The sequence below is a fragment of the Sinohyriopsis cumingii genome, chromosome 17 (assembly GCF_028554795.1).
Source record: "Sinohyriopsis cumingii isolate HCF-2022 chromosome 17, ASM2855479v2, whole genome shotgun sequence".
Lineage (NCBI taxonomy): Eukaryota > Metazoa > Mollusca > Bivalvia > Unionida > Unionidae > Sinohyriopsis > Sinohyriopsis cumingii.
In genome coordinates this window covers 118,940,490-119,073,693 of record NC_142977.1, presented here as the reverse complement: position 1 = coordinate 119,073,693, position 133,204 = coordinate 118,940,490, and the positions used below count along the sequence as shown (strand labels likewise).

General features: G+C 36.7%; 2 protein-coding genes across 4 annotated transcripts; one reads left to right on the top strand and one right to left on the bottom strand.

The window, feature by feature from the left end:
- The first annotated feature begins 30,695 nt into the window (after positions 1-30,695).
- On the top strand, positions 30,696-100,499 carry LOC149779747 (uncharacterized). Of its 2 annotated transcripts, XM_089940607.1 has the most exons (12): positions 30,696-31,154; positions 35,290-35,394; positions 42,811-43,155; positions 51,491-51,598; positions 52,615-53,928; positions 58,253-58,456; positions 73,284-73,426; positions 76,953-77,035; positions 84,706-84,792; positions 87,892-87,981; positions 90,815-90,909; positions 93,479-100,499. In XM_089940607.1, the coding sequence occupies exons 1-12, from the start codon at positions 30,909-30,911 to the stop codon at positions 94,250-94,252; spliced, it is 3,594 nt and encodes a 1,197-aa protein (XP_089796733.1). In that variant the 5' UTR covers positions 30,696-30,908; the 3' UTR covers positions 94,253-100,499. The 2 variants fall into 2 exon arrangements, with proteins under 2 accessions (XP_089796733.1, XP_089796734.1); XM_089940608.1 differs by lacking the exon at positions 58,253-58,456.
- A 5,016-nt stretch (positions 100,500-105,515) lies between these two features.
- LOC149779746 (TLC domain-containing protein 2-like) lies at positions 105,516-129,917 on the bottom strand. Of its 2 annotated transcripts, XM_089940606.1 has the most exons (5): positions 129,476-129,917; positions 122,965-123,047; positions 118,531-118,613; positions 117,263-117,631; positions 105,516-114,932 (listed from the first exon to the last, which is right to left on the bottom strand). In XM_089940606.1, the coding sequence occupies exons 1-5, from the start codon at positions 129,724-129,726 to the stop codon at positions 114,924-114,926; spliced, it is 795 nt and encodes a 264-aa protein (XP_089796732.1). In that variant the 5' UTR covers positions 129,727-129,917; the 3' UTR covers positions 105,516-114,923. The 2 variants fall into 2 exon arrangements, with proteins under 2 accessions (XP_089796732.1, XP_089796731.1); XM_089940605.1 differs by having other exon boundaries at positions 105,516-117,631; positions 129,476-129,910.
- Positions 129,918-133,204: the final 3,287 nt, after the last annotated feature.

The following is a 133,204-nucleotide window of genomic DNA, read 5'->3' as shown; positions in this document are numbered from 1 at the left end:
AAAGTTGACGAATCTTTTTTGCCGTAGAGATCGAGAAGTATCCAGATGAAAACGCAAGGCTTTGAGCAAAAGGAGTTTTTCGTGACCATTTAAGGCCATTGAGGTGGTAAGTACTGATCGTAAAGAGTCCACAAAGAATCGGCTGGTAAACGAAATCCCAGAAAACAAGTCACTAAGACACACACCACTTGTCGTCACAAATTGAATGGATACAGTTCTTGTAATAATCGATGGTAATGATCCGCGGTTTGAATATGGTCATTGAGTTCCTTCCACGGAATCTGTTCAATGACATGTGACATAAGTCGTGGCATGGCAGCCTGTTTTTATATTCTCTTTTTTTCGGATGCAATACACGTACTTTCTAGCCAGAGATCTTCGTTCTCCAGTAGGGAATTTAAATGTTACATACTGTAACCGAAACGTCAGAGTTCGTTTAGAAGTTTCGTCTTCCGCTAAGCAGATTCCACGTAACAAATGTTGGTAATCCTTTAACTCGTCTTCCTCAATACGTTGCAGTAAGTGAATGTCGAAGTAACCAAAATTATGAACATGTACATCATTGGCGACCTCAAAGTTTTGAACAATGTCTGACCACTGAAACAATTTCTGACGAATCAGTTTTCTTATACCATTCAAGTACCAGTGGTTAAAGATCTGGTGACGTAACGGATGCAATTGTTCTTTACGTTTGACTTGTATTTTCACCAGCTCTCGGTAAATCCTTTCTCTCAACTCCTCAGGCAAGCCCCAAATGTTCTCTTGTAAAGTATCCATAAGTATATACACTGTTTTTGGAATCGTTGGGTGGTGGCCAATAGCCTCGTTTAACTTTGTGCCTAATGTAATATCCACTCATAATCAGTCTTCTTGTACTTTGGAACAGAGCATAATTTAAAAACGGTTGAATCACTTTGCGTTTGCGTTTCACTTGTATTTTGACCAGCCCTCGGTAAATGCGTTCTCTCAACTCCACAGGCAAAGCACGAATGTTCTCTTGTAAAGTATCCATCAATAGGTCATACTAAATCCTCTTTGGTCTGACACAAGAAATGTACTGTTTGTACAGACATGGTTTCAATTCATTGTCGAATCTAAATCGTTTAGTTACTAATTTACACGTTACAATTCGTTCAGAAGTTTCCTCTTTCACCAAGTTGACATTGCGTACAAGATGTTGGTAATTCGTTAACTCTTCCTCTGGAATTCGATGCAGTACGTTTACAATGTAGTAGATAGAATCGTCAATACCAAACCATTCCTTTTTAAAACCAGGGGGTCGTTGATCAATGTCTGTCCAATGGAACACTTTCAACTCAATCAGTCCTTGTATAGCCTGAAGGTACCAGTGGTTCAAACACCGGTGACGTAACGGATGCAATTGTTCTTTACGTTTCACTTGTATTTTGACCAGCTCTCGGTAAATGCGTTCTCTCAACTCCACAGGCAAAGCACGAATGTTCTGGTGTAAAGTATCCATGAACAGATTATGGTAAGTTACTTCAATGTCTCGGTCCCACTAAGGGTAAGTAATGACAATTCGGTGACCATCGAGCATGTTCTACGTAGGCCGAATCTTGCTGTTCCCAGTGGTGAAGTGACACACCGCAACTGAAGCACTTGACTTTATCTCCCTCGCCCAAGTAGAAAAATCCGGCTCTGGCTAATTCTTCGGGGGTCGGTCCTCCCAGATACTTAGGCCATTTTCCTTTGAACGATTGAAGACGATTTTCAAAGTCGCAGTATTCCGACAAACGCACAGGAAACGAATATTCGTCTTTCACAGGTTCGTTTCGATGAGGGTTGAGTGACATGGGCAGGAGTTTGCTCAGGGCTGGATGACATCCGTAAGGGGGGTAGACGTGAAGGTGAACATTCCCCTTTAAAACGAAGCCCAGTAAAATGTCCAAGAGGACGAGCGGCATCACTTTCGCATCCCTCAGGTTTGACACGCACAGCATCCCTTTCCATGATAGGGGTAGTGACACTAAAGTTCCCATGATGCTTTACGGCATCGCTCAGGTCACAGCGTACAGCATCGTACCCATCGCAAGGCTCACAATCGCATTCCACTTCCGAAGCCTCACACTTGAATTGTGCCTTTCTAAACAACTTGTTCTGTGTTTCTCTGAAAGTATTCATCTTGTTCGCTCGGTCTTGGTAGTCACAATGAACTATCGATCTTGCCTAGGGTTCCTTTTTATATACAGACCAATACCGACGTGACCGTACGGCAACGTAAAGTGATTGGGAAGTCTCACTCGCTTCTGGTACACGATTTGATAGACTTTTTCCAAGGGTCGACTGACGATGTGGTGAGTGGGTAAACGTACAATCTTGTTCGGTTGATAGGTGGTCACTTTAAAGTTTCCATCCTCTCCCGATTGCAAGGCTTCTTTCAATACCCCAAAGTTGACCACTCGACTGGTACGATGATTCAGAGTCAGTCCTTTCACTTTGCACGTCGTGTGCACTTCTCCTTGTTTGTCACGGTATTCGTAGCCGTAATTTTTGGGACCACCACTGACGAAACTTAGAATCTTGTCGTCGGGATGCTCGTCTGTCCAGGCTCCTAAACAGTCTCCTTCGATGTCAGGGTGATGTTGAATCGGGTGATGGATGTAAATGCAACTGTCCGTGTCAAAGTACAGGACGCGTTCTCCTAACAGTTCTAAAGCTTCGTACAATTTTAAGCGAGCATGAGCTGTCACGTAAGCCGCAATGATGACATTTCCAAAAGGGTCGTCTTGTACAAAGTCCAGATCTTCTTCGTAATTGACCAAGATCAAATCCTCTCGAACGACGTCCACGTGTTTCATGTATTTGGTTTTGTCGTGAATCATCTGGAAGTAGCGGGAAGGTTCTGTCAAATATTCCGTCTTGGGTAAACACGGGCGTTGTGCCATTTTACCCCACAAGCAATTTAACATCACTTTGGCAAACGATCGCCTGCCTTCGTTTTTCTCGATGTGGTCTAAAGAGATGCCTTCTTGTTCATAGTATTTCTCTTTGAATTGTATTTGGTCTTCGGCAGTGTGACACCAGGACGGATAGCCGCTGGCTTCTTGTATCAGTTTCAAACAGGCATCCACGTAGTCGGCGAAAATGCCTTTCTGAGTAGGGTCACCCTTGTGGTACTGTTGTGTCTTGGGAAAGTGGCAAATTTCGTACACTTCTAACAGTTCGTATCCCATGTCCAGAGCTTTGAACAATTCTATGCTGACCCAGGTTCCCGTCAAGGCACGTTCTTCCTGGGTGTGCTGACAAGGTTGGTCTTAGTTGCACGTTTCGGCACAAGTACGACACAAGGGAAACATCAGTTTGCCTTGACAATGGTGAGGTAAGACGGGATGGTATAGGTTCGTGGGAGGCAAAACTTTACACTTGATCAAGCCTTCGTATTGTCGAATGTTTTTCAGGTCGATGTGTTCCGTGAACAATTGTGGGTGCCCTACAGGAAAGCGACAATATTTGCACACGTAGGGATACAGCGAACACACGTCCAAGTATTTGATTTCTTCTCCTTTCTCTTCGTCGGCTTGGTACAGCAAACAGGTGGCATTGGTCCTTCCTCCGTACAAACTATCCCTCGGGTTCAGCGGGTCCATGAACTGGTAACTTTCCACGAGGCGTTTAAACTCGGGATCGGTTTTCATACGGTGATCGTACTCGTGTTCCCACATTTCCACCACTTGGTATCCTTCCTGTCCAACTTTAGGCGCCACTGACAAGTGTCCTGGTACAAGTCCTCCATGGTTCGTTGCAAAAACTGATTTTAGTGCCACGGTCAGGGTAACAGACGGGACATCCGTGAAATAAGCAACCGTTAAACTCGTACACGATCTTGGGGTTTTCTAAGTCCCAGCCATCTACCGAATACGTTCCGATGGTCTTTTCACCCCCTCCGTTGTCGGCATGCTGAATCCATTTATCTTCCTTGTCGCACAAGTAATGTAACCAACGTAGGGCTTTGACCGAGTATTGACGTTTGACATAGTGGGTCGTTTGAGGACTGATGACAGCCACGGTGTTTTCAGGCATGAATCGTTGTCGATACACTAAGGAACACGCTTTGGCAATGGTGCAAGCTTGTTTCAAAGGATCGACCCCTCCGTGTTCCATGAACAGTTCTCGAAATTTTCCACAGCAACGCCGTAAAATGTCCACGTCGGAACGACAATACTTTAGCATTTCTTCCTGAAAGTCGAAAGGGTCCGAGGCGTGAGCCTGGTACCAAGCGTAGAAAGCTTCTCGTTGTTCGGTACGCATGTTGTCGGGGTCGTAATAGTGAGCCTCGGGCAAATGGGGTAGAACGGCGTGTTGATTGGCTTCCGTATTGAAAAAGTGAGGAAAGTACCCTTTAGCCATTTCTGTCATTCCAAACGTTTTAGGCATTCGGCTCAAAGGCATGGCCAAATAGCTCATCGAATCTTTAAACTGTACTTGTCCCACTTGCATGAAAATGATTTTGGCTCCGTTCAAAGTCACTTTAGGACGTTCGGTGCCATGTTCCGTATAGTATCTCAAAAGAAACTGTCCATCGTATCCGGAGAAATTGTGAGCCATCACTGTGGCATGACGATGACAATCTCCGTAACGTTCGATGTCCTCTTGGCTCCACGTCTTGTCGATGAGATCTAAGACCCATTGGGCAAAATCGGCTAACGTGTTCGGTCCTCGAACGATTTTTTCACGCCCTCCGGGAATTTTGCTGCAGTGAGGGCAATGACTGAAGATAGGTTCTTGAATGCACTTCTCGCACGCTCGATGAGCCACGCAGAAATTAGGAATGTGAATGCCGGTCTCTTGCATGCATTCGAAATCGAAAAAGATGAAATTGCCTTTCTTCTTGTGACCGTCCTCTTTCTCTGGTGGGAGTTGGTATTTTTGTACGTAGCATTGGTGTTCCAAGTCCACGATGTGGTGACAAATGTGACATTTTTTCTTTCCTCGACATACGTGTGCCTTGGCCTTATTGGTAAGTATGCCTTGTCCACAGGTAGGGCACAATCTCAGGAGTTGACAAGCACATTTCTTCTGTGAACCTTGTGTTTTCAAATGTTGTTGGTAACAGGTAGGGCTGACAAACGTGCGCAGACAAGTCGAACAAGGCACTGGTTCTTCGCTCAGACAGGGTGGAGAGGCCAAACATCCTGGGCATTTCCATCCACAATGCTTGTGTTGCTCTCGATTGTTATAACCATAATCACATTTCTCACAATAATAAACATATCCCAGGAATCCGGTGATAGTGGTAATGGTATCGAAATGGTCATCGTGATAATAAACTTGAATGTATTTTCCATCCTTAAAATCTTGACCTCGAAACAACAGAGGTCCGCGCATTTCTTGAGGGTGCACTTTCAAGGTGTAGCGTGGAGCTAGGGCATCTTGCAATTTCTGCATCTCAGGAATGCCACAGGGTGTGTCTTTGGACAGACCAGCTTGTTGCAACAGGAGTTCTGCTTCGTTTCGTTGTTTGGCTCGGTCCGATTGTCGAATAGTTTTCCAGGCTCTTTTCCATTCTGTCGTGTCGTTCTTGTTGGCATAGGTTCGTCCCACCACGATGGCTCGAGCTAAACACATCTGGTCTTGAGGGTTGTTAATTCGGACGAGACTTGTTTTGGTGTTGCGAAGGTCGTCCACCAATAACATCTTTTTGCGTCCAGTCCCTTGAGGAGGAGAGACGTGGGCCATTTTCAGTGTGGCTTTACCATCGGTGATGTCAAACTGGTCATTAGATTGTTGTACGTGTTGAATCTTGTCCATGACTTTGGAAGGGGTTAGTTCTGCGGGTCTGCTAAACTCGATCCAAACAGGGGATTTCAAACCGTCGTGATCTATGGATAGTGTCAAGCGATCGTCTTCTTTGGGTTGACATTGTCGCTTGAGTGCGGTGAGCAAAGAATCCCACATCTCGGTGACAAACCCTTCTGCTTTCTCCAATGGTACGTTGGCCTTGAAATCTTTAAACTTTACTGTGTAGGTGTAAGCCGTGGTTCTAAATTTTCTAGAGGAGCGCTTTTCCGTCTCTCGAATGGAATAGTACTTTTCAGGGTTGACTAAGGGTGGTGAACTTGGTTTAGAGGGTTCGGATTCTGGTTCACTCATGTCCTCTTCAAAATCACTGGCATGAATTTGTGCCAAGATTTCAGCCCTGGTTCGAGGCGATAGATCACGTTTCTGCCTCTTACTTTCTTCTTCTTTCTTCTCGAATGAATAGGATCCTTTCATCTTGAGTGCAGAACGTCAAATGACTCAAGTTTAAACACCATAGACTAATTTATAGTCATGGCAGACCAGCGTATATAAAAGGGTGTGTGTCTTGTCCTTTCACTATTCATTTCACTCTCAAGCCGAGCACAACGATGGAAGAGACTAACCAAATCGAACGTTTCGTCAGAGCTTTGCGAGGGGTCATTAGAAAATTCTCTTCAGACCAGCCCACGGACTACTCTCCTTCCTTTCGAGATAAAAGTCAAGATACTTGCTATATCTGTCAGAAGAAAGGGCATTGGTCTTCAGAGTGTCCAGACCGTCAAAAAAGAAAGAAAACAGGGGCTAAAAAAGACAAAAGTAAAGATACCTGTTATTATTGTAAAGAAAAAGGACATTGGTCTCCAGATTGCCCAAAAAAGAAACAAGAGGAATCAGAAGAAAAGAGGAATTCTTCAGAAGAAGAGAGGGATTCTTCAGAGGAAGAGAGGGATTCTTCTGAGGAAGAAAGAAGACAGGTGAAGAAAAAGAAACAGGAGAAAAAAAGAAGAAGGGAAGAAAGCGAGGAGGAGGAAGAAGAGGAAAAGAGTGTGACGGTGAAAAAATTAAAAAAAACAGAGAGACTAAACAAGGAGAAAGAAGAAGTCAATGAACTTTTAATTAAAGTGTTGTGTTGTGAATTGTGAATTGCATTGTAACAATGGATAGTGTCAAGCGATCGTCTTCTTTGGGTTGACATTGTCGCTTGAGTGCGGTGAGCAAAGAAACCCACATCTCGGTGATAAACCGTTCTGCTTTCTCCAATGGTACGTCGGACTTGAAATCTTTAAACTTCACTGCGTATGTGTAAGCCGTGGTTCTAAATTTTCTAGAGGAGCGCTTTTCCGTCTCTCGAATGGAATAGTACTTTTCAGGGTTGACTAAGGGTGGTGAACTTTGTTTAGAGGGTTCGGATTCTGGTTCACTCATGTCTTCTTCAAAATCACTGGCATGAATTTGTGCCAAGACTTCAGCTCTGGTACGAGGCGATAGATCACGTTCTTCCTCATACTTTCTTCTTCTTTCTTCTCGAATGAATAGGATCGTTTCATCTTGAGTGCAAAACGTCAAATGACTCAAGTTTAAACACCATAGACTAATTTATAGTCATGGCAAACCAGCGTATATAAAAGGGTGTGTGTCTTGTCCTTTCACTATTCATTTCACTCTCAAACCGAGCACAACGATGGAAGAGACTACCCAGATGGAACGTTTCATCAGAGCTTTGCGAGGGGTCATTAGAAAATTCTCTTCAGACCAGCCGACGAACTAGTCTCCTTCCTTTCGAGATAAAAGTCAAGATACTTGCTATATCTGTCAGAAGAATAGGCATTGGTCTTCAGAGTGTCCAGACCGTCAGAAAAGAAAGAAAACAGGGGCTAAAAAAGACAAAAGTAAAGATACCTGTTATTATTGTAAAGAAAAAGGACATTGGTCTCCAGATTGCCCAAAAAAGAAACAAGAGGAATCAGAAGAAAAGAGGAATTCTTCAGAAGAAGAGAGGGATTCTTCAGAGGAAGAGAGGGATTCTTGAGAGGATGAGAGGGATTCTTCTGAGGAAGAAAGAAGACAGGTGAAGAAAAAGAAACAGGAGAAAAAAAGAAGAAGGGAAGAAAGCGAGGAGGTGGAAGAAGAGGAAAAGAGTGTGACGGTGAAAAAATTAAAAAAACAGAGAGACTAAACAAGGAGAAAGAAGAAGTCAATGAACTTTTAATTGAAGTGTTGTGTTGTGAATTGTGAATTGCATTGTAACAATAGATAAAAGAATAAATTAATGATACAAGGTAAGTGTCTTTGAGTTGTGATTTTAAAATAAGAAAGTACACTCACGCACACATACAAAGAAACGTACTATAAGGGTAAATGGGTGGTTTTTTTTTTTTTTTTTGAGTTATTGGCAAATTGAAATTGTATTTCTTTTCGAGAAATGTGGGTGGCCCTGAAAAGGGCCTTTTTATTTTGGTGTAGGGGTGAGTTTAAGCAATCAACTTTAACTGCCTTAAGCCTTTGCCACGGCCAAGGCCTACTTCTGGACTGCGTAATGTTGATGATGATGATTGGGTTGAAATCACTAAGGGTGGTACGGTAGGCTTAGTCACAGGGTTGACGTGTTTAGCTCGGGAAGGTCGTATTCTCTTCGGTCGTAATAAAGAAGTCTGATGCATTTGTTTCAGACTTCTTAACTCCGCTAAAATGTCCAACAGTACCGTGACCGTTTGATTTTCACCCTCCTGTTTCTTTGCTGCTACTTCTTCTTGCTGTTGTTGCTGTTGTTTTTTTCTTACCTCTTCTTCTTGTTGCTGTTGCTGTAGGAGAAAAGCCTGTTCCGCTTCCTTTTGTCGTTGTATAAATTTCTCCAATTCTTCTTTCTGTCTCTGTCTAAAATTCTCCACTTGCGGTAATGAAGAAGGTAACGAAGGTTCCGGAACAAATTCTTGCGAGGAGAGAAAATCCACAAAATCCCAATTCACCTCTTCTGAAAGTAAGTCCGGGTTCCCTTGGGCAGTCTCCCCTGTTGGTGCACCCCAATGGATCGTTTTCTGAATTTCCGTCATGTTGAATCACTGTCGCATAGATTGACTGCACACAAGCGCTAGCGAATCTATATAGACCAACTGACGTCACAGACTACTCTCTTCGGATTGGATGCGGGCTGACTGAATTTTGTAACGCGTGTTTGGATTGGTGAATGAACTCAATCCGTTTCAATCCTACCTCTACCTATAAATAAGCGCAGTTCAGTGCATTGATTCACCTGTTCTCGTCGCTTCAAGATGTGGACCGATGTGCAATCTTCTACGCTTGTGTCTTCCATGATGTTCCGGACGGACATACCCATGTATGTCCGATCCAAGTGGACCGTTGTCCACAGGACAAACACCAGTATGTGAATACGTATGATCTACGTAGAAAGACAAGGATGCCTCAAAAGAGTCCTGATTTACGGTCCTACAGTGAGACGCAGCCTAAGGACAAGAAGAAGACCAATGCGGTGCCCTTTATGTTAATGGATACATAACATAAACCCAAAGGCCCTTTTCAGGGCCAGCCATATTTCTCGAGAAGAGAATGACTTTTCAATTGCCTACCCCTTTTTTAAATTTAAATTTAAATTTAAATTTAAAAAAATTTTTTAAAAAAATCCCATGTTCAATTCCCCTTGAGGCTAGAGTGACCCAAGACTTTTTCCCATGTTCAATTCCCCTTGAGGCTAGAGTGACCCAAGACTTTTTCCCATGTTAAATTCCCCTTGAGCCTAGAGTGACCCACGATTTTTCTCCATGTTAAATTTCCATTGAGGCTAGAGTGACCCAGGGGTCTTTGTAATGCTAATTCCCATTGAGGCTAGGGTGACCCCCCTTACTACTTACATGATTGTACCATGTGCTTTAGCGATGGACACAATGGATTGATTGATTGAAATGAACATGATAAAGTCAGACATTAAAGTAGTGCCAAGAGACTTTAATGTTTATTTTCCAATTTAGTTAAAATTTTAGAAAGAACTGAAGAGAAAATACGTAAATGCAGCCTTAAATTTCCACTTCCCTCACGAATTAAGACCCAGATATTGTCTCAAATAGAGCAGGCAAAAAAGTTGTTTCATTTACTTGTGTATTGAGAAAAATGTTCCCATATCCTTTTAAAGGTAACATGAGATCTCGGCCTATGAGTCAGTCCATAGCTAAGTCGGCCCGGGACAAAGTCGGCCATTGCAGATTCGACCCATACAAATTTAATTAAGAAATTTCCCCATTCCATACTTGGCCCATGGCGGAATCGGCCCATAACAAAGTCGTCCTTAACCTTGATCCTGTAAGACTTCATAAAACAATGTCATTTTCAAACAATTTTTTATATTTTTTATCATATATGGCTTCTTAAAATAATGTCATTTTCTACCCATATTTCGTTCAGAATGACGGTTACAATATATTTTGCTCAATGGTTCTTTTTATCGTGACTTAAAATGTAGAGAAAACTATTTTAAAGCTTACTTGAAATTCAGCCTTTGATCAAATCGAATTGAAACCTTCTGACTTCATTTTATCAACTGAATATAGCTTGTATCAGTTGGTCAAGAAAAGACTAAAGACTATACGTTAGTATAACTTATATAATCCATTCATTAAAAAGTTTTGTTGGTCATATTCAATATTTTCAAAATTGTAACATTTTATCGGTTTTGATAGGATTATCACCTGGTGAAAGATTAATAAAGCGGAATTAATCAACACTAATAAATTCCACTTTTCCTTCTTAATGTTACAAATATAACGTCTTTGCTAAAGATTCTTCCGGTTATTCAGTAGATTGTATAATGTTAAGAATTTAAATAACGTTTCCTCGTTATTTAATCATCATGCTTTGTGTCCTTTACTTTTTATTCTATATTACTGCGCTAAGGATACCTAGGGTTTTTAAAGTTCATTGTTATTATCTTTTATGGATTTCTCAAACCGAGTAGTCATATAATGAAGCAAGGTGCTGCTATCTCTTTTGTCTGCAGCAAGTGCAGAGGAATTCATGAAGAAAATCAGATGTGTGTTATGTATATTCTTCACTGAGCACACTGTTCCTTGTATTCTCTGTATGGAATTTTCCAGGTTAAGAGGGGCTTGATCCATGCAAATCCGATAATGTAGTAGGTATGGGAATTAATTTTCTCCTATTACGCCGTATCTCTCCCTCGTCAGTTACTACCATGTATGAACGAGGTTTATATGCCTCAGATTTAATAATACATGAAGAAAAATGATCTTTAATCCATACTTTATTCCCTACCTCATGTTTTTCATATTTCGAGCACGATGTCGACGATCATAATTTCTCTTTTGAGTTTGCTTTTGATAGTTTTCACATTTCTTCCGTTTCATTAAATCTGGCCATTTGTGCTCTAGTTGTTTGATGCCATTGGCAAAGTAGTTTGTAATTTTCTTCCCATTAATAATTCGGCAAGGCTGTATCCATTGCTAATGGTGTTGCGCGATATGTCAAAAGAGCTATGTAAGGATCGTTTGCTTTCTTAAGCATTCTTTTAATTGTTTGAGCAGCTCTTTCGGCGAGACCATTGCTCTGTGGATATTTTGGACTACTTGTAATATATCTGAATCCATAATTTGTCGCAAATTCTTTGAGTATTGCGGATGTGTATTGCGGACCATTATCTGAAACTAATACTTCTGGTATACCGTGTTGTGCAAAGATTGATTTGAGGTGATTGACATTTGCTTTTGAACCTGTGCCTAGCAATTTTGCTATTTCGATGTATCGTGAGAAATAATCAATCACCAAGAGATATGTTTGACCATTCAGGTCAAACAAGTCTGAAGCGACTCTTTGCCAAGGTCGACTTGGAAATTCATTTGGTATCATTGGTTCAGCTTGATCTCTTGAGTTTTCGATGCAATTTTGGCAAGACTTTACCAAGTGTTCTAGCTGAGTACATAGTCCTTGCCATCTTGGTAACCATCGTGAATTCTCTCTAGGATTTCTTTTTTAAGTGATTCTGGTACGACCAGGCGTGTACCTTTCATTAAAAGACCATTTTGAATAAATTCACCTCTATCTACCTCAGTACAATTGAAGTTTTCCGTCTATAGCTGATTTCTCTCGCGTCCGTTTTTCACAGAATTGTACAAATTGTTTGTAAATCGAATCATTTTGATATTCAGACTTTATTTGTTCAAGTCGAGTATATGATACAGGCAAATTAATAACTATGAAATCAACATAGGCGTTAGTTTCAGCCTGAAATTATCTGTCACTCTCAGAGTGGTAAGTTAAAGGTGCTCTGGATAGAGCATCAGCAGTTAATAGATTTTTGCCAGAACATGAACTATACAAAAGTTGAATCTCATCAAACGCATTCTAAAGCGTTGAATTCTAGGGGGGTAAATCTCCCAAGATTGTTTTGCTCATTAGAGGTACTAATGGCTTATGGTCAGTTTCAAGTTTGAATTGTGACCCATTGAAATATCTACGGAAGCGTTCAAAAGCCCAAGTGATTGCAAGGGCCTGTTTTTCTGTATGAGCATAGCGTTGCTCAGTTTCTGACATACCTCGCGATGCGAACGCACCGGTCTCAGAGTGCTATCGTGCTTCTCCCGTAGCAAAGCACCTGGTCCCAATTAAATATGCGTCTGCAGATACGACTATTTCTCTGTTTGGATCATAATGTGCTAAAATTGGTGAAGATATAATTTCTTGCTTGATATCTCTTAAAGATTGTTCTTGATCTGGACCCCAATTCCACGAGTTTTTACCTTTCAAAAGCTCACGTAATGGTTTTGGTTTTTCTGCCAAATTTGGACTAAATTTGCCAAGCTGATTTGCCATACCGAGAAATCGTCATATCTCTTCTGTTAGGCATTTCGGCGTTTCCATTTCAGTTATAGCTTTGACTTTATCCGGATCAGGTCGGCAACCATTTTCGTCAACAACATGCCCAAGAAACCTAATGATGGTCTCGAAAATTCACACTTTTCAGTGTTCAAAGTGATGCCGGCCTTTTTAATTGATTTCATTACCATTTCTAGCCTTTCGTCATGCTTTTTCTGCGTTTCCCCAAAAACAAGAACATCGTCCATGTGACAGAGTGTTCCCCCATGTCGTTTCAGAGTTTCTGACATCCTTTTCTGAAACAATTCAGGCACATAACTGATTCCGAATGGAAGGCGATTAAAACAAAACCTACCAAAAGGAGTAATGAAAGTTGTAAGGCAGCGTGAAACTTCTGACAGGTTTATCTGCCAAAAGCCGGAGTTTGCATCAAGTTTGGTGAAAAACTTTGCACCTGCTTGTTTTGCAAGGGAATCTTCAACTGACGGTAATGGGTGGTTCTCTCTTTTATCTGATTCATTCAGTTTAGTTAGATCCACGCAAATTCTTACCGTACCGTTTGGTTTCGGAACGACAACCATTGCCGCGCACCACTCAGTGGGTTCGTCTACTTTTGAAATAACACCCATTTTTTTTTTCCATTCTATCCAACTCCTCTTGAACTTTATTCAGTAAAGGGATATGAACCTTTCTTGGGGTAGATAAGGCATAATGTTTGGCATTTTTGTCCAGAGTTATGTTATAGAACTATTTTGTTTTCCCTAGACCTTTAAACAAACTTGGGAATTTCTCACGATAATCCCTATCCAAATGTATGGATTTATCGTGAATTTTGCTTGCATTTTGTGAGTTTTTATCTGACTCGTTTACTGAGGATATATTTACCTGTCCAATAATCTTGAGAGCCTAAATCGCGGGCCTGCCCAAGAATGTATGATTCAGTCCCATTACAGCAAATTTGTCTTGTACACTGAACGCATTGTTCGGTTCCAGTCCACATGTAAATTTTACCAGCACTTTAAGTTCAGAGTTTCCAGGTCCGTATAGTTTTCGATCAGACTTTAATAGTTTTTGGTCTCCGAGGTTCGGTAAATCCCTCTCATGAATTACAGTCAAATCAGCTCCAGTCTCAGTCTTGAATATAAGTGAAGCCCTTGTTCAATCTCACACGCGTTATCTACAGCTGGCCCTTCTTTGTGCTAATAATCCCTACAAATCCAGGTTCCGCTCTCGATTATATTGTGCGTACTGCTGATTTTGACAGACAGCATTTTGCTTCGTGTCCCCTTTTATTATACTTGTGGCATTCTGTTTCTTTTCCTGGACTTTGGTATCGAGATTGATTAACTTTCTTTCCACAGTTCATGCATCCTTTTCTGCTGACATTATTCTGTTGAACATTTTGGGATTTTATGTTTCTGTTTTCCATATTGCGGTGAAGACGATTTTACTGCATCCACTGCAGTCATTCGTTCTCCATTTGCTCGCTTTTTTACAGCCTCATTTTGTCGAGCTTGACTAACGGCAGACTATAGAGTTAGATTTGCATCTAAATGCACTTTGTCTGACAGTTTTGAATCCCGCAGTCCTACTACAAATCGATCTCTGGTCATTTCATCATGTAGTGGCCCGAAATTACAATTATCTGCTAACACATAGATAGCTGTAACAAAACTATCCACTGTTTCTCCCTCTTCCTGTTTTCTTTGATTAAATTTTGCCCTTTCATAAATTGCATTTCTCTTTGGAATGAAATATCGCACGAATTTATGTCATTGTGATCAATTCATTGTGGAACGATTCACTTGCGAATCGGTTATTCGGGCATCAGTACGCGCACGAATCTTAATGAGGTCTCGGATCGCAGGACAATTAAGCTAATGGGAAGCACGACAGTAGTGAAGTGAGGCTGTCTATGGACAATGGGACATACCATAAAAAACATGGTCCCGGCACTCTGGGGACAATGGGAATTTAACATGGCGAAATTGAACATGGGAAATACGGGACCTGTACTCTGGCGACAATGGGAATTTAACATGGGGAATATTGGGCCTGTTTACGGACAGGGGAAAGTGGAGTCTGTATAGCGTCTGACGTCACGGTATGGGAGATTGGTAACAATGTCGCAACAATGTTAGGAACAGGTGTGCACCGGACTGACCTCTATCGAGAATAAAGAGTGGGATTTATATAAAACATACAACATACAGTAACGAACAACTATACAACATACTAAAAAACAATTTTGAGGCAAGAAAGCAACGCTTTGCGATGCATATGAGTGGCATTGAAAAGGGCCTCTGTTTTCTTCTGATGATTCTTCTTCTATTTTCTCCACTTCTTCCACCATCTCCTTACTTTTCCAAATATTCCTTTCTTCTTCTTCTCTTCATTCTTTGACATCCAGTCAGATGGCTTATGGCTCTGAATTTCTCCTGGACTTTCATCCAGTTTTTGTTTGGTTTCTCAAATTCCTCTTTTTTTCTTTCTATTATCCTCTTCCTTTCTCTCCTTTGACCACCTTTCTTTTATCTTCTTCACTTCTTCTTTCAACACATTTCTCATAAGTTCTTCAGCTTTCTTGAGCTGGTCGATTCCCCATTTTACAAAAGACCACTCTGTCCATTGCAGTTTATCTTCCAAGAAACACCTTATTCTCATGACAATATCTAGGGCTTCTTTCAAGTTACCCACTTTCATATAATGGGGATAAATGAAGCCTCTTAATCTCTTCACTTCTTCCTCTATCATGTATTTCACAAGATCCATGGTTACTTTGAGGCTTGTTACTTGCCTTGTGACAAAATTTTTTGTAACTGGATGCCTCCATTCCTTCTCAAGCCTTTCTACTACATACGAGCAATCCACTATCCAATACAAACTCTCCTTCAAGTTGTTGAATAAAACTGAGGCTGCTGTCATCTCCTTTGGTTATTGCGTAGAATGGCGCGAACGACGAACGCTTTGACTTTATATTTGTAAAGTACGGACGTGAAGGAAAACATCCCCTACTTCTCTCTTCACATAGTATCTACTATCCCCAAATTACAACAAAAATCAACCAGGCAACCAATAAACCAGATATAATATGTATCCATGAAACACACCTTACCAACAAACAAAACAAATTACCCAAAATAATAGGATACTCACCTGGAATTTTTAAACACCGACACAATGGACAAAAGGGAGGAGGTCTAGCAATCTTTACTATCGACACAATAGCATATGTCGAAACATTACCAACTCCAATTATCACAAACAATATAAACAGCATTGAAAATCAAACAATAATGGTTAGCACACGTAACACCGATATCCAAATTATTAATCTATCTGATCCAGGTGGGCAATAATCCTACAATTAGCCCAAACATCTACCATCAAATTACCAAATCCAAAACCACCAACTTAATCACCTGTGGGGACTTTAATGCCCATAATGAACTATGGGGAGAGAATAAGAATGATATAAGGGGAAAGAACATAGAAGAGTGGATAACCAATCACAATCTAGTCATCCTCAACGACGGATCCAAAACTAGACTAAATCCTGAGAATGGGTCCCTCTCGGCCATAGATCTTACCATAAGCACCCCCAAATTAGCGCAGATCACTGACTGGGGTGTAGATCAAGAAGATTCACTAGGAAGCGATCACTTCCCGATCATTATCAGTATTCAAACTTAAACCCAACACATACCCATTGAAACCCCACCCAGATGGAAGTATAATCAAGGTAATTGGACTCAGTTCTAAATCCTTTTTAAGCAAATAGATGATGACAACCTAGGACATCCAAATATTGACAACCATCATGACAATATAATAACTACCATTTTAAAAGCAGCTAATCAGAGTATCCCAAAAGTAACAAACAACAACCAACAAAAGCCAAAAGTACCACGGTGGAATGAACTATGCACAAAAGCGCATAAGGCCAAAAAGAAAACTCTAAATAAGTTCCAAAAACCTAAAACCACATTAGACTACCTTAACTTTAAAGAAAAAGAAACGTTACTAAAGAACACAATAAAAACAGCAAAAAATAACACATGGCAAGCCTTCTGCTCTAAATTCAACCTAAATACTAATTAGAAGCAAGTCTGGGACAAAATTAAAGCAATTAGAGGAAAACTACATATACAACCCCAAAACTTAAAGGCTCTAATAACAATAAAGACAAGGCAAACATGCTAGAAAACATTTCTCAGATATGAGTAGCAATATCAACTATTCCAAAAATTTCCAAGACCATAGGCAAGAGATCGAGCCAACACATACTCATATTATTCAAGACCTAGGAAATTCCGATTCGGACATAAACTGTGAGATTACACTGAGTGAATGGAACATGGCACTTGCTTCCAAAAAAGAAACATCCCCAGACAAGGATCAAATAGGTTATATAATATACAAAAATTTACCCAATAATATTACCAAAGCAATCCTCAAATTACTAAATAGAATCTGGGACACAGGACAACTACCACAAAGTTGGAAGCAAGCCATGGTAATACCCATCCCCAAACCAGGCAAAGACCCCAATCATAAAAACTCATACAGACTAATTTCCCTCACAAACAATGTCTGTAAACTAATGGAAACCATAATATCAAACAGACAGGAACACCACCCCGAAAGCAACTCCTTACTATCTGAAAACCAATGTGGCTTTCGAAACAAACGCTCCACCATTGACCAATTATTCCGACTAGAAGCGGATATAAAAATAGCATTCAACTCAACAAGGAAAACAAATAGAAACCTTATAGCAGTTTTTCTCGACTTTGAAAAAGCCTTTGAGATGATCTGGACCAAAGGTCTGATTGCTAAACTTAACTGATTCGGAATAACGGGGCGACATTTTAACTGAATAAATAACTTCCTAACAGGTCGCAAAATTATAGCAAAAGTAGGAAACACCCTCTCAGACGAATTTGCCCTAGAAAACGGCACCCCTCAAGGGGGTGTACTCAGCCCAATACTCTTCAACTTGATAAACGACCTAGACCATAACCTGGCCTCCAACAAAGTCAATATATCTCAATTTGCCGACGATAGCGGCATCTGGATAGCCGGAAACCCCTCTAGTAAACCAGTTATAAAAGAATTACAATTTAGCCTAGACAACATAGGAAAATGGGCTGACAATTGGGGTTCAAAATCTCGCATGAAAAAACAGTAGCAATAATATTCTCCCCAAAACGCAACTGTAAACTAGTATACCCAAACTTATATATCCAGGGAAAATTAATTAAATATGTTAAAGTGGCGAAATTCCTAGGCAAGTATTTTGATAATCACCTAACTTGAAAAAACACATAGAATACATAATAAAAAACTGTAATAATGACCTAAACTTATTACGAAACCTAAAAGGAACGTCGTGGGGAACAAACCATGACACTCTACTCAAGATATATAAGTCATTAATTAGATCAAATCTGGACTATGGCTGCCAAGTCTATAACTCTGCTAAACTAACATGGTTAAAAATGCTAGACGCAATACAAAGTAAAGCACTAATAGTGTGCACCGGAGCACTCCCGTCAACTTCCCTTGACGTGCTCCAGATCCTAACCGGGGAATTATCATTATACCTGAGAAGACAAGAAATGACACTCAGGTACACCATTAGGCTAAATAACCACCCCAACACTCATCCTACCCAAATCGCAATTAATAAATGCAACATCGCATTTAAAAACAAACTAGTACCAAATATCCCAGGCGGAAAACTCGCACTGGAGCTCAGGGAGAAAATACATATCCTTGAGCAACAAGAAGAATACGTAAAACCACCCAACCTAACTACCTGGATGCAAACTACCACGAGGGTTAACACCAATGCCACTGAATACGGGAACAAACACGACCAAGAAAACAAACTTAAAACAATAATAGCAAATGACATCTGACAGTCACATGAAGTTATCCCAGAATACAACATTCAAATGGGATCCCGATTGCCAGATTATTGCTCAGTCTTCACCACTGAATTATGAGCAATCATCGAAGCGCTCAAATGGATAAAAGATAATAACATACCAAATACGGTCATAATAAGCGATTCTCTTAGGGTAATCACATCAATCAAAAATCTCTACACTAGGACCAGAGAGTATTTCTTTGACAGGGCCTTCTGTATGCTCAAAGAACTATCCACAAGAAATCAGAAAGTTCACTTCATGTGGATGCCATCGCATATAGGAATCCCTGGAAACGAACAAGCCGACAAAATCGCAAAAACCAAATTAGAAGACCCCAACCCTCTCCCAATAAAATATAGCACAACCGAAACACAGAGCTTCGCTGTAAACTATATAAACCAAAAATGGCAGGAGCATTGGAATACCTCCTCCAAAGGTAGGAAACTACACACTCTCCTACCAGAAGTTGACCGATCCATCAGACCACCTAAGGGCTCCAGTGTAGACCAAAAACTCATTAACAGGATTGTGACAGGAAAAACTAGGTTAGCAGGAAGCTTTGGCAGATTTATCGGACCCAAACCAGCTAACATAAACTGTTATAACTGTCACACTGTAGAAAATCTAAACCATATATTCAATGATTGCACAAAATACAGGAAAGCAAGGAACAATTCCCAGAAAGCTCAAAAGGAAATCAGATCACCATATAAATACCCAGACTTCCTACATACATCTAATCCAAATAAGCACTTAACTACTCAAAATATATTTAGATTTCTAGGAATGACATGACTAAAAATAAGATATAATCAATAATCAACAGCTTAATTGAATAATCATTCAAACCCCATATCAAACTCAGGTAAATAATTATGACGGCCAACTAGGTCTCGTGGGTTCACAGACCGACACAGCCGTTTATATCACACGGACACTGCTCTTCACATAGGTTCATTGAAGAGCACTCCACTTCACATGAGTTCATTGAAATCGCCCACTCAAAACAATCTAGTAAAAAAAGACACCAGATATAAAATTCAAATATAGGAAGAAGACTATATATATATATATATATATATATATATATATATATATATATATATATATATATATATATATATATATATATATATATATATATATATAATAAATTTAAAAAAACATTTAAAAAAAATAATATTACAAAATTCTCTACTTCACACTCTCTTAACCCCATTATATATCTCTCCTAATTATTAATTTAAAAAAACAGCACAGGATATTATCCTTTCCATCTCTGGCAACAATAATTATCTAAATTCAAAATTCGACGCAATCATCAACCTGGATCCAGTGGACACCGCCAAGGACAGCAGATAATAGCCCCCCTGCGCTCTTCCTCCCTCGCCACGTTCGGACACCAAAAATAAATTTCCGATATATTAACATAAAACTGAGTGAGTGCAGGTAAATTCCCACTCAACCAAACAGGTAAACATAAATATTTTATTAGTATCATGAGTGCGTAGGTCCATTCCCTCTCATGAACCAGCCAAAAAAGGTCCCGCGACTGAAAGCTAAAATTATCAGTGCACCGTGTGCACATAAACGCCTGGGAGATGAGACTCTCATTCCTTCTCCCAGGAACAATTATCAGGTCGCCGTGGAAGAACGCAGCAGCAATGGGAGCGTAATACATATATGCAGACCCAGCTAGCTAGCACCCAACTCACTACACTCACTAAAGTGAATAAACTACAGCAGCCGGATAGACCACCACTACCAGTAACAAGGGATAGGACTATATCTAATGATGCCCAGGAGAAGGCGGACCACGCTCCAGCACCTCTAAACCTCCACCACCACCTCCACAATCACCTCCGCCAGTGAAGAGCAGGACACCTCCTAGAACAAGCACTCCAACTGCAGTTTCTAGAATGCAACAGGTGCTACCGGAATAAATTCTAGTTGATATCAGAGAAATGCTGCTATCACCACAGGTCCCATTAAACCCACCACTGGACAAAACCTTCAAAGTCACCGTACAGGAAGCAGAGGTAGCAACAACACAGGATGAAAGCGACCCAAACATAAAGCGACTAAATGCACTGGGACTTCAAATGGCTCCAGCTGACATCAAGTTAGCGAACGATTTCATCAAATCAACTATATAGCCTGGAGGTCAATTAAGGACAGAAAAACCACGTCGCAGCAGTGGCACACAGGACGTCACATCCTCAAGAAAAGGTTCAACGTTGCCTACACTCAACATCCCGTGAATACACTGATAAAAGCAGCTGAAGTTTTAAGCGGGTTCCATGGATTCGAGAGTTTTCCAGCCAGAAAGCGAAGGGAAACACGGACAGCGGAAGCAATATGCGAGGAAGAAGTTAGCCAAGGCATCTTCCCGCCTGGGAGAAATAACAGCCCTTCTTAGGGCTACAGATTGCCATTTATCTAAGAAGACCAGTTTGGCATGGTTTCCTAATTCGATAAAACCACACAAAACTGATTTGATCGTTTCGGTTGCCTGCATCAGAATTTAAACCCAATTACCTAACAGTGACTAAACTTTTATTTGTCGCTTAGACAATTAGAAAAGCAAAATTATTAGGGCATCTCACTACGTACACTATGTACTAGTACTATTTCAATTGTTAGGAGTTAGGAAAATTATCAGACTCATTTGAGTTTGACTCAATTGCACAGGTGGTTCACACAATATTCGTTGTTAGGGTCCATTTACAAACAACTGGACATAATTTGGCTAAGTACGGGCGGGTTGTCTGATGCCGGAACTCCCCTTCACTTCCCACGTCCGGACATTCGTACATAGGGCGGAGATGTGGAACGATTTCCACCTACCTAAAATCGGTGTCCCAGTGTGACGTCATTGTCACCAACCGATCGCGGCTGACGTTATAACTGCATTGGTCGACACCACAGTGATTGGTAAATAGAAAATTTATTTTAGTATCATGAATGAGTGGGTCCATTCCCACTCATGAAATAGCCCTCCAATCAGACCGCAATGGGAACCAAAAGGACCCGCGGTTGAAGGCTATAATTACCAGTGTAACTTTTACACACAAACGCCTGGGGGATGAGGCTCTTTTTCCTTCCCCCAGGATCAATTATCAGGTCGCTGTGCGACCATTAACAGTGGCACATGCACAACGTGCGCACACCACTATAATCCAACTAATCAATCAATCAATTAATCAATCAATCAATCAATCAATCCACACACGGAAAAGTGCCATAACTAACCACAAATATACTATCCACACAAGCGAAGAAGCAAAAACCAAACCTTTATTATATCAAAAACCAAAATATACTATCCACACACACGAAGACACAAAAACAAACACAAAATATACTATATACACACGCGAAGGAACAAAAGACAAACGCTTATTATGCTATCAAAAACCAAAATAAACTATCTACACACGTGAAGAAGCAAAACCTAACCACACATATACTATCCACGCACACGAAGAAGAAAAAACATAACCAAAATATACTATCCACACACGAGGAGAAAAAACAAACCCAATTATACCATCCACACAGAAGGGAAGGTAAAATACCACACACTCTACTATCCACACAAACGAACGTGAACACACACACACACACACACACTAACATCAGTAAAGGAGTGAGTGTTTATATTCACACTACTCCATATTCACACAAATTGGTAACTTGAATAGTCTCTTTTCTAGAGATTTGGTTAGTCCTGGAAGAACTGTTTCTTGTAAACTCCAAATGCACCTGGTTAATGTCTACACCGCCCAGGCCGAGCACCACACACGCAGCGCCTACTCCAATCGTTCTCCCAATTGATAGTTGCTCTTAGGAACGCTGAGGGAGGTTGACTGGATTCACTTTCCCAAACTTCAATTTGATGGATAGACCTTTCCACTGAACTGGACGTCATGTTGACGCTGTGTGAGACAGACCCCAAGTGCCCGAGGTTTCTATAGATTTTTTGGGTTAAGTCGACGACGGAGACACATACAGGACAGGCCCTCCGTCTTGACACCAGTGGTGAAACAAATGGGTACGAAATCGCAAATAATCGGGGCTAGTGGGTTTCAAATCGACGAGTAAATAGGCGTGTGGGGTTTGAGTGGCATCGTCGTACGCATGAGTTAGCCAGGGTGTTCCTAACTGCTTAGCTAAGACTTGCACTTGCGATTTATCTCTAGGGGTTTTAAACAAGACCACGTAATGAGCATTCAGACTGATGGTGCGATATGCTTTACTTTGTTGAAACAAATTTTGAGTAATGTAAATGACACTGGCATTACGATGATGCCCTTTGCGCTTAAACCACAGTTTAATTTATTCTTCTTCTCCTAACATGTCGTCGAAATTGACCAGATGGGTTTGACTGGGGTCAGACACGATTCCATCGTCTTCGCTTGGAATGCTTTCCACAAACACGATGTAATCGCCTTGACCTTCTTGCAAGAGAATGTACGCTGATTGCCACTCTTTGTAACACCACACGATTCGTTGAGGTGGACGATCGATCAAATGATGTTTATGTTCGATCAAACGTTTGACAAATTCGGTTTTGCCTGAACCACTAGGCCCAGCCATTAACATGTTAAAGGGATGGCGAAGATACGATCTAAGTGTTCGCCGATGACTTTTAAAGTGGAGGAAGAGGGAGCAGAGACAGCAGAGGTAGCCATAGTGCAAGGAATGTCACTTTTGACACGAAGACAGACAAGACAAGTGCTTTTATACTTTTTTCAGGACACGTTTATTGAATTTTTTTTAAAAACACGAAAGACAAAACTACATAAAAGCCAAATGGTTAAGTACAAAGATAAAATACACATCAAAACGATCAAAGTGGAATATAAACAAGTCTCTGTGCAACATATTTTTGGTAACCAAGATGTCCTAGGGACAGTGTGTAATGTTCTTACAGTCTCTACATGGGGTAATGTCATACAAGTGTCCTCCCGGAAGGGTCTTTCAGTAATGTCTATGACAGTCCTGTCCTGAATGGAGTGGCTGTCCTCGGTGACGGGTTCTTCTGGCACTGTCACTTACACAGGTTTAAAAGTGACTTTTTTCCTAGGACGTTTGAATGGAGGATCACAACTATTGAGCATAATGAACCACTTCTTTGGTTCAAGCCTCAAAACCCCAATTTTTCCAGTCACGTACATCTGTCTAATGAGAGTGTAAGTCACAAGCTACACACACATCGTCATACACATCTTCGGTACCTAAAACTTGACGAAACTTTTTTTCCCGTAGAGGTCGAGAAGTATCCAGATGAAAACGCAAGGCTTTGAGCAGAATGAGTCTCTCGTGGACATTTAAAGGGACCACTTTCATGTTTTATTTGGTGGTAAGTACTGTTCGTAAAGAGTCCACAAGGAATCGACTGGTAAACGAAATCCCAGAAAACAAGTCACCAAGACACACACCACATGTCGACCCAAATTCAATGGACACATTCCTCGTAATAAGTGTTGGTAATCGTCCACTGTTTGAATAGTGTCATTGATTTCCTCCCACGGAATCTGTTGAATCACTTCTGATAAAGTTCGTGGCATGGTAGCCTGTTTTATACCCTCTTTTTTCGGAAGCAATAAATGTACTTTCTGCACAAAGATAATCGTACTCCATTTGCGAATCTAAATGGTTCAGTCACTAGCATACACATCACATTTTGTTCAGAAGCTTCCTCTTCAACTAAGTTTACATTGTGTAAAAGAATTTGGTAATTCTCCAACTCTTCTTCTGGAATTCGTTGCAGTATGTGTACCTCGTAGTAAAAGAAATCATTAACATTCCGATCCTTCTCGTCCACGAACAGTTGAACAAGGTCTGACCACTGGAACAGTTTCAATTGAATTAGTCATCTTATAGCATTCAGGGACCAGTGGTTTAAACTCCGGTGACGTAACGGAAGCAATAGTTCTTTGTGTTTCACTTAAATTTTGATTAGCTCTCGGTAAAGACGTTCTCTCGACTCCACAGGCAAGCCACGAATGTTCTCTTGTAAAGTATCCATAATCATGTCAGTCAAGATTATTTAAAATCTTCTCCTAGAGCGAAAGGAAAGAACATAGTTATTTCTGACCACTGCCATTCAGGGTAACAGTCAAGAATGTCAATAAAATCTTTGATGTAAACGGTCTAAAGCAGAATAATAGGGTGAACGCACACTTGATTCAGAAAAATCTGATCCGTTTGTTGACTTTTTGGACTTTCCTGTTGTGAATTTCTCGACACAAAAGTTCTATAGTCACCCATTGAGATTTCGCTCTGGCAAGTCCCTGCCAAACTTCCTTGTAGATCTTCTCTTGCAGTTCGTTTGGTAATGCTTGAATATTATTTTTTAAATGGGGTTTAAATACTGGTCTCGGTGGTATCCAACGTTTGACTCCTAGCCACTCTGGTTTCTTAAACGACATGGTATGTCACTTCAATAATACGGTCCCACTAAAGGTCAGTAGTGACATTTCGGAGACTATCGAGCATGTTCCAGGTATGCTGAATCTTGTTGTCCCCACTGGTGTAGTGACACACCACAACTGCAGCACTTGACTTTATCCCCGTCGCCCAAGTAGACAAAAATCCGGCTCTGGCTAATTCTTCCGGGGTAGGTCCTCACATATATTTAGGCCATTTTCCTTGGAATGTTTGAAGACGATTTTCAAAGTTGCAGTATTCAGGCAAACGCACAGGGAACGAATATTTGTCTTCCATAGGTTCGTTTCGATGAGGGCATGGTGATATATACATGAGTTTGCTCAGTTTTGTATGACATCCGTAGGGTGGTAGACGCATGGTCTCACGTGAAGGTTGACATTGACAATGAAAACCGGTAAAGAGTCCACGATAACGAATTGCATCGCTTTCGCGGCCGTCAGGTTTGACACGCACAACATCACTTTCCATGGTAGGTGTAGTGGTAGTAGTAGTAGCAGTGATAACACAGTTACCATGATGCTTTACTGCATCTCTCTCAATGCAAGGCACAGCATCGCAATCCACTTGAGAATCACCGAACTTGAATGATGTTTGTTTAAAAGGATTCATCTTTCTAGCTTGGTCTCGGTTGTGACAATGAAATATCGAGCTTGGATGTTGTCCATTTTTATATGCTGACCAATATCGACGTGACCGTACTGTCAAGTGAAGTGATTGTCAAGCCTCACTCGCTTTTGGTACACGATTTGATACACTTTTCCAAAGTCCGACTGACAATTTGGTGAGTAGGTAAACGTACAATCTTATGCGGATCGTAGGTGGTCACTCTAAAGTTTCCATCCTCTCCAAACTGCAGGGCTTCTTTCAATACCCCAAAGTTCACCACTCGACTGGTGCGATAATTGAGAGTCAGTCCTTTCACTTTACACTCCACTAGCGAAACTTAAAATCTTCTCGTCGGGGTGTTCGTCTGTCCAGGCTCCTAAACGATCTCCTTCGATGTCAATGTGACGTTGACCCGGGCGATCGATGTAGATGCAACTGTCCGTATCAAAGTACAGGACGCGATCACCTAATAGTTCTAAAACTTCGTACAATTTTAAGCGAGCATGGGCTGTCAAGAAAGCCGCAATGATGACATTTCCAAATTCGTCGGCTTGTACAAAGTCCAGATCTTCTTCGTAATTGATTAAGGTCAAATCCTCACGAACGACGTCCACGTTTTTCATGTATTTGGTTTTGTCGTGAATCATCTAAAAGTACGGGGAAGGTTCTGCCAAATACTCTCTCTTGGGTAAACACGGTCGTTGTGCCGATTTGCCCCACAAGCAATTTAACATCTCTTTGGCAAACGATCGTCTTCCTTTGTTTTCTCAACGTGGTCTTAAGAGATCCCTTCCATCTCCCACTTTTTCTTTTTGAATTTATTTTGGTCTTCGGGAGTGTGCTACCATGATGGAGAGCCGCTGGCTTCTTGTTTTAGTTTCAAAACAGCATCCATGTAGTCTGCGAAAATGCCTTTCTGAGTCTCGTGGCCTTTGTGGTATTTTTGTGTCTTGGGAAATTGGTAAATATAGGACACTTCTAACAGTTGGTATCCCAGGTCCAGGGCTTTGAACAACTCCACGCTGACCCACGTTCCCGTCAAGGTTCTTCCTGGGTGTGATGACAATTGGCAATGGTGAGGTAACACGGGATGATACAAGTCGGTGGGAGGTAAAACTTTCCACTTGATCAATCCTTCGTATTGTCGAATGTTGTCCAAATCAATGTGTTCCGTCAGCAATTGCGGATGTCCTGCAGGAAAGCGACAATATTTGCACACGTAAGGATACAGCGAACACCCGTCCAAGTATTTGATTTCTTCTCCTTTCTCTTCGTCAGTGTGGTACAGCAAACAGATGGCATTTGTCCGTCCTCTTTACAAACTATCCCGTGGGTTCAATGGATCTACCAGCTATTTACGTTTGACAAAGTTGGTCGTTTGAGGACTGATGACAGCCAGGGTGTTTTCGGGCATGAATCGTTGACGGTAGACTAAGGAACATTCTTTGGCAATGGTGCAGGCTTCTTTCAAAGGATCAACACCTCCGTGTACCATGAACAGTTCTCGAAATTTTCCACAGCAACGTCGTAAAATGTCCACGTCGGAACGACAATATTTTAACATTTCTTCCTGAAAGTCAAAGAGGCCCGATGCGTGAGCCTGGTACCAAGCGTAGAAAGCTTCTCCTTGATCGGTACGCATGTTGTCGGGGTCGTAATCGTGAGCCTCCGGCAAATGGGGTAGAACTGCGTGTTGATTGGCTTGGGTATTGAAAAATTGCGGCAAATAACCTTTAGCCATTTCTGATTTCTGTCATTCCAAATGTTTTAGACATTCGACTCAAAGGCATGGCCAAGTAGCTCATTGAATCTTTAAACTCTACTTGAGATACTTGCATGGAAATGATTTTGGCTCCGTTCAAAGTCACTTTAGGACGTGCGTTGCCTTGTTCTGTATAGTATCTCAAAAGAAACTGTCCATCGTATCCCGAGAAATTGTGAGCCATCATTATGGTATGGCGATGACAATCTCCGTAGCATTCGATGTCCTCTTGGTTCTACGTTTCGTCGAACGGGTCTAAGATCCATTGGGCGAAATCGGCTAACGTGTTCGGTCCCCGAAATATTTTTTCACGTCCTCCAGGAATCTTGCTGCAGTGAGGACAATGACTAAAGATAGGCTCTTGGATGCACTTTTGGCACGCTCGATGAGCCACGCAGAAATTAGGAATGTGAATGCCGGTCTCTTGCACGCATTCGAAATCGAAAAAGATGAAATTCCCTTTCTTTTGGTCATCGTCTTCCTGTTGATGTTTGGAATGGTATTTTTGAATGTAGCATTGGTGTTCCAAGTTCACGATTTGGTGACAAATGTGATATAGTTTCTTTCCTGAACATATGTGTGCCTTGACATTATTGGTACGTATGCCTTGTCCACAAGTCGGGCACAATCTCAGGAGTTGACAAGCACTTTTCTGATGTGAACCTTGCGTCTTCAGATGTTGTTGGTAACAGGTAGGACTGACAAAAATGCGCTGACAAGCAGGGCAATGCACTCGTTCTTGTCCTTTGTCCAGACAGGGTTGAGAGGCCAAATATCCTGAGCATTTAGAACCACAATGATTGTGTTGCTCTCGATTCGTATTGCCATAGTCACATTTCTCACAGTAATAAATGTATCCCAGGAATGGGGAGATATTGGTAATGGCATCGAAATATTCATCGTGATGATAGACGTGAATGTATTTTCAGTCTTTGAAATATTTGCCTCGAAACAACAAAGGTCCGCGCACTTCTTGAGGGTGCACTTTCAAGGTGTAGCGTGGTGCCAAGACATCTTGCAATTTTTGCATTTCAGGAATGCCACAGGATGGGTTTTTGGATAGCCCTGCTTGCTGTAACAGGAGTTCTGCTTCACTTCGTTGTTTGGCACAGTTCGATTTTCGAATGTTCTCCCAGGCTCTTTTCCATTCTACCGTGTCATTCTTGTAGGTATAGGTTCGTCCCACCACGATAGCCCTGGCTAAACACATCTGGTCTTGAGGGTTGTTAATTTGGACGAGGCTTGTTTTGGTGTTACGAAGGTCGTCGATCAATAACACCTTTTTGCGTCCGGTCCCTTGGAGAAGAGACACGTGGGTCATAAACAGAGTCGCTTTTCCATCGATGATGTGAAATTGCTCATTGGATTGTTGCACGTTTTGAATCTTGTCGATGACTTTGGAAGGTGTCAGTTCTGCTGGGCTGCTAAACTCGATCCAAACAGGAGACTTTACATTAACATGATGTATGGAAAGTCTCAAGCGATCGTCTTCTTTGACTTGACAGTGTCGCTTCAGTGTGGTTAACAATGAATCCCACACCTCGGTGATGAAACCCTATGCTCTATCCAACGGTACGTCGGACGTGAAATCTTTAAACTTCACCGTGTACGTGTAAGCTGTAGTTCTAAATTTTCTAGAGGAGCGCTTTTCCGTCTCTCGAATGTGGTAGTACTTTTCAGGGTTTACTAATGGTGGTGAACTTTGGTTGTGTGTAGACTCTCTGGGTCTGGATTCGGGCTCACTCATGTCATCTTCAAAATCGCTGGCATGAATTTGTACCGAGACTTCAGCTACTGTACCAGGAGATAAATCACGTTTCTGCCTCTTACTTTCTTCTCCTTTCTTCACTTATTTATGCGATCTTTTCATGTTGACTGCAAAAAGTCAAATGACTACATTTTAAACGCCATGGGTCACTTTATGTCCATGTCAGACCAGCTTATATATAAAGAGTTGTTTTCTTGCCTCAAATTTTTTTTTAAAAAAAAGTATGTTGAGACTGTGTGTTATATGTTGTATGTGCTATATAAATCTTAGTCCCACTCTTTATTCCCGATTGAGGTCAGTCCGGTGCACACCTGTTCCTACCATTGTTACAACACTGTTACCAATCTCCCATACCGTGACGTCAGACGCTATACAGACTCCACTTTCCCTTGTCCGTTAAACAGGCCCAATATTCCCCATGTTAAATTCCCATTGTTCCCAGAGTGCCGGTCCTGTATTTCCCATGTTCAATTTCCCCATGTTAAATTCAATTTTTTTTGTTTTGTTTTTTAATTTTATTTTTGAAGACTTTCGTACCAGAAAATAAGAAAGCTTTTCCAAAAGGGTCTGGATAAAAGTGAGGAGGTGTTATCAAAATGCTAGAATGTTTTGCGCGAAAGTGCATAACATAATATGTGTGTAGGGAATTGTTCATAAATATGTACGTCACGTTGTCAGAAGATTATTTCTAGATGCATTGAACTTGCGCTTGAAAACGGAAGTAATGTTGCTAAATCGTAGCGTTTCATTTTTGTTGCAACAATCTATTTGTTTAATTATTTGCTTGCAAATTTCATACATTACAGTCAAAATGTATTTTTCCTTATTGGGTTTCTTGTTTTTATGTATGTATGCTTGTCATAATGAGCGTTTTTTTTTCTTCTTCATCTTCTTCTTCTGTTGTTTTTTTTTTTTTTTTTTTTTTTTTCATAAATCGGTCTTTAAGGCTAGAATGTATACATTTAATGGACCGTCCTTATGAATACTTGGTTTAGCATTATCGACAATGCTTGTTTTTATTTTGTTTTGTTTTGATTTTAATTTTATTTTGGAAGACTTCAGCACCAGGAAATTAGAAAGCTTTTCCAAAAAGATTTGGATAAAAGTGAGGAGGTGTGATCCAAATGCGAGAATGTTTTCCGCGAAATTGCATTATATAATATGTTATTAGGTTATTGTTCAAAAATATGTATGTAACGTTGTCAAGAGATAATTTATAGACCGTTTGAACTTGCGCTTGAAAACGAAAGTAATGCTGCTAAATCGTAGCATTTCATTTATGTTGTAAAAATCTATTTGTTTAATTATTTGCTTGCAAAGTTCATACATTACAATCAAAATTTATTTTTCTCTATAGGAAAAATAAATTATATCATTATACTTGCGAAAATTTCCACGATCGATAGTTATTGTAGAATTTATTACAGATTCCTCGACCTGAAATTGCATTCCGGAATTATCGAATGTTGTGGCTTATTCCGGATTAGTTATGGAACAATGTATTAGCTTTTGACTGGTAGTATATTTGTAATAAATCTCAGAAATTTGTTCATACAATATCGCAAAGCAGTCTAAATAGAGGATTTTTTTTTCACAAAGGGGAAGTCAATGATTGACTGCTAACAAAATTATAATGAGTTCATTTAGAAAACTATTTTGATTTTTTATTTTATTTTCATTATGGCTTTTATAATTTTTTAATCCAAACGACTGTTGAAAAACGATTTTTAGTCCTCAAAATCCAAAATCTATACCTGAACTACAGACGATTGAAAACTTGAAAATGGACGCCATGAGGAAAGACTTTTTGAAATACGTCGAGAAGAAGTACCACAGACAGTCAACATCGGGCGTTGTGTCCAAAGAGAAGAAAAAACGGATTATTCGTTGTTTATTAGATCCCAATAAAGAGTCCGACCCTCATTTTAGGTACAATATTCGTGGTAAAAACTACAAATTATTGAAGCAGCCTGGCGGGGAATCTGGAGATTTAACACTAATACAAGAGAAACGCGACAAGAAAACGGGAGTAAGTTTTTCTCGAGATTTATTTTTAAACGAATGCATAAAATCTGAGATTCAAATATGTAATTATACCATGTTTTTTATTCCCACAATAAACTTTATTATAACAAATGGTAAAATAAAAGATTTTCAAAAGTTGTACATTTTGAAGCTCGGGCTGCAGAATTTAAACTAAAGAAGCTGCTTACAGTTTCTTGACATAACGTTCTATTAATAAATAAATTAAAAGTTAAAATAAAGTCAGTATACTATGTATTTATGGATTTGTCTGAAGACTTATTGACTAGAAAAAAGGGAATTAGTGAAATGGCGATGTGCTGATGGTATACATTTCATTTCACAGCTGATCATGGTAGATATTTGACAAAGTTTTCTGTCGTTGTGACTCGATGTTGATATTGTAAACAAATTTTACTGTGACATCAGTGAGTAATGCATTTTTTCCAGAACTTACTTTATAATACTGTTTTCAAAATTGGGTGTGAGACATTAACATTTATTACAGGCAAAAAATATTTGTTGGGATTAAATTTCATCATTTGGGAATAAATATTCAGTTTTGCTGTTAATATAAATGGAGTGACACATATAAAACTGAGACTTACCAGATCTGACACTGTTTACCTTAACACTTGGTCTTTTCATATTGTTTGATTGAATTTTGTTCCTTTTGTGTTACCCATGCAAGGCATGTCATTAAATCTGCCACACACATTTCTGTTTTTAAAGTAAATACTGGTTGTTGTTTAGTCCATTGCTCAACCAAAGTGACCTGGCAGTTAGACAATTCATCAAAATATTTATTTTGGTGTTGACCTCGAGAAATTCATAGAGGATGTATAACAGACAAGTTGCCATATGGTCACTACTTGATTTTAGTAGTTTAATAGATGTAATTTACCTTACAATAAATGTTATTTGCTTTATCTGCCCGTCAAAAATGTTCTTTGTGGAATAAGTAACAATCACTTGGAAACTGTTTCCATGTGGCAACAGGTAGATCCAGAGTGCTATGCATGTACTTTATATATTCTGTGAGAACCAATAAAAAAATTTGAGTAAATTTTATGAGATTTTTTCTGTTTGTTTGAGTTAAACAGGGTCTGTTGTATGATCAGTTGTATTTTCTTCAGTATTGTACAAAAATTACTAAACACATGGTTGGAAATGTTATGTTTTAGAACACAACCTTTGTCTGTTATATTTTACAAAAATTCTCTCCTTGTATGTGTGTGATGGTGGTGGTTGGAGATTTCCTTCCTTAAATTTTAAGTTCTAGAATAATTGAAACTGGTTCATCATGAACATTAAATGACACAAATCATAATTTGGATAATTGACTTTCAGCAAGTTCTCTGTAATTACTGAAATTATTGCTTTGTTATTTTAGAGCACAGCAGCACACATTTAGTACAGAAGCAATCAGAGTAAAGTGCCTCGCAAAGGAAACACTGTCATATATAACCCTGAACGATACCATAGTGGGTTAGAAATCCCTTGATTCCTGTTCAAACTGAGATGTTAATCTCTTCAGCCCTAGAGTATGTAATTGGTGTATCCAATAAATTGATCTTTTAAATTATTGTTGCTACTAGAGAGGTGATTACTTGAAAAAAATGATTCAACAAGACCAATTCACACTGATGAGTTAAAAAATAGTGAAACTGGTCAGGGACTAGGATGACTATAGACCAGCCCAGCAAGATAGGAGGGAACACTTAGACATCCTATCAGGCAATACCTTCTTTATGATCTGATGTAGGATTCACATCTATACCTTCTAGGTCACAAGTCCAGCTTGCTAACCACTGAGTTGCTGCCTCAATTAAGTGATGACCACTCCGGTGGCCTTGTGATTAGAGCATCTGCCTCAGATGCAGGAGGTCACAGGTTTGAACTCCGGCCAAGTCATGCCAAAGACTTCTAAAAATGGTACTAACAGCTGCCTTACTAGACACTTAGCATTAAGAGGTTAGTGTTAGGACTGGTCATCCTGGTGTCAGATAATGTGACTGTGCTAGACATCACTATAAACTATCACACTGCAGACACTAGCGATATGACTGAAAAAAATTTCAAGCTAAGTTACAAAACCAAATCACTCACTCACTCCATTAAGTGACACATAATGGGATAATGATATGATTAGTATTGCATTGATTTACAGTTTCATGAAACTGCAGCTTTGATAAAAACTGTTATGTTTGCATGCTATTTTCTATCTAATTCTTATAGTTTTAGCATCACAAGTTAATCACCAAAGAAAATGTTAAAAAGATTCATATTATAAGAAATGAGTTATTTTGTGAAAATAAAACTCAGTGAGACTGTGAAAAAGCCTTAAATTTTGTTAGATTTTTCCAATTTCTGTAAGATATAATAGATATATTTGTACCTGAGTTTTGATCAGTAGACAGTAATTTGCGTTAAATAGCACAAATGGCACAAGGATGTTGCTTTATTGGAATTTTTATGCCTGCCAGAATGTGGAACATATTGTGTTGCAATGTGTATTCATCTGTTTGTTACCAGTTTAATTTCTGTACAGTAACTCCAGTTGTCTACCATGTACAATCCCTAGACTTTGTTACCAGTTTAATTTCTGTACAGTAACTCCAGTTGTCTACCATGTACAATCCCTAGACTTTGTTACCAGTTTAATTTCTGCACAGTAACTCCAGTTGTCTACCATGTACAATCCCTAGACTTTGTTACCAATTTAATTTCTTTACAGAAACTCCAGTTGTCTACCATGTACAATCCCTAGACTTTGTTACCAATTTAATTTCTTTACAGAAACTCCAGTTGTCTACCATGTACAATCCCTAGACTTTGTTACCAATTTAATTTCTTTACAGAAACTCCAGTTGTCTACCATGTACAATCCCTAGACTTTGTTACCAATTTAATTTCTTTACAGTATCTCCAGTTGTCTACCATGTACAATCCCTAGACTTTGTTACCAATATAATTTCTTTACAGTAACTCCATTTGTCTACCATGTACAATCCCTAAACTTTGTAGATGGCTTGCATGGGACAAGACAAGAATCGTTTGGTTTTGAGATTATACATTTAAAGGGCAAAGTTTGTTTGACTGGAAAATGAAACATGTTACTGGGCAGTAACTCAAGTTCACCACTGAAGAAAACCCTGTTGATTTTTGGAGTCAGAAGGGCAGAGGACAGGCAGGGCTTTCTAACTTCTCTTGCCCGATGCCTGGGAAAGTTTGAATTCGGTTCAGACAAGCTCAAGCTTGCAAGATACTTTCCCATGGGCCTTCAAACAATTTTGAGAGAGGAGCATGATCAGTTGATGTTCTGCAAGTTGTATACAATACTCTGAACTTGACAGAGTAAATATGTCAGCATCTTTATCTAGCATATATATTTACTGCATTCTTTTACATAACTGTCTGCAGTTTCTTTTATCTGTTGATTCCTAATTTCAGCCAATATGCTGAAATTGTAAGATATAATCAACAAAGACATGTCTTACAAATTGAATCTTGTCAGGTTTCATTAAGCCTAACTGGTTGATTGTGGGTTCATTAAGCATAGCTGGTAGTATGGGGGGTGGTGGTCATTAAGCCTCACTGTTAGTATAGGGGAAAATGTTGAGCTTTAATCATTTTTGTTACTGTAAGCGATGTAGACATTTATTAATATTAATTAATATTGTATCTTTAATTAAACTACTTGACGGGGAACCCAAGTGGCCGAGTGGTCTAAAGCGCTCACCGTTACAGATCACTGCCATCTCACCTCTCCCTGCGTGGGTTTGAGTCCAAGGCTCGGCTAGCGTGGGTACGTGGGAAAGCCTGCCAGTAGCTTATCATGGGTCTGTGGGTTTTCCAGGGTTCTTCCTCAACCAGTTATACTGGCCGCCATGTATAGCCTATCTTGTGCTGAAAAATGGCGTTAAACTCTAGAACAACAACAACAAACTCCTTGACCAAACTGGGGGAACTGTTATTAAGTGCAGTAAGTTCATAAAGAAAATTCTCTGAAAGGGCATGTTTTGAAATTTTACTATTCAACAGAATGCCAGGTATTAAAAAGATTAAACTATTTTTAGGCATTAAAAGTTTTTAATCATATATGCAACTTTTCTGTATTCATTAGCTTTTTGATTTTACAGATGGTCAAGCAGTATCTGGTGCCCTGCTATGAAGAGATGTTTGATATTATCCACAGAGCCCACCTCAGCATAAATCATCAAGGCATATCGGGGACTTTCAGAAAGGTGAAATAAGAATAATGAAATCTTTCAGTTTTAACCTGCCTAGCTGTAAGGCTCCAGCAGTTACGCATATAAATGACTTTACTGTAAATGTTTACAATTTTTTTAACCACATAAATGAACATGATGGTCTTTTGAGAGATTGCAGATGCTAGATTCACATGAATTTCTCAAAATCACACAGAAATATCAACTGAATGCTAACAAATCATGCATACTATTTTGGGCCCACCCCATAGGTAAATGCTTCCTTTGTAAAATTGCCCCATTTCTAAAACGTCCAACATGATGTCTGTATGTCTATTTGTTTCCGATTTAATTTCTACACAATAGTTTGAGTTACTAAACTTTGTGGCTGGCTTTTACTTTATATAAGGAAGAATTTTATTGATATTGGTTCCAAACGTCAAGGTCACTGTGTCTGAAAGAAGAAAATATTAAATCTTCATCATCAATAGTTAATAAAAAATTGCAATAGCTTGCCCTTGGACAAAGGAAGAACCCTATTGATTTCAGGATCAAAAGTTCATTGGTTAAAATCACTGACTGAAAGAAGAAAAATGGTTTCTTCACAATGACTTGAGTTCTCTATCATCAATAGTTACCAGACTTAGTGTGTAGATTGCACATGGAATAAGGAAGAAGCTTATTGATTTCAAGGTCAAAGGTTAAGGTCACTATGACTGAAAGAAGCAAAGTGGTTTCTGCACAGATATTTCAGTTATGAACATGCCGACTATTAAAAATTGGATTGGTGTATAATATGTTGACAGTACACTTGTCTTCAAATTGGGGTGGGGGTGGGATTTTATTTCTAGAATAAGTCCTGGAACATGTATCTGGTTCATCTGGTATTAACCAATGCATATGTCCAGGCAGTGTGTCAGGTTGTATTTTCATTGTGTACGTATATATAGCAGTATGAAACAATATTACGGTGCAAGTTGAGCAAGGTATGCTATGATAATGGACTACATATTAATAGCTGTCAACTGTAAGCTTAATATGCACTTTGGAAGAAAAGTTGAGTTTTGAGTAAGTTTGATTTAAATAGCATCATTTTTTATTATTGTATTTTGTTATTGGTTATATAGCAGGGAAATTTTTTAATTAACATCTACTGCGTTATCTGTCGATCTTAATGATTGGTTAACTGGGTATCTGATCAAAGAGAAATTGTATATTAAATGTGTACAGACGGGAACTGCTTTGTTGTAGGTTGACACTGGTATGAACAGTATGCAAAACTATGTTTTTCAGTGGTCGAATTGTTTAAGTTGGAAGTGCATTTGGCAAGTCAAATCCATTTAAAGGGGTACATTTTGGAAAAATAAATAAGCCCAACTGGATGAACGGACGGACATTTTGAATCCATTTATATGATAAATCCATGAATTCAATTAGAGGTCAAATACTGGTATAAAAATAATTCAGAATGGTCCAATTCAAAACTATACCAGAATATGCCAATTCCACAGTCTTACAAAATAATCAACGAAAGATAAGTCCATGTTTTTAATTCACAGTATCCTATAAATGTCAACAACTGATGTCATCAGGTGCTAAATCACTACCTACTGTCATCTCGTGCTAAGTCACTACCTAATGTAATCTGGTGCTAAGTCACTACCTAATGTAATCTGGTGCTAAGTCACTACCTAATGTCATCTGGTGCTAAGTCACTATCTAATGTCATCAGGTGCTAAGGCACTACCTAATGGCATCATGTGCTAAGTCACTACCTAATGCAATCTGGTTCTAAGTCACTACCTAATGTCATCAGGTGCTAAGTCACTACCTAATGTAATCTGGTGCTTAGTCACTACCTAATGTCATCTGGTGCTAAGTCCAAGAATTGTCTGATTAAAGTTCAGAAATCCTCCATCGTTGTTTAGTAGACTGTCATGGTTTAGTGATTGTAAATATAATCCAACTCCGTTTCCTTGGCCTTACTGTCATATGTGGGCACTTAAGTAGAGACCAGGCTTAGGCTCTCCACTATATACAGTTTTAGTCAGAGCTAACACAATTTTCAGCAATCATTTTCGACAGGGTCCAAGTCAGTCAAACTACAGCACATTTTTAAGAGCTTAGTCGCCCAGTTAGAGGTTGGTAGAACAGTTCAGCTACACACCATCAGTTTCACTACCAGCAGTTAACCGGCACAAGAATGATGGAAGCAGTACATACAGCCTACTCAGACGGCCAGTCCACCTTTGTCAATATGTACTGTAGTGAGGTTGTATCTTGTAAAAGCATGGTTTGTTTGAACCATTTGGAATGATAGTTCTGCCAGATAGATACATGCATGTATCCAAATTGCAATAGGCATGACACTTTGGTCGCACAGAGCTATAACATACAGACATTGATCATCCACACAGCTGAAGAAAGAGACATTGTCAGCATTATCTCAAAGATCAAGTTGGCCACAGGGTTTCATTCCCAGTTGACCTGTTCTTCCATTGCTGCCTGTGTAGCAAAGGTTGGTGTGCATGAAATATGCATGTTGGATTTGCAAGCTGCCCAGATTTGAATACCAGCTCCTGGCCAACAGCTATGGCTTCTGCTGTGTCATCTTCACATAGGGCTTCTCTGGCATGCTCAACTGCTGTCTGCGTGGGTTTGAGTCCAAGGCTCGGCTAACGTTGGTACGTGGGAAAGCCTGCCGGTAGCTTCTTGTGGGTCGGTGGTTCTTCCCTGGATTTTCCAGGGTTCTTCCTCCACCAGTTATACTGGCCGCCATGTATAGCCTATCTTGTGCTGAAAAATGGCATTAAACCCTAGAACAACAACAACAACAGCATGCTCAATTGGCCAACCCCTGTTGAGCTTCTTGTGGTCTAATAGGGTATGCAAGGAGACAGTATACGTCCAATGCAATACAAACTGAGCAGCCTGTGATCCTTGCCAACAAGCTATGGGAATTGATACATTTATGCAAATAACAGATGAAGACTGCACAATATATGCTAATCATTGCAATAATTTGCCTCAAACATTGAGGCATGCAAGGGCTTGAAGACCACCTTGACAATTTTGCTGGTTTCACAACAAACATCTGCTCAAGATTTTTGAGCGCTATAATTGAGGCTTTGCTTACATAAAGTCTTTCTTTGTACTGGTTCAGCTTGGATGTTGAAACAGTACATTTTTTTTGTACCAAGGCTGCCTACTTTGAGGAACAGTTGTGGAACAGATCCTTTGTATTGTACAGTCGCTCACAAAGAAGTGGGAGAACCTAACCAAAGAGCATGACCATTGCTTTGTACTTGCAGGCAAGCCACAATCTACATTGTCCTGCACAATGAAAGTGTGAAAATGACAACTGCTTGGTAAAGGCTGTATTGTGTGCAATCTCTAAGATTGTATTCCCAGTCTGCTTTATTTTTGTACAGACATACTGCAGTCTGAAGATGTCATAGGCCTGGGATCCCTAAAAATAAAGGGCCAGCCTTTGCCACATTCCTTGTGGCAAGTAAGCATCCTGCACAGCTACATACAGAAGTACCATCTACTAAGCCTCTCCCAGATATGCCTTATGTTTTCTTGGTCTGGCACACCATAATAGCCCACTCTGTTAGTATCAAAGTGCACCATTCGTCACTGGAGCAGGTTGAGACAGAACTTTGCATAAAATTCTCCTGAAAAATTTGTCATAGATCCTTAGTCAACAATTACAAATCTGTTCTTATTTTATCACAGTATTTCATTCATCTGGATATGAACCTTGCATGAGTCTATGTCTCTCATTGGCAGTATTTTTTATCTGTTCAGGGAGTATAATTTAATGCTGGGAATTTCTTTACCTCTTGGATCTTCATGATGTAGTCACTGATCTCATTTTGGGCTGCCTGTTCATGAGACCTCTTCAGATGATCCTTCAATTTCAATGCAGGGACTGAAAAATCTCTCAAATCCAGTTGTCCACTAAGGCAAGCACTACGATCATTCTATTTCAATGCAGGGATTGAAAAATCTCTCAAATCCACTTGTCCACTCCGGCAAGCACTACAGATGATCCTTCCATCCCAATGCAGGGATTGAAAAAATCTCTGAAAATCCACTTGTCCACTAAGGCAAGCACTACAGATGATCATTCCATTCCAATGCAGGGATTGAAAAAATCTATAAAAATCCACTTGTCCACTAAGGCAAGCACTACAGATGATCCTTCCATCCCAATGCAGGGATTGAAAAAATCTCTGAAAATCCACTTGTCCACTAAGGCAAGCACTACAGATGGTCATTCCATCCCAATGCAGGAATTGAAAAATCTATTTAAAAAATCCACTTGTCAACTAAGGCAAGCACTACAGATGATCCTTCCATCCCAATGCAGGGGTTGAAAAATCTCTAAAAATCCACTTGTCCACTAAGGCAAGCACTACAGATGATCATTCCATCCCAATGCAAGGGTTGAAAATCTCAAAAAATCCACTTGTCCCCTAAGGCAAGCACTACAGATGATCCTTCCATTCCAATGCAGGGGTTGAAAAATCTCTAAAATCGACTTGTCCACTAAGGCAAGCACTACAGATGATCCTTCCATTCCAATGCAGGGGTTGAAAAATCTCTCAAATCCACTTGTCCACTCCGGCAAGCACTACAGATGATCCTTCCATTCCAATGCAGGGGTTGAAAAATCTCTAAAAATCCACTTGTCCACTAAGGCAAGCACTACAGATGATCCTTCCATTCCAATGCAGGGGTTGAAAAATCTCTAAAAATCCACTTGTCCACTAAGGCAAGCACTACAGATGATCCTTCCATTCCAATGCAGGGGTTGAAAAATCTCTAAATATCCACTTGTCCACTCCGGCAAGCACTACAGATGATCATTCCATTCCAATGCAGGGGTTGAAAAATCTCTCAAATCCACTTGTCCACTAAGGCAAGTAGTACAGATGATCATTCGATTCCAATGCAGGTATTGAAAAATATCTTAAAAAATACACTTATCCACTCAGGCAAGTACTACAAATTTATGCTCACTGAGAATTCTCTTTTAAATGCAGCTTGTGTAATGTTACCTTCTTCTGTGGCCTTTCTAGCACCAGTTGTTAACTTAATCACCAAGAATACTTATATAAGTAGCTATTATAAACATATAAGAGTTGACGTTGTTAATTTATTCTCTGACACTTCTGATTCAGCTATTATCTTATTCATTAGCCCATTTTATACCAGTTGTAAGCAATTACAAATAGATACCAGTCTGTCCTTCCACTGATAGGCATTTATTAATATTGAAGAGTGAGAGCAAAGTGCTTGTACAAATATGATCAGAACAAATGGTACACAAAAATCTGGTTTAAAATGTGGTAAACAAAGTCAGCAGTATTCTACACACTCATTTTGGGGGGTAAATGAAACAGCATTTGCCCTGAATTGGCACTCACCCAATCAGATAAGTGATTGGAAAGTTCATTAGGCAACAGGAAATGTTCACCCACTGCTTCAAGTTGGGCATGTGAATTTTCAACCCCAGCAGAGATGGCCAAAACATTACCCGGTATGAGAAATGAACAAAGTGTTGAACTACATGATGTCTCATCTCAATAAACGGAGGACTGTTCATTGCCTGTGGCAGGTTTATCATTTTAGGATAAACCACTATAAAGCACAAGCGACATGGATGCCAAACTGGCTTGGGTGACCACTTCCTGCATGTTTGGCTCATATAATACAGGTCCTCAGAAACAAAATCAGAACAGGCGGTGGACAGAACTGTCCTGGCAGAAAGATGACCACCACTGATGATGGTCATTGGAAAGCTTTTCTTGCATTGGTGTGAGTAGAGAGCTGTAAGAGTCATGGTACCACAAAGCAAAGTTTTAAATAATGCTGTTCTAAAGGTAGTTTGTTCCAAGCACAGTCATTCCTCAGTCTTGGATTCATCATCATAAGGAAGCACATGGACCAGCAGGAAGACCATCTAGTTAATTTTGACTCATCTCCACAGAAGATCTTGCTCCTTTGTCTGCAATATAATCTCTCATATGTTCTGTGATGGTGAAGTATATCATCCTTTTAAAAGTGCATATCTCTTTTCCTTGAATCTAATATAATTACAAACAAAAATAGTAGGTAGCATTGTCAGATGTCATTACATACACACATTCCTATGTGGTCACATGCACTTTACCACAACTACACAGACATTAAAAAACATAACACCAATTTTCTGTCTTTAAAATCCATTGGATGGTGGAATATGGTCTTAATTAGATTCATTAGTTCACTAGGAAGGTTTGAAGATAATGTTGGTGTTATTTGTTCACGCTTATGCAAAGATCTTGTATTTTTTCTTATTATAGAAATTGATCTTTCTGCATTACTTCGGTGTGAAAGTGTGTCAAACATGCAACTACCACCCTAGTTAGAATATCAAATCTTGGATTTATGTTGATATTACAGAAAAATGGTTATCTACCTGTGCAGGTAAAGCTAGTATATGTCAGTAGCTCATATGGGGTGATTGTAAGCGCCCTATTGATAGTTTTACTTGAGTTTGTTTACTATTTATTTACTACAGGTTATGGGTATAAATATCTATCTTTTTATGCAGCTAAGATTAATGAAAATTGTGGGGTTTTTTAAGTGTCTGGGTGTTTGGGAATAAAAATAGTGTTTTTTGTGTGTAACACATCATATTATGGCATGTATGCATGTCAGTCAAAACTGTCTATTTGTTCTCTTGTGATGGCTCCTGCTTTTATTGCTAAGAACGGGCTTTACTTATGGAAAATTGATTTTTGTCTTGAAACTGCTGTCTTCTTTGGACCCTTTGTCCCAATGGTGATTGCAGGACCCCATAACAGCACTGAAATGGTATCTGATATATACTGTGCTAATCAGAAAAAGGAGGTCTTGTCTGTTCTTACCATTCCAAGAAGGAATGGACATTATCTCCACTGTGCTATGTCATCATATATCCGTAATAGAGTGCACACCTTCCCAGACCATCTCCACAATTAGATTCCTGGAATGGTGCGCATATCTGCTTCAGTAGAACTGAAGATTAAAAGTATAGTTTGCCAAGCCTTCAAATGAATGGGAGACCGCCCTCATCTAACTTCTGCCTTGGCCTGCAGATAACCTTTTAGCATTTTGGTGCAAAAACAAGCCAGAAGATATGAAGATCTTTTCTGGCTTGGATGGACTGGACTTTTTAGGCATTAGTTGCTCTACCAATATATTGTATTGCAGTAATTTTCATCAAGAAACATTTTACTCCAAAAGTTGGTTTCTCAGACTATGTTTTGCAGTCCAGTCAGACTTCCATTGATAGTGTTCTTGCTGTCCAGATGCACTGTTTCTACAAAATTTTCACCTAACAGACAAAAGATGCCCTTGGTCTTTGGTCCTTCATGATTTGCAGCATTCTTTTCTAATAAAGACAGTATTTTCTTTCAGGTTATGGAAAAATACAGCTATGTCCCACGTGTAATAGTAGAAAAATACATTAAAATGTGTGATATTTGTCTGGAAAAACATCCCTCCCTCACTCCGGTACTGAGTAAGAAAGTTCGCCTGTGTGAACCCAAGTCCATAGAGGACAGTAAAGAAAGCTCATCAGAAGGTGAACCAACTTCAGGAAAGACTAGTCGAAAACGCCCTTTGGACCCTGATTCTATTCTGGTGGAAAATTTGCCAAAGAAGAAAATATCCACTTCTCTAAGCATCCAGAAAAGTCTGAGGGCATGGACGCAGGATATAGATGGAGCAGGGGAGCAGTTGAAGGATGAAGTGCTGCATCAGGTAAAGTAACACCTGCTGTAGTAATATCAGGGTTCCTCATTACACAAAAACTGGTTTCAAAACACATTTCAATTATTTGGCATGGATCAGCTGTGTGTGTTGAATTTCATGCCAAGAAGACATGACAAGATTGTTAGACTTTGTAATTGCACACAATTATATAAAAAATATATAAAATGGACTAAAAGAGAGAAATTGTTTGGGCAGGAATTTCAAAGTCTACTATTTTCTTATCATAGGATACATATTTTGTGTTAGTGACTGCAAAAATTGCCAGATCGGGTCATTTGTTTCAGATTTTGATTTATTCAATTTAAACCACAAAATTTTGCAATAAGATGATTCAGGATTACTCCCTTACCTCTGAATTAGATGGCAAAGTCATTGCCAGCTGTTAGTGTAACATAGATCGGAAAGTAAGGTAACTCAGAGAGGATGAAAATATTAATGAAAACACCGATAAATGATAGATGAAGACTGAAGTTGACTAGAGTTAAATAACAACAAGATCCGGAATGGAAAATAAAAGTACTGCCCTTTACTGGTAAACCAAAGGATTGAATATGCCAATAATCTTCATGGGACCAAATTTGGTGGACGATTGGAGAATTCTATTTACTGCACATATATTCCCACACTAATAAAAGACTGGATAATAATGCAGAGGCATGAATACAAAAATTGTTGAATAGCCACTTTATAAATTTAATATGAGATCAAGGCTTTACAAATCTACTTGCCTAATAAATATAACGTGAATTATTAAAAATATTCATTTATTTATTTCACCATTTTTTGTGCTTGTGATACTTTGGGACAAGTTCAGATTTGTAAAGCCTCTGTGATAGTATAGTACAACTAAGAATGAATACAAATTTGTAAAGCCTTTGTGATAGTATAGTACAACCAAGAAGGTATACAAATTTATAAAGCCTTTGTGATAGTATAATACAACCAAGAATGAATACAAATTTGTAAAGCCTTTGTGATAGTATAGTACAACCAAGAAGGTATACAAATTTATAAAGCCTTTGTGATAGTATAATACAACCAAGAAGGTATACAAATTTATAAAGCCTTTGTGATAGTATAGTACAACCAAGAAGGTATACAAATTTATAAAGCCTTTGTGATAGTATAATACAACCAAGAAGGTATACAAATTTGGTCAATATTTATTGGCAGTCAGATTAAAACAAGGCTTTAGTTTTTTTAAATCCAAATTGAGGTTAATGTTATGTTCATAGAAACACATCAGTTGTTGCATTCTACAAGTGAGATGTTGTGGTATAAATTGGAATCACCAAAAAATACTTATTCATTAAATAGTACAACACGGTATATGTTAAGTGAGGTTTTGGAGAAATGGCAGGTTAATTCTACCATTGAGAGCTAACTTTTCAGTTTGCCCTTAAATTTTGTTAGTGTTTATTCATTTCAGTTCATTTATTAATTGGGTTAAGAATTCTTATAATATTTAAGTTTACCGTTTATACTTATCCCACTGTAACATTTCATAGCTTGGTGACAGTTCATAATAATCCTGACTTAATGATTGTTAATTCAGTTCTTTAGCTCATCTGGCCTTAAGCCCATGTAAATTTATGGTATGACCCTTAGTCACTATCTGGCGATAAGTCCATGTAAGTATATGGTACAACCTGATGTCGGCATCTGGCCATAAGCCCATGTAAATTTATGGTACAACCTGGTGTTAGCATCTGGCCTTAAGCCCATGTAAATTTATGGTACAACCTGATGTCGGCATCTGGCAATAAGTCCATGTAAGTATATGGTACAACCTGATGTCGGCATCTGGCCATAAGCCCATGTAAATTTATGGTATGACCCGATGTCAGCATCTGTCCTTAAGCACATGTAAATTTATGGTACAACCTGATGTCGGCATCTGGCCATAAGCCCATGTAAATTTATGGTACGACCTGATGTCAGCATCTGTCCTTAAGCCCATGTAAATTTATGGTACAACTTGGTGTCAGCATCTGGCCTTAAGCCCATGTAAATTTATGGTACAACCTGATGTCGGCATCTGGCCTTAAGCCCATGTAAATTTATGGTACAACCTGGTGTCAGCATCTGGCCTTAAGCCCATGTAAACTTATGGTATGATATGCTATTAGCATCTGGTCATAAGCCCATGTAAAATTATGGAATGACCCAATGTCAGCATCTGACCATACCCCAAGTAAACTTATGGGATGACCCAATGTCAGCATGCAACATCTGGCCACAGTTACTATTTTCTTTTTCTCAAAAACTGCCAGACCAGTTTCAGCCAAAATAATATGGTACAGAGGTTCATGGCATATGGGTCATTCAGGTTGTACAAAGAAAACTGATCTGCCATCAGATGCAGCCATCATTCCTAAAAAGAAAAGCCTTTAAACTACTACTTCTTCAAAACCACCAAACAGATTTATGCTAAAATTTGACAAAACATTTTGGCATCAAGACCTTCCAAGTTTATGGAAAAAATTTCAATTCAGTATCAAAATATATCTCCCATCTCTAAAAACAGAAAAACATTTAAAATAGTTTCTTCGTAAACACTGAACAGAATTTGATCAAGTTTGACAGAAAACATTACGGAATGAAGACTTTTCAAATTGACAGAAATTATGCCAATCTGTAATCATATATGGTTACAGTTACTAAAAATAGATTAGCCTTCAAATGACTTCTCTGAAAATGTAGAGTAGAATTTGACTGAAACATTCTTACATGAAGATCATTCATGTTTATGCAAATGATTCTGATCTGCCATCAAAATATGGCTGCTGTTTCAGAAAATAGATAAACCTTCAAACGCCTTTTTCTTCATATCACTGAAAAAGAATTTGACCAAACTGGACAATGTATCCTGGCACAAGGAACTTTCACATTTATGCAAATGGTGCTAATTTACGATAAAATCTTGCTGTTGTTTCTACAGCTAGGAAAGCTGTCGATAACTTGTGCTAAATGACCACGTAATAGAATTTGACAGAAAATGTAATGGCTTGAACACCTTTCCAATTTACCATGCACAAATGATGCTGTTCTGTCATGGCTGCTGTTTTTAGAAGTTGAAAATCATTTATGGAACAGTATGTTGAACAAAATTTGACCAACTTCAACACAATGCATTCTGGCATTGGGACTTTTAATAATCGCATATCTATATGGATGAAGATGGAGACACTAGAGAAACCATAAAATGTAAAATCAGCAGCATTGAAGAGATTTAAACAGTAAACTTCCTACTGATCCAGATTTCTTGGCTAATTGCATTTAGCAATCTTAGGCCCATTTAGATCTGCTTTATTTGGGACTCTTATTTTTCCCAGGTTTATAGTAGAGGACTCCAGCTTTAAGAAGCCTAATGAGAGCCCAGCTGTGTAACACATATCAGTTATCAGTACTATGAGATTATAGCCCAGACGTGTGAAAAGAATAAAGTCCCCCCCCACTCCATTTTCTCTCTAGTTTTCATTCAGTGGGTGCATTTGTTTAGAATTGATCTATATGGACTTGATATTACAGATTGATTACATTAGCATGTTCATCAGGTTTTATCATGATTTTTATTCGCAAGCTTACAATGAAACACAGCAGTAATGTGATACAGTCCAGGTGTTCTTAGGTACTACATGTGTAATGTCCTTTAACACATTTTACACTGTTAAAACTAGATACATGATACTTGGCTTAATGATAGACATATAGGTATCAATTGTGTAAACACTTTTGGAAATTTGATTTCATCACTGACAATGGGCTTAGGGGTTGGGGTGAATTTACATAAATTTAGAATAACACCTCACTTGTTTGTCTTACGTTTATAAGAACTGACATGTGTGATCTGTGGCTCATTTATCAGAACATGTCAGGGTCAAAACTTCCAAAAGACTTAGCCCCAGGTCACAACCAGAGATTTGGAAAATTTGCTGACTGTTGTCAGGCATTCAATTCATCTGAGGCAGTTGTAGACATTTCTACATACCCCCACCCCACACTTTTTATCATACCTTGGTAAACATAACACACACACAGACATATATATATATATGCAAACATCGGCTGCATAGCACTTAAATATACATGGGTCAGGTGACATTGTACTGACATGATACACAAAATGTACAAAGATATTTGGAACAGAACTGTTTAAGTTACAGGGGCAGAGCAGTTTGCTGTTACGTTAAAAATGAATACTTGTGATTCCACTTTACTGATTCAGCTGTGAGGTCGACCCCATAACTTCGTTGAGGCAGATAGATAGTTTAGCAATACAGTGTATTGTACCATTTACTGTTACCACAAGGCTGCTCATGTTGTAATTTGCATATTACATGAAAGATACCAGTACATGAGTTCAGTTAAAACAGTTGTTAGTAAATCAGAAATTTATTTAATCTGTCCCAAAAATCAGCTCTGTCAGACATGTTCCACATATATGACCAGTTCTGGAGGCCTTGTCACACATAGGAACTTTAAATATCCACACCATGGCTATACATACTATATGCTTACTGGGCATGAAGAAAAATGTATGCATGCAACTGACATCGTCGCCAGGGTCCATCATTGCTCCTCCCTTCCCCTCCTCCCCATGGAACTAGCTCCTGGTTAATTACTTTTGAAACTGTTGAGATTCTTACCCCTTAGTGTGCATGACAAGGGGAATGGTAATTTTCAGCAGCTAACTCAGCCCCTGAATCAATTCTTTCACTCACATACTCGGCCATGAGTTGGGGATTTAGGTCAATACAGGCAGACAAAGGAATATCTCTTGGTGCTTCAATGACTTTTTTACCTTAGGCGTGTAGTCAGTATGCCTTGCAGCTTTCAGTGTACAGTCCTTTGGCTTTCTCTGTTGATCCATTATATTGATTATTGAATCATTGCATTAAAAGTGGGTCATTATCAGTTTTTTAGTAGTCTTTCTGGAACGATTGTTTATCATTATGTGGATACTTTGTGGTATGTATGATGCTTATTCCAAAAGTAGGTCACTGTGACCTAAATTCACGATCCACTGACTTTTCACAAAGTTGTTTCCTTCGAATCGGTGTCCAGCTCATTATTGACTGTACCGTTACATGTTTCATTGAGTTGTAATCATGTAAATCCCATATTAGAGAGTGCTTTGTTTACCCACTTCATCTGCTTCTAAATTTGCTTATTTGATGAATACAAAATGCCTTGTTGATTGTGCCCTAAAAGACTGACTGCTGTTTATAGGGTTGTACGATGCTAAACCTTTATTACACTGGTCAACAGTGAAATCATTACTGACTTGAAAAGGCCCTAATCTGTAGTATTTTGGTGTGCCGAACACGAATATAACCGTGAAAAATTTGTATTGGCTCTCGTTTTGAAGATATTCATATACCTCATTTTCTATGTTTCACTGTGTAAATTTCTCCAGTAGGACTGCAGCAACATCCGGAATAATGATGTAACATTGCATAATACCATCATGCTCACATCATCCACAGTTGATTGCATCATTTTCTGATGCAGTGCAATACTAATGCCATGCGGCTGCTGAAGTAAGTTGACGTCAGCAGTGTACTATACATGTGTAGGCCTATTATACTAATGCCAGGCGGCTGCTGAAGCTGACGTAAGCAGTGTACTATATAAAGCCCAATCAGATAGGTTCAGCATTTAAAATATTTTAGACGTTGTGCGAGACAGTTCAAGCTACTGTTACATAAAACTTATTATTTTATCCATTTACGTACAATAAAGAACAGTAATGCCTCGAAAGTGTGTTAATACCGCGGACAATTTTTGCTATATTTGTGGGGAAGTGACATTTGCCAACCAGAAGAAAAGTATCAATTCTCAAGTGAAGAAGGCATATCATCTTTACTTCGGATGCAAGGTTGGTGACCAAGACAAGCCTTGGGCTCCGCATATATGCTGTGCTACATGTACAACACAGCTTTCACAGTGGTTGAATTGCAAAAGGTCATCAATGCCGTTTGCAGTCCCAATGGTGTGGAGAGAGCCAAGCAACCACCTAAATGACTGTTACTTCTGCTTGGTTCCTCCTCTTTCCGGCGGAATAACGAAGCGAAAGAAGTCGAGAATAGTCTACCCAAACATTCCGTCTGCATTGAGACCAGTTCCACATGGTGAGGGACTTCCTATTCCAGAACCTCCAGCAGAATATTCTCTTGATTCATCTGACGAAGACAAAGGTGAGTCGACCTGTTCTTCTCGTGGTCCATCAGCATGCAGTGATCCAGATTTTCACTGTGGTGCATCATCAACCCCACACAGAATAACACAGGAAGAACTAAATGACCTGATTCGTGATTTGGACTTATCAAAGAACAAGGCAGAATTGCTAGGATCAAGACTCCAACAATGGAATCTTCTAGAAGAAGATGTCACAATTACTGCATATCGAAAGCGCCACCAGCAATTGGAGCCTTTCTTCAGAAAGGAAAGTAATCTGATATTCTGTTCCGATATTGAGGGCCTCATGAATGCTTTAAAAATCACTCATGACCCACAAGAATGGAGACTATTTGTGGACTCTTCGAAACTGAGTCTCAAGGCTGTGCTTTTGCACAATGGAAACATTCTTCCATCTATTCCAGTAGCGTATGCTGTCCACATGAAAGAGACATACGATAACTTAAGGCAGCTACTGAATTCCATTGAGTATAACAAGTACAGCTGGCACCTCTGTGGTGATTTGAAGGTAGTTGCCCTTTTAATGGGACTGCAGCAAGGATATACAAAATACATGTGTTTCTTATGCGAGTGGGATAGCTGAGCAAGGGAAATGCACTACATGAGGAAGGAATGGACTCACAGGCAGAATGTAGCCATTGGAGAGAAGAATATCCAACACCCAGCTCTGGTTGAGGCTCAGAAAATCTTGCTACCACCCCTTCACATCAAACTAGGTTTGATGAAGAACTTCGTGATTGCCATTGACCGGACTTTGCCAGCATTCCGATACCTGCATGAAAAATTCCCTCGACTCAGCGAAGCAAAGATTAAAGAGGGAGTTTTTGTGGGTCCTCAGATTCGAGAGCTTTTCAAAGATGACCGGTTCAACAACTTGCTGGAAGGTGACGCGAAACAAGCATGGAATGCTTTTCGCCTAGTTTCTACAAACTTCCTCGGAAATGTTAGGGCAGAAAACTATAAGGAACTAGTAGAAGACATGTTGATGAAGTATAAGAAACTTGGCTGCAATATGTCTCTAAAGATTCACTTCCTTCATTCCCATTTGGTTTTCTTTCCTAGCAACTGTGGTATTGTTAGTGATGAACACGGCGAACGTTTTCATCAAGATATCGCAACAATGGAACAAAGATACCAGGGAAAATGGTCCACTACAATGCTGGCTGACTACTGCTGGACACTCCTCAGAGATGCTCCCGAACAGCTGTACAAGAGACAGGCGAAGAAATCTAAGATGTAGTCAATGACTTGATTTTTTATAGGTAGGCTATTACAGTTGACCTTTTACTATTGGAATGCATTTCGTTATGTAAACATTAATTTCTTGCAGATTACAAAAAAACTAGAGCCAATTTTGCAATTTGACTGTCATATTCGTGTTCAGCACATAAAAATTGATAAGAATTGACTAATTTTATTTCAGTAACATGACTTTTGTAAAAATTTGTTGTCCAGTAAAAGGTAAAAAGTACTTGCCAAGCAAACAAGGATTTTGATAGAAATATGAACAATATTGCATTCATGTCATGATATCACACATCCTTTAAATAAACAAAGTGTGAACAATTGATAAAACATAAGACAAGGGAAATTTAATCGAGGCTATTGGATAATGGCTTGTCAAACATCAGTTTTGAAGAAAAATGTTTGTTTCCTTTGCTGTTTTTCTTTTTACTTGAGTCATCATCACATTGATTTTCTCTCAGAAAGTACTTTGTCTCCATCACATAAACAAAAAACTTGTCTGATTTACAGATCCTTCACAGTATAATGTATATATGCAAGTTATACCATCTTCTGACAAACTCATGTTTGAAGTTTTCCATATGAGTGTAAATGTTATAAGCACTTTTAAAGGGAATACATAATTATAATAATTAGATATTAAAGGAAACATACCAAGCTTATATGAGGTTATTGTTTAAAAATTTAAAAATAAGTCACCAGAGCTCATTGTATTCAGAGCCCCTCCTTCCAAACTGATACTTTTCTGCTTTAGACTTGAGGACAAGATTGATTGATAATTTTGCATACAGTGGACTTCGAGTCTTTGAAACCTAGACTTCCTTTTACAAAATCATATAAAGCTTATCAATATTAACATAATATTGTATATTTACAGCTTGAAGGGATGATTGATGAATCAGGAGATTCCGGTATGGCTGAAGATGAAGTCCCCACGGAGCAAAGGTTTCCAGGACCAGATTCACTCATCCTGTCCATCAGACAGGTCTGACTATCTTCAAATCAACAAAACATAACACCCAAACAAATATTCATGAATGAAGACATACAAATGTGATACTTTCCAATGTAAAGCTTTCAGTAAGACTACAAGAACTGTCAAACTTGTGTGTTGGAGATGTTGACAACTTTATCTCATATGTAAACCCAGTTTAATTTACCACCAAAGTGGAAAATGTTAATAACTCTCTGTACATTTTAAAATTAATATTTCACAAGTTAATCTAATTTAGTGAGAATAAGAATTGATGTGCATGATTGCTTTGTCTCCATTTGTATTCTTGCCAGCAGTAAATATAGAAGAAGCCTTCAATCACATGTTGGGTTGATGTAATTTTGATAACCATTGATTTTACAGTTATCAAAGCAATTCATTAATTCCGCCAACTGTCAAGTTGAAAGGTTGTTTTTCCTTTATCATTACCTTTAACAAGCTCACCACTTGCTTTGTTTAGGGAACTACTTGATCACAAGTTATGGAGTGTTTCAGCTGTTTTATTAACAGCACCTTCACTTAAATCCATATTATCATGATTACATGGTCAGATGGTTGACTACTCAATCATCCATTCTGAGTACAGCTAAAATATTTTTTAGGTTATGTTCCAACTTGAATTTGTTAATTTTTCACAGGCTTTAAAAAAACTGAATTGTTGTCCAGAAATTTTGTGTACTGTTTAAAATTGTTGCAAATTTTGAAAATGTCGTATCTAGAAATTTGGATGGTTTGGTTAGTTTTAGTTAATTATTTTATGCGCAAAATATTATGCTAATGCAAGCACAAACCTGCATGGTGTGTGCTGTAGCTGTTTTGAAAATACTGCATGTTGTGAGACTTCTTGACTTGAAATTTTGGCAATACATTGTCTGCCCCTGTATTTATCCATCACAGCTTGGGTGAGTTTTGTGTTTAAGTAATTTCAGGTAGTGTGCTTGATGAGCTCAATTCTTGTTTCATCGATAGTTCTTGTGTTCTTGCATCTCTTGTCTTTCTTTTTCTAGGAATCTGAAGTCAGTTCCAGAGGTCCCATGTCCTCAGTTAGTGTAAACAACCGTCACACCCGGATCATGAAAGAAATGCACAGTCTGCAGAAACTTGGCCGCCTTTGTGACATTACCCTAGCTGCTGGAGAAGGATCTGTTCCAGTCCATAGGCTAATCCTCATGGCATCTAGCATGTATTGTCAAACACATTTATCTCCCCTTGACCAAAACTATGGTCTGGAAAAGGTCACTATTGTGGGAGCTTCTTTCTCTGACATTCGAAACTTGGTTAATTTTATTTACACAGGGAAGATGGAACTCAACCAAACCAATGCCAAGAACATGCTTCGAATCTGTCAATTCCTGCAAATTGAAGATGGGGTTTCAGTGTGTCAAGTATTTTTGAAGAAATATAATAAGGAAGAGAGTTCAGGTGTCATTGGTAGTCAGCAAATGTGTGAGCAAGACATTCTGATAAAAAGAAACCAGATCCGTTCATGTTCCAAAATTGAACCACAGTGTGAGATTGTTTCTCGAGGGACTCAGACATTTTTTGATCCTTCTTTGAGCAGTGACACTGGGAATGATCAAGCAATGAGCACAATCTCAGTTGAAACCTCCATTGATGCATTTGTACCAGAAGCTGAACCTGTAAAAATGGAGGGTAATGAAAGTGATGATAATATGGAAGATGAAAGTAATGATGACAGTAATGACAACAGTAATGTTGATTTAGAGAATGATACTGGTGAAGATAATGCGCAGGAAGTGCAAAATGTACTTGATGTGCAGACAAATCAGGTTTCAAAGTTTGATCCTGAAGAACTGGATCTTGTTACAACCAGATTGGAAACTATAGAGGGGTTGTCAGAAATAAATGCTGACCATCCCAATGTTGTAATGCCTCTAACTCCTGCAGAAAGTAAAACAAATCTTCGAGTAGTTCCTGTGAAGTTAGTTGATGGAAAATTAGTTCCTGAAATAGATAAAGATGAGGACCCAGAATTGTTTGAAGAAGCAAAGAAAAAGATAAGTTTTCAGTATAGATATGCACGTCATAGCTTTCGTACAAAGAACAGACATGCCTTCCCGAAGAGAAAGATCAAATGTATTATTTGTGCAGCACAGTTTGAAAATTGGGATCAGTACAGAGATCATCGTAAGACAACTCATGCAGACCTTGTTGAAAACTTTCATCGTAAGTGGAAGAAGTATGCCTGTGATGTATGTGGATGGAGGACATCTAACAGACTTCAGTTTGTGGACCATAAGTACAAAATCCACAAACTTCCATATAGTGCAGAAGAGAAGGTCTTCAGTTGCCCTTTTGAGGTATGATTATTGAGTTTTAATGTTGTTAATTTGTTTTTATTTTCATGGGTTTTATTTTTCATATTTTAGAAGAAAAATATGTTTTGTATGAAAAATCTTTCCAATGGCCATTGTTTTTAACACTTTTTTCTTTTTCCCGGTTCTTTTGCCAGAAGGGCTAATCAAATTTAGTTTTCATCCCTTCATCCAGAACAGCATTTTCAGAAAATTTACTTGTCCCATCTACCTTTTCACTTGTTCCAAAATTACAGTCACTTGCCAAGATTTAATGACATTTAAGCATTATAATCCATAACAATAACCAAAGAAAATAATGTACAACATGTTTATTTTTTCACTGGGTGTAATTTCTCACTTTTCTGTTGCTAAGTTATCTCTTAAACACTTTTCAGCTCCAGTATGGTAGCATCACTACATCCATTGGCAAGAATTGAAAGCAATATACAGGAATTCATACTTTTCCTAACTTCTTTTCTCAAGGCTCAATCAATTGACTGGACAAAGACTCATGCCACAGGTCTGGTTTTGTAATGAATGACACCATTCTTCTCCTGGAGAAATGCACATAGCATTTCCATATCAGAAAAACTGCCTAAGGGCTTTCTTCTTGGTCAGCAAATTCAAGCTATGGATAATTATTAACACAAATTTGGCTGAAAACTTATCAGTCTCGCAGTTGTGTCATTTTTTACATGTTTGCTTTCACAGTCTGGCTTATGTCTCTTTGGGGAAATGGTTACCTCAGACATGTAGGCAGCCATGCATTTTAGCCCTCAACTTCCATGTAAAGTTTGCATTTTAGAATCTTCCATTTTACCTTCATTGCAACAAAAATTTGTAAACTCATTTTATCCACATAATAAAGATCACCTCATTTGACAAGTTTTAACACATTAACCTCAGGAGGTTTTTGTCATTTTAGCATGAAATTGGAGTAGGAAACACATTTTGAAAGCTATTTCTAAATGGATCCGAAAACACCAAATCCCAGGTGATCTTTTAATAACATACTGCCTAGTTGTGTTAGGAACATCGTTTTTCGCTGGCTATTTGTCACGCACATGAGCAGAAGGGTAAAAGTAGGATTGTTTTTTAAAAAATTTTGTGGCTAAATGGATCCATTATTTTTTTCTCAAGACTACTCTTTATTACAAATGCCCATCTTATCCTATTTTTTGCAAAGGTTTATCTGTCTGCTTGCAGTTCATACCGGTTAGCCTTAGATCTGAGACCAAAGAGTCTAAAATCCAGACACAAGATCGGATCCCAACCATGGGCCAATTTTGGATAGAAAAAAAATTGATTCCAGAAATTGAGGTTTTTCCCTCTGTATTTTGTAGTGCAACTAGAAATTCCAGATTATTTGGTATCATTATAGAGCTACATCTGTCTACCTTTCTATAATACCACCCACTTTAGTGTATCATGCATGACCATGACGCTACAGAGCTCGGCAGTAGGCTACTACCTCCTGCCACGTTAACTCATCGCTAGGGGTTAATGTGTTAAAGTGGACATAACATATATTTTGTTGTTTAAATTTAAATACGGACAACTCCATAGGTAATCATTTTGCTTCAAATGTAATATCGCACTTAGAAATTGTTCCTCTTTATAATCGGTTTGAATTTTGGAATCATTGGTCATTTAATCAATTCATAATGGAAGCCAATGCTATGCAGGTTAATTGTCTTTCATGAATTTGCCGGATTGAAATCAGGGGGTTATCGTTCATGAATATCTAGGTAAATACAATATAGCAAAGCCAATTAAAACATTGCTAGTTAATTGTACCATTTTTCTTTTTTTAAGTGTTTTGATAGGCCAATAATGTGGTTACTAAGCTCAGTATGCAGTTAAGCAGAAATAGAAGACACGCATTTGTGACTGCTATCAATGATTACTTATTGTGGTATATTGCAGGATAGGAAGGAATAAATGGAGAGAGGTAGATTCAAGCATGATATATGTTTAAGGGCATAAATGGCCAGATAAAGGTACAAAAGTGATGAAAGCATGAAAATTGGCACTTGCTCGACTTGCTTTAAAATAGGAAATAAGCACTAGCCTGACTTGTTTTAAATTAGGAAATAAGCACTAACTTGACTTGTTTTAAAATGAGAAATAAGCACTATCTAGACATAATTAAAGTAGAAAATAATCACTATCCAGACTTGTTTTAAAATAGGAAATAAGCAATAGCCAAACTTGTTTTAAAACAGAAAAAAAGCACTTGTCCTGGAATATTTCCTTGGAAATTTTACTTGTTTGACTTTGAAAAGGAATAATCCTGGACATCATGCTATGGGATTTAATCAGCCCTGGTTAGACCATTTTTCCTAATCCTAATTTTCCTAATTTTTTCCAAAATGACACATCATTCACTACTTTTTTATTCTAATTTTATGTTGATATGCAAATAAAAAATTGCTGTTTTGCAAAGTAATTCAATTTTGCCTAACAGTGTCTTTCCACTCAGTATATTTTGGGCAAAAGTGGAGATGGGTGCTTAAAAAGATAGAGGAGACCTGAACTAATGAGGGCTAGTATAAGAACATGCATTTGTTCACATGTATATTGGTTAATTCAGGAAAAGTTTTATTCTGTAAGTAATTTACATAAATTGAATACTATTTCTTTGGATAAAGTTGAGTTATATAATTCTGTTATATCCAACAATTTGGAGGAGGTTTAATGTTTTAACAATGGCTGTGAATCCACGGAAGATGACTAACATTCATTGTGTGTGATTGATGAGTAGGTAGTAGCAGCTGTGAACGATGCGTTTGATGAAAATATGCGATACACGGTGGAAAATATTTCTATTATCATAGGCATTGCTGTTTGGAATATATTGAAAAATTGTTTGAAGCTCAAAAAGGTTTGTGCAAGATGAGTCCTGCATTTGTTGATGACTGATCAAAATCTTGAAAATCTCAGCCTAAATGGAAAGTCTTTTCAATAGGGGTTTTTCACTAGAAGACTTCCTTATAGGTTCTCAGTGAAAATCTCAGCCTAAATGGAAAGTCTTTTCAATAGGGGTTTTTCACTAGAAGACTTTATAGGTTCTCAATGAAAATCTTAGCCTAAATGGAAAGTCTTTTCAATAGGGGTTTTTCACTAGAAGACTTCCTTATAGGTTCTCAATGAAAATGGTGCAAATCATTTATCCAGTATTGCTTCCATGATGGCTGTCATGAAAATCCTGTTTTCGTAACTCCTTAATGGATGGTCAAATTGACATGGCGATTTCATGGAAGGGCTAAATATGCTGTCAAGTGGTCCTCAATGAAGATGGTGCCAATCTAACAGTATAACTACCATAGCAGTTAATTTGAAAAAATCTTGTTATTGCTGAAGAATATCATAGAGGGTTTTGGAACTTGGCAGTTCTAATTAAAAATGGTTTTATCTTGAATCCCTGGAGATTCTTTTTGACCTGTAGAGAGCATCAGTCCCATATAAGAACTCTTTTTCAAGCTGTGGGATGGATGGCAGAGATGACTTTCTCTAGCTTTTATCTCCAGATCTTTCATCTCAAAATGCTTCTTTTGACCTGAAGGGTGTTATATCAGCAGCACAACAGGCTATTTTTCAAGGTCATTAGCACCTTTACAATTGCACAGCCACTTGACTTCTACTGGATTTGCAAGGGAACATTTTTTTTTACTAGTTGAGCCGATATATTTTTCAAGATTTAAGCTGCCTCACGTACCTTTTGGGTTTGAAGATGGGTCCCTCTGAGGGGTAAAGAGGTATTATGAACATGTAGTGTATTTAAATAAGGAACCACTTTTTAAGTAAAATGAAGTATGTTTCTTCAATAATACTTAACTGATCATAATATGGACACACCTTCCGAATCTCCTGGCAGGTACGGTTTACTGACAGAGCATGCATTTCTACTCCAGTAGTAACTGAAATGTGTATTGGATTTATCAGCAGTCCCCATATACAAAGGGATTATCTCATTTTTCTGTTTGTCTGTGTGGGCAGATGGCTTTAAGCTTTTTAATGGATACAGTCTACCTTGGGAGTTATGGACTTGCAAAGTTACCCCAAAGGTCTTAAGAGTCATCATTATGAAAAAAATCTATTGTTCTTAAAGAAATTGTATCATTAAAAAAGAATTATTCTTGTAGATTGTTTTAATTTGCACTTTGCTATTGAAAGAGGACCACTCATTAAGATTTAGAAATGCGAATGGCCAAAAAGTGGGTTTTAAATTATTGGGAAACAAATTGCCAGTGCAAGCCCTTCCATCAGTAGCATCTGTAGCTGTTGTTATAAAATGTCTACATGAACAATGTCTGTTTTTCTTCAGGGTTGTGACTTTAAAACCTGTCTTCGTGCCAAGATTGAAAATCACAAGGACATTCATCGAGAGAAGAAGATGTGTGAAGTGTGTGGGAAGAAGTACAAATCCACTGTAGGGCTTCAGTCTCATATGAAGAAACATCAGATCAACCCTGAAATGGCAGAATGTGAACTTTGTGGCAAGAAATTCCTCAGCGAATACAATCTCCGGGTATGAATAGTTTTGAGGATAAAAATTGTAAATGATTATTGAATCGTTAAGTTGCATAGTCTTATGTTCACCTGGATATAAGGCCAAATGAGCTTGTGGAATTGGCCTGTGTTCTTTGATCACTGTTCTTTACATGCCTTTTTCTCTACAACTGCTTATCAGAACTTAACCTATTTTTCAGAAAGAGTTATGGTATAAAGTCCTTTCAGGTTTATACAAATATTGCCAATCTACTCTCAAATAGGGCAACTATTACTAAAAATAAAAAACTTCTTTTAACTTTTTTCGAAATTGCTAAACAGAATTTGTTTAAAAAAATTGACATAGCACCCTTTCTTGAAAGCCTTTCAATTTTCTATGATTGATGCATATATGCCATCAAGTGTGACTTCCATTACTAAAAATAGAAAACACTTGAAACAACATTTCTCAAAAACTGCTGAACAGAATGAAACCGAATTTAACAGAAAGCATCTTGGCATAGAGGCTTTCTGGATTTGTACAGATCTTAAAAATGGGTAATTCTGCCAATGAAGCAAAAACAGAATGCAAGTGGAAATGAAATGCAGATTGAATGCATAAAATAAAATAAATCCAAAACAAAATAAATAATGAACACAAAAGAAACGATGAATGCATTTTAAAGGACATGGAGCACAAATACAAAATACAGAAAGAAGAAGGAACAGCTATGTAGCATTCTGGCCTCTCCACAAACTTTCTGGGGTCCTCACTCAATAAAAAAAAATTGTTTGATGTGAATTCTGGGCCCTTGCTGTGCCTGGACCCTCACCTCTCCCATGTAGTTGTGGTGGTTGCTTGGTCAGCTAAACTATTAAGAAGGATGAATGATAATAAAATGAAAATGAAATTTGAATGCATTTTATGAATGGATCTGAAAATCTATCATCCAGCATTTCATACATGCCAACCATTACGCTTTTGGCATAATCATTTCGCTTTTTTCCACTAAATTATGCCTTACGCATAAATGTATTCGGATTACGCGTTTTATTTATATCCCCCCTCCAAATTTTTTAAAATAATTTGTTTTCTCATTTTTATTAACATCCCATTAATCCCACAGACCATATTCTAGAAAAGACGGCTTCTATGTAACTACGATATAAGAATACGCTTGTCCGTAGACTTACATGCACTTTCCTAACAGTATTATGTTCTGTTTATAGCAGCACTGCTCTGGTGGCCTAGTGGTTTGAGTGTTTGTGTCGGATGTTTGTGGCATGATGTGCCATTGCTAGAAAACACTATAAACTTTCACACTGCAGACATCATAGCGATATGACTGAAATTTTTTTAAAGCTACATTAAAAATCCAAATCACACACACACACACACATTTATAGCAGCTGCCCTATTGCTAAGAAACATGTTGGTTTCTGTTTTCAAACTTTTGACCTTGGTTTCTATTCATAGCAGCTGTATGGCTTAGGAGAGAACAGGCTGGTTTTCTAACTTGTAATCATTGCTCGCAGATTCTTTGTTCAAATTGGTAATTGGTACAGAACCAGTCTGTAGGTATTTGGTGCTAAAAGTCAAGTCAGATTTATTCTAGTCGATGCATGTGTTAGAGTGAAAATGTTTTTCAAATAATTTCACAGATGGATTAGAAAAGATGAAAATTTGATTCAGAAATGAATACATGAACTACATATTACAGCGTTCCATTCTAGGGCAGCTTCATGTCCCTTGCATGTTTTGTGGAAAGAATTTTAATATTGGTCATCATGGTAAAAGAAAGAAACCAATTGGCTCGTTTTACTAACTCCAGTACTGTTTTTTTTTTTTTTTGTTTACAGTAGAACTAAATTGTGGACACAAATTTTATAATGCTGAGGCGTTTTGTACTGTGTTCTTAAAAGAACATAGACTACCCCTAACGTTAAAAGACTACATTGGTCCTTTGTTATAATGGATGTTTCCCGATTCCAAAGTTGCAGAAAATATGCATGTGCAAGAACAAAATCATCTAATATTGTTATGTGTTTAGCAGAAGATACTTCACTTAAAATTGCAGAAGCCATGCAAATTGGGCCGTTTAGTATTGCAACAGACAGGAGTAGTGATTATGATGACGAAAAGGGCAAAGTCAGAGTGCTCTTCTTTCATTACCAGAATTAACAGTAGATTCCACTGGAGAAAACAATATTTTATTTACTTGATAATGCTTTGAATAAATTTAAGTTGGCAGATCTGTATGGGGTTTTCAGCTGATGCTGCATCAGTGATAATGGAATTCAGAAAGGAGTTGCATTCTGTATTTTGAAAAATGTCTTCATCAGTGTAGATATCAGGTTGTCTCTGTCTTATGATGCACCATGCTGCAGGAAAGGCTGTTGATAAATTAGAAGGAGAGCTCCTGAAGTATCAAATTGGCACTCCACCTGACAATGTACTTCATGCAGACAGAGTTGATTTTTTCTTTATTTTGCCATCTAAAAGACCCAATAACTGGAAGATATAAATTTCCTCTTCTTTGTCAGGTTATAAAAGGAATATTGGTTCTTTACCATTCTAATGCTGACTGTGAGAGATTGTTCAACATTGTTAACAAAAGTAAAACTGAATTTAGATCCGGGCTCTTTAGTAACCCAGCACTTAGTGATCTACTAGTGGGCAAAACATTTATAGTCTCAGCTGGTACAAAGTGTTTTGAAATGCAATATGAGAGTCTGTTGCTTTTTGAAGCTCAAAGTGTTATATACGAAAACTTGAAGCAGTAATTGATGTTAAAAGTCCAGACGGGTAAATAATTCATTATGTTCACATGCTCATTTAATTTTTATCATGTTATATGTGGATTACTCTTTTTCTGCTCGGATTACTCTTTTTAGTCCACTTGGATTACACTTTTTCCTTGCCAGGGGTTGGCATGTATGGTATTTTGGCCTGTAGATATATTTCTGTAGGTATAAGCTATGATAATCTGGAATCAGGTTCATTACACTAGCTGGCAATTTTCAACTAAACATAGGAAAGTGTATTACAAAAGCTATATTCAATCATACCTGGACTACGGTAGTGTTAGTTGGGGAAACATGTCAGACATAAATATTTGCAAGTTATTCTGCTTGCAAGAAACGGCTTACAGATCTTGTCCTTGATAATGCTGAGAGCATCCCAAAAGCAGTGAATAATAATAAAATGTTAACAGTAAGTGAATGAATATTATTGAGAAAGGTTAAACAGTTTGACCCCATTGTATCTTAAGGGACTATTTTATCCTAGAAAACAAGCAACACTACAACTTTAAGGTTAAATCAGCTGACCAACTTTTCATTCGAAAACCAAATAAAGAAAGCTGTAAGAAATGTTTTCAGTAGATGTGACCACTTATTTGGAACAGAATCCCAAAGGATATTTAAAAAAGTGAAAAAATGAATGTTGAATTCATGCTCCTCAAGGTGAATTTTCCAATAGGAAATATTAGAAAATTGATGGGTTGCTTTCCATAGACCTTATGTTTATGACACCAACTATACTAAAATATAACCTTTTTAAACCAATACTTTATTTATTATTTTACAAAATATATTGACCAACATTGATTCGGTTCCATTTTAAGAAACGCACACAAAAAATACAAAACAGGTAACAAGCAATCTTTAATTCATCCATCAATGAGAAAAATCTTTGTCCTGGTCAAACACAAAAAATAGCAGTGGTTGATAACCCATGCTGTGTGTTTATGTATGACTTGGTGTTTATTTTTCTACTTTTGTGTTACTATTAATTCACTTAAACACAAGACTGAGGTCAGTCAGATATGCATAAATTGGGAGTTACTGTATGAAGTTGTGTATTGATGTTTGTGTTAATGCTTATGGAATGGTCCTCTTCTGTCCATTGTCCTTCTGTCTGTTAGCACAAGTATCTTATCACTAATTCTCCTGGACTACATGGAGGGTTGCCATGAAACTTTATATTCCTCCAGTCTAGTTTGTCCTGAATAAAAATCGTGACAATCTGAAGTCCATTTTGGCCACTATGGCAGCCTTAATTAAAAATCTTGTTATTGTTGTTCATCCTGAATGGATGGTCATATTGCAGTGAGGTTATCACTATCCTGAATGGATAGTCGTATCGCAGTGAGGTTATCACTATCCTGAATGGATAGTCGTATCGCAGTGAGGTTATCACTATCCTGAATGGATAGTCGTATCGCAGTGAGGTTATCACTATCCTGAATGGATAGTCGTATCGCAGTGAGGTTATCACTATCCTGAATGGATAGTCGTATCGCAGTGAGGTTATCACTATCCTGAATGGATAGTCGTATCGCAGTGAGGTTATCACTATCCTGAATGGATAGTCGTATCGCAGTGAGGTTATCACTATCCTGAATGGATAGTCGTATCGCAGTCATATCGCAATGAGGTTATCACTATCCTGAATGGATAGTCATATCGCAGTGAGGTTATCACTATCCTAAATGGATAGTCATATCGCAGTGAGGTTATCACTATCCTAAATGGACAGTCATATCGCAATGAGGTTATCACTATCCTGAATGGATAGTCGTTATCACTATCCTGAATGGACAGTCATATTGCAGTGAGGTTATCACTATCCTGAATGGATAGTCATATTGCAATGAGGTTATCACTATCCTAAATGGATAGTCGTATCGCAATGAGGTTATCACTATCCTGAATGGATAGTCATATTGCAGTGAGGTTATCACTATCCTGAATGGATGGTCGTATCGCAATGAGGTTATCACTATCCTGAATGGATAGTCATATTGCAATGAGGTTATCACTATCCTGAATGGATAGTCATATTGCAATGAGGTTATCACTATCCTAAATGGATAGTCGTATCGCAGTGAGGTTATCACTATCCTAAATGGATAGTCGTATCGCAATGAGGTTATCACTATCCTGAATGGACAGTCATATTGCAGTGAGGTTATCACTATCCTAAATGGATAGTCGTATCGCAATGAGGTTATCACTATCCTAAATGGATAGTCGTATCGCAATGAGGTTATCACTATCCTGAATGGATAGTCGTATCACAATGAGGTTATCACTATCCTGAATGGATAGTCGTATCACAGTGAGGTTATCACTATCCTGAATGGATAGTCGTATCACTATCCTGAATGGATAGTCGTATCACAATGAGGTTATCACTATCCTGAATGGATAGTCGTATCGCAATGAGGTTATCACTATCCTGAATGGATAGTCGTATCGCAATGAGGTTATCACTATCCTGAATGGATAGTCGTATCGCAATGAGGTTATCGCTATCCTGAATGGATGGTCATATTGCAGTGAGGTTATCACTATCCTGAATGGATAGTCGTATCGCAGTGAGGTTATCACTATCCTGAATGGATAGTCGTATCGCGGTGAGGTTATCACTATCCTGAATGGATAGTCGTATCGCAGTGAGGTTATCACTATCCTGAATGGATAGTCGTATCGCAGTGAGGTTATCACTATCCTGAATGGATAGTCGTATCGCAGTGAGGTTATCACTATCCTGAATGGATAGTCGTATCGCAGTGAGGTTATCACTATCCTGAATGGATAGTCGTATCGCAGTGAGGTTATCACTATCCTGAATGGATAGTCGTATCGCAGTGAGGTTATCACTATCCTGAATGGATAGTCGTATCGCAGTCATATCGCAATGAGGTTATCACTATCCTGAATGGATAGTCATATCGCAGTGAGGTTATCACTATCCTAAATGGATAGTCATATCGCAGTGAGGTTATCACTATCCTAAATGGACAGTCATATCGCAATGAGGTTATCACTATCCTGAATGGATAGTCGTTATCACTATCCTGAATGGACAGTCATATTGCAGTGAGGTTATCACTATCCTGAATGGATAGTCATATTGCAATGAGGTTTTCACTATCCTAAATGGATAGTCGTATCGCAATGAGGTTATCACTATCCTGAATGGATAGTCATATTGCAGTGAGGTTATCACTATCCTGAATGGATGGTCGTATCGCAATGAGGTTATCACTATCCTGAATGGATAGTCATATTGCAATGAGGTTATCACTATCCTGAATGGATAGTCATATTGCAATGAGGTTATCACTATCCTAAATGGATAGTCGTATCGCAGTGAGGTTATCACTATCCTAAATGGATAGTCGTATCGCAATGAGGTTATCACTATCCTGAATGGACAGTCATATTGCAATGAGGTTATCACTATCCTAAATGGATAGTCGTATCGCAATGAGGTTATCACTATCCTAAATGGATAGTCGTATCGCAATGAGGTTATCACTATCCTGAATGGATAGTCGTATCACAATGAGGTTATCACTATCCTGAATGGATAGTCGTATCACAGTGAGGTTATCACTATCCTGAATGGATAGTCGTATCACTATCCTGAATGGATAGTCGTATCACAATGAGGTTATCACTATCCTGAATGGATAGTCGTATCGCAATGAGGTTATCACTATCCTGAATGGATAGTCGTATCGCAATGAGGTTATCACTATCCTGAATGGATAGTCGTATCGCAATGAGGTTATCGCTATCCTGAATGGATGGTCATATTGCAATGAGGTTATCACTATCCTGAATGGATAGTCGTATCGCAGTGAGGTTATCACTATCCTGAATGGATAGTCGTATCGCAGTGAGGTTATCACTATCCTGAATGGATAGTCGTATCGCAGTGAGGTTATCACTATCCTGAATGGATAGTCGTATCGCAGTGAGGTTATCACTATCCTGAATGGATAGTCGTATCGCAGTGAGGTTATCACTATCCTGAATGGATAGTCGTATCGCAGTGAGGTTATCACTATCCTGAATGGATAGTCGTATCGCAGTCATATCGCAATGAGGTTATCACTATCCTGAATGGATAGTCATATCGCAGTGAGGTTATCACTATCCTAAATGGACAGTCATATCGCAATGAGGTTATCACTATCGTGAATGGATAGTCGTTATCACTATCCTGATTTGACAGTTATATTGCAATGAAGTTATCACTATCCTGAATGGATAGTCATATTGCAGTGAGGTTATCACTATCCTGAATGGATAGTCATATTGCAATGAGGTTATCACTATCCTAAATGGATAGTCGTATCGCAATGAGGTTATCACTATCCTGAATGGATAGTCATATTGCAGTGAGGTTATCACTATCCTGAATGGATAGTCGTATCGCAGTGAGGTTATCACTATCCTGAATGGATAGTCATATTGCAATGAGGTTATCACTATCCTGAATGGATAGTCATATTGCAATGAGGTTATCACTATCCTAAATGGATAGTCGTATCGCAGTGAGGTTATCACTATCCTAAATGGATAGTCGTATCGCAATGAGGTTATCACTATCCTGAATGGACAGTCATATCGCAATGAGGTTATCACTATCCTAAATGGATAGTCGTATCGCAATGAGGTTATCACTATCCTGAATGGATAGTCGTATCGCAATGAGGTTATCACTATCCTGAATGGATAGTCGTATCGCAGTGAGGTTATCACTATCCTGAATGGATAGTCGTATCGCAGTGAGGTTATCACTATCCTGAATGGATAGTCGTATCGCAGTCATATCGCAATGAGGTTATCACTATCCTGAATGGATAGTCATATCGCAGTGAGGTTATCACTATCCTAAATGGATAGTCATATCGCAGTGAGGTTATCACTATCCTAAATGGACAGTCATATCGCAATGAGGTTATCACTATCCTGAATGGATAGTCGTTATCACTATCCTGAATGGACAGTCATATTGCAGTGAGGTTATCACTATCCTGAATGGATAGTCATATTGCAATGAGGTTATCACTATCCTAAATGGATAGTCGTATCGCAATGAGGTTATCACTATCCTGAATGGATAGTCATATTGCAGTGAGGTTATCACTATCCTGAATGGATGGTCGTATCGCAATGAGGTTATCACTATCCTGAATGGATAGTCATATTGCAATGAGGTTATCACTATCCTGAATGGATAGTCATATTGCAATGAGGTTATCACTATCCTAAATGGATAGTCGTATCGCAGTGAGGTTATCACTATCCTAAATGGATAGTCGTATCGCAATGAGGTTATCACTATCCTGAATGGACAGTCATATTGCAATGAGGTTATCACTATCCTAAATGGATAGTCGTATCGCAATGAGGTTATCACTATCCTAAATGGATAGTCGTATCGCAATGAGGTTATCACTATCCTGAATGGATAGTCGTATCACAATGAGGTTATCACTATCCTGAATGGATAGTCGTATCACAGTGAGGTTATTACTATCCTGAATGGATAGTCGTATCACTATCCTGAATGGATAGTCGTATCACAATGAGGTTATCACTATCCTGAATGGATAGTCGTATCGCAATGAGGTTATCACTATCCTGAATGGATAGTCGTATCGCAATGAGGTTATCACTATCCTGAATGGATAGTCGTATCGCAATGAGGTTATCGCTATCCTGAATGGATGGTCATATTGCAATGAGGTTATCACTATCCTGAATGGATAGTCGTATCGCAGTGAGGTTATCACTATCCTGAATGGATAGTCGTATCGCAGTGAGGTTATCACTATCCTGAATGGATAGTCGTATCGCAGTGAGGTTATCACTATCCTGAATGGATAGTCGTATCGCAGTGAGGTTATCACTATCCTGAATGGATAGTCGTATCGCAGTGAGGTTATCACTATCCTGAATGGATAGTCGTATCGCAGTGAGGTTATCACTATCCTGAATGGATAGTCGTATCGCAGTGAGGTTATCACTATCCTGAATGGATAGTCGTATCGCAGTCATATCGCAATGAGGTTATCACTATCCTGAATGGATAGTCATATCGCAGTGAGGTTATCACTATCCTAAATGGACAGTCATATCGCAATGAGGTTATCACTATCCTGAATGGATAGTCGTTATCACTATCCTGAATGGACAGTTATATTGCAATGAAGTTATCACTATCCTGAATGGATAGTCATATTGCAGTGAGGTTATCACTATCCTGAATGGATAGTCATATTGCAATGAGGTTATCACTATCCTAAATGGATAGTCGTATCGCAATGAGGTTATCACTATCCTGAATGGATAGTCATATTGCAGTGAGGTTATCACTATCCTGAATGGATAGTCGTATCGCAATGAGGTTATCACTATCCTGAATGGATAGTCATATTGCAATGAGGTTATCACTATCCTGAATGGATAGTCATATTGCAATGAGGTTATCACTATCCTAAATGGATAGTCGTATCGCAGTGAGGTTATCACTATCCTAAATGGATAGTCGTATCGCAATGAGGTTATCACTATCCTGAATGGATAGTCATATCGCAATGAGGTTATCACTATCCTAAATGGATAGTCGTATCGCAATGAGGTTATCACTATCCTGAATGGATAGTCGTATCGCAATGAGGTTATCACTATCCTGAATGGATAGTCGTATCGCAGTGAGGTTATCACTATCCTGAATGGATAGTCATATCGCAGTGAGGTTATCACTATCCTGAATGGATAGTCGTATCGCAGTGAGGTTATCACTATCCTGAATGGATAGTCGTATCGCAGTGAGGTTATCACTATCCTGAATGGATAGTCGTATCACAATGAAGTTATCACTATCCTAAATGGATAGTCGTATCGCAATGAGGTTATCACTATCCTGAATGGATAGTCGTATCGCAGTGAGGTTATCACTATCCTAAATGGATAGTCGTACCGCAATGAGGTTATCACTATCCTGAATGGATGGTCGTATCGCAATGAGGTTATCACTATCCTGAATGAACAGTCCTATTGCAATGAGGTTATCACTATCCTGAATGGATAGTCGTATCGCAATGAGGTTATCACTATCCTAAATGGATAGTCGTATCGCAATGAGGTTATCACTATCCTAAATGGATAGTCGTATCGCAATGAGGTTATCACTATCCTAAATGGATAGTCGTATCACAATGAGGTTGTCACTATCCTAAATGGATAGTCGTATCGCAATGAGGTTATCACTATCCTGAATGGATAGTTGTATCGCAATGAGGTTATCACTATCCTGAATGGATAGTCATATCGCAATGAGGTTATCACTATCCTGAATGGATAGTCATATTGCAATGAGGTTATCACTATCCTAAATGGATGGTCGTATCATAATGAGGTTGTCACTAAAATACTCCCTGTGATGTCAAGTTGGTCCTAAGAAATGGTACTGATCCAACATCCAATATGCCCACCATAGTGGTCATCTCGACAGTCTTGTTTTCACTACTCCTTCTGAGTAGATGTTCATATCTACATGAGGTTTTCACTAGAAGACTTTGTATGATGTCTGTTAGGTCCTGAATAAAAATTGCGTTGGTCGGATGTCCATTATGGCTACTAAGGGTAACACAGAAAATTTTTGTACAACAGCATACTGTGGTGTTTCTGAAAATAATGCGATATGTATGAGAGTATAATGCAGTTAGATATTAGAGACTGACAATGTAACATTCTGTCTGCAAGCAGCTGAAAAAAATGTCTTGCTCTGATTTAAAGCAAAATAACACATTTTATCCACCATATTATTTGAGACAAAAATAATTATCTTGAGATAAAATAAAATAGCTGAAAAGAAAATTGCAACCCCACACTCCCCCAATTTATATGGTCAATACCTTAATGTAGATGAATTTGCTATGTTTGTGTTAAATTGATGTGTAAGTAGTAATCTAAAAACTGTTACTAATATGGGATAAGTCAGCGTGTATTATAGCTGACACCCAGTGAAATGCTGACATTAGAGAACATGTTGATAATAATTGGAAATGTTAATACTGAAGCCTACAGTTTAACAGCTACACTGTTGACATAATAATTGGAAGTGTTAATACTGAAGCCTACAATTTAACAGCTACACTGTTGACATAATAATTGGAAGTGTTAATACTGAAGCCTACAATTTAACAGCTACACTGTTGACATAATAATTGGAAGTGTTAATAATGAAGCCTACAATTTAACAGCTACACTGTTGACATAATAATTGGAAGTGTTAATACTGAAGCCTACAATTTAACAGCTACACTGTTGACATAATAATTGGAAGTGTTAATAATGAAGCCTACAATTTAACAGCTACACTGTTGACATAATAATTGGAAGTGTTAATACTGAAGCCTACAATTTAACAGCTACACTGTTGACATAATAATTGGAAGTGTTAATACTGAAGCCTACAATTTAACAGCTACACTGTTGACATAATAATTGGAAGTGTTAATAATGAAGCCTACAATTTAACAGCTACACTGTTGACATAATAATTGGAAATGTTAATAATGAAGCCTACAATTTAACAGCTACACTGTTGACATAATAATTGGAAGTGTTAATACTGAAGCCTACAATTTAACAGCTACACTGTTGACATAATAATTGGAAGTGTTAATACTGAAGCCTACAATTTAACAGCTACACTGTTGACTTAATAATTGGAAGTGTTAATACTGAAGCCTACAATTTAACAGCTACACTGTTGACATAATAATTGGAAGTGTTAATAATGAAGCCTACAATTTAACAGCTACACTGTTGACATAATAATTGGAAGTGTTAATAATGAAGCCTACAATTTAACAGCTACACTGTTGACATAATAATTGGAAGTGTTAATACTGAAGCCTACAATTTAACAGCTGCACTGTTGACATACTAATTGGAAGTGTTAATACTGAAGCCTACAGTTTAACAGCTACACTGTTGACATAATAATCAAGGAAACTGAGATGCCAATACCTGCAAGGCATTATTAGGGAAGGCCAGCTAACATAAAACACACTTACTCAACAAATGAGATAATATTTAGTAGACTTGAGAAATTATGAAAAATTCAAACTGTTAACAGCTGCCGTTCTGAAAATCATAGGATGATTCTTAGGAATATGTGTACTTAACACATTAACATGAACTTGCAAATAACTGAAAATGGCTTTTTTCAATCTGAAATTTTTCCAATTGTAGGATTTGGCCCAATTATCTCTCACAATATCCCATTTTCCCACAATGTGTCAAAAAATTTGCTCAAATCATAAATATAATTATATTTGAAAGAGTCAAAGGGGCCCTGAGTGGCCGAGTGGTCTAAAGCGCTCTTCATTACGGATCACTGCCATCTCACCTCTGTCTGCGGCGGTTCGAGTCTAAGATTCAGCCAATGTGGGCATGTGAGAAAGCTTGCCAGTAGCTTCTCGTGGGTCGGTGGTTCTTTCCGGGGTTTTCCGGGTTCTTCCTCCACCATTAATACTGGCCGCCATGTATAGCCTATCGTGCTGAAAAATGGCGTTAAACCCCACAACAACAACAAGAAAGAGTCAAAATAAGTTTCTTACGAATACAACTCTTTGTTTTTAATAATAATAAAAATATAAATAATACATTTTTGCAAGAAAGATGAAAATATACTTTTAATATTATTAAATTCTTAAGATTATTTGTGAATTTCTTTACAATCCTTTCTGATGGAATTTACCAAATTACCAGTACAATGAAATAGTACAGTTTTACATATCACCAGAAAACATACCGCAGTATACCAGTGATACAGTGCACCTCTAATGTTAGCCATCTTGAAAATTTTATTATCACACTTCTTCCTAAACAGAAGTCATATTGACTTGGAGTTTTCACCTAAAGACTTCTTATGATGTTCAGCTGATCTTGAATTAAAATGGTGCCGATCTGACAGCCAGTATGGCTGCCGCACTGTGCCATCTTGAACATCTGGATATTGCTAGTTCTTCTGAATGGATGGTTGTATCAATCTGAGGTTTTCACTAAACAAGTTCTTATGATGTCAAGCTTACCTTTAATGAAAATAGTGCCAGTCTGACATTCAGTGTGACTGCCACAGCAGAAATTGGGAAAATCTGGTTATTGATAATCCTCCTGAATGGAAAGTCATATTGACTTGCAGTTTTTGCCAAAAGAGTCTTATGATGCCTTGTTGGTCCCAAATGAAAATAGTGCTGATCTGAGTTCTAATATGGCTGCCACAGCATCCATCTTGAAAATCTTGTCATCACTGCAGTATATGAATGGTCATATCAACATAGGGTTTTCACTTGAAAAACTTCTTATAATATTTTGTTGATGCAAAACTAAGATGGTGCTGATCTGATGTCCAATATGTGGCCATCTTGAAAATCTTGTTTTTGCTAAACCTTTTCATCAGAAGAGTTCTTGAGGTGTTTAGTTTGCCCGAAATGAAATTGACTAACCTTTGGTATGGTCCAAAATGAAAATGACTAACTTTTGGTATGGCCTGTGGAGTGAAAGACAACAAGCTTTGTAAAATTTGTGGTTGCCTTAAAAATATTGTTATTTCTACTCCTTTCATATCAACTTGGGGTTCTCAGTAGTAGACTTCTTATGATACCTAGTTGGTCCTAAATGAAAATGGTATCACCCATACATCTGATTTGGCTGCCATGATGGCAGTCTTGAAAACATTGTCACTACTCTCTCTGAATGGATGATGATTGTGACATGTGTCGTGTATATTTATTTATATTGTTGTTGGCTTTTCTCAATGATTATATGTTATGTATAGCTGTGTTTGTAATTGACCTTTGTCCAATATTAAGTTAATGGTTTACCTCACAAGTGACATATTTTATAAACAACATAATGCACAGCTCATATTTCTCTTTGATTATAGATTACATATTCAGATAATTGTTTTTGGAGGTCAACATGTTTATTTGTCTCTGAGTGTAGGACGCTAGATTTTCACAAGGAAATTCTTGTTTTTGTTGACAACTTTGAATGTTTTACAAGGGAAACTGACTTGTATCCTGGCTTTGTTATTGTGTCTTATAATATTAATGTTATTTACTTCAAAAAATTTCAATTCCTATCTTAACATCTGAAGTGGAATCAGTCTTATTGTTGTGATCAGTTTTTAGCTTGAATGTATTTATCTATTTTAATTATTCACTGGAATTACAAAGTGCTTAATAATACTTCTTGGATTAATTAATTAACTTGGAATTACAGTGAATTCCATGAAGGACATTTTGGATTATATTATTGTGATACATCAAAAGAGTGTTAACACATTACAACATTCCAGGCCATTGGTACATTAGCAAATTTCGAGACTACAGACACATCAACACATTCAATATTAGAATTTGGAACACACTAGAATTCAGTCGGAACTTCATATATTTGGATTTGTGATAGAACGTTTAGGACTATTTGGAATTTAATTCACAATGCTTTAAGTTTTTTTTACATTTTCACTTTGTATTTTAGGGAAAAAGATTATTTGTTAAATTTTACAAAACTTGTTGGTTTTCACTCTTTTCTCTTACTTAGTTTAAGACCAATTAGTCATAATACATGAGGTTTTCACCAAAAGACTTTTAATGCAGTTTTGTTTGTCCTCATGAAAATTGTGCCAATCTTACATTCATTATGTTGAACACATTGGCTAATTTGAGAAAAAAATTATAGCTGAAGAATATTAGAGATGGTTTCAAGACTCAGCAGTTCAAAGAAAGATATTGTCTTAAATTCTTGGCTGTTCTTTTTGCCCAGTAGAGCATCAGTCTGTTATGAGTCTCTGCTCTTAAAATAGAAAAGAGTGAAAGAAAACAAGCTTTGTAAAATTTAACAAATAATTTATTTCTAAAGAATATGAAGTGAAAATGAGAACAAAGAACTCAAAAAGAAATAGTCCAGAAGTTGAGACAAGGTCAGATGACAATATTCTTGTGCAGAGGAGGCAATTATTTTTTAAAAATTTATATTTACAGAAACATGTAAGATTTTTGCATAACAAGGAGAAAAACCAGGAGTGTGAGATTTGCCAGGAACGATTCCAGACAGGAATACAGCTTAACTTTCACAAGTTCAAACAACATGATGTCCCACTGCCAAAAGGCAAATGCTATAAGCTGTAAGTACTTGTACACATGCTAATTTGAAATAAAATCCTTTAATTCTAATACTTTTGAAAATGAGCTTTAGAGTTATACTTTTAGTAATTATTTTTCCATGGCCTTGAAATATAACAGGCCTTGAATGATTTCTTCCTCTGTTCATTTTTTGTGGTAATTCAGTGTTCAGGTCAGAGTTTTACTAGCAGTATGTAGGGTCATTTTGGGCCTTAGGGAGAAATTAAAAGACATTTTCTCATTGGAAAGGCTAGTTTTTGTTAAGACCAGAAAAATAGTGGTTAGTAATGGTTCTACTAACGAATATTAAGGTTTCATTTTAAACAGATGTGATTAACAAAATTGCACAACATTCTAAATTTGCTGTGATATATCATCGACTTCCAATAAATATATTTTTAATGCATATTTAATTTGATTATATCTGATCTAATATATATTTATTTCAATTTAATTGTTTGTTTGTCAGTTTTAATTTTTTTTATTCACTGGAGATGATACTTTTCCTTGAAAATAGCTTGACCTTGACGGTTTGTTTTGTAAACACCAGGTGTTGATTTAGATTCTGACCTTGATTCAAAATCAGTAGCAACACGTAAATTAGTTCTATTTTTATTTTAAAATGATTGGTTGTTGTCTAGGTCATGATGGGACTATGTGTTTTTAAAAAGAAAATTATTTCGTAGAGTAAAATGATTGGTTTTTGTCAGGGCCACACTGGGTCTACATGATCTTTGACAAGTACACAATTTCGACAAGGTTCTGGAGCATGATCACATGACCCCCTTTTGTGTTTTAGAATACAATATAACCTTTGTTTTGGAGAGATATTCTCAGTAGTTAGTTGGGCTCTTACACTGGAAGTTGTATGTTGTACTGTTTGGAGTTATTTCAAATTACTTGGATTCAAAAGGATTAATTCTTTTTTTTTTCTTCTGGATAATACATGTGCTTATATGAAATTGTTGAACAAGGGCAGCTTTTATAAAAATTTATTCAGATTTCCAAAACTAGAGTGATATTTCTTGTTTCTACAAGGAACTGTAGACTTCAACACTACTGATTACAGCATATGTAATCATCTTCCATCTTGGCTTCTTCGTCGGGACTCGGAAAATGAAATTATTAGAACATTTTATTATTAGGACTACTAAATTTTATTCTTTGATTATTTTTGGATTTGATTCTTAAAACCCATAAGTTTATATTTTTAAAAGCTTGTTGTTTTCACTCTTTCTTGTGTTACTGTTTATTCGAGCCTAAACACATAACATGAGGATATGTAGACAGCAATCTAAAATTGCTGTGATATATCTTTGGCTTCCATATTTTTCTCAGAAAAATTTGAATATGGTTGAGTATATATGGGAAATATGTTGTGCTGTGGCCATGGACAGGACTGTCTTTTATGTCCCACCATATCTGCAGAGGATCATATAGTCTTGCCCACGTCCATCATGTCAAGTCCATTGTGAACTTTGTTTCCATTCAATATATATTTAAGTCAAATTTGGGATAATGCTTTACATTAAGATGATCCAGATAAAGTTTGATTTTCACTCATTTTGAAGATGTGCACATTTACAAATGACTTGGTCCTGTATTTTTGTTTGTGTTACGGTCCTTTTTGTCTTGTAGCTTAATGCACTGTGCAAGACAATCTCATCAGGACAAGTAGTCTGCAGTCCTTGTATGCCTGCCAAAAGGCAGAGCATATTATGTTACGATGTTATGACTTTGTCCATCTCTCTGTCTGTTACCAATTTTATTTATACAAAATATGCCAAGTTGTCCACCATCTGCATGTTCCAGACTTTGTGGATGGTTTGTACTTTGAATAAGAAAGTACCCTGGTGTTTTTGGAATCAAAAGGTTAGAGGTCAGGGCCACCATGACTAAGTAGAAAAATGGTTTCTTCACAATAACTCAACTTCTGCAACATCCACCAAACTTTATGGATGACTTGTAGTTTGGAAGGACCCAAATGATTTTATGGTCAAAAGGTCCAAGTTCAGAGTCACTGTTATCAAAAGGAGAAGGTTTCCACAAAGTAACTCAAGTTCTTCACCATCTATATTTATACTTGGATTGCATTTCAAGATGTATAAATTGGCAAGATATTACACCTTAGGGATTCAATTTATTAATCTTTAATTTGAAGCTGAATAGAATATATAAAAGAAAAATATAACATACAGTTATCAAAAAAAATGGCAAGAGAAGTCGGGTAATTAGTGCCAAAGCACTTAGAGTATATTGTCTAGCCCAAGGACACACCACTGTAGCTGACCTGAGCTGGTCCAGTGGTAGGATTTGAACCCACACCTTTTCAGTCCTGAGTCTGGCATGCTAACCACTGAACCCTCATTACTCCAGTGTCTTAACTACCACTGAGCCCTCTTAACTCCAATGTCTTAATTAACCAATGAGCTCTCTTGACTCCAGTGTCTTAACTAACCACTGAGCCCTCATGACTCCAGTGTCTTAACTAACCACTGAGCCCTCATGACTCTAGTGTCTTAACTAACCACTGAACCCTCATGACTGCAGTGTCATAACTAACCACTGAGCTCTCATGACTCCAGTGTCTTAACTAACCACTGAGCCCTCATGACTCCAGTGTCTTAATTAACCACTGAGCCCTCATGACTCCAGTGTCTTAACTAACCACTGAACCCTCATGACTCCAGTGTCTTAACTAACCACTGAACCCTCATGTCTCCAGTGTCTTAACTAACCACTGAACCCTCATGACTCCAGTGTCTTAACTAACCACTGAAACCTCATGACTCCAGTGTCTTAACTGACCACTGAGCCCTCATGAGTCCACTGTCTTAACTAACCACTGAACCCTCAGGAATCCAGTGTCTTAACTAACCACTGAACCCTCATGACTCCAGTGTCTTAACTAACCACTGAACCCTCATGACTCCAGTGTCTTAACTAACCACTGAACCCTCATGACTCCAGTGTCTTAACTAACCACTGAACCCTCATGACTCCAGTGTCTTAACTAACCACTGAACCCTCATGACTCCAGTGTCTTAACTAACCACTGAACCCTCATGACTGCAGTGTTTTAACTAATCACTGAACCCTTGTGACTTCAAATGTCTTAAGTAAAATAATATTTATACATAATGCTGGGAATGAATTTGGTTATATCATAAAATGAATAAAATGTGTTGGGAATGAATTTTCACACTGCCCAACAAAACTTAAAGTTGGTAACTTGTTAAAATGTGTTATTGCAATATTAAAATATCTTATGTTATTACATATATATTCACTGTTTTATCGCTCTTCTTATATTAGATGTTATTATTACAATATTTGATATTTGGTATTTTTGGCCCTAAAAAAAAAGAATTTTAAAAGACTGATAACCCAACATACTTTCCTCCTGAACCACTTCCAACTTTAATTAGTCATTAACTAATTTTGCAGACACCAAAAATGGATCATAAACAGAATTTGAAGGGTAAAAACCAAATTACATTGAAGTAAAGTATATTTTCTTATCTATAGGGTGAAGTGTCCTGAGTGTGATGCTGAGATGTATGGACAGTTTATGTTGGCCAGGCATATGAAGAATCATGAATGGAAGAAAGGTAAAAATTAGGACCAGATTATCTTAAATGTATGAAATCACTACCTTTGGAGCACTCCCAAAAAAGAACAGAATTACAAGCAACTTTGGTGGCTGAATTAAAAGAGTGGCACCTATTACTTCTAAACTGATTATTTGAACATAGTGTAAACCTAACATCTTGATTATTTCAAATAACGGTTTATGTCAGATAGGTTTAGATAGGTTTTTAAACAAATCATTACTTTCTTTCAAAACTGTAGCCAGAATGGAAGAATGATGAAATTTATGATAAATGGCAGCATTGGGGCTTTAACTTTAAAAGAAAATGATTTATTAGTTTAGATTTTAGTTAATGATAGAAATTTTATTTTAATTGGAATATGGGGAATATTTGATTTCTTTGAATAAGTTGATTGATAGCAAAATCAGGATTCAGTCAGCTGAGGCTAAAATGTACCAGTACAGTCAAACTTGAGTTCAGCGGTGATATGGTCACTATGGCTATTCTAATTTACCCCGACAAATTTCCTATACAAAAGTCATGCAATCAGTGGCTACCTGTCTTTTGTGGCCAGCGACCAGGTGTTTCTTAAGCAAGCAGTGGTTTCACCCTGCCTTCCATAGTCACTAGAGCATATCAGCAGTGTCTGCTTCAAGTTAAATTAAACTTCTTTTGTTTGATGAGCAAGTCATGGTATGTATCAAGATATATTACATGAGTCGATATTTATGTTTCAGATTTTGATTGTACTGACCTTAATCCAGTGAAACTTGAAGGTTTCTGACAAAGCAAGATTTATTAAGCAGAGAGCACATGTCAAGATGGTAGTCACATGATACAACAGAAACCATTGTTGACACGTATTCTATTCTTGATGAATCTGACTTTCTCCAAGTTGCTGTGACAGCAACAGGTTTCTGGTTGTTGTCAGAATAATATGTTGAATATTATGTGTCCTTTCGTTTTTTTACAAACAGTATCTGACTTGAATTTAATATTTTCATATTTTTGTACAAGAAAATTGGAAATTGGTTTATTCAGGATTCCCGCATGGGTCTGGAATTCTGGAAAAAGTCTTAAATTTGAAAATTGCTTTTCCAGGCGCTGAAAAGATCTGGAATTTTTTTAAAATGACTAAAAAGTCTGGAAAAAGTCTTACATTTTCATTGTTCCAGAAACCAGAAACATGACTGCTCTTTTCAGAGCTCTTCTGGCATTACTGTAGTACACAACATCTCAAGGCATGTATGGCTGATAATTTCATGGGAGAAGGCCATGCCATTTTGACTGGTGTTTGCTGACTTGTTGAGGATTAATCTACATTTTCCATTTCATGGATTATTGCATTAATTTAAGTTTTGTGTTGTGCTAGTGAGTACTGATTTTAATTTCATTGGATTTTATTTGATTTGACATTCTTGGATGAATCTTTTTGTTTGCCTGTGTGAACCTGTTATTTAAAGAATGCCTTGACATTGCATTTATAACTCTCTGTAGGAAGAAGCTGATGACTTTAAAGCCTGGATAAGACCTTCCAAACTTAAGATTAAAGCATCATGTGTTTTACATATATTGGAACTATAATTTTGTTATATATTATTTTGGACTGTTAACAACAGGTTGTAAGATTTTGCTACGGTAAATAAAATCTTGTACGTCAAATTATATTTTTTCATCTCTGCACATTTTGCTTGCAATTTTAAATTATTTTAGCCTCATTAGGTCAATAAACTTGTCACATGGTTAGGTCGGGAAATTTTTATTTTTTGGTCTGGAAAAGGTCTGAAATCTTTTTCTAAATTTGTGGCAGAAACCCTGTTTATTGTTGATATCACATGACTATTGGAGCTCTGATGTCATTGACATATAGGTTGTGAGAGTTGTGAAGTCATGTGACTAGAAATGCAAATGATGAGCCAGTCTCTATGGCCAGTTGGATTTTTAGGTATATCAGGTCAGTTTAATGTACAAATTTTATACTTTTTTGTTTTTAAAAGAAATATTAGCAACCAAGTCAGAAATAAATAATTTTGAATTGTTTCTTGCAACCACTTATAAATCTGGGTTATATGAGAAGATAAATAATTTGTGTTTGCTAGATGTTTGTAACTCCAAAATAAAAACTTCTGCGTCCATGCGATGTATTATGACAAATGTTACTTCTGATCCCCAACATCAACATGTGGAGGCATTTGAATGCCTGGAAGCCACCAGAGGCTAAAGACCAAACACAGCCAATGAAAAAAGAACTATTGATAAGGAATATGACACTATCAAATGAAAATGATAGATGAGTTCCAAAATAAATTTGGAATATGGAAACAGGACACATGCTAAGACCATTCAGCTCTGCATCGTAAAAGATACCCTTGATTGCAGCATGGTGAATTTTTATGTAGGCCTCTCATAATGTAGCTCAAGTTACCAAATTCATTTCATGCACGACTGATTTCAACATCACTTGTATCAACATACAGAGCAACACTACTCATCCAGTATATCCTGGAAAAGAGTGGTCTGTGTAACCAGCCATGTTGCACCTGGAGTTCTGAATGAGTTCATTTGTAATATAGGACAAAGTATTTATGGGAGCCATCGCATGCCACAGGTACACAAACATGGTCTACTCATTAGACAAACTATATCACTGTAAGTAAAAAATATAAATTAATTTAAAGAAAACTAGATGATGCAGATGTTTTAATTACATAAATTTATCTAGACTTGAAGTTACCAAGTTGAAAATTTGCTGAGCTAAAGACATAGATATCATTTATAATATTGAGCTGAAAGAACTATAGCTGTTCATCTGCATTCTATTGATGTAGATGCATCTGGTCCAGTTCCAGCAATCCATTGCTGGAATGTTCTTTCCATGGTCTGAACCGCTCCGGTGGCCTAGTGGTTAGAGCATCCACCTTGGATGCTGGAGGTCGTGGGTTCAATCACCAGCTGAGTCATACCAAAGTTACAAAAATGGTACTAACAGCTGCCTCGCATGGCGTTCAGCATTAAGAGGTTAGTGTTAGGACTGGTCAGCCTGGTGTCAGGATAATGTGACTGGGTGGGACATCATGCTACATGTCTGCGGCATCATGCCCCAGTGCTAGACATCATTATAAACTGCCACATTGCAGACATTGTAGCGATATGACTGAAAAATTGTTAAAGCTACATTAAAACTCCAAATCACACACATCTTTCCATGGTCCTAATTTCATGAGCAGTTGTATGTTGGATACCACAGACTCATCTTTGGAGGATGAGTTTAGTTCTTGTTCTATCATTGATGAATGTCATTGGAAGAGGATCCTAATTCTTAGTCAGACTCCAGTTTAGACTGTTCATCACTGTTTAGATGATCGGCCTCTAGATTGGTTATGCATGGATCTGGATCCGTTGGACAGAAAGCATCATTTTCCTGGTCAGTAAACAATGGTCATAGTATTCTAAATTTAATAAAATTGAACAAAGGTGTCATATACAAATATCTTACTTTGTCTTTTTTGTTCCTTGTTTCATTATAATCTTAGTATGGGCTTAAAGTCATGTCCATCAGAATTTACCATTGAGTTATTGACTACATTTTGTCTTGTGTGATGAAGTGTAGGACCAGTTGGTTATGGACAGGACCAGTAGTATTTTCAGGTTACTGGTCCTGTGGTACTCTTTGACGAGTTTCACATACTGGTCATGTGAAGAAAATAAATTTGCCTTAATTGGCAATGATTTTCAGTTGACAAAAATGAGTTCCAAGCCACTTTCAGTCTAATATTTATGTTATTATGCCAAATAATTGCTTAAAATAAACATAAAATCAACCAGCTTTATAACTTACGACAGAAAAAAAACTCTTTTTAATATAAAAAGTGATAGTTGTTAGGTAATTGATGTTCATATCTAATTGATGTTAACAAAGATTTCTTCATTTCCTCACTGTTTTGTACAGCTCTCTTGGCAGAAAGACCTAAGCAGGGCTCTACATTTACCTGTTAAAAAAATTCACAAATTCACAGTCTAAATATTTCAATTGTAATCTACTGTATTAACTGTTCTTTTTGTTGATTTGGAATCATTTCGACTGAGTAGATTCTGCAGATGGTTCTCAAGTGTAATAGGTCATCAGTGCTGCACTGAAATACAGGAGAATTGTACAGGAAATCAGGCTCCACTGTAGTACAGGAAAAAGTGTACAAGGACATCAGACTATACTGAAGTACAGGAAAAGTGTACAAGGACATCAAACTACACTGTAGTACAGGAAAAAGTGTACAAGGACATCAAACTATACTGAAGTACAGGAAAAAGTGTACAAGGACATCAAACTACACTGTAGTACAGGAAAAAGTGTACAAGGACATCAAACTACACTGTAGTACAGGAAAAAGTGTACAAGGACATCAAACTACACTGTAGTACAGGAAAAAGTGTACAAGGACAAGCTACACTGAAGAACAGGAGAAAGTATAGAAGGACATCAAACTACACTGTAGTATAGGAAAAAGTGTACAAGGACAAGCTACACTGAAGAACAGGAGAAAGTATACAAGGACATCAAGCTACACTTTAGTAAAGAAAAAAGTGCACAAGGACAAGCTTCACTGAAGTACAGGAGAAAGTATACAAGGACATCAAGCTACACTGAAGTACAGGAGAAAGTATACAAGGACATCAAACTACACTTAAGTACAGGGAAAGAATATGATTGACAATAATACTTGTACTCTAAAACCATTGAAAAAGTAAAATTTCTTCCCATATTTAAATAGAAACATTTAAGAACAAATCTGATCTTGTTATATTTCTCTTCCCCGACCACTTTTGAGAGCAGGGTGCTGTTACCTTGTTCGGGCAGTTTTTAAGTGTAATAAAATATCTTCTATGGGGACAGCTTTATGAGTTTGGCATAGCTATTCACTCACACTGTGCAGTTAAAATAATGTTTGCCCAGTGTGTGAAAAGTAAGGGTTAATGATGCCATAACCAAAAATTAATGCACATGTTGAATGTTACAGTATTCATATATTAGAGTTCATAAGCTACCTTGAAAGTACTGAATTTTTTTTAAAAAAATTAATTAAAAAATTTCTGGGTCTTGAAGTAATTAAAAATTGACATTACAGTTTTAAACTCCTTGAAAATCATTTTTATTCCTTTCAAATTTATTTTGGATCATTTTATGTCATGTGTCCTGGGTACCTTGCTCTGTTGTGTTGCGACTATTTGGTTTGTCAGTTCTATAGATTTTTATCGCTTATTTTTCGATATATGATTTTCGCATTTACTGTCTATCTGAATGCCTAGAAATTTATTTTTGAGGTACTGGAAAGTCCTGGAATTGTCTTTGAATTTCACAGTAAATCCCAAGTTTGTGTTGGTGTGTTCAGCATTTGCTTTAGGTGAAATTATTTTTTCAAATTATTTATTCACAAGAAATACAAACGGCTCATAAATAATATTTTTGGATAGAGACATTAACTTTGAATTATAGTGAATTCAGACAAAGACATCTTGGATTATATTATTGTGATTCATCAAAAGACTGTAGTCACATCACCACGTCACAAGCCATAACAGGCATATGAACACCTTCAGCATTGGATCTCATGTCAAACACCACTAGAATTTGATTAGAACTTTATTCATTAGGACTATTGATAGAATTTTTGGGACTATTTTGGATGTAATTCGGATGCCTGTAAGTTCTTTTTACATTTTCACTTTGTATTCTGAGGAAACAAATTATTTGTTGAATTTTACAAAACTTTTTGGATTTTGCTCTTTTCTATTACTTAAAGATAATAGTCATAATACTATTGACAGCAGCATTGTCATCAACAGTGTTATGATTCTGTGTTCTAGTTTTACTGTTGACACAGAATTATCATGAGCAATATTACAGGCCTGTGTTCTAGTTTTACTGTTGACACAGAATTATCATGAGCAATATTACAGGCCTGCATTTCAGTTTTACTGTTGACACAGAATTATCATGAGCAGTAGTACAGGTCTGTGTTCTAGTTTTACTGTTGACACAGAATTATCATGAGCAATATTACAGGCCTGTGTTCCAGTTTTACTGTTGACGCAGAATTATCATGAGCAATATTACAGGCCTGTGTTCCAGTTTTACTGTTGACACAGAATTATCATGAGCAATATTACAGGCCTGTGTTCCAGTTTTACTGTTGACACAGAACTATCATGAGCAATATTACAGGCCTGTGTTCCAGTTTTACTGTTGACAGAGAATTATCATGAGCAATATTACAGGCATGTGTTCTAGTTTTACTGTTGACACAGAATTATCATGAGCAATATTACAGGCATGTGTTCTAGTTTTACTGTTGACAGAATTATCATGAGCAATATTACAGGCCTGTGTTCCAGTTTTGCTGTTGACACAGAATTATCATGAGCAATATTACAGGCCTGTGTTCCAGTTTTACTGTTGACACAGAATTATCATGAGCAATATTACAGGCCTGTGTTCCAGTTTTACTGTTGACACAGAATTATCATGAGCAATATTACAGGCCTGTGTTCCAGTTTTACTGTTGACACAGAATTATCATGAGAAATATTACAGGCCTGTGTTCCAGTTTTACTGTTGACACAGAATTATCATGAGCAATATTACAGGCCTGTGTTCCAGTTTTACTGTTGACACAGAATTATCATGAGCAATATTACAGGCCTGTGTTCAAGTTTTGCTGTTGACATTACAATAATTACAAAGCATTGACATCAATAATGTTATGATCCTGCATTCAAGTTTTGCTATTAACAACAGCAGCATTATCATTAGCAGTGTTACAGTCCTGTGTTCAAGTTTTGCTATTGACACAGCTTTATAATCAACAATGTTAGTCCTGTGTTCAAGTTTTGATATTGACACAGCCTTATAATCAACAGTGTTACAGTCCTGTGTTCAAGTTTTGCTATTGGCACAGCCTTATAATCAACAATGTTACAGTCCTGTGTTCAAGTTTTGCTATTGACACAACCTTATAATCAACAGTGTTACAGTCCTGTGTTCAAGTTTTGCTATTGGCACAGCCTTATAATCAACAATGTTACAGTCCTGTGTTCAAGTTTTGCTATTGACACAACCTTATAATCAACAGTGTTACAGTCCTGTGTTCAAATTTTGCTATTGGCACAGCCTTATAATCAACAATGTTACAGTCCTGTGTTCAACTTTTGCTATTGACACAACCTTATAATCAACAGTGTTACAGTCCTGTGTTCAAGTTTTGCTATTGGCACAGCCTTATAATCAACAATGTTAGTCCTGTGTTCAGGTTTTGCTATTGGCACAGCCTTATAATCAACAATGTTACAGTCCTGTGTTCAAGTTTTGCTATTGACACAGCCTTATGATCAACAATGTTACAGTCCTGTGTTCAAATTTTGGTAGTGACAGCAGCATTATCATTAGCAATGTTACAGTTCTGTGTTCAAGGTTCGCAAAAGTCTTGTTACTTCCATTATTGTATTCAGCATAAACTTTGGAACAACCTTACAGTATGTCTTATTTTTGCACTCTTTTATGTTACGATTCATATCTTGTCTCCTCAAGCAGAAATCTATGTAGTCCTCAAAATTTTTCACAGGTTAGACACCTTTCTCTGCTAAATGCTAATGAATTAAATTAGGATTGAATGTATATTTATTTTTATTTTCAGTTCGTGATGCCTATGAATGCCCTATCTGTGAGCGTCGATTTCTGAAAAAGGAGACCTATGATACACATATGATAAAAGTTCATGATGGTACGTGAAAATGAATAAAAAAATTTATATAAATTGTTCTCCATTTCAGAACAAGCATATAGGCACATCCTGAAAGAAACCCACTTCTCCAAATTAAAATGATTACTACAAGTCTGGACAGTGTGAAAATCAAATTACTTAAAGCAAGTACAGTTGTTGTTGTTGTTGTTGTAGGGTTTAACACCATTTTTCAGCACACGATAGGCTATACATGGCGGCCAGTATTAATGGTGGAGGAAGAACCCAGGAAAACCCCAGAAAGAACCACCGACCCACGAGAAGCTACTGGCAAGCTTTCTCACATACCCACATTGGTCGAATCCGAGACTCAAACCCACGCAGACAGATGTGAGATGGCAGTGATCTGTAATGGAGAACACTTTAGACCAGTCAGCCACAGCAAGTACAGTAAAAACTGCTATGAGCGACTCTGCTATGAGTGACCACCTGTCATTTCCAACCACAATCTTAATGCATGGATCAATTTTATTATATAAACACTCTGTTATGAGCGACCACCTGCTGAATGCAAGCAGTGACCGTGATGTCTTTGCAAAATATGCATTTTGACACTACTTTGAACGACCGCATCACAAAAATGAGGATAAACTCCACCGACCTTTATTTGATCCCTGTAAAAATGACCACTTATATCATTCTAAATTTTAAAAGAATAGGCTGGCTACCAATGTCTGAATTTCTTTAGCTCTGCTTATAGTGTTTTATAGTTTCTGTAATAAACAATACTGAAGTATATGTAGATTATTTCTTAGTCTGGTTCCCTGCTTCGTATGCTCCCTGCGTTATTCTCCGCCATTTGTATAGGGGTAGGCAATGCAGGGAGCATAAAAAGCAGGGAACCAAACTAATTATTCCCTCACTTAGCCTGTTTCCCGGCCTTATGGTAGGACCTGGCATCCCTATTAATGAACTGTATCGCGAGAACAGACAGACACCACTGATCTATATGTAATCAATTGGTACAATGACTGCTTGATTAGTAATGATTGTTCTGATCAAAAACAAACATAAAAGAAATATTTTAACAAAAAAGGATTGTTGCTACCAGTGAAAAATGCTGCAGTCTGTAAACTAGTGTATTGTACATGTCACAAATTGCCGCTGAAGTGCCAAAGTTGACGTAATGGTCACATATATTGTTTGTCTTTAGAGTTAATCCATATTGCCGGGGATGAATAAGGTCATTGTCTATTAAACCAGCAAGAGAGAATCGTTTGCGGGATTCAGTTGATAGTGTTCATGACTTGTGATGTTTGTTGCATTTCACCCTGATGTTAAGTGATTACATCCCAATCACAAAGCTGTTGTCTGTTCAAATTGGTGTGACCAGGTTACACACTTTGCTTATACTAGAGTTAATCACTGTATGTCATCTTTGAATGAAGCCGTTGACTTTTGTAAATGGTTCTGTTTCTGGATGAGATAATTGTTTCTTTTTATTTCATTAATTGTTAGATATTCATATGCACATGTATAGCTTTTTCATATTTACCCACAGCCCAGTCAAAACCATCTTTACATTTGATATTACAACTGAGCACTAATAATTTTAATGCCTAGAACCTTAATAACAATGGAAGAACCTCAAACTAAAAAGAGACAAATTTTAAGGCTGGAGAAAATAATTATTGTAACTGAAAGAAGTGAAAAAGAGCAGACCACTCGTAAAAATGTGGTTTAAACGTCGGTAAAACAAATTTAGGTTATAAAGGAAAACAAGTAATTCAGAAACGATTTCATATGCTAAAATATGTGATCTTCAGATGTAAATGTGATTTCATGTTTAATGATAGAAGTATATCTTTATAGCTGTATAATTTTGTTTTTAGATGAATGCATTCAAGATCTTAACAAGAACTATTAATAAAGAATAGAATATATGTATAGTGATTGTGGTTATTTTTCTTGAAATTGTTCTGAAACTGGACCTTGGAAACTGGTCTTTTTGTACAAACATGCTATGAGAGACCACCTGTCTTGAGAGACCGCCTTTTGTTGGCAGAAGAGGCAGTCTCTCATAACAGGTTTTACTGTAAATGAATGTCAGTGTCATTAAGAAGTACGATTTGTAACCAACGATGGGCATCATGGAAATTCCTGTATGGTATTGTGTGTAAAACTGGGGTACTTTTGTTTGTTGTTTAACTAACTCATCACTTATGTTGATCAAAAATATTTTTTGAAATGATTTTCTATCACTATTCATAGACATAATGTCTCCCAGAAAAATACATTTTTGACTGAAATTAAATGTATTTAGTTGCACAAAACAATATTACTGTTTGATAAGGTTTGCAGTTATTGATTAGATGGAAATTGTGAGAGGAAAAGAGAGGACTACTCTACCCTGTTGCATCAGACTTAATAAATATCTGATTGACATTATTGTTTAATGACTGAAAGATAGAATCAGTCTTGTGTACTTGGGTACTTATTCTCCTAAAGTATTATGATTGGGTAATGTATTAGAAGAAGAACCAAGTTTTTATAATAAAATGTTTCTTCAAAAATACATACCCAGACATAATATATATATATATATATATATATATATATATATATATATATATATATATATATATATATATCCTACCAGCCTCCCTGCAGTTACATCCATAGCGAGTGTGCCTTCTGCTCCAGTAATAACTAAAATATCCTTACACCCATCTGTGAAGTCTTATATATATAAAGGGAGATCACTCTGTCAACCACAAATGGGTCAGCAGACAACTTTAAGCTCCCTTGAGCTGAGAGAGTACCTGAGAGGGCTGGATTTGCAGGGTAGTGGTAGTTCTCCTACGGTATTATGATTCGATAAGTATTTTCGAAGAAACTTATTTTGCTATAAAAAAAATTCGTTTCTTCCACCATGGTGGTCCTGTGCATATGATAAGTAAAAGGCAATTTAGTAAGCTGGATAAAGCTAGATCCTTTTTTCCTTTTTTCTTGTGTAGCTATAAAATGAACAAAAAGTTTGTTTGGAATCTCTGATTTTTTCACGGAAAGGTAATATCAAAGAGTATGTATTAATATGTGTTAAATTTGAATTTTAGCTTTGAAATAATCTTTTTCTTTCAGGTGAGGGCAGTGGAGAGTTTCCTTGCCATGTGTGTGGAAAACGCTTTCCTGCAAAAAATGCTCTTAATAGCCATATTACATCACACAGTGGTAAATAAACACTACACCTATATTCTGTATGTATTGAGTGACCATTCTCTAGACACTACACCTATATCCTCTATGTATTGAGTGTCCATTTTTTGGACACTATACTTATAATCTATATGTAATGAGTGGCCATTACTTGCATTTTGTTTGAAAATCATTGTTACAAGATGCAACAAAGAAAGTAGGTAATGTAATGAATCATTATTAGGTGTATTATATACACAGCATATCATGTTTCCACAATTATCACATGCCTACTGGTTTTCAGATAGTGGGAATTGGCATTAATTGGGGACAGATTTCAGGAGATGGCATTATAAGAATGAATAATGATACATTACTTATATGTAAAATTCCAACTTCACATTGGATTTTTTTCCCATCCCAATTTGAGCTCTACAAAATAAAATAGAGTGTAGCCAAACTGCTGAGATGGAGTAATGCTGACAGCGTGTTGTCTAAAGTTTCATTGGTCACAGATATCTTGTGAATACCTTGTAAAGTGAAATTTCATTTCCTCAGACATTAATCATTCATATACTGGGAATCACTTAATCAAGTGACATAGTACTGTTTTAAATTGGTATCTTTTCTATGACCTTAAAAATTTGTAAGAACAAAAAACCGAACTAAAGATTTAGGCCTGCAGAATTTCTTGAGGTGCTTGATGATACTCTTCTCCATAAGTTGCTTCTCATTTAAGTTTATACCACTATCCCATCTTACACCACCTCATCCTATTCAAGTGCTATGCTTTGCACTGGAATTTCCCAAGGGGTTGCCAAATGTTGCCCCTTGAAATATTAGTGTATCCATTCCAGATCCGATTCCTATTCAGTCATTACCTATTACTGATCAGTACTTTCGGCCCAAATTCCCCTCTTTTGCTGAATGTTTTCTTTTCAAACTAATAGAAGCTTAGATTTTCAAGCCCTTCTTGGCAAGAGATTAACATAGCATAAAAGTTTGATTTATTGTCATGCCTGCCTTTGTGAGGGCTCCACCTTGCAATTCCATTGGCATCCCTGTTTGTGTCTTCTTGTTTATGCCTCTATCCGTCCACAACTGTGAATAAAGTCAATGTTAAAGTTTATTAAAGACCATAAAGACAAGCTTCACAAATGGAGGGTTATTGTTACATGATGATATTTTGCTTTTTTTAAAAAAAGAATTTGGTCATATGTCATTATGCAACTTTGAAAGTACATTTCATTAGTGGATGTAAGTGGAAGGCTAAACCCCACAGACAACAGCTCAACCCACTGAATTTTAAGCACCAGTAATGTGGTTTTTATTGAAATGAATTGCCATCTGAAAATTTGATCAGCATTGTTGATGTTGGCAATTACTTGGCACAAAGAAAGAAACAATGACAGTGTCTTTATAACTCTCTCATAAGTCAGTGTAGTTTGCTGCATGATCAGCTTGGCCTTCATTGTAGGCACCTTAACAGCCATTTTTAGAGATTTTGGTTGACTCTGATAGTGTTAAGACTTTATTTATTTATTATTTACCATGTGTGCTGGTTTATCAGTAAGATATTTTCTTAAATACATACTAGTCTTTGAAATTGAACTGGTGAAAATAATTGAGATTTGGTCCTCTACGTTCATCAGTGGTCACAATTGATACTTGTGTTCGAACAGATTTGAAGGAGAACTTTAACATCTCATGCATACAAGTCAACCCTTAGTATGCAGTTTTTAGAAAAGTAAAACAGTAATGACTATGTTTAAGTATGTATGATATGCCAAGATATGTATATGTTATTGTCTTGCTCATGAATGATGATATTATTTTTGCAATACATTTTATTATGTTAATGAACACCCTGAATTGTCAAATAATACATTGTATAAAAGAGCAGCCATTTTTAAGAGGCTAGGGAAATCTGTGAACACTGATTTACTTAGTTCACATGTTTTGACTTTTCATATATAACATAATGTAAAGGAATGTCCATTAATGAGAGACTATGAAAATGGTATATACTGGTGTGCTTAGTTCACATGCTTTGACTTGTCAGATAATACATGGTGTAAGATGATGTCCGTTAATGAGAGACTATGAAAATGGTGCATACTTGTGTACTTAGTTCACATGCTTTGACTTGTCAGATAATGTATGGTGTAAGATGATGTCCATTAATGAGAGACTATGAAAATGGTGCATACTTGTGTGCTTAGTTCACATGCTTTGACTTGTCAGATAATACATGGTGTAAGATGATGTCCATTAATGAGAGACTATGAAAATGGTGCATACTTGTGTGCTTAGTTCACATGCTTTGACTTGTCAGATAATACATGATGTAATGGGACAGCTGTTAATAATAGGTCATGAAAATATTGAAATCTGTGTCAATATGATGAACATTAGAACATTTTGATGCACAATGGGAGGAGGTAAAATATTTTTACATATGTTTATTAAATGTACTTTTGATTTTACCAATAAGCCTCATTTGCATAAATGTTGAAATTGCTAATTAGTCATTTTGATAAACGACTCAGATATACACACCTTAAAATTTGTTGGTTCAGTTTGTAATGATCATCAAACTTTTTTTGTAAGAAAAATTAAGTGATCTTCAAATATCTGAAGGTATCGCTTAAGATATCTGAAAACATAGTGAAAACATATCTTAATGCTTTTGGTAAGCCAATTTGGTGGCAAGCTTCATGCTGAAAAATCAGACTCCATTCATATGAAGAAATTCTTGTGTTCCAAATCAGTGCTTGATGTCAGCAGTTTAAATTGAATCTCGGTTTAAGCTTGAGAATATTTTTATTTGTATAAAGTCCAGGTCTGGTTTTCTTTGGGTTTTTTTCAGAGAAGAGATTCCCCTGTATGTATGAAGGCTGTAATGGTATTTTCTGGAGCAAGTGTGCAATGAAAAACCACTACAAGAAAGTACATCTTAATAAAGTGAGTATGACAAAGATCTGTAATCTTGCTTGATTCTTAATATGTAAACCCAACACAGGTGAGAGATGATTTTGTAATGTGTCATCCATTAAATTTGGCGGTGAAATCTTTATTGCGTTCCAGTTTGGTTTTGTAAAGAAAATGCCCTGACACTGTGAGAAACAAAGATTTGAAACCTTGCATTGTAGTTTATATGACCTTTTAAACAAAATTGTTTTATCAGTCCCATCGGAATAGGATGCGGTAGGCAGCATGAGTGAGTTGATGTGCTGCTGCAAGTTTATTGTTTGTCATTAGGTAAAAACTGCCTTATTAAGCCGTCCAGTTGTATTAAAGACCTGCATGTTACGTAAAATAATCATTCTAGATCTGTCATGATGAAAAAGTTCATTCCTCCTGTGGAAAGTCTCTCTTCCCACTAATTAGCACATTAAACTACTTTTAGTAATAACTTTTCTTCCCCCCCCCCCTTTTAAAAATGACTTTATAAGTGACAGGACACTTAAGTATGTGGTTAAAATTTCAGGAAAATTGGATGAAAATGTTGATATTATATGTATTTTAATTTTACAAGCTTTGTACAGTAAAACCTGTTATGAGAGACCGCCCCTTCTGCCAACCAAAAGCGGTCTCTCAAGACAGGTGGTCTCTCATAAGAGGTGTGTGAAAATGGACTGGTTTTCAGGGTCAATAGTTAGCATTGTTGAAAAATAAATAATACCCATACTCACTGTACATGTATCATATCCTTTATTCATGAATCTTGTTAAATAATGCATGCATTCCTCTCAAAATATCTTTATATAATAAAGATATACATCTATCAAACAACGAGAATAAAATTTATATTTCAACATCACATTAATATGTACAAAAAATGAACAGTTAGATATGATGTATATATCTTATTTTATACACTTATTCACTGTTTTTTTAAAAGAAATCCATTATACTTCTTTGTTGACATGTTTTACTCAGCTATTTGGTCTGAAGATGTATCTCAATTATTGCCTTTTCCTGAATCAACTTTCCACTTACTGGTATGTTTTTACTCCTTGCAACACAAAACCACTCCCATACTCGCTCGTTCAGATCTCCGTAAACTGTCCGTTGTGCCGTGGCATATTTCCTCTGTGCTTGTGCACCTTTCTGCCATTCGTTTCTAATGGACTTCTTGTCTTTGATTACATTTTGAACTTGCGTTTTACCGACGCTTAAGCTGACTGCTATTTTGCGAGTGGTCTCACCTTTTTCATTTCTTTCAATGACATTAATCCTTTCTTCCAGTGTTAAAATTTTTCTTTTTTTCAGCGGAGATTCTGCCGTTGTTATTAGTGTTGACGTTATAAAGACTATAGGTTTTGATCAGGTTTTGGGGAATTGTGGAATAAATATATATTATGTACCAATGAATGAAACCAAAAGACATAATTAACTCGTCAGGAAACAATACTGTACATTTATTTAAATCAACAGCGTTATAGCTCGATAAACAAATGTTCCGACCATCTGCACCCACGTAAACAGATTGTGGCTTGGTGAAACACTAACAAAAGAAATAAAAAATAATTTTAAAAAAATCCGGAAATGATTCTCACTTACTAGTATTAAAGACAATGAGCTCATTCACCCTCCAGGCATTATGGATTAACTGGAAAGCAAACGACGTACTCAAACCAACACTGAAGCCCTTTCAAACGATTTCTCACTTGGACATAAGGACTACTGGCGTTTTGTGAGTTTTCATACAGCTAAAGAAAAAATACAAACCTCTAAATTGACTGCGTATATCCATCATTACTCCCTTTGATGCTACTCTTACTGGCTATTCACATGACTTCGGCACTACAATGGCGGTTAGTGACATGTACTTTAGTCTGGTTTACTGCAGTTTACAAATGACACCGTACGCTGGAGTTGTAAATTTCACAAAACTGGTACTGTAGCAAGACAATTTATTTTTAAATACTTTATTAGAGCAATCTTTGCTATTTTTACCGTCTTTGTTACAAAGGATTAAATGATGGTTAGAGGTGTTTATCCCGATATATGGTTGTTCAACTATAGTGCTATTTAATGTGCACTTTGTTTGCATACTACATTTATCCCGAGCTCTAATGTTTACAAAGGATTAAGTTAAGGTCAGTGGTGTCAATCTGTTTTAATTTTTTGACGATGCGGTCGTTCACAGCAGTGTCAAAATGCATATTTTGCCAAGAAATCGCGGTCGCTGGTCGCGTTCAGCAGGTGGTCGTTCATAACAGAGCGTTTATATAGTAAAATCGATCCGTGCATTACGATTGTGGTCGGACATGACAGGTGGTCGCTCATAGCAGAGGTTGCTCATGACAGGTTTTACTGTATTGTAAACTGCATAGGTTACCCACTGGACTCATGTCTGACTACTTGACTCCAAACACATGGAGTTTTGGTCAACATTTATACCTAGAATGGTGTTTTAAATTAGTGGCCAAGTGTAATGTTCTATATTCTATTGTCAGCTTCCATGCGTACCTCTTAGGCCACCTATGGTTAATATGACTTTAACCTTTTAACCTCTGTTTTCTAGGGAGATGCTAGTCTATGCTGTCTAGTGTGTAAGTACACCCCATCATCAAAAGGAGAAGTGGCCTATCACATGACTGATTTCCACCAGTTGAAACTGATTACGAAATTCAACATCCATAAACATAAAGGGCGTCGACTTAATCAGGTCATAGACAAGGATGGTCAGTTAGTTCATCCATGCTATAAAAAGGTCTCCGCCTACAATAAGAAAGATCTTAAGATTTTACGAGAGTGGCTACAAAGCAAGGATGTAGAATGTGATGAGGAGACAAAACTTGAAGACCTTCTTGCAGCAGTAGATCAGATACTTGATCCACTCTTTAATCGAGCTGCACCCCGACATGGGAATATTGTGTATATGGGACCAAGCCGCAGAAGGAGGAGAAGGAGGAGGAGGAGGAGGGTCTCAGAGAGTGAAGAGCCAGTTGAAGAGGAACAGATAGAAGAATCAAGGGAGAGTATCATCCATATCCCCTCTCCAACCAAGGCTGCTTCGAGCCATCAAATTGAGGACGGAACAGATACTATTGTCATACAACATGCAGATGAACAGATTGGAATTCCACTTGCCTTGGCAGAAACCTTTGGAATTACTACTTCAGAAGGCACAGTTTTGGATCCATCTGTCTTTAGTACCATTGCAAACACAGCAGAGGGTGATATTGTTATTTATGTAGATGATGCAGATAACATGAGTGCTTCAGAGGTGTTGCGATATGTGACGCTTGGTATGGATGGTGCCACTGTGCAGCAAGTACATTTGGAGGAATCCTAATGTACAACATTTACCATTGCAGAAAGACGCTGATTGTAACTTTTTTTTTTCATCAGTATGCATTCATTAATTACATTAAAGTACATGTACCAGTAGATCCCCTTGCATTTTCCCCAAGTTGGAGTAGTGCCAGTGCAGGTACAGTCTTGACACACTTTAGTTAATGTATAGTTGTGACTACCCATTTTACCACAGTTGTAGTAATAGCAATACATGTTCAGTCACGATTCAGTACAACTTATATGTGATCGTAAATTTCACCATACCACAGATGTAGTAATACAAATACCAGTATAGTCTTGATACAGCAAAACATATCTGTTTTTGTGAATTTCCACTTGACCAGAGTTGTTGTAATATCAATACAGATACCATCATGATACAGTACAACTTATGTGTGATTGTAAATTTCCAGTTTGCCACAGTTAATAACATGAACCTTCCTTCATCATTTTTGGCAATGCACAACATCTGAGCTCATCTGGATAGTGCATTTCCACAAATTTCCACAAAGTAAACAAGTGCATGATTGCATTCAGGTTTGAATTCCACATGCCACGGTGGAATCTCACACCTTCCTTGTACTGTGCATTCATCATACAGTACAGTTATAGCTTGCATCTCTTGTAAATCTTTTTTACATGTATTTATGTTACACACATCTAATCAATTGAATTAGATACCATTTCTCAGTATTGAACCCATATAAATTAATGATTAGCAGAGATATGTCAAATTCAAGTGGTGAAAGATATCTACCTGTAAAGCCATATTTCCAGATTGCATCTGTATCATTTTACACAGTACATTTATTCATTTAATCTATCTATTTATAAAACCATATTTCCAGAGTGTATCTTTATTATTTTACACAATACATGTATTTGTGATTTGTTTGTAAAACCATATTTCCAGACGCTATAATTTCCATTTTTACACAATACATGTATTTGTGATTTGTTTGTAAAACCATATTTCCAGACTCTATAATTTCCATTTTTACACAATACATGTATTTGTGATTTGTTTGTAAAACCATATTTCCAGACTGTATAATTTTCATTTTTACACAATACATGTATTTGTGATCTGTCTATAAAGTCATATTTGCAGATTGTAGCGTTGCCATTTTACACAATGCATGTATTCCTGATTTTAAAATAGGAGCTAAAACTCCATTTTGGAAAATAAAAATGTTTAGCTTATCCTGCCTTACATTTTGCAGATATTGAATCATTGAGTTTTAGGTTTGAACATGTTCCCTGATCATATCATTTTTATGGTGCATGATGGGCTATACATTGCAGTCAGTATATTTGGCTGAGGAAGAACCTGGAAAGCTATTGCTAGCTTTCTCACATACTCATATTGGCCAAACCAGGACTTTAACTCCCATGGACAGAGGTGAGACAGTAAAAGCAAACCCAATTGACAATGCATCCACCTGAGGCTCTTAATTTATTCTGACCTCCAACATGGTGTCATTGGTATGTATTTGTTGGTTCTTTTAGCACTTGTTTAAATAATAGATGTTGTGATTTACTGAGCACTTTCTGTTGTTATTTCCAATTTTATGTTCTTGTTATTTCAGTTAATTGAATGGCAAATTGCAGTAAATGCAAGAATTTAAAGCTATCTTGTTTGCACAAAGTGTTCTTGGTACTTGACTTACAATGTAGACAGAAAATATCTGGTCTGCAATGTCGCATGCATTGGTCCGCTCAGAAAATTTTGATAGTACATGTATCTGGGTAGGCGTCTTAGGGTCAAAAATTTTTAAAAAAATGCATGTTAACAACCTAAAATTAAAACAATATCTTTGATTTAAAGTGCATATGTGTATATAGTATTCCTTATTTTCCTAAGTTGTGATGAGACTTTATGTCAGACTTTATTTGTTTTTTTAAATTTTAGTTTAAATAAAAGATACGCTACATTTCCCCATGTTCAATATATTGATTATCAGATCATAGTTACATTCTTTATGGGATTTTCCTTCAGTGCTTGTAATCATAAGATAATTCCCTCTGTATCAACCTGTTCCTTCAAACACTCCTGATTTTATTCACTGAAGAGAATGACTTCTCACAGTCTGAAAATAAATGGAAAAACAAAATTACTGAATCGTTCTTATGTGAACTATATGGAAAAATTCTTCAAGAGCCTAGACAGTAATATGTTTACAAATAATCATGACAGAGAAATTTGTCTAATACATATTCCATTCAAGTAAGAACAGTGTATCATTGCATTTGTTGCATTTATTGTTTAATTTTTCATTGGATCAATTTATGGGAGCTAAATAATTGTTCAAAAGTGTACATTTTTTCATTGGATCAATTTCTGGGAGCTAAATAATTGTTCAAAAGTGTAAAGTATTTTAAAATTATTTACCTGCTGTTGGCACAGTTAGCAATAGGGCAGCTTGTGTATAGCTTGCCAGAAGTTGGTACAGCTCCTCAAGGGAGGCAATTTTGTCCAATGTCTGCCTAAAGGACATGGGGCTCCTTGATATGCACTAAGAGCTTGTAAACTGTGCTACTCAATCTTCACGTCATCAAAACTTTTACTTTCCTGAAAGTGGTCAGTCAAGATCCAAAAGAAAAAATTAAAAATGTAACCCAGTTGAGTTTGTTGTTTTTAATCAGAGAAGCCAAATGATAACTGGAAACATTTATTGTGTGCAGAAGAAATAAAATATTTAATGTTAATATTTTACCTCTAACTTGTCATTCTAGACCCATTCTTGGTCAAAGGGATCATCATTATTCAGTCAAACATTGATGGTCCTTATAGGACTTGGTTGGAATTCTGTTTGTCAATTATGTAGGTATTTTTGTCTGATTTATTGATCCGCAATATCAAAGAACAATGTATTACTTAAAAGCAATAGGAGAAACAGTAACATCTAAAAAGATATTTATACAATTAAAGTTTGCACATAAAATATTGCAACTTTGTAATCTGTCACCTGTGTTTTAAATTCCTGAATGGTCCATGTTCTTTATTTGCAAATTCATTTGTTTCATATTTATCCAGTTCAGACTCTAATGACAGCATAAAGGTTTTAGGCTTGTCAAGAAGATTCTCCATTACTGTGGTCTTACATGCAGAAACCAGTGAGTCAGCCATGGTGAAGAAAACATGAACTTTTAGAAAAGAACCAGTTATTAATTAAATTTAGTATTTCACAAAAGTTTAAAGTAGATAAGCTCAGCTTCTGTTGCATAATATTCCTGACTGGCTTCTCTTTCCACGATGAGTATCAGGAACTGAAGAGAAAGACACTCTGTTGTCACAGCCCTCATGTAATAGCCATTTTTTATCCAGAATCTCTCAGCTTTACTTGCGGGTCACCCAACACACTGGAATTTCAAGTTAAGAAAAATGTTCATCTTATAATGAAGGAATATTATCAGATTTAGTAGTAACAGGTAAGAACAAATATTTGATGAGAAATGATACTGCAGACTTTTTGTCAGGTGTCAGGTATTTAGCTACATGCATTGTTACACTAGGAATGAGGATTTAAATAGGAATGAAGATGTTAATACATTGCTACACTAGGATTGTAATGTACATACATTGTTATACTAGGAATGTAGGTGTACATACATTGTTACACTAGGATTGAAGATGTATATACATTACTAAACTAGAAATGAAGATTTACATCCATTGTTACACTAGGAATGAAGATTTACATCCATTGTTACACTAGGATTGTAGATGTACATTGTTACACTAGGAATGTAATGTACATACATTGTTATACTAGGAATATAGATGAACATTGTTACACTAGGAATGTAGGTGTACATACATTGTTACACTAGGAATGTAGGTGTACATACATTGTTACACGAGGAATGTAGATGTACATACATTGTTATACTAGGAATGCAGGTGTACATTGTTACACTAGGAGTGTAATGTACATACATTGTTATACTAGGAATGTAGATGTACATACATTGTTACACTAGGAATGTAGATGTACATTGGTACACTAGGAATGTAATGTACATACATTGTTATACTAGGAATGTAGGTGTACATACATTGTTACACTAGGAATGTAGATGTACATACATTGTTACACTGGAAATGGTTTGTTTGTTTTGTCAGTCAAATTGCAGAAGTTGACTTTTATTACAGAAAGCAATTAGAAACTGATCATACCTCACTACCTCAGAAGTATATTTTGTATAATGCACATGTTTACAGTATTTTGTAAGCAATCCAGACATGTATATTTTTGAAGTGAAATTAATAATCAGATTTTGGGTGACCATTTTACCTTCAGTTTTTAAGGAGAATTAACTTTGTATTTCTTGCACTGAAACAATACACTTCATAAGCTTTAACAAAGCATTGATTTATAGTAGATAATGTCTTCAAAATGTGCACTGCATTATAACCACAATTCCCTGATGATAAACCCATGCTCAGCAAATCCCCTATGATAAGCCAATGTTCGGGATGATACCCATAATTCCCCTATGATCAGCCCATGCTCTGCATTATACCCACAATTCCCCTATGATCAGCCCATGCTCTGCATAATAACCATAATTCCCCTATGATCAGCCCATGCTCTGCATAATAACCATAATTCCCCTATGAACAGCCCATGCTCTGCATAATAACCATAATTCCCCTATGATCAGCCCATGCTCTGCATTTTACCCATAATTCCCCTATGATCAGCCCATGCTCTGCATAATAACCATAATTCCCCTATGATCAGCCCATGCTCTGCATAATACCCATAATTCCCCTACGATAAGCCTATACTCAGCATTATACCCAAATTCCCTTATCATCAGCCCATGCTCAGCATTATACCCACAATTCCCTATGATAATACCCATAATTCCCCTATGATAAGCCTATACTCCACATTATACCCACATTCCCCTATCATCATCCCATGCTCAGCATTATACCCATAATAGCCCTATGATAAGCCTAGACTCAGCATTATACCCACAATGCCACTGCACTATCAGTCAGTTATTATAATAGTTAAATTACAGATCAGTCTCTATAAAATGCAAGTAAAACATTCCCAATGTACAATATTTTGTGTAAATTGTTGTATATTTTCTATTTTAGAAACAAATGCTTTACATTTATGATTGGTACACTAACTGTATATTAACATAATTTATTTACATAATAACAAGTTTAACGTTTTTTGTCCTGTTTGAGCAAATACATAAGACTGAATCTTTTAAAATTTAGTCATATATCAGATATTTCAACCAGGGCATCCTAAAACTTGGACCCAGTTCCACTTCCTCTAAACCAGTGCATTCTAGTATTTGGACCCAGTTCCACTTCCTCTAAACCAGGGCTTTCTAGGACTTGGACCCAGTTCCACTTCCTCTAAACCAGGGCTTTCTAGGACTTGGACCTGGCTCCTCTCCCTCAGAACAAAGGCATTATAGGATTTGACTTAGTTCTTCTTCCTCTAAACCAGGGTGTTGGTTACAGTTCCCCTATTCTAGGTTTGTTTTAGGCCCTAGTTTCACGTTTCTCACAATTTCTCCTTAAACTGAAATTTGACCTTATCTTTTTTATGATGCTGTTGACAAATAATGGTAATTTTGTATGATGTAGAAACAGTAGAAAGGACAATAAATACATTGTGTGTTAAAGGACCATCTTTATTAAGCAACCATCTGTCTTTAACAGCTACATTTTATTGAAAGTCTGTACAACATTTTGTAATAAATTAACCTGTATTAAGAAACCACCTGTCTCAAGAGGTCAATTTTTCTCTTCCTCTGAGGTGGCTGCTTAACATAAAGTAATTTTTCCTGACTGCTCCAGTGACCTAGTGGTTAGAGCATCTGCCTCAGATGCGGGAGGTCGTGGGTTCTAACTACAGTCGAGTCATACCAAAGACTTATAAAATTGGTACTAACAGCTGCCTCGTTAGGTGCTCAGCAGTAAAAGGTTAGTGTTACGACTGGTTGTCCTGGTGTCAGGATGATGTTACTGGGTGGGACATGATGCTTCAAGTCTGCGGCATGATGTCCCAGTGCTAGACATCACTATAAACTGCCACACTGGACACATCATAGCGATACAAATCCAAATTGAGTGAAGTCATTGTTTTAAACTAAGCAGTATGTAAGATATTTTTATTTAACAAAACTTGGTGTGTGGATGCAAATGTGAGATTTGTTAATGAAACTGTGTTCTTTTGTGATTAAACCATTATGCACAGATCATTGAATGTTTTTTCATTTTCAGTTTTTGCTTTCCATGAGGTAAAGTAGGTTATGTTTTGTTGTCTCCTTCCATCTCTCTCTTTCTAATTTCATTTCTCTTCAGTAACTTGTGTTGTCCAGCATCAGTAGTTGTCAGACTTGGGGTAAAAAAGAACTCTCTTGATTTCAGGGTCAAAAGTTAACTGGACATAATCATGTTGACTGATAGAAGAAAATTTGTTTTTGCACAATAACTTAAGTCTACAGTTACCAAACTTTGTGGATACCATGCACTTTAGGTAAAGAACATGTTTTGGGGTCAGAAGGTCAAAATCAGTGATTGAAAGAATAAAAACACTTTCTGCACAGTAACCGGAGTTCTTCACAATCTACTTTGTGGTGGCAGGCACTTGAAGTCAGAGCCTTAAAGAATTTGGGGTCCTTGGGTAAGGCTCTTTACTCCAATTGCTTGGCTGCTGTATAACCTATTTGTGTTGATGTGCCATAAAATAGCAAACCAAATATCAACGACCTGGACTAAATGTTGTGATGACTTGCACATAGGGTAAGGAAGAATCATAATCTGGGGCTCAAAATATCAAAAATGAAGGTCACAATAACTGAAGGAAGAAAACTGGTTTCTGAACACAAATGTGAATGTCAGTCTTATACTTGTTGGAATGTGGATGTCAGTCTTATACTTGTTGGAATGTGGATGTCAGTATGTGGCAGACGTCTTATACTTGTTGGATGTGGATGTCAATCTTATACTTGTTGGAATGTGGATGTCATGTGGCAGACGTCTTATACTTGTTGGAATGTGGATGTCAATCTTATACTTGTTGGAATGTGGATGTCAGTATGTGGATGTCAGTCTTGTACTTGTTGGAATGTGGATGTCAGTATGTGGCAGATGTCTTATACTTGTTGGAATGTGGATGTCAATCTTATACTTGTTGGAATGAGGATGTCAGTCTTATACTTGTTGGAATGTGGATGTCAGTCTTATACTTGTTGGAATGTGGATGTCAGTCTTATACTTGTTGCAGTATGGATGTCAATCTTATACTTGTTGGAATGTGGATGTCAGTATGTGGCAGACGTCTTATACTTGTTGGAATGTGGATGTCAATCTTATTCTTGTTGGAATGTGGATGTCATTACGTGGCAGACCTCTTATACTTGTTGGAATGTGGATGTCAGTCTTATACTTGTTGGAATGTGAATATCCATGTTATACTTGTAGGAATGTGAATATCCATGTTATACTTGTTGGAATGTGAATATCCATGTTATACTTGTAGGAATGTGAATATCCATGTTATACTTGTTGGAATGTGAATATCCATGTTATACTTGTAGGAATTTGAACAAGTCTTACTCTTATCATAATGTGAATATCAGTTTTGTCTGATGCTTACTTTTGGCTTTAATTAACTTTCATTTTTATCAAAAAGTTTGATTTCAATGGTAAGTTGTGATCAGTTATAATTTATGTTTACACTGAAGGTCTTTATGGCAGTGGTCTTCAGAGGCTACTGATATGGCTTGAAAATGCAAAGATGATCCCATGTGCTTTGGTTATCATTATCTAGGAGATGATCGACCACCGTATTATTCCCCGGGTTGAGGAAACAGTAAAATAAAATATAAAATTAACTGTGATTCTTAACTTAGAAAATGTTCATAGGCCCACCATTTATTATTATTCACATGCTTGACATAACAAGAGAATTTAAATCTGTGCAGTCAGCATGGATTCCTGGGTCTGTTCATTGCAGATTCACACCAGGAGTTGTCACCTGGAAACCACTGGGCTCATCACCCAAGGCTACTGTGGTGGCACAGTGGGTAAGGCATTAAATATCTGATCAGAAGGCTGCAGGATCAATTCTCACCACTAATTAAAATGGATTGGCTACATTGTTTTTTAGGGTTATTTTTAAGGTCGTGGGTTTCTTATCTCTTAGTAGCTAAATTTTGGAAGTGGCAATACCAGCAACTATCAAACTGTATTTAAACAAACATAAAGCTGCCAACAAAATGTTGAAAAATTTTAATTGCCCAATTGTTAGCAATAATTTGTTGCACATGTATAAATTGGACATGGTTTTAACAAGAAATATGTTCATGAAGTAAAATCTTCTTCTTCCACATAATTATTAATGTCAACATACTCATACTTGGATACATGTATTGAGGTACATTGTAAATTTACAAAACTTGTCTTATAAATAATGAGTGTTACATGTTACTATATTGATATTATATATTATTCCTCATTTTAAGTTACAGATCATTCATTATAATCTTCAATGTGTGTTATCTTATTGAGTACTACAAACTCATCACAAAAGTAGGTCACTATGACCCATAATTAATGCTTCGCTGACATTGGTAAAATTTAAGTTTATTTCTCAAGCTGTGTTCATGCTGGAATCATGAAACTGGATGACTGTATATATATGTTAGTATCACACCCTTATTACAAAAAGGTCACATTGGCCTGCACTTCACATTTTACTGGATTGTGTAAAGTTTCTATATTTAACTCCCAACCACAAAGATTTTTGCACCCTGCACACATACTGTTATACCTAGAATCACAACATTTTGTTAAGGGGATACATCTTGATGAGGACTACACCTTCATCACAAAGGTAGGTCATTGTGACCTACACATTATATTTTTTAACTTTATTTTGATGTTCATTTCTCAGGCATAATCATGCTATTATCATGAAATTAACCATGATATACATCTGTCAGTACCATTACAACAAATGAAGCTCATCATCACTTATATTTAATTTGCATTGGTTAAGTTTTGCATTAAGCATAGGACCACAGGTTTTAGCATTCCAAATTAACTACTTTTTTACAAAGAACTATAAAACTTGGTGAGTTACGCATCATGACAAATGCATCTTATTGCAAAAAGAAGTCTATGTGACCTATATTTCATGTTTTGGTGACTTTATGTAAATTTTCTGCTTTAAGTTCATCTATTTAGTGCTGTTTATGCTCCAGTCATTAAACTTGATAATTTCATCCCCATGACACCATTATAGCCAAAGACCACCATGACCTAAATTTGAACCATTACTAACGGTGCTTAAAAATTTGTTGTTAGCTCATGACTACAGCATTCTCCATGCTATATACATCCTAGCCTACACAGAAGGTCCTTTCTGACCAGTACAGATGGAAGAATAAATAAGTGTATACAGCAGTTAACTTTCCATATTAATGACTACACATTGCATATTGTTACATGTTACATTTAGCAGGTTAACATTGCAATGTACATGGGAATAAGTACTGGAACTGAGTGAACTGCATGCATTTTATGAGGCCTCTGCTTTAGTGGCTAATGATGGCAGTTATTGATGTGTAAACTACATGTATAATTTCTAACTTTTGTCATACTGGTTGTCACTCCAGTACTTTTGTCATACTGGTTGTCACTCCCAAGTTACCCAAAGTCTGTGACTTTTGTTACACTGGCTGTCTGTCCAGTGTTACCCCAAGTCTGTGATTTTTGTTATACTGGCTGTCACTCCAAAGTTATCCAAAGTCTGTGACATTTGTTACACTGGCTGTCACTCCAGTGTTACCCCAAGTCTGTGATTTTTGTTATACTGGCTGTCACTCCGCTGTTATCCAAAGCCTGTGACAAGTCATATTGGCTGTCACTCCAGTGTTACCCAAACCCTGTGACTCAGTACACTTTGACATTATATGGCTTTACAATAATAGTAGCTTCCAATGATTTTAAGCAAAATGATTTTTTAAAATTTTTAATCTGGTTTTCATTGTGCCTCCAATTTGACATGATTGAAAAGAATATTATTTGTAATGCATTTCTTTTATACCATCATATGGCCGGACAAACATTTCATTGTTAAGATCACTTTAGCATGGATTTATTTTCATTGGGTATTTTATGTTTAATAATGGCTTCTGGAAACTAGTAAAAGCCTTGTAGAGGTGAACTATGCAATTATTGACTCCATTCTGGCAATGTGGTTAAAATCGATGCAGTTGTTCATTGTTGATTTCACTGTGGCAATGTGGTTAAAATTAATACAGGAGCACTGTCAAGCCAATCTGCTGTGGATGATACCCACTCTGTAAAATGTCTATATGTTGTACCTTTGCTGAAAAGTCAAGCCCACCACCAATTTGCATGTGTGTGTGTGACTTGGATTTTTAACTTAGCTTCAACAATTTTTCACTCCTGTCGCTATGATGTCCTCAGTGGGGCAGTTTATAGTGTTGTCTAGCACTGGGGCATCATGTCACACCCAGTCACATTATCCTGACACCATGCCGACCAGTCCTATCACTAAACTCTTAATGCTGAGTGCCAAGCAAAGCAGCTGCCAGTACCATTTTTATAAGTATTTGGTATGACTAGGCTATGGTTCGAACCCGTGACCTCCTGTATCTGAGGCGGGCACTCTAACTTGGACCACCAGAGCAGTCCCACCACTGCTAAATATAGGCAATAATCAAGCTAAAGTTACCTCTGCCAAGGTTCTCGCGCTTATCTGAACTTAAGATTTGTGATGGATTGACGATATTACACTGTATTCAGACATTTCTTTTCTGGCAATCTACCATTCTGGAATCAAGACACATCACTTCATCCCACATTTTCCCTTTTTCTTTTACTTGACTGCAAATACACAATTATGCACACAGACATGCACATTAACTCTCAGTCCTTTTCTAAATATTTATAATATTAATAAATTAAGTGTGGACATCAATAATGTAATCAGATATTTATATTTATAATCACATTTATAATTCACACTGGCTAGAAAACTAATTGTTTGCTTAAGTTATCTGTTGGTTCAATTTGTTACAATCAGGCAGTATTTCAAAGACACATGCATGTATAAATACCTGATGATGATTCAAACAATGGAGAGAAATATTGCCCACAATGCAAACAGTTGTATCATCAATGAAGCATACAATAATATTATGCTCAAAGAAGCGTAAACTTGTGAAAATGAAACACTGAGACAAAATAAGTTTATTAGCCAGCTTTATTCATGATGCCAAAAGTTAATAAAATACATCATTGTATACGATACAAAACGTTGTTACCATATAATGCAAATGAACTGAATGGAGCAAAATTTTAATGAGAAGAATAAAGCTATGACAGCATACAAAATTACACAAATCAGCTTTTTTTCTCTTCAAGGTACTGGAAAACTTGAGTCAATGTATTTGCATTTAATAATTAAGAATACCTTATTGCAGAAAATATGTCAGTTACAAGAAGTAAGGAAACAATTAAGCTGATTCAAAACAATTAAAGATACATTACTCTAAAGAGCCACACTATGTACAATTACATTAAAACATCTTTTGCAACAAATTACCCTTTCCATATTGCTTTTTTTGCAATAAAAACAACTATCCCATAATGTATACCAGCAATGTTTCTCAAGACTTGTAATCTGATACAATACAGCATTACTATCATGAGATTGTTGAACAACATGTAACAGATCAGTAACTTTCAATATAAAATGCGTTACGTACATTCTGTATGAAAATAAAAGTGGAAGAAAGGTTGATACGGCATAGGAATATTTCAAAGCCATTAGGCTGAGATGTTCATATGTCATGCTGAACAATTTCTATCTACCAATGTGGAAGAAATCAAGAATGTGATTTTGTATTTATTAAATACCCATTCTTTTATACTTTCCAAATATCTATACCAATTTGTGTTTTCTAAGAGTCTGACTAGGTGCATTTGAGAATTTCAATGCATAAAAGATGGCAAAAATAACTTAATAGTTCTTTTCTGGGTATGTGATATGGAAATATGGGCTGAACATCTATGCAGAATGCCAGATATGTCAGATTAAATGAGAATTTACTAAAATGAGGATAAAGATAAAAATCCCTCATGGATATATCAAAGACATCAGACATTTATTTTCATGGTTATAAATTTTCTTCACAGCTGACTATATACAGCTTTTATATTTTAAGAAAAAGAAATCAACCTTAATTTTAACCACTTCTTAGTTCTTTCATCTTTAGCTTCAATTCACTGATACTTTTTACACATTCTCAATTTGTCCATGGCTGACTACAAGATTATAACAAGATACTCAAGTGGGTCTGATGTCATTCACCTGGCATTTACTGGTTGAAAAGGCAAATGTAGTGAAAACCAGGAGGCTTGGGTTGAAAAATGCCCACATCAGTTTCTCTATTTCATTCAAATTGGTGGCATACAGCATTCTGCTTAACTGTATTTCTTCTTTGAGTAACTTCAGCTGTACATTAGCAAATACTGTACGAGTGTTCAAGTTCTTCACATCATGGACTTTACCATTCCAATATAATAAGGGAGTTAAGGAGAGTTCTGTGATGATAGTTTTTGACATAGTGGTGATATAACGTTAGTATCCTTCAAATTTTCCACCTGGTTTGCTATGAGGCTACCCCAGACACAACTCTGATTTCCAAAGAAACATACACTCCTTTTAATAATGATCAATACTGGCTCAGATCTAGAGATAAAAACAGGTTTCACCTGGTTGCTATGGGGCTACCCCAGACACAACTCTGATGTCCAAAGAAACATACACTCCTTTCAATAATGATCAATACTGGCTCATATCTAGAAATAAAAACAGGTTTCACCTGGTTGCTAAGGAAGCCATACCATTTTTAAGGTGTCTGCCTGTAACAAAATGTCCTACAAAACATTCCTACCATGTTCGATCAAAATTGCCCAAGCCATTCTGGATACGAAGAAGAAAAAAGGTTTTTCAGTTTTATGGAGGCCACACCATTGCTAGCGAAGCCAAACAAAACTTTGGTACAGCATGTCATATACAATATTCTAACCAAATATGAACTGAAATTGGCTCAGCAGTTTGTGAGAAGGTGAAAATAACAATGTGAATGGACCATGCATAATAGATGCAGGGCTTGAAACAAACAAACAAGCAAGCAACTCAAAAACCTATTTCTTAAAAGCAAAAATGAACTGTGTGTATGTGTGATTTGGATTTTTAACATAGCTTTAACAAAATTTCAATCATATTGCTACAATGTCTGCAGTGTGGCAGTTCATAGTGATATAGGTACGTCCAGCACTAGGGCATCATGCCGCAGACATGTAGCATGATGTCCCACCTAGTCACATTATCCTGACACCAGGCCGACCAGTCCTAACACTAATCTCTTAATGCCGAGCGCCAAGCGAGGCAGCTGTTAGTACCATTTTGTCTTTGGTATGACTTGGCCTGGGATCGAACCCGTGACCTCGAGCGTCTGAGATGGACACTCTAACCACTAGGCCACCAGAGCGGTATAATCTATTTAATATATCCTCCTGTTTGTGATATTATCACAGGTAAAGCAAATGGGAATCATCACTGGTGAGGGATTTGAATGAAAGAACTGGGAAAATCCAACAAATACATATGATCTCACAATTCATTTAAATCTGATGTTCTGTGAACGATGTGAGATCTTAGAAAAAAGATTTCTGAAGAAAGAGTATGGATAAAAAAATAAAGTAACTGAAAATGATATATCCAGCCATAAAAAGTATTCTGGGGTCTATGACCAGAGCTTAGAAACCTGTCAATTGATGAACTGAAAATGTATCACCAAATGAACTCAAAATAAATAATGTAACTTCTGTCTCATTATTCATTACTAGAACACAATGTTATGCCAAGACATCATCTCAAAATTTGCAAATATAACACTAAACAAGAATAAAATAAAGTTGTTAGTACTTAGATGGAAGTAAATCATATTATCTTCCTTGAAGGGATTGACTGGCCAAATAGAATTTTTAGGAATTCACAAGTTTGTTTCTAACCTCCATTTTTTAAAAACTGCTATCTATTGAAACAATCTCAGATATTCTTGATAAACTCAAATTCATCAAATTTGGTAACAAAAATATCTTGTTAATTGTTTAAATTAACAGGCGAGGTATACAAATCTTTGCCATGACCGTTGACCTTGAGCCTGATATTATGGGTAGAAGGTCACTGTACTTGTCTCACACACACACACAATTTAAATTAGGCTAAATCCGTAACCAATCATTTCTTGAAGGGAAAAAAGTTACTGAACTAGAATCAATCAAGGTATTAGTCAGATATATCCACAAGCTAGAATTCACCAAAAAAATCAATTCATATTTCGTCGGCTATCGCTGATGCAAACCAGAATCAAGACCAAACTTTGATGTCAAAATGCTATCAACTTCCTCACAGACAAACAAACTCTTGTCAAAATTCATTTGTGTATGTACAAGTCAACATGTTCTTAAGTTCAGTGAAGAATGAATATGCAGTCTTGGATAAGTAACACTAACAAGATTTTCCAGATGGCTGCCATGTTGGAGGCTTTTGTTGGTTTTAATGGCTCCTGCAACACACTATAACATGCCTCGGAAATGGAACCTAGTGCCTTTCCCAAAAACACACTGAGGCAGCCAACCCAGACTGGCCTTGGTGGGTATCAAACCCATGATCCTTGGATTACAAGTCTGATGCTCAGCCAACTGAGCTAAAAATGTGATTCCCCATGCTGGAGGTACAATCAACACCATTTTCACTTAGGACTATCTTTATATCCTAAGAAACTTCTGAGTGAAAACCAAAGACAACATTAAAACCAGTTGTGTATGACCATTGCCATGAAAACCGATATGTCCAGAGAGAGACAATATTCCCAATGTATTAAATAATTAGTCTTCTAATCTGTAATGAGAAACCACATGCTTTGTTAGACGACACTTATTGGCCAAAAGGGGTAGTTTTTCATGACAATGTTTTACTGTACCAACATTTCTTTTGGATGAGTAATGACAAGATTTTAAAGATTTCCACCATGGTGGCCCAATGTTAAATGTCAGATCTGCACCAGTTTCAACAAGAACCATGAAGTTATCTGCTGAAGTCTTTTAGTGAAAACCCCATCCTATGATCATTCAGCTGGGAAGAGTAGTGACAAGTATTTTCAAGATGACTGCTATTCATTTCGGACCATCTATATATCATATGTATGTATATATGTGATTTAACTGCACATCAACACAACCTTGTACTAAGTTTAAGCATATTAAAAATGGCACACAAAATAAAGATAAAAGTTATATAAAAAAAGTAAAATCCACAAAAAACAAAGCAAACTTTGTTTTATAAAAACCTAAATCCTTTAAAAACTCCATGACTATCTTAGTACAGACATCATCAAAGGATGCATCCAAAAGTCAAAATGGTTGTCTCCATTAGTGGCCTCTTACTATATGCAAATGACCATATCAGACCCATTCTTCATCTCCGAGTCTGTAAGGGTCTCTTGTGGTGAAAATGTTAATATGACCATGTGTTCAGAAGGAGCAGCACACTCCTCACAGCTTGTGCTCCTTCAGATTATATTGCTGCCATCTGACCCCTGGATTTTCTAAATCTTAGTCCATTGCTTTAATGCACTAGTACCCAAGAAGAATGACTGAATCCTGCTTCCATTTCTAATTGTATATTAAAATTAAATAAAATGAGTTACACATAAGCCATACTACACATGGTGGCTTTGATGTGCTGCAGTGTGATGCTGTTGGTATACTGTGATGTCTGCCATATCCTATCTTGTAACACCATCAGCTCTGTTCCCCATCTCTGTTAAATTTCCTTATGTTTTCCTCTTAATTATTAGGGGGAAATCTTAACTCTGCACTAAAGCTATTGAGAGAAGATTGCAGAAAATATAATATAAATTGAGTGTGCTTCAGCTATCAGAACACATGAATTTTTCCTGGTGTCATTTTAACACCAAATTTACAATACCGTGGCAATGGTTTAATCTTTCAAAAGGCAGGTAACCAACTGTGAGGCATATGAAGTAGTGACAAGATTTCAAGACAGCCACCATTGCGGCCATGTTGGCCATCAGATCCACAACATCCCAACTAGATATCACAAGAAGTCTTTACGTGAAAACCTCATCTCACAGTGATGATCTGTTCTTCTGGAGTAGCATCAACAAAATTTTCAAGATGGCTACCCTGGAGACCATGTTAGATCAGTACCATCTTCTATTAGGACCAATTACACATCATGAGAAGTGTTTATGTGTAAACCCTGTGTCATAATGACTATTTGTTTTGGAGGCATAGAGATAAGAATTTGATGGTCAACATGGTGGCCATATATTGGCAGTCTGAGGGTCACCATAATCATTCATTACCAACCAGACCCTGGGATGAATGTATGTTTTCTTTTTATGACAATTCTCTCAGTATTTTAGAATGAGTAGCAACAACTGGGACTAAGAGATTACTAAATAAAAGGTGAACACTAAAGCTCATCTGGTCTTTGATCAATGTAAATAAAATACGCCCAAGACACCATTGGGTATTTGTTTTTTTTATGTAGGACACAATCTTTTGGTGTGATAAAGAATGTTTTGGTATAAATTTATAAAAGAACCTAAAGCTATCGTAGTTCACAAAAACTCAAAATACAATGGTGATTTTATCTTCCCTTTAGCTGTACTGTCTCTCTTAAACTATAAATAGTTATCCTTATTCATATCTGCTACAAAAAGATCAAGGAAAAATCAGTCATATTTTCCAAATATTCTAAATTATCTAATTTTATTGCCTATTGCATTAACAGACTTTGCTTTTCGAGTTCCATCAAGATGAGCTAAAAATAAATATGCTTAAGAGCATGGGTGTTAAATGAGGGGGAGGGCTATGTTTTAAATGTAAAAATTGGATTATTTATTTGAAAATGACAGAATGCAGGGACAGCAGTTTTAGTAAGGGAACTAACTGTGGGAATCAAGTAACAACATTTATCTTCCTTCTGTACAATAAAGGTTTTGACCTTCAAATATTGGCGTTTGGTGTACAATGTAGCCAATGTACCCAAGTTTGATACAGAAACTATATAATGTGTCATACTGACTAGTCACATGGAATAAATAAATGATTATGATTGGTTGCACTATGGTAAGAGTGTGTTTATATCAGAGATCCCAAAATTCCTGCATCTGCCATTAGATCAAAGATTTTGACCAGCACGTACAATAAGTCACTGGGCATCGATCATAAGAGTTCTCAAATATCATTATGTCCACTTATCTTTGATGTATTAATCCATTTAACTGCCCAATAAACCCCTAAACAAAGTAAAGTTCTAAGTTCATTTTTACACAATATTTTTTCGTCGAAGACTTAATAAAGATGTTGGCAACTAAGCTTAATTCAAAAAGGTAACCAGGACGAATTTACAGTTTCTTTGTTGGCGATTTGTGTCAAGGTGTGTTAGCACATGATATCTTAAGAGAAAAATACAGTCTTGGCCCAAATTAAGAAAGATATAATAACTAGAACAAATATCTCTTATTACCATCTTCTAATGGAGAATTAATCAAACAGAACTTCACCATCCGACTTTACCAGAAATGCTTGTTAATTAGGTTATGTATATTTGAGGTAGCAAGTCAGCCTGTTTTCCGTTGTTAACTAAATTTGGAAAACAGCAGAATGCAATAAAATACTGTTAGATGAAATTCTGCAGAATAGATTTCTCTGAGAAAAATAAGTTTCAAAAATAGTACGAGAGGAAACCATTTAATCACGAAGTAATAATACTAATGCTAAAACAGCAGCAAATCTGGAATTGAAAATGAAATTTTCCAGTACATTTGATAATTAGGTATATCAATGTTTTTCTTTTGTTACAACTTTTTATATATTTTGAATGTTTTTATATCAAATTTCACAAATATATTCCTGCCACATGATTTTGAGGGGAAAATGTCAAGCATGAGCCATTAAAATTTCAGGATCTAAAAGTATTTTTAAAAAATGATTTTAAAAATGTACAAATGTCATCACTGAGGATTTTGCCTTTATCCAAGTGTGCTATCCACAATAACTTTATTAAAGTGACAGTGGGCAGCTGATAATAAAATGACATCAAAATCCTGTTTCACAACTTGAAGAACTTTAATGATTTTTTAAAAATCAAAATTAATATCTTCATTACAAATGTAATATTGTACAGAGATTCTGCAGAAGAATTAAATTCACTATATTGTTATTTTTATATCACTATAATTTTATTTTACAATATAATGTCCAACTGTCTTGTTTACTGACTGCTACCATACACAAAAATACATCCATATTTATCATGATGCCTGGCTACCATGAACTAATTTTCCTAGTCTCCTAAATTCTATAGTATTATCTGTGTTGGGGTGTGTGTTTTGTGTTTCATGTATGTATGTATGTATGTACGTGTGTGTGTGTGTGTGTGTGTGTGTATATATATATATATATATATATATATATATATATATATATATATATATATATAGAGAGAGAGAGAGAGAGAGAGAGAATGTTTTGAAAATGTATTTCTTTTATGACGACAATTTTTTCTCTCTGTCCACACATGTATGCATACAAGATAAGGATTAAATGTATTTCTAATATTTTCATACTTTAATGGTCAAAATACTATTGGAATAGGATGTTTGTTTTATAATTTTTCTTAATTGGCAAAATGCTAATGGAAAATAGGATGGCCCATTTTCAATGATAGATGGCTGACTTTTGAGGACGCTTAATTCTAAATTTGCATGGTATCATTCTTTCAGTGTTTTTCACTTGTATCTTGGATGCATCAATTATACAGCAAGCAAAATATTATTTCTAAAGTAATGGGAACTGTTAATCATGTCTGATATTTTCATAATAAAAAACTGGTTAATAACTTATGAACAAGAAACAAATATTAAAAATTTCCATTGATCCAATGTCAAACTATTTTCAAACATGGACAAGCTAATATTTTTTGTCAACTTCAAACTTATGCAAAAACAAGCAAGTAAACATGAAATTATGTCTGTCACATTACTCAAATGATTTTTTTTTACAAAACTGTGAAATAAATAAATGAAGGACATAACAATACTAAATAATGGTGTCTTGTACCTGCAACATTTGCATGACCATCTGAGATACAGATCTCTTTGTGTACAACTAGTGCAAATTTGGCATTGGTTGCCCCAGTAGACATTTACTTGTTTTTCTTGTCAGTTCCAGGTTAGATGACATAAATGTTTATGTTTGGACAGAACCCATGTAATCTGATCTGTGCTGACCAAAAACATAATTAAACAGGTTTAAGAACTATGCTCTCTGTAGTCTGTAGATCTTTTACTCTTTTTTTTAAACCACAAGCATTATTGTACATAGATAGTGCAACAAGTTTGTATAAAAGGTATCTGAAGCTTTGGGGTGGAGAATTTGGCATGAAATGTACTGCTTTTTATGAGATTTTAGATAAAAGTCCTGTACCTCCGGTCTTTACAAATGCCAGATGTCGAATTTCTAATATCTAATATGAGTGTGACGAAACAGAATCAAAATACATGACATCAAGGGTCATGGACAAGAAAATAGCCTTTTTACAAAGCTCCTAATCATCAACTATTTATCACAAGGTCTATTATCCTTGTCACTGTGAATTATTTTTTATAAAAAATATTTATGAGATGAACTAATTAGGAATCATAACTTAATTAAAAAAATGATGAATGATATAGGATCCCAAAGGAAAAGCTTTAGGTACAGAAACATGCTTAGGACATTTAAGACTGTCATCAAATATAAAATTTTAACTGCGATGTGCGGTGTACTTCTAAGCATGCAAAATAATTTCAAAAATAGATGTGGCTAAGGAAATGGTTTAGGTCTAATGTTTATGCATATAACTTTGGAAATATTCAATATACAGTGTAATGGTTTTGGTATAATGTTCATAACTTTGGAAATATCCATACAAAGATTGTTACAGAGATGCCAACCCATGAACATGTTATCAAAATCTTAGGGACAATTTATTTTTAACATGTAGGCAGCTTGTCCGGAATAAATGACATGTTCATTTAAAAGCACATACTTTTTATATAATCATATTGCTTCCTGTACACAGACTGAAAAAATTAATATCAAAAGAGAATAAACGGATTATCAGTTCCTCCAATCCCAGAAACTTGAATTCTTTCAATATTGTTGGCAAAACAACAACCATATAGATTTGTTTCCCTTGTGAATTAACATCTTTCCTTTCTCTTCATCTATATGAACATTTTTCACTGATTTACAGTCTAATTGATTGTTTTCTTATTATGTAGAGTCTGGTTTTAATTCTGAAAAATTAAATTGTATGTACCAGTCTATTATACAGATGCCGAGTACTTTTCTTCCTATCTGCATCAACATAGTAAACTCCATTTCAAAATTTTATCCCCCAAAATTCTGAATTTCCAGAAATTCATCAATAAGATTTATAATGTGGAAATTTCACAAAAAATTCATAATTCCACAAAATCCAGAATGGTTGGCATCTCTGCTATTAGCCAAGCTGAAACAAAGAAAAAATGAGAACAATTCAAATTTTATAATGTATTCAGCAGAGTAACCACACTGTATGCTCAAAAAAAATAAAAGGTAAATTCATGAGCTAAATGTTCATTACAGAAAGTACACAATGATGATGTCATAAATAGTGTTCCTGACATGTGTATATACCAACTAGATGAGTAAGCTCCCTTTATCTATGTTTAGCTATTCCACAGTCATTCTTTTCTAATATTGTTACACTCAATAAAACCTATATAAGCTCAGTTTTGGAATCTGATTTAACAACTAAAAGTGATCATGATACAACAAGGATGCGTGATGATTGGCTCTGAAACAAAAAGGCTATATGGGGATTACTCACCGGGCTGATGTTTGCCAAACAGACCAACAAAACAGTACAAGGCCAAAAGAAAACTCTGAAGTTAGGATGTTTTCTCTAGAAATATATTCCAATAAAACTTAATGCATATATTATGAAAACAATTGTTTCTATGTTTCTTGAGTTATACCTTCATCCTTGTTTGATCATTAAGTACTAAAAAGCCTATACGCTAGGTTGCTTTCTCTTAGAGATTTCTGTCAAATTCTGCTATGTATTTTTTATAGCAAACTTTGTGTATATGTTTTTCTATTTCTAGTAATCTGGCATATCTGGAAGGGGGATTGGCATCATTTCTATAAATATGAAGGCCAGTACACCTTCTGTCAAAATCTGTCAAATTCTGTTAATTCACTTCTTAGATGAAATTATTAAAAGTTTTCTACTTTTAGTAACAGCAGCCATATTTTATGGTGGACTGGCATCATTTTTACAAATGTATAAGCCCTTCTTGCTAATAAACTTTCTGTCAAATTCTGTTAAGTGGTTTTTGAGAAATCACCCAACGATTTCCCATTTTCAATGGTAGCCATATTTAATGGCAAAGCAACATCATTTGTAAAAGCCCTTCATGCCAGAATATCTTCTGTCAAATTCAATCTTAATAAGTAGTTAATGCAAAGCTTGTTCTTTTATTTTTAGTAAAGGCAGCCATATTTGTTGTAAGGCTGTACCATCTTAACAAATCTTTGATCACCATGCTAGTAATGCTATTAAATTTGGCCAAATTCTCATCAACGGTTATTGAGAAAAATTTGTTTTTTTATCTTTTTTATTTTCAGTAACAATTTCTACAGAACTGAAAGCCATCTATTTCAAGATGATTTTTCTGTCAAATTAGGTCAAATTCTGTTGATTGGATTTTGATAATGTTATTTAAAGGTCTATCTATGTTAAGTAATGATGGCAATATTTTATGGTGGATTGGCACCACCGAACAAATTTGAAAGATCATCATGCTGTCAAATTTGTTCCAGTTCTGTATATTTAGTAATGGTGGCCATAGATGATGGCAATGTTATTTGAAAAAATATGAAAGAGTTTCATTCCAAGATTCCTTGTGTCCTATATGGTTCAATTTTTTTTCAAAATCTCATTTCTATCTTTAGTAGTCATTTTCTGGGGGTTTTCTTTAAAGTTTTTTATTTTCTTCGAATTTTAATAATAGGAATCAAACCTGATGCCTGATTAGCATTATTTGAATAAATCTGAGTGACCTGCATGCCAGGATGCTTTCTGTCAAATTTTGGAACATTTCTGTTCATTAAATTCTTAAAAAGAAGTTCCAAACAACCACCGTGAACAGATTGTACAAGATCAAGGAGCATACAATAAACTCACTTGGCCTTGCATCCAGACAAGCAAAAAATCTGGCAAACTTTAGAAACCTCTACTCTCCCATGAGGCATGCTTGCATCAAGATGCATGCGCTTTTTAGGCATTGCTTGCATTATGCTGAATGTGGCAATTGGCATTTGATCTGGGTTCAAATAATAACTTATCTAGCCACTGGAATGTGTGATCAAGTATAAATGGAATCACTAAGACTGATTCATGATTAAAGGAAAAATAGTTTCCAATATATTGTTTCAAAGAGAAATTCATGCCCAAGATTAATCACTTGAAGCCACAGATAATGTACCGGTTCTCAAAAAACATATACACAAACTTCATATGTGTTCATGTTGGTGCAAATGTACACAATTTCATTGGCTTCAAAAATGTCAATGCCAAGTTCAACCATTTACATGCCTATATATCTATTTCTGACAATGAAATAAAAGGAAACAAAAGAATTTTCATTACATCATTATGAAACATAATTTCTACTACAATGAACTATCTGCACTTCCTCTTTTCTTTTTTGTAGCCATATAATTTTCACGATGATACAAAAAAGTAGTTTAATTTGATTTTAAATGATTTTCAGCTACATTATTGTTTCCATTTACTTTAAGCTTTTTCTTCTCAAGGGAGCGTAAAAAGTCACTTTTCAGCAGCCTCCAAAACAGAACTGGATTGATTCCATTCATTATGAACATTGAGCCCATCAGAGTCCGGAAATAAACTGTTGGAACACGGAAGCCTTCTACCCACATTCCATAGGTAATTTTACTTAATGACCACCCACGACAGAAAGCAAATGTCACAAGGTTAAGAAGGGCTATGAGTTTATAGAACCAATGATTGAATCCCACATTCATCATCTGAAGGAGTTTTCTGGAATGCAGGAAGAAACTGTTGACTTCAGCAAGAAGAGCAACTACGTTGTACCCAATGCACATTCTCATGTGAAGATTGTACCAGAACATGGATATCACCTGAAAGAAAGTTCAAATGTAATTTCTGTTACTATAAATCCAAATAGTTTTGGTGCATACATTTTTGGTGAATGACCAAGTCCTACCTATCTATCACTACCTACATGTACCTAACAAACCAACTTTCTTTATTCTAAATTAAAACTTACCACTAAATAATGCTGCTATAACTTAGCTCTCTTTCATTAATTTTCATGGCATCTATCCTACCAAATGAAAAATTCTGTCCAATAAATTCATGCAAACTAGACATTTTATCAAAACTACTGCAAGGAAGTATAAATGGTAATCTCATCTATGGTGATTTGTTAATTACATCACATCATATAACGCATGATTCACATGAATAACACCAGTGGCTCAGTTTGTAGAGCACAGAATTTGTAATCTAAGGGTTATGGGTTTGATACCCACTGAAGCCAACCAGGGTCAACTGCCTGTATCTTTGGACAAGCCACGTAGCTCCCATCTCCTCAGCATGTTATAGTCAATAATGTGTGGAAAGTGCCAATAAAACCAACCAAGCACATGACTCACACCACTGTTCAAGTCAATTCCCATTATATATGGATAACTAGTTGCAATGGGGAACAGTTATTTTAGCACATTATTACGCAGATGGATTTTTCCCTGATTATAAAAGATTTTTCCCCTCAGAGACAGGGCACACGAAAATCTAAAACAACACTCTGATCCACTGTCAGGACAATGAATAAAAGTCTTACTTTTTTTTAATTGTTTTCTGCATCATTCATAAAAGAGCTTGGGGAACTCTAAAATGACATCATGATCTCCTGTCTAGACAAAACATTAAAGTCTGCCTCAAAAATGGTCTACTGAAAAATTCAACATTTTACTGCAATTCCTGTGAAGACCTTGTAGAAATTATCTCTACTTACTGCTAAATGGTGGAGGCTCACTTCCCAGTTCATGAAAAGTCTCTTGTGCACTACGATGTCAATAAGGTCATACAAAAAGTACCCTTCAAGGAAAAGAAGATAGGATTTGATTACTGTGTTATGTGCAAATGAAGTGATTAATGTTTCTTCTAAATTGTTAACATTTCATATCATTCAGCAATTCTACAAACTTGTATAGTATAACATAACACATAATGGGCAATATTAGTGGAGTAACTTTAGTGGTCTAGAGTAATTCCTGAAGAAGGAAAATCCAGTCAAATTGTATCTTGTCGTATGTTGTAACTTGAAAAGATCTGCTATTGCTATCATACAAATAGCCAAATTTTTTTAAAAAAATAGGAAAAAATAAATGTGCCCAGTAACAAATTCCACTATATCTTGGTATCTTAAATACATCAGGTGTTACAGTGAGCTGGTATTTGGAAAAAAGTCATGGTAAACATACTGGAAATTAAGTATCCTTTAATGTGCAACAAACAAGAATCAAAAACCCATAACTGTAAAGTGAATACATTTCAACTATTAAGCACAGCCCTAAAAATATTTAATTAATCTGTTTTTCTTTCTTTCTTTTCCTCAGAAAATTTTACCATAAATTCTTAGAAATTTGGAAACCCATCACAGACTCTTATTAGCAAGAGTACAATGAATGATACATGGTAAGTCCACCTCATATTTAATAGATTCTTTCAGTGTCCTTGACCTTTCATCTTTTGACCCCAAAATCAGAAAGCTTATGTCTTAAACAACGTGCAAGACACCCACAAACTTTGGCAACGGTGAATGGTTGATGAGTTACCATTTTTCTTATTTCAGTCACAATAACCCTTGATCTCTGACCATACAATTTTTTTCCTTACCCCAACTACAAGCCATAAAGTTTGGTATATATCTTTAATACCGAACCAGTACGGTAGAGAAACCAGTTTTCTTCTTTCTCTCTGTGGCCTTTTGGCAAATTTTTTTATAAGTTTCTTATTTACACAGAATGCATGCTATCCACCATGTTTAGTCCAGGTATGTGACAGAATACTAATGTTATTGTGCAGCAACCTTTGTACTTCTTTCAGTCACCTTCATCAACTAACGCCCAAATGGATAGGCCTCTTCCTTACCACAAGTGCAAGCCTATCAACACGTTAGAGAAACAACCCAGAACGAGTCTACTGAGGACTGGCAATATTCCACCAGTAAAATGACTGGTGTGATGATACATGGTAGATCCAGTGTGCTGACATGTGTTCACAACAAGCTATTATTATTGCTTGATTAAGGTGAGTTCAGGGCCAACGTGGGATGTCTTCTGAGGAATAAAATATGGTCATTATGTCTTTGGGGCCTTTGAAAAACAATTGGCAGACCATTGCCAGAAGGGAAATTGGATGGAGAGACAGACAGTAATAAATTTCAGGAGACACACTAGAGTAAGCATTTTGATTTTTTGTCATGTTTAATTGTTTTTTTAATGTTCAAGATGTCTTATGAGAAATATTTAATATTAGCATCTTCTTTTCAATCATATAAAAATGCTAAAACAAGTACTTTTTCCCAATGCTATGAAACCCCTGGCTAAGAAGTATTACAAGTTTAAGAGTATATGGTTATCAGTTTTAAGCATGTGTAGGTGAGTAGCAAATTTCCAGAGTTTGTATTCAATGGTATACATCTGTTGTACTTCAGGAACATAAATTCAATTCAATCCCTAGATAAAATTTATCATTTAACAGTACATGAAAAGACAATTAATTCTGGAACTGAGCCTTGAGGATCAGACTAAGGAACAAGTCAGGAACTTCATCCATGGAGTGAACATAACTTGGAGGACTACTGGAGAGCAGTCAGCAACCTTACAAACCAAGAAACAGGAAACTGAAGTTAGAACTTCTTTTCAGTCACTGCAACATTCCAATGCTGATTCAGAGAGAACATTGTCCATATTTCACAAAATACAAAATGATTCTGGGGGAAATCTGGTTCAGAGAACTATTGAGAACCTGTTAAGTGGGGAAGCCTACTAATCACAGTGAATGTCATCAGTGGTCACCAGACAGTAATCTTGTGAAGGAAACTAAAAATGCTACTTGATGCTTTTAAATAATCTTTGAAGTGAACTATAAAATAAACAAATCTTTTTTCATTAACTGACAATATACTGACTTGTAATAATTATTGTAACATCAGAACTAACTCCAATGTATGTTCAAAAATAGCTGTTTTATTATACTACAATGAAAATACATACATGTATTATGGCAAAAAAATGCACTTACTTTGTTTTCAATACCCTTAAAGAATGAAAAATTCTATTGGTTTATAAGTCAATCTACTTATCAAAATTTGTAAATCTAATGATTTGAGATCCTGGTTATGTCACAAGTACATCTGTGTCAATACAATTACTGCAATACAAGGGGACACATTATACTATTCTTATGTTAAACCAATGAAGGGAATTCAAATCACTTGATTTTTCTTGGGCATTCACTGGTTCAAATGAATACCAATAATAATATTCAGACATTGGGCAAGTCCATATGCTGTTAGAAAAATTGTGTGAATTCAGTGCTCTATCAATGCTATTGACATTGTGAGTCCTGGACCACCAGTTTCTAGAAATTGTGGATCAATATGAAAAAGGAACTTATTGGTGGGCAAAAAAATCATTACCTTCAAGACAAATTAACAACAGTTTACTATAATAAACCATTACCTTTATGACAAATTAACAAGAGTTTACTATAATAAATCATTACCTTCAAGACAAATTAACAAGAGTTTACTATAATAAATCAATACCTTCCAGACAAATTAACAAGAGTTTACTATAATAAATCATTACCTTCCAGACAAATTAACAAGAGTTTCCTATAATAAATCATTACCTTCAAGACAAATTAACAAGAGTTTCCTATAATAAATCATTACCTTCAAGACAAATTAACAAGAGTTTACTATAATAAATCATTACCTTCAAAACAAATTAACGACAGCTTACTATAATAAATCATTACCTTCAAAACAAATTAACGACAGCTTACTATAATAAATCATACCTTCAAGACAAATTAACAAGAGTTTACTATAATAAATCATTACCTTCAAAACAAATTAACGACAGCTTACTATAATAAATCATACCTTCAAGACAAATTAACAAGAGTTTACTATAATAAATCATTACCTTCAAAACAAATTAACGACAGCTTACTATAATAAATCATACCTTCAAGACAAATTAACAAGAGTTTACTATAATAAATCATTACCTTCAAAACAAATTAACGACAGCTTACTATAATAAATCATTACCTTCCAGACAAATTAACAAGAGTTTCCTATAATAAATCAATACCTTCAAGACAAATTAACAAGAGTTTCCTATAATAAATCATTACCTTCAAGACAAATTAACAAGAGTTTCCTATAATAAATCAATACCTTCAAGACAAATTAACAAGAGTTTCCTATAATAAATCATTACCTTTATGACAAATTAACAAGAGTTTACTATAACAAATTATTTTACTATAGCTAATGCTGCTCTTTAATTCATTTACATTTTTATGTTTTTCACTCTGAACATTTTTTAAATTCTACTTGCCCAGTAAGACTTTTTTTCTTAGAGACTGTTAAAGAAAATGTACATCTATTGAATTCAGTTTATTTAAAAACCTGAGGGACCGGGGCTAATTATGTGTCAACATGATGTGCAGTCTTAGAACAATGAATTCCAAGGATGGAATTTGAAGGTACTGGGGGAGGGGGGCACATACAGAGAACTCTAGAATTTCATAAAAATTACACAAAAATTATACATTGCAAACAGCCTAACCAAAAATTCTCAAATAATTCAAGCAAATGTACAATATGGAGAGGACGATAACTAAGTATACAAGGTCTTTTCTAGGTTTTGTGATTATGAAATTATTGCTAATTACTAGATAATTGCACAATAAAACCAACTGAATGTATGAAAATCACACATTATATCAGCAAGCCCTCCCTTTGTTCACTTGTAAAAAAAATCCCTCCACCTCATTTTTTTCACATACAGCGATGAATGTCACACAGACACCTAATTTTCAGTCCTAGAATAGATCCTGTTAATGACCAACAAGATTGTCTGTAATAAAGGAACAGTTAATCTCCGTGATATCCATTAAGGATTTCATTTTATAAATAAATGCAATTAAACTTAGCATTCTGAAAAGAAAAATGAGGATTTTACACTTAAAATTTCAGACTTAATCTCAGGTTAAACAACTGTTGTTGAATTTCTAATCTACTGACACAAGCAGAGATTGTAAGAGTAAAATGTGATCAGCTTAGTTACATGAATATCCTGTTAAAATAAAGACCTCGTTTTAGTAGTAGCTTCATGCCATTCTTGCCATCTGTTAAACAACTTACCAGTAGAAATGCCAACCACCAGGTATGCTGGGTAGTTAATGAATGTTATTAAGTCATCTAACATCTCTGGGTACAGAATAAAACTGAAAATACAACAACAAAAAACATTATATTAAACAAGAAAAACTCAAGCATAATTATTAAGTGTACTATCAAATCCATGCTAAAAAAAAAAAACTTGCATCAAAACCTTACAGGGATTTTTTTAGGCTTGATGAGGGGGAGGTAAGCAAAACTTTGGGCCCATTTCCAATCCAAAAGATGTGTAAATTTTCCTAAATTTTCATGCAAGTGAAAATTCTGAACTGAAAGGAGATAGGTTGGAGATTCAAATAACATTGTAAGAGTCTCTCCATGACAACATTATGGCTGCTTTATGGGAATACAATATGCTGTGGCTACCTCACTAATACATGCAGTCTTCTTGTGATGTAATCTTAAAATTCCCAATTCATCTCATTTACACAAATCTTCCTAATTCCAAGGACCCATGGTCCCATCAAAGAAAAAGAAAGAAAATCTGCCTTAACAAACTGTTGACTATACCAGCGGAATGCAACTACACTGTCTTGCTTCCTACAAAAAGATTTCTTTGCATGTGCATGTTGTATTTTGAAACATGTCATACACAGATCAATCATTCTGCTCTGGAATGTGAGGAAGTTGAGAAAAAATTCATGGTTATTTGTGGTTACTCAAGATTTGTAAATTAATTATTATATGCAAAAAGTGACAATTGTCATTATCAGTGCTGCTCCAGCATTTTGCGTTCCCCTCTCCTCCTGTTCCAACAATAACATCCTAAATGGCACATATATGCTGCCTCCCTATTTAACAAACCCCTATGTAGATAACTGAAATTTGGGTGCATCAACCTATTTTCTTCTTACAGTCAAAGTGATCTTGACCTTAGAGATTTTCAACAAAATGTGCAAGACAGTCACTGAGTTTGGTCGATGTCTGTGATGCAAAGTAATGTTTCTGTATGAAAGACATTTTTCTTCATTTAGTAACAATGACCCCGACCCTTAATCTTTTGACCAAAAATTAAACAGACTTCATCCTTATCCTATTTGCAAGCCATTCACAATGTTTGGTTCAGGTATACGATGTAGAACTAATGTAATTGTGCAGAACGTACTTGTATTGTTTCAATTTTACTGTATACATAAATACAAACATACTAATTATGCTTCTACATTAGTTTAATATTATTGCTGTTACCTTTACCGACACAAAGAAATAAATAATCTGCATGCATGAATATACAGTACCTTACTGACATGATATGGACTGCTGAAATGCAACAATTGAACACCTCAAGGTAAAAGCTACTGCATGCAAGTGCAAGAAACAGCCGTATTACTTTTACTATTAAAGGAACAAATTTATAATCTTCTTAATGACACATTAACAAATTACTGAAAACAAGAGTCCCTCAAAGTAACTGGTGCTCTATTGGCCAAAAAGACGTTCCAGAATCCAAGGTTGGACCTCTTCTTTCCAACTGCTCAGTGTGAAAGCCATCACTGATATTCTGGAGCAATAACAAGACTGTCATGATAGCAGCTGTACATACATGTATGTAAGATCAGCGCCATTTTCATTTAGGACCAACCGAACATCATAAAGCCTTCTGATGAAAACCCAATGTTGATATGAGCAGACATCGATAAGAAGAAGTAACAAGATTTTCAGGATGGCCATGATGGTGGTGGCCATACTGGATGCAATATCTGCACCATTTTCATTTAGGATGACCTAAATATCATAAGAAGTCTTTTGGTGAAAATCCCATGCTGATATCACCATCCATGCAGGTGGAGTAACAATACCAAGATTTTCAAGATGGAGGCTATGGTGGCCAAATTTGATTGATATAATTTCCATTTACGAAACACTAGGCATGCTAAGAAACCTTCTGGTAAAAACCCCACATTACTTTCATTTTGATGGAGTAACAACATCATTCAGGACCAGCTAGATATAATAAGTTTTTTGGGTGAAAATCCCATGTTGAGCTGTAGCAATAACAAGATTTTCAAGATGGACGCCATGAGGGGTATTGGCAATCATTACTATTTTCATCCTAAGAAGTCCCAGGTTGATATGACCATTCACCCAAAAGTAACAATAACAAGATTTTCAAGATGAACATTATAATAAATGCCACACTGTCACCATATCCTTTTAAGACCAACTAGACACCATAAGAAATCTTTAGTAAAAACTCCATGATGATTTTACAATCAAGATAACATTTTCAAAATGGGCAATGTGATGGCCATACTGGATATCTAAGTGGCACCAAGGAAAATCCCTATCATGATATTACCAACAGTTCAGGCAAAATAATGGAAACATTATTATCATGGCCTTACTAGATGGCACCATTTTGATTTATTACCAATTAGACATTGGATTAAATGTGTGTAATATTGCATGGCAGTAGTTTAGGATCTTTTTTGTTGTAGGGTTTAACGCCATTTTTTCAGCACAAGATAGGCTATACATGGCGGCCAGTATTAATGGTGAGTAGTTTAGGAGAATAAGTGATAAGAATCTTGTGGATGGACAGACAACGGAAAACTGGCCATCCCATTAAGATCTTTCGGTCTATGACTAGTCAAGCTATAAAAAAAAGGTGCATGCCAAAACCAATCCACACGCTCTCCAATGAACCTCTGATGCTCCTATGTCCAACATGTTTACTTAGTCTTTATCCTGCAAGGATACTGTCCCCAAAGTCAACCGAATAATAAGCAATGTGACTGAAACAAGCAAGACCTGAAAGTACAGTTTAAATACAAGTTTCATTTATGTAGATTCAGACCTGAAAGTATAGTTTAAATACAAGTTTCATTTAAGTAGATTCAGAGCTTTTGGTAATGCAGGGGATGCATCCAGGGCCCCATTTTTCAAAGGGAATGCATCTGCTTTTTAAATTCTTTTTACAGGATATAAGGAAAGCAATCCCTTTGCAAGCAAAGCCATGACCAAGTCTACTAATGAAGATTAACACAACAAAAACAGACCATGATAAGTAATTATCTGATACTTGTTACAATAATTAGTCTTTTCATCGTAATAAAATATGAATTGAATCTGATCTGACTAGATTAAAAAGACGTTGACATGTTCGCTTAAACTAGTTTATTCAATACTAAAGTGCTGTACAATGTATATGGCTTGACTGACTTGATAAGACTGAAAGCAAATGAACATAGCCATGCAGCAAAAAAAACAACATAACAAGCTTATCTGGAGGGAAAGAAGCATGCTGTGCTGACACTGACAGCATAAAGCATTGAAGGACTGATCCCTATGGTAATGAAAGCGACGCTGAAAAGGAGAACAATGCAGCATCTCAAACCTAAAAATGAATCGCAAAATTTACTACTGTTCATGTCTAAAGCATGAATCAGTCTCCAAGTTCTTGTAAATTATGCACGAGGAACCTACTATGGAAGACTTTGATAGAAAAAGAAATGTAACAGAATTCCGTTGTATCAAGAGGCTTAATTATGGTAAGCTGACAATTCTGATTATTAGATGGTCTTTTTTAATAGCATCATATCTGTATATATTAATGTCTTGATCCTGAGTTCCGTATTCATTCTAAAAAAAAAACGTAATTTAGCTAGATATATCAAGAACCAGTCTAATGCAAGGGTGGGTGGGTAGGTCAAATACTGGATAGATACCAGATACATGTTTAATACTTACAGTATATGCTGCAAATGTTTGAGCCAGATTTATCTCTTTTTGTACCAAACAATGAATAAAGAACATAACCATCATTTCTGCATTGTCTATTTTTAAACTGTTCCACAACAATTGGCAAATAGAGTCTTCTCTGACCTTCACTCCCTGTTAGAAATATTTCAATAGTTCTGCTGGGGTGCAATGTAAGAGTTCCCAATCGAAAACAGAATTTGCCAAAGCCACATGGGTTGTCACTTCAAGCCTGGTCCAGCACAAGTGATGCTGAATCAAACCCAAGTGCTGCAAAACAGCGATAAGATTATTTGACACCCAGAGCCCTCAATATATAATTCATCTCTTAATAAAGCCAACATACCAACCACACATACATTGTTTATCAATTAGACACTACACCTGACAATTTCTCAAACTGCACAGTCACGATTCAAATATCGCAACAGAGTTTTCTTGATATCAGAGGTCAAAGGATCATGTGATAGAGACAACCTATATAGAGAAAAGGATAAATGCAGCCAATTATGCATGTGGCAAGATTGAGTAATTCTGTTCCTAAACTGCTTGTAAAAGCTTTATAATTATTTCAGTTCTTTCCCGGTGAATTGCTATGTCTGAGAAAATAAATATTCTACTTACTGACATCAATCAGGGTGAAAATATGTAGTTTAGTTGTACCGCTTTAAAGCAATCATCCTGTTCTGCGACTGCATATTTCTGGCACAATATATGGTTTTGACCCTGAATATGCTCAGACTTCATACACCAATATAACTGTCCAAACATTTAAAATTAGGTGGGAAAGGTCTGAGGAAACTCAGACTAGCTGGTAGAGGATAATAGAAAATACTGATGTATAACTCACAAACTGGCTAACTGTTGCATCACGCTTCCAATGCTTACAGTCGCATGCGTGCAATACTTGATCATTTACCACCGAAGTAAATTATTTTCTTAAATATTTTATCAGGAGTACAGCTGAAATGGAACACTCTTAATAAACACCACCTATGTAAAGTACTTACTTAGAGGAGCATGACAATGAGACAAGACTACATTTGTTTCATTGTTGATTAATAGACCAACAAGTAGTTCATCTCCTGTTTTCTTCTTTCTGATCATATTGATGGTGGAGACCAATTGTGCAAGGCATCATTTGTGCTTGAGCATCAGAAATTTGAATTGTGGTTGCATGCATGGAAGGCAATATCACCCCAAGATAAAAAGTAACACATGGAAACTTTATAAACAATGAGGTCAATATTAATAAGAACCGACTAATGCTTGGGGTGATGCTGATATTATTCTTACCTTCCGTGCAATTAGCAATTTCAATTTCTGGTCAATAACTGATGGATACACTTGTATTCTGTTCTGACAGGGGTTACTACTAAAAAGGTATATAGGTCAGGTGAAATTAATTTATTCATTACTTGTAAGCACACCAAAAGACTGAAAACTACAACACAAATAGTGCCAAGCACCATTGGTCTTAGTCCTACATGTAAGACCTTGATGCTGATATTTATGCTTTGGGCATTTGGGTCTTACTGCCAAACTAACAGCACTGTGTAGTGTGTTTTAATGTTGACTAACATTGTATCAAAAGTCAAATTTTCAGGAATATCTCACACATCTGGCAACTAAAATAATGGCACTTTTCTACAAAGTAAAGTCATAATGTTTTAGTCAGACTTTACTTACTCTGATGTATTTTCTCAAATAAATTCAAATTCTCATAAAAGAAATGGACCTGTTTTAAAGTTTCGCTGGCCTACATTTCAGCCGACTGGAAAGCTATGAAAGCCAGGAATGCCAAAATCGGATTCAGTTGAAATATTATTCTTTAATGAAATGAATAAGAATATATTATGCCTATTGGAACTGTAAAGCAATGTTTCATCTCATTCAAGAAACATATCCGCCACATGAACCTACTTAAACATACTTTGGCATACCTCAACAATCTTCTCATTGCAACAAATTCAAATGTATGTCAACAGAACATAAAATGTGTCCATTTGCTAGTGTCATATTTTCATTCTGCCAGGATAAGACAGTACAATAAGTATATTAATTACACATAAATTAGTGGAAGAGTGTCGATATATGCTGCCAAATGCGAGATATTTCTGAAACTTTGACCACTCGTTCCGATATCAATGATATCGGAACACACTATACAAGGCCATTATTTCGACAGCAAGACATAGCACTAAAACAAAACCAACATGTGCTATGTCTTACATTGGTCTCTGCCACCAGTAATGTCAGAATTTAAAAAAAGGGAGTACTTGCTGGTCTAGCTGATCAAAGAATATGGTGGCAGGCACGTTTCTTTGATTATACTACATACCTATTGTGAATAAGAATCCTAAGTTTATTACTGATTTAAAAAAAGATTAAGACAAAAACTGAATGTTTTGAAAGGATTAATAAATGTAGACGGATCAGTGATGTGTAAGTTACTGAAGGGAGGTTACTCTAGAAGTAGGAATCTCACCTATGTTGCATACCAGTCACTGCATTTCTATTCATTAAAAAGAATGAACATTTCCATGGAGAAATCAATTGGCTGTTTTGAATTTCACCAACAAAATATCAGACTCGTGGTCTATTTATGCTAGTAGGCTAACAAATAAATGCGACGAAATGACGTTCTGTGACTGACAGGTGCGTCTGCAAATAGGAACTGAAATTTCAACTACTTACACGTCTCATTTCCATAACAAATCAATAACGTATAAATGTGGTGATACATATTTAAAAGGATTATTATATTTTTACCTACCATAAAATATCCCACGTCCCGCATATTAAGGCGTGGAGCCAGGATATGAGAAGGTTCCGCCATCGATCTTCTGACACTTTTGAGACCACCTTTGGGGGACCGATTAAATATACAATCACATTCAAAATTTGAAAAAATATATAACTACATATCATAGCTAAATAACCATATTTCAGTTCTACAACGTCTGACCCTGTATAAATCCGAGGGTCTTGCGCCCCGCTCATGTTTTGAAACGAACCGGTCGCCATGAATCCTTCACTATTTTGTTTCTTTTTTTTTTTTATTTAAGATTTTTCGTTTGGTCACGTGATTTGGGTCGCTTAAACAATGAACAAACAGAACGTTGCCATGAAAGATTAATAATAGCATTGTATACTTGCAAGATTTTTGCATTTAAATTACATTCTGTCAAGTTGTTGTCTTAAATTGATATTCATATTTTGCAGTGACTGTGTTTTTATAGAAGTGAAGATGGCTATCTTCTTGTCTTCTTGCACCGTTCAAAAAGATTGTCTTTAATGGCACCAACCATTGTATGGGGGGGGTGAGAGGGTAAGTAACTTATGATTGCACACAACAATCTTAAATGTTTTTACTTCCAAAGGGTACAGAGAGAGAGAGAGAACATTCTTAAATAATTTTACTTCCAAAGGGTACACAGAGAGAGAGAGAGAGAGAGAGAGAGAGAATATTGGTAACCACGCAGTCACAAACGAGTGAATGGAATATTCCATATTATGACTTCATGGTTTGTTTTGTAACTATGCCAGTAGTAATCATATGGGTGTGTTAAGGGCAATGACGGTGTCAACGGAACATGTACAATGCATTATAGGTGTACAAGGGAAATCCACTGTTAAAAGTGTCAATAACTTTAATATATGGGTTATAGTTCCTATAGGCGTTTAAGGGAAATTTAATAATAACTTGGTGATCATTATAGGCCATCTCCATGTTCAAAAGAGTAATAGGTGTCTATCAGAAAATCCCATATTAAAATGTCAATGGGTTTAAAATGCGAGGGTAGGATCACTGTATAGATCGACGGGAAATGCAATGTTAACTTTGTGTGTGGAATAGACCGATTTCATGCGCAGAATGTATAGGGCTTTACGGGAAATATAATGTTAAACTTTTTAGCCATTATCCAGCACACCAGTTTTTTTCTTACTATCAAAAACACAATTTGGTACACTATCCAATACGTATTTTTTCCATGCTATCCAGCACATTTGTTTAATTACTATCCAACAGATACTTTTTTAATTATTATCCAGCATATACAGTCTTATATATTATCCAACACTCTCCCCCGACTATCTAACGGAAAGGGTAAAGGGCTGAAGCGATTACACGCATACACGCACGCGCGCGCACACACACACACACACACACACACACACACACACACATAGATGCATACAAAAGTAGTAAGAGGGGGCTGTTTGGGGACAATGGAAAACCCAGTCAAAAAGGTCGTAGGCACGACTGGGGACAATGGGAATTTAACATGGACAAACGCTGGGGCTGTTTAGGGACAACGAGAACTTAACATGGGGACTATATATATATATATATATATATATATATATATATATATATATATATATATATATATATATATATATATATATATATATATAAAGGGCATGTATAGGGACAATAGGAATGGAACAGGTGGGTATCGTCACGGTACTGAAGATTGGTAACAATGCTGCAAGGAGCTGACCTCAATCGGACCAAACAGCGGGGTAAAAACATTGAAAGCTTGGCGGACATAGACATATTTAATGCATACAACATACGACATGCAGACATATATGGATGAACATCAGTCTATCACACAAACAACTATACAACCGACTAAAAAAGAATTTTTTCAGGCAAGAAAACAAATCTTGTCTAGGCATAAGAGTAACCCTGAAAAGGGCCTTTGGGTTCTTCTTCTTTCATTTTCTCCACTTCTTCCACCATCTTCTCACTTTCTCTGTTTTTACCTTCTTCTTTTCCTTCTCTGCCATCCAGTTTGGATGTCCCATCAATCTAAATTTTTCCTGCACTTTCATCCAGTTTTCGTTCTTTTTGTTTTCGTCTTCAAAGTCCTCTTTTTTCTTTGTGTTTTATTTTTTCTTTTTTTCTTTAGCCCATTTATATTTAATCTTTTTCACCTCTTCTTCCAGCACTTTTCTGATCATTTCTTCTCCTTTCTTTAATTTATCTAGCCGCCACTTTACAAAAGACCACTCTGTGAAATTCAATATGTCTTGTAAAAAGCACCTTACTTTGATCACATTATCAAGGGCCTGCTTCAGTGTTACCAGTCGCACATATTTATGCTGAATGTAGCCACTTAATTTCTCTAATTCCTCCTCTATCATACCTTTCACTAGATTCCTGACTACTTTCATGCTAGTCGCTTGTCTTTTCAGAAACTCTTTGGTAACTGGATACCTCCATTCATGTTCAAGCCTTTCCACTACATAGGCTGCATCCGACATCCAGTACCAACTGTCTTTCAAGTTGTTAAACAAATCCATTATTTTTCCATCGGTGTTGACCAGTTAACGCTGAGGAAGCCAGACTGACGACCGCTTTGATTTATATACTTCAAGCACGGACGTGAAGAAAAACATCCCTTACACTCACTTCACATATTATCTACTATCCACACAGAAGGGAAATGCAGAACCACAATATCTAATATCCACACAAACGTACGCGAACGCACACAAACCAAAAATATACTATCAAAATCCTCAATATCTACTACACACACAAACATACCCGAACGCATGCTAACCCAAAATATACTATCAAAAACCCCAATATCTACTATCCACACACGGGAAGGAGAAAAGTCCACAATATCTGCTATCCACACAAACGTAGGTCAACTCATACAAACCCCCAAAAATACTGTCCACACACGGGAAGAAGAAAAACACCACACATACTAATATCCACACAAACATAAGTCAACTCATACAAACCCCCCAAATATACTATCCAGACACGGGATTTAGAAAGAAAAAAAAAATAGCAAATATACTAACCACACACGGGAGAAGAAAAACTATTATATACTATCCACTAACCTGATATATAATATCCACACACGGGAAGAGCAAAAGCATACATTCTACTATCCACACAAACATACGCGAACCCACTCATACAAATCCAAAATATACTATCAAAAACCACAATATATACTATCCACGAACCTAAGATCTTTTTATCCACACACGGGAGGCAGAAAAAACCACAATATCTACTATCCACACAAACGTGCGTGAACTCATACAAACACACACACACACACACACACACACACACACACACACACACACACACACTATCACATCAGTAAAGGAGTGAGTGTTTATGATTGCGCTGCTCCACACTCATACAAATTGGCAACTTCAATAGTCTCTTTTCTAGAGATTTGGGTAGCCCCGAGAATGGTTGAGGTTTGTTTTTTTTTCACTCCAAATACACCATTATTAATGTCGACACCTCCCAGGCCGGGCACCACAGATACAGTGCCGAATCCATTCGTTGTCCCAATTGATGTAGTTGGGAACGCAGATGGGGCTTGAGTGGCTTCACTATCCCACACCTCCTTTTGAGGGATAGTGAAGACTTGTTCCCTTCTCATATGTCACACTCGTGGATGTTGTGACCCCATTATTTCATTTTCCCATTTTTCGTCTGGGGGATAACGGC

Excerpts from the sequence above, each read along its gene's own strand:
- LOC149779746 (XM_089940605.1), bottom strand. The coding sequence starts at position 129,726 with ATGGCGACCGGTTCGTTTCAAAACATGAGCGGGGCGCAAGACCCTCGG. Across the intron at positions 118,614-122,964 it reads GGTGGTTGGCATTTCTACTG|GGTACTTTTTGTATGACCTT; the intron begins GTAAGTTGTTTA and ends TTTTCCTTGAAG. Across the intron at positions 117,632-118,530 it reads TGAGCCTCCACCATTTAGCA|GTGATATCCATGTTCTGGTA; the intron begins GTAAGTAGAGAT and ends ACTTTCTTTCAG.
- LOC149779747 (XM_089940607.1), top strand. The coding sequence starts at position 30,909 with ATGGACGCCATGAGGAAAGACTTTTTGAAATACGTCGAGAAGAAGTAC. Across the intron at positions 53,929-58,252 it reads TCTTCAGTTGCCCTTTTGAG|GGTTGTGACTTTAAAACCTG; the intron begins GTATGATTATTG and ends GTTTTTCTTCAG. Across the intron at positions 73,427-76,952 it reads AAAGGCAAATGCTATAAGCT|GGTGAAGTGTCCTGAGTGTG; the intron begins GTAAGTACTTGT and ends TCTTATCTATAG.